This window comes from Budorcas taxicolor, chromosome 5 (genome assembly GCF_023091745.1).
Source record: "Budorcas taxicolor isolate Tak-1 chromosome 5, Takin1.1, whole genome shotgun sequence".
NCBI classification, from domain to species: domain Eukaryota; kingdom Metazoa; phylum Chordata; class Mammalia; order Artiodactyla; family Bovidae; genus Budorcas; species Budorcas taxicolor.
The window spans coordinates 18,272,442-18,415,461 of NC_068914.1; the positions used below are offsets into that span (position 1 = coordinate 18,272,442).

The window sequence follows — 143,020 nt, forward strand, 5'->3', positions numbered from 1 at the left end:
CAGGTGCTCCCAACCCTCAGGGGGACAGCCAGGCCATCCTTGGCGCACACCCCAGAGCCACAGGTCCCTGCAAGTCAGAACTGTCAGGACCCTTCAGGGGTCCTGAAGGAAGAAAAGGGTCCCATAACAGAATAAATAAAGGCCTACTGTATAGCACAGGGAACTCCACTCAGTACTCTATAATGGCCTGTACAGGAAAAGATTCTGGAAAAGAATGGATATACATATAGCTTATTCACTTTGCTGTATTCCTGAAACGAACACAACATTGTAAATCAACTACACTACGATAAAAAATTTGAATATGAACATAAAAAGTATCCCATGGCCAAATACATGTGGTACACCCTATAAGATCAGCATCTTCACACAAGCCTTCTCAGAGCCTTTAATGTGCTATGACTCTCTACCATGAAGCCAGAGGGTGCTCTCACCCCAGAATTCAGAGATCACAGAATTCATCTGCACAATAGGCAATGCATGCTGGAAAATGCTGGGACCAGACTCAACTCACACAGGAGACCTAAAGTCTACAGGGCAGAGGGGGTCAGGGCTGCTGTGGCTGTATGCCACCTTTGTGCAAATTAGAAAAAACATTCCCTTGAGACATTTTCGTCTGTAGGAAAATTAGTACCAACATACTGATGTTATTAGAACAGTGCCCTTTACTGCCCTCTGCTGGAAATATCTCATAGTATAATAAACACATAAATCTTCAATCTGAGTGGGAAAGGCACCACCTTCCCCCTTAGATACGGCTTTCTTGTTCAGTATGTAACCTGCCCAACGATCACGGCAGCCGTGGGTACAAAGTCACACAAGCCCAGCCTGCCCATCATTCCCTTTCTGCTGGCATGATTTTGTCTCAGGTGAGTGCTCTCAACTGACCTCAGCCTCGGCCCCAGTTGGAAAACACACTTCTGAATGTCTTACAGGCAGACAAGAATGCTGAGGGCTTCACCTCTGTTGTTCCTCCCACTCATCACCTAGCCCATGACAGGCTCAAAAGACTGACCCCCTGACCACGTCCCACACATGCTCACACACTGAGAGCGCTGGCTGGGGAGCAGGGATTGCGATCAGAGTCAGCGTGGGCTCTAGCTTGCTGCGTGACCATGGGGAAGTTCTCAGTCCTCTCTGGGCCACCTTTCCCTTGTATAAAATCAGGCAGTTGCACTTGACCATTTCCAGGAGATCAGAGAGCTCTGGCAATGACCCCTTGGCCCCAAACTCATGGAATTTTGAGAAAAGCCGGAAAATCATTCCCAACTGCTGACAGAAAGGCAGTCAAAAAGACAGCAGACTACAACCTGAAGTTTTTTATTAGACTAGGAAATATAATTTATTTCATAAAAATTAATTTTGTTACAATAGGAATGCTAAATGTTATTTACAGGTTGTAGTACAGAATAAACAGAGGTGGGACTGGGGCCAGCCCGGCAGCCCTCGGGCATATAACCATGTCCACTGCCCAGGCGGGTGGTACAGCCCTTGGCCCGCAGGAGAGCTGCTCCCTGCACCCAGGCTCCTGGTCACCTCTCCCCAGAGGGCCTGTTAAGGGAACTGGCTCAGCTGTCTGGTTGCTGGGGGAAGGAGACCAGAGGGCCTTGGAGCTTCCAGGAGAGGGGAGGGCCCCTCTGGAGCCCAGAACCCTACGAGAGAAGGCAGAGGGAGGGGCACGTAGAAGAGACACCTACTGACCCTGTGTACTCAGAGAGGGCAGCCTCCAGGCGGCCCAGCGGACTCGAGGAGGGCACACACGCACACACGCGTGGGGGCACGTTCCCAGAGAGGCACGCGGATGTGCCCACAGATAAAAGCACATGCATACACGCACAGATGTGCAAGCACACCCCAGAGACGAGAGAGACGTCAACACAGCACGTAGGCCCTGCAGCGAATCTTAATCTGTGCCTCTCAAGGTACTCGGGCTGCGTGGGGCTGCCTCTCAGGCCTGAATAAGCCGAGAAACCTCCATGCCACCCTGAGGCGGGCAGTGTGCAGACACAGTCACAGGAGCCCAAGCAGATTGATGGAGCCAGCAAATCCTTTCCAGGCTTTCTTATAAAGCTGGACAGTTTGAGCCCTCCCAGGAGGCTTTAGCCAATTGGTTCTGTGCTCCAGGCCCTAGTACACAATTTCTGGAAATCAGGTCAGAAATGGCACCTGGGTGGCTGGCCTGGCCTCATCCAACAAGAGCTCCCATACTGGGAGCTAAGGAAGCTCTCAGGGTGGGGCAGGGAGGAGGGGCAGGGAAGAGAGAAAGGGAGGAGAGGAGGGAAGGAAGGGGGGGGATAGGGAGGAGAGGAGGGAAGGGAGGGAAGAGGGGCAGGGAGGAGAGGAGGGAGGGAGGGAGGAGGGGTAGGGAAGGAGGGGCTGGGAGGAGGGACAGGGAGGGAGGAGAGGAAGGGAGGGAGGAGGGGCAGGGAGGAGGGCCATGGCAGACCACAGTTGACTTCAACCCACCAGGATTCACCTCAGAAGCCTAGAATGATGTATCAGAGACCAAAGGGCCTCAGACAGCAGCTGTGGAGCCTCCTAGGTCTAAAAAGGAAAAGAGGCCTTGAGAAGGCAGTCAGATGCCTGAAGTCACACAGAGGCTTCATAGCAAAGCTGGAGCTTGAATGCTGGTCCTTGGACTTCAGACTGCCCTTATGTGACCACACAGGTCCACATAGCTCAGACTAGGAGCAGGCAGGGAGACTGAGCCCGAGGCGAACGGCACCTTTGGCAGGGAAGGCTCACTGCTTTTGTTGAGGCAACGTCCACACAGGCACTGGGGTAAAAGTAAAAGGCTGTGGTCTCAGCCTCAGGGGCTCAAGCCTGATGCAGGCCTGGCCCCTTGAGCAGCCTTGATAAAAAGGAACCTCTCTCAAACCCAGCAGGCCCTCGATGGCCGGCTGGCAGCCCGTTCCCCAGGGGGCTGCGGGGTGGTGAAAATCTCACTGTCTCCACATGCCCCCAAGTACATGGCTGGGACGCCAGGCTTAGGACCCTGGCTGGGACTACAGCCCCCTAACCTGCTCTTCTCCCAGGAGATCAGACTTTCAAAGGCCAGGATATGCCCAGGCTGGTCTCAGCAGCTGCTCCTGGACCTGCTGGGGCAAGCCCTGGGGTAAGTGCCCAGAGCTGGCACTTGCTTTGGCCTGGGTGCCAAGGAGGAGAGGCCTTTGATGTGGCCTCTGTGCCAGCTCATGAGTCTGGTTCCAGCTATCACCAGACGGCTGGAAAGGGACCTTGATGGCCCCTCGGAACCTCCTGGAACAGGCAAGCTGGAGAGGGGGTGCCACAACCCGCCTCCACCCTGCTGGTCAAAGCTTCCTTCAAATTCTCCCAGACAGCAGAAGCAGAGTGAGAAGAGGGTTGCAGGGAGGTGCCTGGGGAGATCAGAGCTGGGAAAATAGCCCTCCACCCCTCCTCCTCCACTCCGGGCAGGTGTGCAAAGCACAGCCAGACCAGCCGCCTCCCTGCCTCCCACGCCGCCCACAAGGCTGGCTGCTCACACGTTCCTCAAAGCCACACCACCCCCAGGAGCTCAGGCTTCTGAAGCAGGAGAGCCCATCCTATCCTCCCTTTCTGTTTTACAGAAGGAGAAATGGAAGGGAATCTGCTAGGGAAGGGCAGATCCTGGATTCCTGGGCTTAAGAGAAGGCCCACCTGCTCCAGCCCACCTGGTCTAGAGGCTGGGGTGTCCCAGCTGGCCCCACCTTGGGGTAGGGGAAGAGAGGTGTCCACAGGGGATTCTCATCCCTGACTCCCTTCTCTGCGAGGACCCTCTCTGGGCCACGTCCCTTCTCCAGGAGCCCCCAGACCATAGTACTCCCTGGCTGGGCTGGCCCACCCACTTTTTCCACCCCAGATCCTTTTAATCTGGATTCCTGGGAACCCGGAGGAGCCATGGGGGCACCTGCCTGGGGCTGTGAGAGGGAGGCAGGACCCCACCCCAAAACAGACCTCAGGCCTCCTTGGCTTTACTGATTCAGCATCTGTTTAAGATTTCAGAAACACGGGACCACGGCTCAGACCTCATCTGACCCTGGAGAAGTGCGGAAGCTGAGGGCTTGTTAGAATTTAGTCTAAGATGAATCATTAGCAGCAAAGGGTTCCTATTCAGTCTCTCTCTCTGATTCTCTCTCTCTCTTACACACGTACACACACACAGGCTGCTGGCCAGAATCACAAGCACGCCCACACCCACACTCAAGAAAAGCGTTTTCTATTTTTGTGTGTTGTTTTTTCATTTTCATTTTTTTTTTTTCTTAAAAAGAACTTATCCAAATATCTGGATAATAAATCATTTGCGTTTCCTAAGAAACTGGGTTTTCCTTTCCCTTGTGGTTTTGGTGTTTTTCTTTTTTTTTTTTGAGCCTTACTAGTGGTTGGAAGCTTTCTTTCTTTCCTCTTCCTTTTCACGTATGGACAGGAGAAAGCAGTTTCTCTGAATTGTACTTGACTCTTCAAAGAGGAAAACGGTGTGAACGGAGAGGGAGGAGGGAGAATCAATAACCGAGGAAGAGAATAAAGAACACAGCTAAAACAGGTGCCCCGAGAGTTCCCGGGTCTGAGGGTGGGAGGGCCACCTCCTTGTTCCCCTAGCTGCCTCCAGAGGGCCTGGCCCCTCCCTCTTCCTGCACAGAGGTCTGAGGTCAGGAGAGACAGCATGGGGTGGAGAAGGACCGCTGAGTCCTCCCAACAACGAAGTCCATGGATCTCCTAAGGCTGGTTGTGGTCTGTGGGTGGGGCAAGGTGGGGGAGGAGGAGGAGGGGCGATTCTGGCTGTGAGCTTGGGGGCAGAGGAGGCCCAGCTGCCCCCCAGGAGGCTGCCCTGGGCCTGCCTGTGCCCGCCTCCCGCTGGTGCCTCCCAGCCCGCAGGTGCAGGCCAGCTCAGCACTCCCCATCGGTGGCCATAGCCACCAGCATCTCGCTCTTGCCCATCTCCTCCAAGGCACTCGCCAGGCTGTTGAGGTCCCCGTCGTCCTGCTGCAGAGCTTCCCAGAGGTCCAGGATCACACCCGTGGGGCTTGCTTTGGTGGCAAAGTAGTTCAGGTACCTGATGGAGGGAAGGAGAAGGACCCTGGGCTCCCCAGATGCTCAGCCCCTCCCAGGGGCCCCTCAACCCGCGGCCCCTGGGAGGACCTCCCCAGAGCACCGGGACTGTGGGCTCTGGACCCCCACAGTCCTGGGTCTGAGTCCCAGACCCTCTGCTTGCAGGCTGTATGGCCCCAGGCCATACACTGCTCCTCTTTGAGCCCCACTGAGGATGACTATTGCCATTATATTTGTCCAGCATTTTAAGCTCTCCAGAAGAGTTCTGACACCTCGATGGATTCTGCCACCCGCAAGCATTTCCAGAACACCTGATGTTCTGGGCACAGGGCTGCTGCTGCTGATCATACCTGGCTGGTATCCTGGCTTGACCTCATTCTCACGGGCTGGCACTCTGAGCATGATGCTCTTCAAGGAACCACTATCAGGCTGCTTACCCCATGCGGACACCGGGAGAGGGGCAGCTGTGGTCCCAGCCCGGCAGACCATCTTCACACTCACCGGTCCATGGAGAGCTTCTGTGCCAACAGCCGCCAGTCGTTGCCACGTGAGTTGGGGGCATCCAGGCTGTTGCATATCTTCTGGCGGATGGACAGGGGGATCTTGAAGGCGTAGGGTCCCAGTTGGGTGGTGACCACACTGCTGGGAGCGGAGCAGAGGGCGTCTAGGGAGCCAGCGGGCGTCTGGAAGGACAGGAAGCAAGGGTGAGATGGGGAGAGGGCTCCCTGTGTGCAGTGCCACGGGGCATCTGTCCCTCCAGCCTGCCTGCCCAGGGACTGAGCTCGGGGAGTCTCCGGCACCTCTCTGTGCTCTGGGTGGGCTCAGCTGCTCAAAGGCCTCATCCCCTGGAAGGTGAGCTCTCCAGGACTGGGGCGGCACACCCTTCCCCAGCCTCAGGGCACATGCTAACGGCGGGCCAGTGCTGATGCTGTCTCGTGATTACAAAGCCACGAGGGCCTCAGCCACAGTCTCATCCACGTGGACCCACTTTTACACAAGCAAAAATGAAGTCTAGACAGGGGAAGTGACTATGGTCACATGGTGAGTCAGTGACAGGGCTGGGTCTAGACGGCTTCCAGCACTCTCTCCACTGCACGGCAGGGAGTGCCCAGCACTGTCCCCCGGGGTGCCTCAGGTTTTATAAGCCTCAGTCTGGGTTATAGTGCTGGAGAACTGCAATCTGGGTTATCATGGAGATAGAAGAGCCACGATCCCTGCCCGCCATTAAATCTTTTCTCATCTCCCAGGTGGGAATCCTTGTATCTGTCTCCCTGGTGGTTGTGAAGATGTGAGATTTGGTGCAGGTCAGGCCCAGGCTTGCACTCAGTAAGTCACAGCTGTTGGCCAAGAGTGAGCACGTCCCAGCTCAGACATGGGGGGTGAGGGCACAGTTCTGTGGGAGGTGGCCCTTCCCCCAGATGAGGGGGAGCCTCGGGTCTGCGCCCTGTAGCGCCCATCCCCACGGGGTGTCCACACTCTGGCCCTCACCTCTGCCAGCGTGGTATGAAGCTGGAATATCTGGCCCTCCCCCTCCACCTGCCGCACGCAGATCTTGCAGGTGAGCTCCGTGGAGGCCAGGCTGTGCCTCTCCAGCGTGAAGGTGCAGTGCAGGGCCTTCTGGCTGCCACTCCAAATGTGATAGAAGGGGATCTCCTGGGGGAGGCAGGCAGGGTTAAGGAGGTGAGGCCAGCTGGCCCTGCCCTCAGGGAACGGAGGCATGGGCAGGGGAGGGGACCAGCCTCAGGGAAGGCTAGGACCTTCCCATCCAGGTAGGCAGAGGAAGAAGAGCTAAGCAAGGGCCCTCCAACTGAGAAAGAGAGTATACGGGCAAGAAGGCACGAGTCTGAATATATGACTCTGTGTGTGTGTGTGTACTTATGTGTGTGTGAGACTGTGGGACTGGGAAGCCTTGTGGACTCAATAGCTTCACACAGATGGGCATGGGCAGAGGGGTGTGACCATCAGAGATTAGTCTGGACAATCTGGCAGGCATGAATGCTCTTAGAGATGGTAAGACCTCTTTACAGATGATGCATACAGACAGTGTGCGTGGGAGTGTATGACTGGGGTACTGGGGGAGAAAGAGGGAGACACAAGGGTGGGTGTGGGGACCAGGGCTGCAGGTCAGAGAGGGTAGGTGGGAGGAGGGATTGGTCTTCTCTGGGCAGCCCCTCCCCAGCTCCACCCCTCTCCCTCCTTAGGCCCAGCCCTCACCTGGTACTTGGCCAGCAGCTTGCTCCTCCAGTGGGCATGGGGGATGTCGTGGAGGGAGAGGCGCAGGTTATGGTAACTATCCTTAAACAGCAAGGGTTTTGGCTCCTCCACTAGGTAGCCACCCAGCGTCCGTTCCAGCTCCAGAACCTCCTGTGGGCCAGGGAGCGATGAGAAAGAGGAGCCCATCACATTGGGCCAACAGGCTCTTTCTTGCTGCAGGTTTGAGCCTTGGGGACGCATGTGGGCAGAGGGAACCAGGCTGTAACATTGAGGGCAGGGTCCATCCGAGGCACAGGACTGGACATTTGGTAAGTACTCAAAGAAAACTTACTGTGTGGGTGGATGTATGGGTGGATAGACAGAAAAATGGATTAATGAATGGACAGATAGTGGGACAAGAGGATGGATGGATGGATTTATAGATGACCAAATAGACACATGGATGGCTCAATAGACAGGTTGACAAATAGATGGGTGGATAGATACAGACAGACAAAATGATGTGTAGATGAAAATACAAATGGATGGGTGTGTAAACAGAAGAAGGAAGCAAAGATAAATGGATTGGTGAGTGATGGCTGGATGACTGGATGGATGGACAGAGACTGAATAAACAAAGAATGACATCAAACCAACATGTGGCAACTTCCCTCTTGATCTCCATTCCATTCTCTGACCATAACTGGATGTTAGCCAGTGCCCTAGTACCAAGAGATCCAGGCTGCAAGAACATTTCCCCAGAGCCTCTAACCCATTACGGGCCTCCTGGAATTTCAGGTCAGCCTGGTCTCAGGAGGAGACTCTCTCCCATGAGGCCTTTGCACCTGTGTTGCATCAGTCAGCAACTTGGAGTCTGAGACGAGTCACATGAGGCCAGGAAGCAAAGGAGCTAGAAGAGCCCACAGCCCACGGATGGAAGAAGCCACAGGAGCCCTTCCCTGGAGCCACAGGAGCGGAGGAGGCTTCACAGAGCCGGGAGACAGAAAGATGAAAAGGAAAAGGGGTTTAAACAGGGCCAAGGGTCTGTGCTCTCCCACTGTGGCAGGATGAGACTGAGGTCCTGGGAGCCGCTGGGAGGGTGAGCAGAGAATGGACAGGGTCTTAGAGGCTAGGGAGACAGGGAGGTACTAACACCTGAGTTATCAGGTTGCAGGTGCTGAAATCCTCTCTACCTGCCCTGAACCCCTCCTCATCTGCCATGACCCCCTCACTTAGGGGCACTATCCACTGTTCTGCACACACTAGGAGCTTGGCTGTCAGTCCTGACCCTTCCTCACCTCCCCTTACTCTCTCCATTGGTCACTGCTTCTGTCCATTCTACTAACTAAACAGAGTTCAGCCCCCTTGCCTGCCTGTTGTCCAGGGTCCAGCGGAAGGCCTGGCTGCAGCCTCCCAGTCTTTTGTCTATCCTTCCCCACAATGTAGCTTTCAAGACAGCACCTGTGAGTAAGTGTCCACCAGGTTTCTGCCCCGACCCACTGGATGGCTTCCAAATTCCTTGGCATGACCCCAAGGCTGTTGGGAGGCCGAGCCCTGCCATCTCTCGAGCCCCGGCTCTCATACCCCAGCACGCTTTGGCACACAGGACACCACACCTGCCTCTGCTTAAACTCTTCTGTCTCCCGGAATGCCCTTCTCCCTTCTCTGCCTGGAGCTCCCACCTGTCCTTGCGAGCTTAGGGCCAAGGTCAGCTCTGAGAAGGCTGTTGGGCAGACCCCCTCCCCAACAACCAAGCCCCGCCAGCCCGTATCCCCAGGCTGATGCTCCCGCAGCCCTGCATCAGTGATGCTCAGGCGTGGCTCCACCTCTAGCCCGCAGCTTGGTGAGGGCTGAACTGTGCCCGACTCATCTCTGTATCACGAGGGTCTGATGCCATTTCAATGTTTGAGGAATGAAGGAATGACTGGATGAGGCTGAGGCTGGCAGAGGATGCCTGGCAGGTGCCATGATCCTGGGGAGGGAGTACTGGAAGGTACCATGCAGTGGGCTGGCTGTGGGCGAGGCACCTGCAGTGTGTGGGCCTGCGCGGGCGTCCATGGTCTGGCCTTACCTTCAGCGCTACAGGCGTGTCCTCCAGGCAGTAGACTCTGAGGCTGTACTCCAGGGAGGTGCAGAGGGCCGGGGCAAAGATGGCCAGCTGGAGCCGCTTGACTGCCGAGCGGGAGTAAGACTCACCCGTGAACACGTAGGTGCCCAGCTGGTCCAGCAGGATGTGGCAGGACCTGGCCTCCAGCTGGCAGTAGCAGGGAGTATTCAGGGTCTCCTCATCCAGGGTCACCACTTCCTGTAGGGTCACAGAGGGTGGGGGTGAAGTGGTCGGGCTGCCTCCAGCCAAGGCCCTGGAAGGGGTCCATCCAGGTTGGGCCAGGATGAAAGGGGCTTTCAGATCCCAAGGCCCCCCAGCCTTGCCTCCTCACCTCCCAGTGGCCCTGATGGGCCTGGGTCTTGAGCTGGAAAATCCAATTGCCAGCACTGACTTCTGCACAGTGGGGCACTGTGAGGATGACAGGGCGGCACAGCAGGAGGCCCGTGGGCCCGCAGGTCACTGCGGGGCTCAATACTGTCTGGGTCCCTTCTGAAAGCGGGCTGGGGCGGGGTGGAGGGTGAGAGAGAGGCAGTGAGGAAGCGGGGCTGGGCTCCCCCCTGCCCTGGCTGCTGGGGTGAGAGAAGGCAGTTCTGTATCCCTGGGGCTCCCAGAGTTAAGGAAAAATGGCACAGGCCTTGAAATCGTTTCTAGATTTCTGCTATTACATTGCAACATTCTCATAGCCAAACCTTTGCTCCTATTTTCAAAGATTCTGCACTCTGCAGATGCTGTGGATAGGTACTGCTAAAAAGCCCTCTGGAAAACTGGTACCCATCCACACTCCCACCAACGTGCCATGGGAGGGCTGTGTTCCCACACTCTTGCCAGCATGAAGGTACTATGACATTTGAAAATATCTTTGCAAATTCACAAGCAGGGAAACTTCCAGTGCCTCATAGCTCTTTCTTTCACTATTTCTCCGATTTCAAATTAAGTTGAACATTTTCTCATAACCTCCTGGCCCCTGTGTGTATGTGTGCATGCATCTGTATGTGTGACATTGTGTGTGTGAATCACTCGTTCATACCCTGTGCCCATTTTTGTACTGAGATGTTCAGTTTTTCTTACTGGTCTCCCAAACCTCTTCATACAGTTAGGATATTAGCTCTTTGTCATACTGTAGCCAGCTGGTCATCTGGCTTTCAGTTTTATGATTTGTTGAGCTGGTTTTGCATGACTTAAATGGGAACAAATATCAAGCAATGTCTTCCTTGGAGAACTATCTCTGGTCTTGGCACTGGGTTTAGAAGGGGATATACTTGAGCCCAAGGTGGGCAAGCAGCAGGGAGACAGGCTAAGCAGGGGGCAGCCAGGCTGGGGCTGGGTCTCTCTACTCACAGGGTGTTTTCTGCCTTGTTGATGAGGAGGTACATCTCATAGAACTTGCCCTGGGGGATGGCTCCATTGGGCACCAGCAGGCTGACCCCTAGTGGGAGAGAGAGGTCAGTAGGGAGGGGCTAGAAGGAGTCCAGGACCTTAGCACAGGGGTTGAGGGGTTGGCCTCCAGCTTGGAATAGAGAGAGAAAGACATCTTCTGAGATCCTGGTGATTACCAGCAAGGCATGGGGAGAGTGGTTGGGTGCCAGGAAAGGCCCCTGGCCTTTCACTGACCACAGTGGGGCTGTCCAGAGGGACCACACAGGGGAGGCATTGCAATGGGATATAGAGATAGGCCAGAGTCCTGGAGGCCAAAGGGGTGGTTCCAGCCCCAGCCTAGCTCAGGGTATGACACGGGGAAACTGTCAACTGCTGGCTATGCAACCTGAGCTGGGCAGCCCTGTCTTTTTAACAGCACCCTGTGGTTTCTTGACTACATGGCAGTATTCTTTCCCACTTACTTGATAGTGAAATTGAGGTTTAGCGAGATTGCCTCCCCTAGCGAGGCAGAGGCAGGCCTGGACCTCAGGTCTTCATTTATCATCACTTTATCCCCTTGGGCCTCACTTCTCATGTCTGTGAAATGGGACCAGGAAGTCCTATATTTGGCTGGGTGAATGTTGGACTGTCTAGAGGGGAACATGCCGAGGCCAGGCTGACGGGCAAGCAGAGCAGGAACTCACCTGTGCCAGGGATGCTGAGCCTCCCGCCCAGGCAGCCAAAGGTGCTGCTGACACTGCTCCCCGGGTCACGGGGCAGACCCAGGAGCTGCTGGGAGCCGAGGCTGGCACTGCGCAGGTGCAGGAAGTGGGTGTCCCGGGCAAAGTCACCAGGGTACGTGCCGGGCGGCAGGACTCCCAGCAGGTCGGCCCCGTCTGCCAGGCCTGGCCCAGAGCCGGTGGTGCCGGAGCTGTAGACCTTGATCTTGAGGTTGGGCAGCGGGTCCAGCAGCGGCGAGTTGGTCATGGGGATCTTGTCGGCTGAGTCCTGCAGGGCGTACTTTGGCCCACGGTAGATGCTGGCGCTGGCAGTGAGGTCAGGAGGCACGGATGGGTGCGGGAGCTGTGGGTTGTCTGCAGGGCGGGGCCACAGTCAGACTCAGCCTGCGGTGCCTCCCTGGCCCCATCCCACCCTCTGCTACTGTTGGGGGCCCTTCTTTCACAAAATCCCACCCAGATTCCAGCTCTGAAAGGTTCCACTGCCAACGGAGGCAGGAAGCTTAGGGACTTGCCACCTGAGTTATTTCTTCTCTTTCCTGCATCGCTCTCATCCATACTTGTCCAGTGATCTTTATTTGAAAAAATTCACGTACACCTGTGGTGGCTTCATGTCAATGTATGGCAAAACCAATACAGTATTGTAAAAAAATAAAATTTAAATTAAAAAAATAAAATAAAAAAATAAAAAAACTCTAGAGAAACCTCAGGAGGGAGTCAGGCGCCTCTGCTCTGGTCTGGCTTGCCTGGCTGCCAAGCCCCCTGGGGACCCTGCCCGCACCCACCACCCCAGGTGTTCCCAGGTCCTCACTGGGCCTTGCAGTCTTGAAGTTGACTGGGTGGAAGCCGCCGGTGAGGGCGGCGGATGAGTCAGTGATGTCGGTGTCAAAGTCCCGGCAGTTGCGGCGGTACACCACCACCGCCACCACTATGAGGACAGCCACCACCACGAAGATGGACACCACGAGGCCTGCATACAGCGCCATGTCCCCCGAGGTCTCCAGGACTGTGGGGACAGGAGGGCTGAGTGAGGGGCAGGGGGCAGAGACCCAGGCCTTGGGGGAGCCAGAGATTCCCTTGGTCCCCGGGGAGAGGCAGGGCCTGGGACAGACTGGCGCTGTCCTAGGTTTAAATCTGAGCCCTGCCAGACAGGCTGGTGACCGCAGGCAAGCCTTGAACCTCTCTGAGCATCAGTCTCTATAAGTTTACCGGTCTAAATGCCCCTGCCCCCATGCTCTGCTTCCTTCCCAGTGTAGTAAGGAGAGGCACAGGCACTCTTGGAGTGGACACTCCCAAGACTGAGGTCACTGCTCTCTGCTCAGGAGGTGACAGGGCCTGTGGCTCAAAATCAGGGGGCCACAGAGTGTCCCATTCAAGGTGAGAGTAAACCCAGGGCCTCACTTGCAGCCTGCAGCAACCTTCGTAGGACCCAAGGTCCTGGTTCCCAGAAATCTCTGCAAGTAGCCACTCTGAGCTCATTTCCATTCTGGGCTGAGGGCGGGAGGGGGAGGGGAAGCAGGAGGAGAATGAGATGCATGGTGATGGATGGAGAGGAGGGAAGGGAAGGGAGAGCTGGAAGGGAAGGAAGGGGCTCAGAGAGGCAACCCTAGGTTATACCCCCCACCCCAGACAGGCTGCTAGGCTGGAGGACACCCCGCTCTGGACAGTGGGCAGTGCAGGCTGCTGCATAGCTAGAACCAGCTCCACACAGCCAGGCAGAGAGGTGTTCTGTCCAACAGAACTTTCTAGGATGATGGCGTATCCCATGTCTACGCTGTTTCCCATGACAGCTGCCAGCCACGTGTGGTTATTAAACAACTAAAATGCGGCTGGCTTGGCTGAGGAAAAGAGTTTTTAGACATATTTATTTTCAGCTAAGATAAATAGAAATTTCAAGCCACACACGTCTAGCGGCTACTACACTGGACACCGCAGCAGAGCCAAGACGGCTGACCCCACCCCGCCCCATTTCCTCTGGGAGCTCTGGGAAGCCCCTGTCTACTCTCCCCCAACCCCCAGGGCCCTCAGAGAGGGAGGCCGGCTTTCCTGCCTGAACTGGGGGGATTTCTGAGCTTCAGCAAGGTCGGGCAGGGCCCTCAGCCCTGAGGTTTGGCTGATTCCACCACCTGCTGGACCTCTACCTCTCCTCATTCTTGGGCTCCCCGGGAGAGCTGCCAGAGAAGGTCCCCAGGGCTGGGCTCCCATCTCCCTGGGGGCTCTGCCTCATCACATCATCGCTATCATGGGGGGTGGTCACTTGCCTGGTGATTTACAATATCTAATCAGTCACCCGTCTGCCCCCGCTGTGAGCTGCATTCAGGGCCTCACTACCGATTTTATAATTCTGGAATTATTTGGAAATTGTGGCTTAATTACTGCAGGCCAATCTGCCCAAGCTGCAGAACAGCCCCTGGGGGCTGATGCAGGGCAGCGGGTGTCCCAGGGACCTAGGAGGTGTCCGTTGGCTGCTGGAGGGAACGGTGAGAGGCACTGGGAGGGGTAGGTGTGGGCCTGCACACACCTACCCCTCCCAGTGCCTCTCACCGTGCAGGCCCCACCCGGCAGAGGAAAACCGAGGGGTGGGGCTAGGAGCAGCTCTGGCCAAATATTTAGGTTCCGTTTGTAACTGGATCCTCGGGTAAGTCCCTTCTCTCTGAGACTCAGATTCCTCTCCTATAATGAGAAGGGCAAGACAGTGCCTGGGGGCCCTCCTTTCGGCCGAGGGTCTGCCCGTTTGACGGTGATGGAGACCATGCCACATGCAGTGCTGGGCGCTGGGAGCCCCACAGAGCTTGTAGGGGCACCCTCAACTCTCCCTGCCTCTTGCCCTGCCCTGCACTCTACCCCTTGAACAAGTCAGCCAAGGAAAACCCGGGGTCCCCCCAGAGGAAAGAGGACAGCCATGAAACGGGACTTACGGTGGCTCTTGGGGTCACTTAGAGTTTTCTTATCTGTCGAGGGAAATAAAGGGAAAGAAAGACAATGACACAGATGACAGGGAGAGGGTGGTAGAGAGGGTGATGGGGAGATGCGTGGATGAGATGACAGCCTGGCGGGCGGGCAGGGCCCAAGGGACTGCTTCAGTGCAGGCCAGGCGATGGGGGCTGGGTGGGGGGCTCATCTGGCTCCAGAGCCGCCACCCTGGGCCCCGGCCTCTGACGACTCACTCTGCACGCACAGCCCATCAGTGCAGTTCTTGGAGTCGAGCAGTGTCCCGCTGCAGTCGCGGCCTCCGTTCTGGGGTGGGGGCGCCATGCACTCGCGGCTGCGCCAGTGCGCACACTCGGTGCTACAGGCTGACCACTTGCTCCACTCTGTCCACCCGCCGTCCACTGTGGGGACACAGCGTGTGGTCCATGGGCACATGGGCACGCACAGGCGCCTGCACACACGGCCACATGTGCACAACAGCAGTGCACACACACACACAGCACAGAAGGCAGGGCTGGGCGCGAGTGCGGTGCCACCTGGCTTGCGGCCTTACCTGGGCACACGGTGGTGCAGGCAGTCTTCTGGAAGGCCTGGCCCTCGCAGAAGGCGCCTCCGTTGAGTGGGGCAGGGTTGGTGCAGGTCCGCGTGCGCTTCTGCCAGCCGCGGCCACAGCGGTTAGAGCAGGGCGACCACTCTGCCCAGCTGGACCAGCCACCGTTCACTGTGAGGGTAGTAGGTGTCACCCAGCTGGCCTGGCTCTTCACCCTGTGGGGCCCCCAGGCCCCATCCCACAGCCCTGAGGAGGCCCCTCTACTGAAGACTGGCCTTCTGGAGTTGGACCCTTCTGCCATCAAGGCTGGGGACTCAGACACCAGCAGGCAGACCTGGGTTGCACTCAGGACCAGAGGGGAACCAATGACTCCCTGCCTTTCTGTACAATGGCAAGTAGAGGTCCAGAGAGGGCTGGCACCCAAGGTCTCCCCTTGAGGAATGGGGGGTGTCTGTAACTGGAACGCAGTACAGGGTTCTATCTACAACACTCATCTCAGCCATGGCTCTACCCTCCCACTTAAGGGGACAGCAAGGAATTACTGAGGGGCCCAAGCAGCAGTCCTGAACTCTGCGCTTGGGGATAGGGATCCCAAGTGGGCCCTGCCTCAGCCCTGACTCCCAGAGAACTGGGTCTTCTTCAGGGATAAGCAAAAGGCTTGAGAAGGGGCGAGTGATCCTGGCTGGGGGCCCAGGAGTGCCTGGCCTCACCAATAAATTTGCTGTGTGAGCTTGGAGAAGCTACCTCTCCTCTCTTGGGCCTCCTCCTCCCCACCTGTTCACCAGGGTCCTGCTGGCTTTTGGGTAGAACAGGGTCAGGTGGGCTATATAGCCCCAGGTTCCCGCCCACCTCCACCACGTGCCCTCTCCCCACCGCCCACTCTGGGCCACACCGTAGACAATGACGGTGGCCGTGGTGCTGCGGCGCTTTGCCACGATGTTCTTGGCCACGCAGGTGTAGTTGGCCGTGTCCGACAGGCGGGCCTGGCGGATAATGAGGTTGTGGTCGATGGTGAGCAGGAAGTTGGTGTCCTGGGTGGGGTCGATGATGTCCTCATTCTTGAGCCATTCCACCTGCAAGGGAGGGGTTGGGGGTGTGAGGGCCAGTGCCTGATCCCTGCACCCTGGAGACTGGGCCCTCTCTGCAGGGGGTAGGTGGGGAAGTCTGCACTAAATAGGCCAGCAGTTCTATCCCTGTCCAACCTTGGTGGTGACCCAGGAAGCAGGGCCTCTACAGGCCAGGCACTGTGCGGGACACTGCAGAACACAGTGGTTAAGAAGACCAGCCACCAGCTGGCGGCCTTGGGAAGGGACTTCCACTCAGCCCGTTTCATCAGCTATAAGTTGATATTCAGTAGCACTATCCAAAGGGCTACTGTGAGGATGAAATGAATCCATATATAGAAGTGTGGAGCACATGCCTGGCTCACAGTAAGTACTAAATAAATGCGTGTCTTCATCATTAACTCTGTAAACCGACTCCCTTAGTCACGGTAAGAGGCCTGGCAGGTGATTAAAAACAGGGTCCCCATTTTAGCAGCTCTGGGTGCGCAAATCCCAGCTCCACCACTCACTAGCTGGGTGACCCTGGTTGACCGCTTCGCCCGTCCCAGTGCTGTGCTCCCAGCCGTAAGATGGGATGACATGGGTTGCTATGAGGACCACTGTGCCAGGTGCTGGGCACATGTGGGAGCCCCATGAGGGTACCTGTCATGAAGGGAGTCTGAGTTCATTTCCAGATGGTGGCCTGGGCTGGGGGGAGTGATTAGAGCCGAGATTCTGATGTCTGATTCGGAGCTGGAAGCCCAGAGGTCCATCTTCCCAACCCTGTGCTACTAAGGTCCCTGGCAGCAAAGCTGTTTCCCCACGCCCTGCTCTGACTCCAGGACCACCGGAGTGGGAGAGAGGGAGCAGGTCTGGAATACAAGCAGGGCAGTGAGGGGACAGGTGGGCATCACCCAGGGATGCACATGTGGCACCAGAAGGTGTGATGAACTCAGACACGCGCATCGTGAGACTCTCTGGTGTCCATAAAGCTGGGTTCTTGGCTTCTGGGAGATGGTGTGTGCAGCCACTCCCCTTGCAGGAGACCGAGCCTGGGGTCAGCCCAAGGAGTCCTGGGGGTTCCTTCCCCAGTTCTGCCCCATCCATGAGGTTAGATTATGCCTGTGGAGGGCCCAGCTGGGATCTGGGATGTACCAAGTTCTAAAGAGATGGCAGTTCTTTCCTCTGTAAAACGGGAGGGCTCTGGGAGGCTGAGTTACCGTGGCTGGCGGTAAACACCACACCTGGGTGGCCTCTGCCATGCCCAGTATTTCCCACGCCCTCACTCACCTCAGCCACAGGCACCCCCTCCGGTGGGCGGCACTGCAGGAGAACTTCATGGTCCAGGGGCACTTCCTTGCCCAGAGGCTCCTGATCAAAGTTCTTGCGCAGGTCTGGGAGAAGGGAAAGGGTTCCAAGGCACCGTCAGGCCAGGACAGGGAGGAGGCCAGTCAGGCAGAGCTCGATCCTGAAGTGCCCCCTTCTAGCCAACAGGTGGCAGTACACACCAAGGAAATTTCACCAGGACTCCCGGCCTTTACCAGGGGAATCTCTTCTCCAAGATAGGGACCTTACCAGGTAGACTGAGGGGAACCAAGTTCCCGCCCTAACTCTGGGATCCTCTGCACATGATGACTAGGGAAGCTGATGGCTTTGTTATATAAATAAGTAGGCAAAAGGGTCATTAGAAATTCTGGCCAAAGGTGGCACAGGCTCTGGGTCTTGGAGCCTTCCTCTGAGCTGGTGGCCCCTGTGCCCTCATGTCTGTGTGTAGAACTCTCCCTCCGGGATCCACAGGGAAAGGGGAGAGGGCCCAAAGGAGCGGGGTTGGGGCGTCTGGGCAGCGTACATGCGATGCGGACGTAGGCCCGGCGACTCTTGGTGGTGCCCGCAGAGCTCCAGGCTACACACTGGCACCAGTAGTCCTCCAGCCCGAACAGCTCCTCTACCTGCTGCCGCGACACCTCGATCTGCACCTCTCGCACCTGCAGGCCTGGGAGGAGGAGAGAGGTGTGGTGGGTGGGGGGCAGGCCTGGGAGGAGGAGAGAGATGCGGGGGGCGGGGGCAGGTCTGAGGGCAGGAGACACAGGATGTGGGACCATGACATCTCACTCCCCCTCCTCCAGTCCTGGGGGCTCCTCTCCCACTGCCTCCTGTTTCCCTTTTTCTCATCTCTTCCGCTTCGAGGCTGGCCAAAGCCACCACCACAGCTCACCTGGAAACTCAATAATGGCTAACCCAAGCCCTCTGCCCTCATCAGTCCACTTGCCACCCTGCGGACAGCGCGTGCTCTCTGAAAGGTCCAAGTGGCATGCCGCTCCCCTGCTACGTCCCTGCCATCCCAGTGTAAAGACCCAGACCCTCCATGCGGCCTCCAGGCCCTGTACGATCTATCCACTGCAGCCTCACTGGGTGTCTTTGAGGCCCTCATGCTCCCCCAGCCTCCCTAGTCACAGGGCCTTTGCTCATCCAGTCCCTTGCCTGGGACTCTTCCTCTGTCCTTTCTGTGTCCAGTGAACTCCCAGTGAGCATCCGCTTCGGGCTAGGTCTCACTTCGGAGGGAAGCCCCTCAATGCTGGCCCACCCCCACCAGCTCTCAGAGAACCACTCAGCACTCCCATGGGTGCACTGGACACTGGTCTCTGCAGTTACCATTCCCCACCCAGCCCGACTCCCTCATGGCACTGCCATGGTCTGAAACTATACTATGTATCGCCATGTTCAGGCATTAACTGTATCTCCTGCAGGAGAATGAGGTGGGGCTTTGCCCTATTTACTGCTGTGGCCCAGGGTCTGGGACAGTCAGCGAGCTCAACCAATATGAGGTAAGCGTGTGGTCTCTGGTCACTGCTCAGGAGACTGCAGGGCTGAAGCTAAGAGGAGGCCCCTTTTCCTGGGAACCCTCCAACCTCTCAAAGGCTCCTTGTTGGGGCCCGAGGGGTTCCCTGGATAACTGGATCCACCGGCACACACAAAAGGAATCATTTACTCTTTTGCCATCGCTCCCTCAATGACAAAATGCTCTACGTTCAAGTAAGGGATGAAGCCTCCTGGATGAGGGTGTCCATCTGAAGCTCCTCCCAAAGCTTGTGAAAGAACTGAGACTGCCTCCTCCAGGAAGCCCTCCCTGACTGCCCTGCCTCTCCTCCTTGACATCAGGTATCTCAGTTCATCCTCTCCTGGTTGCGCGTGGGTTCTGATAAGCCCCTCGAGGGCAGGAATGTTGAGTGTACACCTTGTGGAACTATGGCATGCTGGTTAGGTGGAGGACTGGATGGGTTCTTGACAGGTTTGAAGCCTAGCCCCACCCTCACTCCCCATCTGTGTGACCTTAGCTAAGTTATGGATACTTAGCCTCTTTGAACCTTGGTTCCCTCATCAGAGTAAAACACTCAAGGTAAATTCTAAATGAGTCATGGCAATTACAGCACCCAGACCAGGCTGGACACACATCTACTCTGGCAGCCCATATGGATCTCATTCAATTCTAGGGAGAAATTGAAACGCAGAGATGGTAGGTGGCAGGCCCAAAGTCCCACAGCAAGTTGCCAGCAAAGCTGAGATCAGCTACTAGGCATCTTGTCCCGGTTAGAGCTCTGCCTGGTAATAAATGACACCTCTCTGGACCTCTCCCAATGAAATCACTGCCTTAACTCTCCTGCATCCTAAGGGAGGGGGGCCCTTACACTGGGAGCTGAGGCAGTAAAGAATCCCCTCCTGATGGCAGGGGATCTAAATTGGGGGTGGGGGCTAGGAGTTTGCTAGCAGGAAGCACCAGGAGGGAAGAGGCTTCTTGCAGAAGGTTTTCCGGGGGGTCGGGGGGAGCAGTGCCTGGCCCACAGGCAGCCACTGCTGCCTAGAGTGCTTGCTTCCAAGAGATGCTGCATGGTCTGGGGTAGGAGAGTGGGGCCCCGCCCTTTACTTACCAGGCTGGGAGCCTGGAGGAATGGCCTCTCTTAAGGGGGCCATCCATCCAGAAGGTTTCAGGAGCACCCAAGAATTGGACAGACAAACCACCACCCAGTAGGGCTGGACACCTTGGCAGTGGTCACCAGCAGGAAGACGGGAGGCCAGGGGCCTTCAGTCTTCTGGACCTGGGCCCCAGATGAGGTGTCCCCCAGCATGACAGGCAGTGCCTGACCTGACACCCAGGGTTGGGCTGCCTGCCTCGATCTGGCATGAGCTACTGGGTGGGCTTGCCCTGCCTCTGTTGGCCCCCTCTGTCATCCTCTGTGTTTCCAGGGCTTCAGGGAGGGCCAGGGAGGGCCAGGGGTGGGAGCAGGAGGAACCAGCCACAGTGCTGCCAAGGGTGTGGCCTGCTGGACCATTGTCCATTCTTTGTAGCTAATGGGGACAACGGTGCCTTGATTTCTAGGATGGGCAGGGCTTGTGTGCCTGGTAGCAGAGGACTAAGAGCCACCCTGTTGCCAGTAGTCACAGGGTCTGTGAGGGGCCTTCAGGGCCAGAGGGGGTCAGGGGGACAGAGAAGGAACAACAAGTTTCCAGAGGAAAGAGGCAAACAAAAACCCAGAAGGAAGATGGAGGAAATGGGCATTTATTAAGCACCTGCCGAGCCCCGGCAGTGTGCTCAATGCTGTGTAGGCACCACCTTGCTCCATCCTCACTAGGGCCTTCTGTTAATATCCCAGTTTATAAGGAGAGGAACTGAGGCATAGAGAGGTTGAATGACTTCCTCAGGGTCACACAGCCAGAGCATGGAGGCAGCTGGGATACAGGTTATTTTTTCCTTTTAAAAATTCTTCTTTTAAGATTTTGGGTGAGAACGGGATTCCAAATCTAACTTTTTAAATTCTTGAGATTCTTTAAAAAATTTTGGTGAAATATACATAAACCTACAACTTACCATTTTAACCAATTTTTAGGATATAGTGTTGGGTGGCATGAAGTACATTCTGGGGTATGATTTTAAACCTGAATGGTTCTGAAATCTGTCAGCTTTTCATAGAAAAATAGAAGTTGAAGAAGGAGAGAGAATGAAAGAGAGCATGTCAGGGGAGAGACACTAGAATGAAAAAGAGAGACACATAAGAAAAGAGAGAGACATAAAGAAAAACGACAATGTATAAAATACAGAACTGATGAGAATCTACAGTCTAGCTCAGGGAACTCTACTCAATGTTCTGTGGTGACCTAAATGGGAAGGAAATCCAAAAAAGAGGGGACATATGTATACACGTAACTATCCACTTTGCTATACAGCAGAAACTAACACGACATTATAAAACAACTATACTCCAATAAAAGTTAGTTAAAAGAAAAACGGAGAAAAGGCAGACACAAAAAGGAGACAGGGATGAGAAGGGAGAGGCAGAGAGACAGCAGGAAGGAGGGAAGGGATGAATAAGGAGGAGAAAGAAAAGATCAGGGAAGAGAGGTTAAAAATGAAATCAAAGACAAGGCAGGCTCTGGGGTGAAGGAACCACCTGGAGGCTGGGGTTGGCTGGCATTGCATAAAGCTGGCCGCCCACAGGCAACCAGAGTGGACGGCCCGCCTTGCTGGCCTGAGTCTGGGAAAGGCTTTCCACCCCCAAGGGTCCTGTACTGTAAACAGGGGCTGGGCTCATGAGATGAGAGGAGCCTGGGGCTCTGCCTCCTGCCCGGAGTTGGGGGTTGCCCGGGGAGCCGCACACACCTCACTCTTCCTCCTTGTTTCCCACGCTTCTGTAGCCCTCCTTTCCTGCAGGACTCGGGTGACATCCTAGCACCACCTCTATGGTTATTTATGTAGTATTATTAAGCTGGGTTTTTTAAAAATTCGTTTATTGAAGGATAATTGCTTTACAGAATTTTGTTCTTTTCTGTTGAACCTCACATGAATCAGCCATAGGTATACGTATATCTCCTCTCTTTTGAAGCTCCCTCCCATCTCCCGTCCCATCCCACCCCTCTAGGTTGATACAGAGCCCCTGTTTGAGTTTGCTGAGCCATACAGCAAATTCCCGTGGCCATCTATTTTACATATGGCAATGTAAATTTCCATGTTACTCTTTCCATACATCTCACCCTCTCCTCCCCTCTTCCCGGTTCCATGAGTCTATTCTCTGTCTGTTTCTCCACTGCTGCCCTGTCAATAAATTCTTCAGAACCATTTTTCTAGATTCCATTTATATGCATTAGAATACGATATTTATCTTTCTCTTTCTGACTCACTTCACTCTGTATAATAGGTCCTAGGTTCATCCGCCTCATCAGAACTGACTCAAATGTGTTCCTTTGTATGACTGAGTAATATTCCATTGTGTGTATGTACCACAACTTCTTTATCCATTCATCTGTCGATGCACATCTAGGTTGCTTCCATGTTCTAGCTATTGTAACTAGTGCTGCAGTGAACAATGGGATACATGTGTCTTTTTCAATTTTGGTTTCCTCAGGTACATGCCTAGGAGTGGGATTGCTGGGTCATATGGTGGTTTTGTTCCTAGTTTTTTAAGGAATCTTCATACCATCTTCCATAGTGGCTGTATCAATTTACATTCCCACCAACAGTGCAAGAGCGTTCCCTTTTCTCCACACCCTCTCCAGCATTTATTGTTTGTAGACTTTTTGATGATGGCCATTCTGACCAATGTGAGGTGATATCTGATTGTAGTTTTGATTTGCATTTCTCTAATAATGAGGGATGTTGAGCATCTTTTCATGTGTTTGTTAGCCATCTGTATGTCTTCTTTGGAGAAACGTCTGTTTAGGTCTTTTTCCCACTTTTTGATTGGGTTGTTTTGAATGGGGCAATATACAATTGCCCCATTGTATATTCTTGCCTCCTTTGTCGAAAATAAGGTACCCATAGGTGCATGGGTTCATTTCTGGGCTTTCTATCTTGTTCCATTTGTCTATATTTCTGTTTTTGTGCCAGGACCATACTGTCTTGATGACTGTAGTTTTGTCCATTTCCTCATTGAGTTGTACAAGCTGCTTGTATATTTTGGAAATTAATCCTTTGTCAGCTGTTTCATTTGCTATTATTTTCTCCCATTCTGAGGGTTGTCTTTTCACCTTGCTTATAGTTTCCTTTGCTGTGCAAAAGCTTTTAAGTTTAATCAGGTCCCGCTTGTTTACTTTTGTTTTTATTTCCGTTACTCTAGGAGGTGGGTCATAGAGGCTCTTGCTTTATGTCATCGAGTGTTCTGCCTATGTTTTCCATTTAGGTCTTTAATCCATTTTGAGTTTATCTTTGTGTATGGTGTTAGGAAGTGTTCTAATTTTGTTCTTTTACATGTAGCTGTCCCGTTTTTCAGCACCATTTATTGACGAGGCTGTCTTTGCCCCATTGTATATTCTTCCCTCCTTTGTTGAAAATAAGGTACCCATAGGTGCATGGGTTCATTTCTGGGCTTTCTATCTTGTTCCATTAGTCTATATTTCTGTTTTTGTGACGTATTGTCTTGATGACTGTAGTTTTGCCTGTTTCCCCTTCATTTATTTGGACTTCTGTGTTTCTAGTTTGTTCCTTTATTTATGTAGTATTTCTCTGCCTTTTCATCATTTTTTTTAAGTTATTGTGTTTGAGGTCTCCTTTTCCCGGGCTTCAAGGTTGAATTCTTTCTTCCTTTTGGTTTCTGCCCTCCTAAGGTTGGTCCAGTGGTTTGTGTAAGCTTAGGGTGAGATTTGTGCTGAGTTTTTGTTTGTTTTTCCTCTGATGGGCAAGGCTGAGTGAGGTGGTGATCCTGTCTGCTGATGGTTGGCTTTGCATTTTTGTTTTCTTTGTGGTTTAGCATCCTGGCATCCTGCACAGGTTGCTCCAGGTGGTTGGGTGATGCCTGGTCTTGTATTCAAGTGGTTTCCTTTGTGTGAGTTCTCACTATTTGATACTCCCTAGGGTTAGTGCCGGAGAAGGCGATGGCACCCCACTCCAGGACTCTTGCCTGGAAAATCCCATGGATGGAGGGGCCTGGTAGGCTGCAGTCCATGGGGTCGCTAAGGATCGGAAACAACTGAGCGACTTCCCTTTCACTTTTCACTTTCATGCATTGGAGAAGGAAATGGCAACCCACTCCAGTGTTCTTGCCTGGAGAATCCCTGGGACGGAGGAGCCTGGTGGGCTTCCGTCTATGGGGTCGCACAGAGTCAGACATGACTGAAGCGACTTAGCAGCAGCAGCAGCAGCAGCAGGGTTAGTTCTCGGGTGGTCTAGGGTCTTGGAGTCAGTGCTCCCACTCCAAAGGCTCAGGGCTTGATCTCCTTCTTAATATTCTCTTCTCCTCCTCTTTCACTTCCTGCTACCCTTACCCAAGAACACCTGCACCACTGCACTTGCCGGGCCTCTCTGCACCTAAGCTGGTTCGCTTTTTTTTAAAAAAAAACCTAAACCAATTAATTTCTATGAATGAAGTGTTGCATCAGTATCGTGAACAGAAAGCAGTATCACTTCTCACAAACCCAGAGGACCTGGTCGAGAATTCTGGTTGGGGCTGGGGGCAGGGCTGTGAGACAGGACCAGCTCCTCTCTCTCAACAGGGAGCAGAGCAGGTGCTGGGGAGAGGGGGGAAGAACCCTAGTGCCGGACTGGACCTGCTCTCTGATGCAAGCAGAGGCTGGAAGGGAACTGGAGCAGGGAGCAAGCACTCAGCAAGCGATGTGGTGCTGTTTCAGCTGGTCACCCAAAGTCAGACACTGATCCAGGGTGAACCCAAGGGGAACCTGAGGCCCTGGGGGGACCGTGGCTGTGTGAGGGCTCACATGGAGTCAGTGTGGAGCCAGGCCCAGAGCCCTCTGGGCTCGGAGTGGCCGGGGGGTGCCGGCGGGGGGTGGGGTGGGGTGGCGCAGGCTCACCGGTGGCCTCGTCCAGGCCCTCTTGGGTGATGTGGCCACTCTGGCTGACCCACTCGCCATTGCACTTAAAGTAGATCTGTGTGGCAGGGAAGGCGCGGCAGCCCAGCTCCACGGGCTTGTTCTTCACGATGTAGGCGTCCTGCGGCTCCTGCAGGAAGTGGGGCAGCGTCTCTGCTGGCGCCGATGGGAAGGAGTCGGGGAGCTCTTCCCTGCCCGAGTCAGTGCCTGCGGAGAGTGGAGGGCTCTGTGAGGCCAAGGGTGGGAGGTCCCAGGTCCCTTCCATCCCCTGGGGGCTGCGACAGAGAGAGCAGCTGGGGGGAGACAGAGGGGTGGGTAGCTGGAGGAGACCTGCCAGGATGCCTGCTGTGACCTAGGCAAGGTCTGGCACTTCTGGGGCCTCAGTTTCCCCACTGTGCCCTGCTTTTAGGATTGTGTATTTTGGAGTCAGTCCCAGCTCTATGATGCTATGTGAGTCTATTTCTTTACAGATGGAGGAGGCAGGGGAGCCCAGGGAGGTGAGGCAATCCATCAGGGCAAGGACACCCCTCTCCGGTCCTCTCCAGGATCCCCTGCACTGGCCTTCCAGGGTCTTCCTCCAGTTTCCCGTGGTGATGCCACAGCATGTGAAAAGCTGGAAACGGGCCTGAGGCTGGAGCGCAAACCCAGCCAGCTCTGCCCCGAGGCCACAGCTGCCCTTTGCAGCCCCAGCCAGGCAGGCTGATGGACATGGGAAGATGAAGTCCCGCAGGGGTGAGGGGAGGGGTGAGGTGAGGTGGCAGCGCCAGGCTGGGCTCCCCAGTGCTTGTTCCCAGAGTGCCTCCTCTTCCCGGAAGTCCAAGGCAGGCAGCAACGTGGAGGGGCAGACCACGTTCCTTGCAGCCTCCCCTCCACCCCCTCCCCTCCTCTGGTCTGTGGCTCTAATCCACCCGCTTCAGCCAAATCCACACCCTTGGCCCATGGATGAGGACACAGGGAAGCTGGGAAGTCACTGAGGCTGTGCCGGCAGCCATCTCCTCCCCCAAAGGGGCCAAATGGAAACCCTGGCCCTGCCCGCGTCCCTGGAAAGAACAGCACCTCGGGAGGTGAGACAAACAGGAAGGGAGAGGGGCCTGGCCACCACCAGCGTAGGGAGGGAGGAAAACCAGGCCGGGCCAGGCAACTAGTTTACAATCCACTTAGGAAAATTGACTTTCCAGTGCCAAGCGCCAAACAATCAGTTGGCTGGGGACAAGCGGTGGGGGACTTGTCCTCTGCTAACTGCTCCCGAGGAAACAGCAAATTAAGCTGCAAGGGTGTGTGTCTGCCCAGCCCCTTGCCAGCCTTCTGCACTCCTGTCCCTGTCCCAGCGCTGCGTCCCTCAAGTGCAGCTGGGGTCCCAGGAGGCCAAGGGTGGGACACACTCTACCCCTGTGGGTAGAGCTGCCAAAGGGACACCTAGCTCTTCAAGAGCAGAATGAACAACATGTGCCCGCCATGTCTAAGCCATGTCATCTCCTGGGGGACCATGAGCTCCTGCTAAGATGTGGGCTCTGAGAAAACGCACAGGTTGTCACTGGCTCTCAGCTCTGGGGCCTGGGTGGGGTGTGTGTGCACGGCCTGGGGGAGCGAAGGTGAAGCCAGCAAGGAGGAGGAGGAATCCAGCTCCATCTGGCATGTACGGGACCCAAGGAGAGCCCATACTCTGTCTCATTACTCCGACCTTATTCCTCTGTCTCTGAAGTGAACGGACAAATGAACACACTTCCTCTCTCTGGGCTCTTTTGAGGATCAGGCGAGATAAACGAGCATGAGTGCCTAGGAGAAGAGGTCTAGCACCATAGGTACAAATTGCTGCATCAAAATAGCAACGAATGCTTCCCTGGAATTAGCTACTATGTTTTCAGTTACACAGTTAACTTACCGAATTCTTGCAACAACTTTGTAAGGTATGATATATTGGTCCCCAGTTTATTGATGGGGGAAGCTGAGGTTCAGAGCAGTTAAGCAACCTGCCCAAGGTCACACAGCTAGCGAGAGGCAGAGCCAAGGTCTGAACCCAGGAAATCAGATTTCAGTGTTTGGGATATTGCCTATCCCAAACAGGACTCCACACTGCCTATCCCTGGAGTAGCTTCATGACACTGTGAGGGTCCCCATACCTGAGAATCCTAATAGACCCTGACACTGGCCAGGTGTCTACAATTATGGGACTCTCTCACAAAAAGACTGGGCTTCTCCAGTGGCTCAACGGTCAAGAATCCACCTACAATGCAGGAGACACAAGTTTGATGTCCGGGTCAGGAAGATCCCCTGGAGGAGGGCATGGCAACCCAATCCAGTATTCTCGCCTGGAGAAACCCACGGACAGAGGAGCCTTGTGGGTGACAGTCCATAAGGTTGCACAGAGTCGGACGCAACTGGGCATGCACACATGTACACCAAAGGGCTAGCAAGGCCAGGACTTGTTTTTCTCGTTTCAAAGTTGGGGAGGTTGAAGTCCATCCAAACTAATGCACGGTCACCTGGTTAGTGGGCATCTAAGCTGCGGATTCCTAAGGCCAGGCCAGGACTCCCCCACACCTGCTTCCCTCTGCCAGACAGGGAGACACCTTCTCTGTAGGTAAACTGGCAGTCTAGGGTCTAGGAGTGTGGGCAGTTGATGGCGAGATGACACAGTGCCCAGGGAACTGGACACGGTGGCCTGAGAGCTGCTCACTGTGGCCCTCCCGCCAGGCCAGGCAGTTTTAGGGAGAGCAGGGTGGAGCCAAGAGGACTCCACACCCACCTCCTGCCACAGCATCCTGCATCAGTCTTGGGACCGAGGAGTGTTGGGCTCAGGCTTCAGACCCAGACACCCCTTGGTCTCAACCAGTCCTTACTGGCCTCAGGAGCGTCATCTGTGAAACGGGGGGAATGGGCCTCCCTCTGGGGATGGTGGCCACAAGGGCAGCTCATGGGTGCAGTTACAGACTTGCCCTGCCTCCTAACCATGCAGCCCCCAGCTGCCAGGTGACAGAGTCCTGGCTCCATGTGGCACTGCAGGGTGCGTTTATGACTTTGTCTTATAACCTTAATGCAGCTCATTTGTAAAGCAGGTGCAGACTCGACTGAGGAAAGTAAACATGAGAGATCTATTAGGGCAGCAGGCCTGAGTCTGGTGGCCCCGGGGCCCCCGCCCTGCCTACCCCACCCCTCCTCTCAACCCTGGCTCAAAGACTCCGCTCTAGTCTCGGCTGGAGGATGCCTGGGTTTTCTCGTCACGGCCTCCCCGTCATTCAGGGCAGTGCCAGGGGCTCTTGACACAGCCGCTGCCCACTCGTCAAGGTCCCTAGCCCCAGGCGTCCCAGAAGACAAAGAAGAAGAACCAAGGGCAACCTGAGGTTCCTATCCCCAGGGCCCCATCAGCAGACTAGGCGCTGGCTGGCACACAGCAGGTGCTCAGTGAACACAAATGAAAGGGTTGTGTGTGTTGGGGGGGCGGGGTGCTGCCAGCCCCGGGTAGCGGTTGAGTTGGGCCCCAGTCCTGACAGGTGGACACATCACCCTCTCCTTGGCCCTGGCTTGGGCCAAGGGCTTGCTGGCCCTTAGTGGCTGACGAAGGCTCCTCAGGGGTCCTCGGGAGGGCCACCTGAGCCTGCCCTCTCCAGCTTAAGAGGGGAAAGAAGAATAAAGCCTTGGAGCTCCTGGGCGCTTCCTCTACCAGAGGCTTTTAGAAGGTATTTTCAATGAACTCACTGAGCCCCTCAACAATCCTAGACCAAACTTCCCAAACTTTTTTGGTCTTCAGTGTTTTGGTCATTTTTACCCAGTAATTTTACCCCAAAACCAAAATAAATTCCTAATGGTTCTGTTTATTAAGTAGTTAAATCCAACCAGCTTACGTGTCTGTGTGAGGGTGTGACCTCCTAATAACTCAGTAGCATTGGCAGGCGGATTCTTTACCACTAGTGCCACCTGGGAAGCCTATTAGAATAAATAATACTCATAAATTAAAAGAAAAAATAGTATTCCGTTTCTGAATGGCCACACTGACTTATAATGAGGATGTATGTGTGCCTGTTGAACATGGCACAATACCTCAAATCTTAGAATCATAGCAGACACTGCTACCTCATAATTTGCCTTGGGGTACTCCCAAATGCCAAATTTCCCAGCTTTGCAAAGGCATGGTGCCATGTAAAGGAAAGAAGTGTGATGTGATGCTAAAATTGTAAGCTATCTTGAGCTAGTAGTTGTTGCAGTATCTGGCAGCTGTCCAGTATCGCTGTGTTTCTTTGAAGATTCAAAATAGCCCACAGTACCCCTGTGAATTTGCTATACCATCCTAAGGTGCCTAAGCACACAATTTGAGAACCATATCCCTCTGGTAACAACATCTCTATCAGATAGGTACTATTATTATCCCCATACTACAGATGAGGAAACTGAGACCAAGAGAGTTTATAAGTAACCGGCACAGGGCTGTAAAACTATACAGCAGAGTTGGGAAGCACATTCAGGCAGCTGGATACCTGAATCTGACTTCTACACTCGGAACTGGCATTTATGTCCACTGTTTGGGGGATGTTGCAAGTAGTTTGCCTAGGTGAGCATTATCTTCCCGTGTTACAGATGAAGACACGGGGCATCAAGGGACTTGCCTGAGTCACCTGGTCAGTGGGAGGAAGCCACTTCTGCAGGCTCAGAGCTGTAGCCCTTGGTCACCATCTCCCTGGCTTCTCTACCGCTCTCCCCACTGCCCCATCTTCACAGGGAAGAATAAAATACCTTTAAGAGAAGGTCCCTGAGGAGGAGGCTTTGCCACTGCCAGGCCAGATCTGGATTTCCTCCTGGTGGGAAAATGACTCACATAAAGTGTAGTTTTCCAGTAGCAGAATGCATTTGAACCTATAGTTGCAAAAATGCAACCTGCCTTTACAGCTGCATCCACAAATGGCCCAGCTAATTTGCCGACTAAGGTCCGTCTAGTCAAGGCTATGGTTTTTCCTGTGGTCATGTATGGATGTGAGAGTTGGACTGTGAAGAAGGCTGAGCGCTGAAGAATTGATGCTTTTGAACTGTGGTGTTGGGGAAGACTCTTGAGAGTCCCTTGGACTGCAAGGAGATCCAACCAGTCCCTTCTGAAGGAGATCAGCCCTGGGATTTCTTTGGAGAGAATGATGCTAAAGCTGAAACTCCAGTACTTTGGCCACCTCATGTGAAGAGTTGACTCATTGGAAAAGACTCTGATGCTGGGAGGGATTGGGGGCAGGAGGGGAAGGGGACGACAGAGGATGAGATGGCTGGATGGCATCACTGACTCGGTGGACGTGAGTCTGAGTGAATTCCGGGAGTTGGTGATGGACAGGGAGGCCTGGCGTGCTGCGATTCATGGGGTCGCAAAGAGTCGGACACAACTGATCGACTGAACTGAACTGAATCCAAAATGAAGGTATGAAAGAGGAAGCATCCTTACACAGATGTAACCAAAGACAGTCAAACACAGGAAAAGAAAAACCACTGAAGTCAGGAGCCCTGGGTTTGCAGCCCAGCTGGGGACTGGCACTGCCATGTGGCTTTCCTCTCAGGCCTCAGGAACCCCGTCTGTAAAATCAGGAAGTTGGTTGAGTCAACTTCCTGAGTGGCACTCTGGTTCCCACATTTTGATATTTGAAGATGGACTGCTGGGGAATCTGTTAATGGAGGACATGGCCCTGTTGGGTAAAGTTTTTCTCATGAAGCAAATTTGCTTAAAGTGGGGTCAACTTTCTTGCCGTTGTTATTCTGGCTCAAAGACCCAGCACCTACTGGGGCCCTAAGGCACAATGTTGTGGCGGGGCCGGGGAGGGAGGAGGAGGAACTGTTTGTTGGTGGTGGGTTCCATTCAAACCCTCACTTCTCATTTACCTGTTCCTGCCTGTATGGGATCTCCTGTCAGTTAATCTCACTTGGATGCACAGATTCACAGGGATAGAGGTTACTCCAAGGGCTGTCTTGCACAACACCCACCCCGCCCCCATCAATTCTGTATCCAACCTTGACTCACATACCTCCAGGGACGGAGACCTCACCATGCCTTTCTCAGCCAGGTTCTCCTTTAGACAGATCTAACAGAAAAGTCTTCCTTACTTTCACCTGAAATTTGCTGTCGGAGGTTCTAGCCATTGCTATAATTTCAGCCTCTGAGGTCACGCAAAACAGTGCACTTCCTCTTCCCCATGATGGTGTCCTAGCCTCTGCCTACGTGCCCTAGCCTTCTCGTCTTTCTCACAAACATTCACGAGGCACCATTCTTCATGCCCTCGTTACCAATCCGGCTTCCTCGTGGGCAAGTTCCTTTTTGCTCACAATCCGCTTAAAACGTAGGGAGAGGAGGTGACGAGGATGGGGGTCTGGTGGCGCCTGCTTGCTTTGGGCAGCTCGAAGGTTCCTTGGTAGAGCTGGATGGCTGCTTCTAGAAAGCAGGGGGCACGTCACACCGTTCTTGGGGTCCCCATGATGTTCAGGACAGGGTACCTGTGCCCTGGGAGGGGCGTGGAGCTTGCAGGACACAGGGAGTCTAAGCTTGGTCTCTGCCTACCGGCAGGATCCTTGCCAGGTTACATGCTCCTTCCCAGGGCTGGGCTTGGGCAGTGCCCAGTGTGGAGACACACCTGGCAAGTGGGAGGTCTGATGGGGTGGAAGTCAAGGCGCTGGGCTTATTTAAGAGGTACCAGAATCTAAGCCATTAGAATAAACAAAGTCCGGGGGCCTTAAAGATGAAGGAAGGTACTTTAGGACAAAGGTAAATTAAAGACCCTAATGCCGGAAAAGGTCGAGGGCAGGAGGAAAAGAAGGCGACAGAGGATGAGATGGTTGGATGGCATCACCAACTCAATGGACATGAGTTTGTGCAAACTCCAGGAGATAGTGAAGGACAGAGAGGCCTGGTGTGCTGAAGTCCATGGGGTCGCAAAGTGTCGGACGTGACTTAGTGACTGAACGATAACAAAGAAACCATATTTACCAGAGCTACACCCGGGAGGAGGGGGTAAGGGACTAAAACCCAGTGCTCAGACGTCCCTGGAGGGGAGACTGCCACCAGTTGCTAGGGGAGACCAGAGGGGTTGCACTTCCCTTATGGTGACCCTGAGCATGGGGTCCAGCTTGGACAGGCACACATTGGAATGGGCTGGCCTGACAGCCAGCAGACCAGTTCAAACACTCACTCTGCCGCTGAGACCTTGGGAAGGCCTGTTTCTCCACTGATGAGAAAAGGACCAACAAGTGCTGCCCTGTCAGTTCGGAGGTGTGGTGGGGAAGGTCAGCTGAGCATACAGATGCAAATGTGCCGTATTAACTGGGAAGAGCTCATGCCAGCCACATGGAGAAGTGCCAGGCAGGAAGGATTCTCCAGCTAAGCCCTGTACGGGGAGTCCTGAAACCTGTTCTACCAGCTCAGAGAAGGGAAGTGACCAATGCCACGTCACGCAGCAAATTAACAGCCAAGCTGGACGAGAGCCCCATTTCTGATTCAGGGCTGAGGGAGATAGCACAGCATGGCATGGCTATGGGTAAAAGTTCGGGTTCTGTATGTCCCATGCCTGGGATGGAAACTCACTATGTCCATCTTAGCCAGGTCCATCCCTGCCCAATAGCACTGAGACCTCAGAGGCGGCAGTGATTTAGTATAGGGGGCCTTGATGCCTCCGTCCCCTGGTTTCTGTGCCCATATGGATGACAAGGTCTGGCCTGGGTCCCTCAGGCTCAACTGCAGGGGACAGGCATCTGTAGCTGAGCAGGGCTGGCTGGTGCAGGATGGTGCCCACAATGGGGGGCAGGACTGGGAAGGGAGAATAGGGGGCAGGCGGGAGGTGAAGGAGAAAGAAACACTCCATGCTGGGCACATTTATCATCAGCAATCACAGTCTTTCTCTAGCCCCTGGACACCGGCTAATTCTCGCCAGACTTGACCTCCCACTGCATGGAAAATCTCTCCCATTCAGTGCGAGGTGGATGTGCTCAGTGGGGAATGGGGAGAGTTGTGGGGGGAGAGGAGCTCGCTTATTATTATGTTTTAAAACACACAAACCCCATATGCAAGGACCCCTCCCTGGACACAAAGCCCTTCTTCCATCTGGCCCTGGCCTCTGGCGGCTGTGGGGTTCAGGCCGGGGCTCCCCTCAGAGGTGGCTACAATGGCTGTTACTGATGACGGATGGGGGCTGGTGGGCTTGGGGGGCGCCAAGTTCTTCCTAACAAAGGAGGCCGCTTGCACAGTCCTTTTCCCATACCCTCTGCAGACCTGCCTGTGCCCATGACATCATTTCCTCTGCTGGCTACAGGAAATAGCCTCACCAAGATGGCCATTTGGGGCAGGAGCCTGCATCCGAAAGGGGTGTCTGGCTGATCCTGAGAAATCTTTCCCCTGGAAGGACTTGGGGCAAGTAAAGGATCTCATGGGAGGCTGGGGACAAGCTTCAGGGCAGGCACAGACTCCTGGCATGAAGCCAAGGGCCACACAGCTTCCAAAACAGAGAGAGGACACTTCAGCTCCCGGGCCGCTGGTCTGCCCTAGACTCTCAGTGGTGCCTGGGAAGCTGTACTCCACACCGATGGGCCCAGAATCCCCCCCTCCCCCAGACCCTTCCTCTGGCTCCTGGGTTCCCCCGGCCTGAGCCTTGGTCCCTCTGGGGCTGATTTTCAGTTCCACTTCCAAGTCCTGGACTTCCCTGGTGGCTCAGATGGTAAATTGTCTGTCTACAATGCGAGAGACCTGGGTTCGATCCCAGGGTTGGGAAGATTCCCTGGAGAAGGAAATGGCAACCCACTCCAGTACTCTTGCCTTGAAAATCCCATGGACAGAGCAGCTTGGTGCAGGCTACTGTCCATGGGGTCACAAAGAGTCGGGCACGACTGAGCGACTTCACTTTCACTTCCAAGTCCTAGTCACTGTGCCTAGAGGTCTGGGCCCTGAGCAGGGGGCATTCTGCTTCCACTTCCTCTCTTAGACAAGGAACGCAAAACTCTCTCATCCATTACCCTCCAGATAATAACCACTTATCCAGTACACAATGGGACAATAAACACCATCAATATAATAATCCTGTGAAGCAGGCATTCCATTTCACAGAGGAAACTGAGGCTCATCACTTCTCATCACTGAGAAGTGAAAAGGCAAGCTCAGGCTCTCAGCTACCAAGAAACAAAAGTTCTTCCCATTAAATCACAGGTGTTCTCTGGCTGACAATACCCCGAGGGATTCTTGGGCAGCAGCTGAGTCCACGAGCTTGCTGGAAGGGAAGAGGGCCTCAACTTCCTAACTCCAGCACTTGGTCCCCTTTCCTGTCTGGGCCTGACAAGTTTTGGACTTGTATGGGGTGCCCCAACCAGACATTTAGCCTAGCTTGGGAAGGGCCCGCTGATAGCCTGGTGCCAGCCCCCAGGATGTCACACTCAGACACACATGCTCACACCAGCAGAACTACCGATGCCTCGCCCAGGGTCACAAGCCTCAACCACCTCCCCTGGACACCCAGAGAGCCCCAGCCAGGCTGGGACCATGGCTCCTTTCTCAGGGCTGCTGACATCTACTTTAAGGCAATGACAGTGACTGGCCTGTGAGGAACCTCCTATCTTATTTGGTCATCTCTCCCCCATCCAGAGTTAGATGCTGTGAGTTTGAGCTGCAATACCAGGTTCCATCAAACACCCACTAGCTTGGGTCCCACAAAGGGAGTGCCCTCCTTCTCTGGGATGGATATGTACGCACTGCTATATTTTAAATAGGCAACCAACAAGGACCTAAAGTATAGCGCAGGGAGTTCTGCTCAATGTTGCGCGGCAGCCTGGATAGGAAGGGGGTTAGGGGAGAATGGATACATGTATATGTACGGCTAAGTCCCTTCACTGTTCACTGGAAACCACCACAACATTGTTAATCGGCTATATCCCAACACAAAATAAAGTTTGTTTGTTTGTTTGTTTTTTAAAAAGAAGAAGATTTGCTTCAAACTGCATGACCAACCTCCTACAGTCTCCAAGCCCACATCTTCCAGCCCAGACCCTGCCTCACTGTGTTCCCCCTTTTCCCCTCTTGCTCCCTCAAATCCACTCTCCTCACAACAGCTGGGGCAATCTTACAAAATGCAAACAGATCACTCCCCTGCTCATACCCTCCGATGGCTTCCATTTGCACCTGAAATGAAGTCTGAACCTCTACCAAACCCCCAGACTTCAAAGGTTCCAGGCCACCCAAGGGTGCTTCCTGCCATTGAACATGCCTGGTTAATGTCATGGCAGGACCTTCGCTGCTCTCTCCTTCTGAAAAGCACCCCTCCCCTCCTGTCTCCCGATATTCCTGGGGCTAACTCCTGTCACTGACATCTCAGCTCAGGCCACCTCCCCAGTGAGGCCTTCCCTGATCACCCAATGCAAATTCATTCTCTCCCCTCCCTGATGCTATCTCTACACTGTCCTGTTTGTTTTTCTTGACAGTATTCATCTCTCTCTGGAATTACCTTCTCTGTCTATTTGATTGTTTGATGTCTGTCTGGACAGGTCTACTCTCTGAAAGGCAAGCTTCTTGAGAGCCTGGAAATCCTGTTTGCTTGTTTAGCTGGGTTCACTGAGGATACAAGATTTTCTCCAGCTGCACTGCCCAGCCTCTCTGGAGATACCTACGGTGGCAGGTGGGGGTGGGAGGGAGCAGCCAGAGGTGGTGGACACAGGCTGGGCTAACCTGGGCCCTGGGAGCCAGTCCCTCCGGAAACTCCATCCTGTAGGATGCCACCAACTGATAGAACCTCAGAGACCATCTAATTACTGTTCTCCAGGACAGAAACCAGAAGGGCATGTGCTAGTCTTAGACCACACAGCATCTGAGCAGCAGAACTCGTCAAAGAAACTGGGCTCTAGATTCCTGAGGGAGTAGGACTCTATTTTATAAATACTCTTTTTTTTTTTTTCCTGATGCAAGTACTTTTCTTGGCCTTTTCTGACTACAATTTAGGGGAAAATGGTGATGAAGATAAAAATCACCCATTCCCAGCTCCAGCTGAGCAGAATTAACACTGGACATTGGTCTTAACATGTTTTCTTAGATGTGCTCATGTTCTGTGACCTGCAGGGTCTCACCATACACAGTCTGTATCCTACACTCTCTTTCAAGGCTGATAACTGAAGACTTCTAAACCTTTTAAACAAGCAAAGTGCACGAGGCATCCCTCTCTGCCTCTCCCAGTCGCATACATCACACAGGGTGCTTGCCAGCTGGGCTGACTGCCCCGCGTGGCATTCCAGGTAGTTGGAGGAGCCGCAGGACGCAGAGCTGGTGCAGACAGCCACTGGACAGTGGACGTCAGGATCTCTTTGCATGCTTGGGCGCTGGGAAGAAAGACGCCAGTATCCTGTACCCATGTCCCAGAAAAGTCAAAACGCCCAGGTGTATAGCCTCTGGCCCTGGGGCTGCCTGATGGGTTATGTCCACGTTGCTCTTCCAGGCAAAGTGTCCCCATGCCGCCCTGGAAAGCTCAGAGTCGGGACTGTTCTTGGAGTGCCCCAAGGCACAAAGTTCCCCTGCCTTCCCAGCGTCTTTCTCTAGCTGCCAAAACATTGCAAAGTGGAAAAACTGTGGAACTGTCGCCCGCTGCCGTCAGCACCATCACCATGCCTGGCCAGACCCCACCCCAGGGCTGGCTGTGGGCACCCAGGCGGTACTAGGAGGTGGCTCAGACCCCTGGGCTGTGGGGCCCTTAGAACTTCCAAGGGCTTCCAAGCCCTTCACTTCCAGAGAGGGGCCTGAGACCAGAGGGGAGCTATGGATTGTCCCAGTGCAAAAGGCCCGTCAGTGGCTGTGGCACAACTGGTACCTCGGCATCACACTGGCATAAAGAGAATTGCAACCAGGAGAGACAAAGAGGGTTGCCTGGATTCTGGCCTTTGTCAGTCTGTGAGATGGGGTGTTGGACAAGCCGGGCGAGGTGAAGAGAGAGGTAGAGATGGAGTCACAGTGAGAGGAACAGAGAGAGAGAAGTTTGAGAGCACCCAGCAGCTGGGGGTAGGGGTGGGGGTGGGAGAGGCTCTGTGGGCGCTCCTTGTGCTTTTCTGAACCTGGAATCTGCTTGGGCTCCTAATGGGCTTCAGCGGCAAGGGAGAAAGGTGGCTCCCCATCTCCAGCCTTCCACCACACTCTGCTCTGCCTCTTCCACAAGGCTGGCACTGAGCTAAGGCTCCACGGGCCCCAGGGGAGGCGCCCCTTACGGACTAGGCTCCTGGGAATTCCCTGTGGACCAGACGAGGGGAGCTTCTGGTCTCAGGCCACACAGAGGGTTGAAAGCAAAGCTAGGACTGGAATGTGGGTACCTGGGCACTCAGCCAAAAGCTATTGCCCTGGCCTCCCTCTGGTTCCGACACTCTAGCCCTGAGCTCGGGTGAGCAGCTGAGCTGTCAAGGGTGGAGATGTGGGAAGATGGGTGCCACTGGCCCAGAGGAAGGCCTAGATGGCCATGCAGGTGCACTTTGAGGCAGGCAAGGCAACAGGTAGGGACTCACCTCCATTCTTCCATTCATTCATCAGATATTTCCTGAGTGCTTCCCCTCCATCATGCCTATCGCAGGGTGTGGAGAGCAATGACCAAGCTTCACCTCCACCAACAGGGAGCTCACAATAAAGGGTCAAGGTTAAGGACCCAGACACCCTGACTTAGGCTCCTGCTCAGTCCACTTCCAGCCTAGCCCCCCAGTCATGTGATGGCCCTTCTGCCTGCTGACCCACCGTCAGTGCAGAAGTCAGTCTACAGCTTTGTCTGTAGCTCTCTCCTTCTATAAAGGAGTCGGGCCCCCTCCTCCAGGAAGTAGGCTTTGACTACTTCTGCCTTGGTGACTATAGGGATTTCTCATCCTCCAGGCTCCTAAAATCCTTCGTATTTCTTGGGCTGAAGCACACAGGTGCTTCCACTGGCTCATGAGGTGATATTGGGTAAACCACTTCCCTCTAGACCATAATCTCTCCTTCTGGGAAATGGGGCCACTTTGACTTGCTTTAGCCTTCAGGGTTGTTGGGAACATCAAGGTCAGAAGTGTGACTCTGCTTTACTAGCTGGGATGCCTTGCATGTTTGCTAATTGTTATGATTTCTCTGTGTAGTGAAAAACAATAGCTTTCTCAGGGCTGGCAGGGGCACTGGCTGACATCTTGAACAACAGCTCCAGGGTCTTCCTTTACCTTCCAGGCGCTGGCCAGGTGTCCTCCTCCCCACCCCCTACCTTGCTTGCCCTCCCAGCTGCTGCCCAGCCCACTCAGTGATGACACGGAGCTGCAAAAGGCTGATGCAAGCTGGAAGGAGGGAATGAAACAGACTTGAGTGGGGCGGACAGAGCTCCACCCCCAGCCCCATGGGATGCTGGGCCCGGCCCCTGCCTGCTTGTTTGCACCTGCTGATGTAATTGCTGGGCCTCCTTGGCTCAGGGCTCGGCCTGCTTGCCTCGGCTTTCGGAGCCAGAGGAAGGGTGTAAGGTCACAGCCGCGTGTACCGCGAAAGGGCCCTTCTCTAGGGAGGGTGGCTGTGCCCCAGAGAGGGGAGGGTGAGGAAAGAGCTAGAAGAACAGCATGAGAAAGAGCATGGTCCAGAGGTAAACAGGATCTGGGTCAACCCAACTTTGTTCCTCTGTCACTTCAAGGGAGGGAGGGGTCTCATGTCTCTGAGTCTGAACAGGCACTCAGCTTGTCACTTTTTTCCAGGGATGTCTCAAGGTGGATGAAGAAGTCTGAGAAGGGAAAAGAGAAAGGATGGAAGCATGGCTCTGTTGAATGAAAACACTAGAACAGTCCAGGACTGGCCACCAGCTCATTTCCTGGGGCCTCAAGCTTGTTGATCTGTAAAATGGGCACAACATCTCTGTGGGCCACCTCACAGAGACAGCTGGGGCCAAAGGTATGAAAGCGTGAGATGACACTAAAGTCTATGGATAGCTCGGTGGTGGTAGGGGGCTGGGGATAGTTGAGGGAGGTTCTTGCCAGGAGCCTGGGGTGCCCAGAGGCTGGGTAAGGGAGGAAAGAGCCGCACATAGTTCACGAGTCTTTTTGGTTGACACTGAGGCAAAAAGACAGGGACCAGCCAGGTGGGGAGGAGACGTCCATCTCAGCCGTGCCTACCTCCTCAGTCTGGGAGAGGATTACCTTTCCTAACTGGGCCCTCAGTTCTGCCTGATTGCGTTGGACAGGGGAGCTGCACTCCAGCTGGAACTCACGCACTTCCCTGGCCACAGAGACCCACCTTCCCTTTGACCAGAGACAGCTACTGTTTTCAGACTAACCCACTCCCAGGCACTGCACAAATCACTTGGTGTGCGTACATCACCTACCTGAATCCTTCCAAGAACCATCAAGGCAGGTCCTCTAAATCTGATCCCAAGATTGCAGGTAAGGAGACTCCGAGAGAGAGAGGTTAAGTAACTTGCCCAAGGTCGCAGAACAGGGTTGTCAGCACTTCAACCTGGATCTCCCTGACCCTAAGACCATACTTGTTAACCTCTGTGCCAGTGGTTCTGAAACTGCAGCATGTCCCAGGATTAGCTGGAGGCTTGGTAAAAACCTCTGCCTCCACCCGGAGGTTTGCACTTAGCAGGTCTTGAGGATGTATCCTGTCTAACAAGTTCCTAGGTGCCGCCGCTGGTCCGCTTCTCGTTGCTCCCGTGCCTCCCGACAGAAACATACAACACCAGCACACATAATGCTGCTTAATGCAAGTCAGCTCCTTCCCTGGAGCACATCTGCAATTCAGCTGGAGACCTTTCAAGAGGAACAGTGGAATTACATGGCAGCGCGGTGCCGGCTGCTTTTGCTTGAGTCAGGCCCCAGCGTGTGGTAATCAAGATTACGATAGCCATCACCTGCTCCTCTGTTCTTGCAAATTACTTAGCCTCTCTGGGCCTCAGTTTTTTTATCTGCAAAATGGGAGTAATAATACTTCTAGGAAACACACTATCCATGCAAGTTGCTTACTGCCTGGCACATCCAAAGGGTTTATTGCGTACAGGCTATATTATAGTTTTTCTTTTTAATTACCATTGTTACTATCTACTTCATCTATGTTATATTTCCAACAACCCTATCCACCTCCACTGTTTACACACAGTCGCTCGGGGGATAAGCAACTGGCCCAACTCACACAGTTGCTAAGCGGCAGAGGGAAGATTCTAAGCCAGGTTTGGGACTTGAGTGGTAGAAACCGTCTACCATGAGCAAAGACAGAAGCCTATTCTGGCTGCTTTCCTTCCAGAAAGGATGAAGAGTTATTTCCTTATGTTTCCTGTGCTTTCTTCTAGACCCCTGAGCTTAGCTCAGGGTTCCATCAGGTCACCAGCAGGGGAGCAGAGGCTGTCAGCCACCCACACTTGGTGACCTTGGATGGCCAGACTCCTGCCCCCTATGTCTGTCCATCTGCCCCTGCCTGCTCCTCCTTACTGGGCACCCTCGAGGTGTGAGGGCTGGCCGGGCCTTGGCTAGTCCAGATCCTGGGAGAGGAGACACTTACTTGCTTATCCGGAGACTCCCTGCCCCCACACCCCCTGGGATCCCCAGTTCAAAACAATGGAGGCTTCAGGGTTCCCTTGATGTAAAGGTTCAGTAGGTGGACTAATTTTAGCTGAAAAATACTCGGCATTTTCCCAGCCGCCGTCACTGCCGCACTCTGTGCTGGACAAATGGCCTAGGTTTTCCTCCCCAATTGTTCTCGGCTGGGGGGCTAGGGGCTGACTCCAGCTCAGGACAATGCCCTTTGTGTCTGCTTCCGGGTGGCTCTTAATAACTCGTGGGGACAGCCTGGAGCTCTCAGGCCCCCACCCCCATCCAGGCTGCAGGGCCCCTGGCTTCACCATCAGGGCATCTCAAAACATAGCACTGAAATAGGACCACCTCCTCAGGGGTGGAGGCAGAGAGGACCTGTGGTCTGATTCAGGGGCCTCGTGTGGACAGATGGGGAAGCCAAGGCGCAAAGAGGGTGTGACGGGCCTAAAGTCACACGGCACTCTGGCAGATTGAGGCCTGGCCTGCAAGTCTACAGACACAGAGTCCAGCGCGCTCGGCACCACGTGCAGGGGAAATCCCTGCTTTGTCCAGGCTGCCCCCCAGCATGGGTGCACCTCAGAGGATGAGGTCCCAGACTGCAGGCCTCCATGCTCCTGTCCTCCAGTGGACACACCTACCCTCTCCTCCACCCCCAGTGGCTGAATCCCTCTATCCTCAGGTCTTACATTGAAGGTCACCTCCTCAGAGAGCCTGGCCCTGTCTGCACCCTCCCAACCACACTGGGGCCCTGGCTCTTCATCTGGTATTTCTTTTCCTTATTGCCCTCATCACCTTTTTAAGTTATATACTCATTTTAAAGTTATATTTCCTTATTTAACGCCAGGTCCCCACCAGACTCTGGGGTCTCAGGGGCAGACACATATAACCACCTTTGTGGGCCCTGGGCCAGAGTCTCGGAGCTTCTGCTGTACTAAGGGAGGCTGGGGGTCCCAGGGGAGTGACTAGGGGCATTCAAGGCTCAGGATAGGTAGTATATTCAGCTGTTCTCAGCAGCAGGACAGTGCTTTCTGCTGGATGCCATCCCTGGCTGGACGGCACCTGTGCACCCACTGATGACCCCCAGTACCAGCCCAGCACACAGCAGGTGGTCAATAAATGCTTCTTACATGAATGAATGAACCTTGTGGGCTCCTTTGGTTCCTCTTCTCCCTGAAAGAGGACCCCAGATTCAACCTATGCCCCACCCTTCCCACGGACGGCTCTGGAAGCAAGAGAAATGAGGAGACTTAGGGAAGGCACCCAGGGCCCAGGGTGGCTCCACCCACAAGGGCTGTTTGTTGGTCTCGCAGCCCCCAGCTCTGCACAGCCCCCCACCGCCCCAGCCGGGACCCAGCATGCTATAATTAGAGTCCTCCTTCCAGGCTCCAGTAATGAGGGGTGTTGGGTGCCAGCTGTAATTACAGCCTGGTTAAAACGAACAGGAGCCGCCCCCAAGCCAAATTACAAAGTCTGCAGCCGGACTCCCTCCTGCCCTGCTCCCTTTTTATGGGGCTGGTTACAGGGAGGGACTGGGAGTTTACAGAGAAGCCAGCTCGCGCTGGAGCTGCGGTTTCAGAAGAGTGGAGAGCCGAGGAGAGCCGAAAGTCTGGCCTGCGCTGCTTTGAAACTGTCCTCAAACCTCCCTTGGCCCCACCCTCATCAGAAATGCCCATCCAAAGCCGAGGTCAGGAATGGGCAAAGAAACCAGCTGAGGTTGCTTCTGCAGTCCTTTCATCAGCAACCCCATCTCGGCGCTGAGCTCTCTGCCAGGCCCAGCTAATGGCTCTGCAAAGTCGTATTTCATGGGCATAGCCAACATCAACCCTGTGTTACTAACCGAGGTTTGGTGCTCAACTAACTGCCCCAGATCACACAGCTAGTAAGAGGCAGACCCAGGCTTGAGCCAGGCCCACACAGGGAGAAGGTTCTGGAGTGTGGGTACATTCCATCTTGTGCCCCTCATTGCACTGGGCACAGGGTAGAGGACAAAGAAGGGCTCAGCGAATCCCGAGAACGATGTGTTTTTCAGATCAAGGCGTGAGAGGTCCAGCTGAGTCCTCTTCTCCCTTGTAGAGATGGAGAAATCGGGATTCTGACTTTCACTGGCATCTCAGGATCCAGAGGCAGAGCCAGGATGTCAGTGGCCTTATTAGTCTCAGATTAGCCAGTGAGACCTCTAGAGAAAATCTCGTTCAGGGGCAAACACACAGCAGCCTGGCCCACCTCAAGGCTGTGGCAGATATCACTAATTGATCATCAATCATGGCAGGTCTGGACGAGGCCTCAGATTCCTTCTCAGCCCAGGACCACACAGTCATTACCCATCAAGCAATGAAGACGATTCCATCGTCCCTGATCTCATTAATTTCCACTCACTCTCACTTACCCAAGGGGAAAATGAAGCCCAGAGAGTTGGGGTGACTTGCCCCAGTAATGGAGTGGCTCTTAATCCTCAGTGGCCCAGCCTTTGTGGATGCCAACACACCATTCCCACTGCACCCTCAGCCCAGCCCTGTTAACTCAGGGCTTCCTGTGTGGAAAAGACTTCCTTAAGGCTCCCTGCAGGCCCTGCAGTATTGACCCAGCTGGCTGATCTGCAGCCCTGACCAGAAGGAGGGTTTCATAAGGGGCTGTGGGGAAGCAGGCTTGCTCACTGGAGCAGGGGCCCCAGCAGCAGCAACCTCCCCACACGACCCTCAGCTGCCCATATGCCCCTTCCTGGGCCTCTCGGCTGGGCTCGCCTCCCAGCCCAAAAAGCTGGCTCCAGCCACCCGCTGCCCACTCACCACAACTGGCCTGCGGTGACTCAGTCTCTTCATTACGCACCCCCTCCTCCCCACGTCTTCTGCCCTCGGCGGCCCCGCTCTGACAAGCCTCTTCAATAGCGCCTTTGATCCAGGCTCTCCAGCCTCTTAAACAAGGATGGCGTGCAGCCTTCAGCAAGGGGTGTTGGAAAGAGGTGGTTCTGGGAGGACAGGGATCATGACAGGACAGGCACCACCGGGAGGTCGTCGCTTTCACGTGACCCCGCCCCCCGACCCCCATCCCGAGCCTCACTAGGATGACCAAAGGCTCTGAGCTCAGGGGCCCTCCAGGGAAGGTGTGAAAGCCGCTGAGCTTTCTGGGAGGTGCCTCTGCCTCACCCAGCAGTTCCAGGCCTGGACCGGAGGGCATTTTCAAAAGGACACTTTAATTAGGGAACAGGGCGGCCAGCCAGCGGGATTATAGGCCACACCCGGAGCCGTCCGAGGCCTCTCAACTCCCAGGCCCAGCCTTCTGCTCCAGCCTCCATCTATTGCCACCTCCTCCCCGGGACTATGGGAGGGGAGAGCCCTGAACACCCCTGTATGCTGCCCCCATGGTGGGTCCCCGAGAAAGGAACACTGGATGTGTCAGGGGTGGCTTCTTGAGCTGAGGTTTGGGTCTCAGGCATGAAAACAAGGGCAGTGAAGACTGGCATGACTGGAGAAGCCATCCTCAGGCAGGAAGAGGGAGCAGTGACCGCCCCTATGCTGGGCCACAAAAAGGACGGACTGGGCACGGGAGAGCCCACCCCTGGCCCTCCGTGCCCTCACCTCTCTCCACCAGTACAGACAGTGACAAAGGTCTGTCTGTCTCCTAGCAGCTCTGGCTTAAACCCAAACCGTGCTGTTTCAGGCGTCCTCCCCAGCAGACAGCGTTCTCCCACATCGAAGGTGGGCAGCCTTGGAGCTGCCCAGGGCTGTCTGCCCCTAAAGGTCAGGAGTGGGACAGAGGGCCCAGGCCCACTGCCCTGGCTGAGTTTGGCTGTGGCTGAGGCCCAGTGCCCACAGGTTTTTCTACATGCCCTAAGTTCTTTCTCTATAAAATGGGGTGAGCCACAGGAATCACCTAGGCCTATAGTTCAGGTAAACAGTCATGAATGTGAAAGAAATCAGCACAGGATCTGGCTGGGCTGCTCAGGAAACTCATGTCCAATTTGGTTTACGTTGAAGTCCTGTCCATATACTAAATTCACCTCTCTGGGCCTCGGTTTCTTAATCTTCAGATAGGGTGAACAGTGCATTCTTCTTAGAGATATGAGAAGTGCTTTATAACCTATAAAAGGCTGTCCAAGGCTAAGATTACTCATTGTGATTTTTCTAACAAACAGCTACACTTACCCTCCCTCCACCCTGCCCACAAGGTAAGGCTAGCCCATTCTAACCCAGGTCGCCTGTGCAAATCTGGTGACATCTGGCTCACCTGGCCCCACGCAGCCACCTGCCCTGAGGCTCAGGCTGTTGAGCCTTGGACAGGGAGGTGACCGGGGGGTCCTGGGCAGGGAGGATGGATAGAGGCTTTGGATGCTCGGTTCTCAGGGGAAGAAGTCTTCAACCATCAGGCGAATCCTCTGCCCAGCTGGGCATCAACTCCGAGAGAAAAGGCAATGTTGGGCCCGGATTGGGGTGGGGACCCTCAGGGCAGACGGGCATGGGTGGGAGCCTGCTGGGCAAAGCCCATCCTTGGTTCTTCCTGCTCTTTCTCTGAGGGAGCTTCAGAAAGATTCCCTGGAATGCCCCTGCTGTGTAACCCTGGACAAGTTCCTCCTCTTTCTGGAATTACTTCCTCTGAAAGGAGACCTGTCAAGTACATGGCTTGTCCTGCTGCTCTTGGGTTGGCAGGAGGCGGGGGAGCGGGGCGGGGGTGTTCCTGGGAAAGGCACGAGGGAAGCCAGCCCTTCCTCACAGCTCAGTGAGGGGCCAGGCGTCCTGGAAGGGCCTGGTCTGGAGGGACATGGGGGTGGCCTCTGGACCCTCTGGAAGCAAGAGTGGTTGAGACCACGAGGGCTGCACTCCCGCCCTGCTGGTGTCCAGAGACCAGCATGAAGTAGCGCACAGGTTCCTCCAGCCTAGATGGAGAACTGGGGAGCCCTGGCTGGAGCTGAGGCGTGGGGAAGGTGAATGGGAAGAGCCAGACACACTCAGGAGAGACTCAGCATCAGCAGCTGTGGGATTTCAGGCACAAGACTTGACCTCTCTGGGCCTTGATTTCTTCACCTGTGTCAGCCCCAGCCTAGAGGATAACTGGGAGGAATGAGTGGGGCCACATGTGGAATACTTAGCACAACAACAGCTCCCAGGGAAGCAGTCCTTGGACATGTCGCTTCAAGCCCCCAGGCCTCTGCTTTATGGTTTGTAAATTGGGTATCAGGATCTTGCCAGCCTTCGATGGATCACACGTATGAGAGGCTCTAGCAGAGGCCTGGGGCACAGTAGGCTTGCTAGGTGTCTGGTGAAAGCTGCCATAGCCAGGTGACCTGGCAGACTCTCCCAAACACCTGGCCACACAGCCCATCCTAGTTCCAGGGAGGGGACCAAATGTCATCCCAGCCCCGCAACAGGCGTGGGTTGTTTTCTCAGCCTTGGTTGTCAAGTCCTAGATGGCTGCTGGGCCCCCAGCCAGGGGCAACACCTTCCAAACCCACGCACCCCTCTGTGAAGCACCTGGCATGAGGAGGCGGGAGCTCACTCTCAGCCGGGGATGCTTTCCTGCCAGGGGCTGGAGGGGAGCCGGGAGCCCAGGTAGGTGGCTTGATTCTGCCCGTTTCACAGATGGGACCCATTTCACAGAGTCACTCACCACTAGGAGACTGGTCCGGGTGAGCCTGGAAGGGGATGGGGTCCAAGGGGGCACTGAGGGTCCTTAGACCCCTGACATGAGGGCAGCACTCTCTTTTCGCTTAGACTTCCTCTTAGCCCAAACTGCTCAATTCACTCTCTCCTTGGGCAGAATGGTCCCATTTAACAGATACGGAAACAGAGGCTCAAGAGAGGTGAATGGTGGGCCTGGCTCACAGAATGAGCTGGTGGCAAAGCTCGGGCTCAACCTCAGGGCTTTTCTCTGCCCACCAGGAGGGCAAGAGCATTGGCTGGCAGATGCCAGCAGAAACAAGGCAAGATCTAGAGGTACCACTGCCTCTCGCCCCTCAGTGCCAGGCAAAGAACCTCAGGGACACTTGCTAATTAACAGAGGGGTCTAGCAGGGTGTGGCTTCCCAGGGTCCTTAGACTTGCCCCTGACAGGATGGAGGACACTAGCCCCCCGTCCCCTCCCACTGATGCGGCTGTCCCAATCGTCCTTCTTAGTAAACTTGCTCAGCACACCTCCTTCTCCCTGGACCCTGACTGCCCCCTACCAACTCCACAATCTCTGCTTCACCTCACCCTCTCTGCCTTCTTCATGGTCTTCCTTTCTACCCCACGAGGCTCCACACTGGCTGGAGTGTTCTTGTGACATCCCAAGGAGGCGGGGAGCCTGGGTTCTTGTCTCAGCTCAGGAATCGACTGCTGCCCTGACCCTCTCTGGGCCCCTGCTTGTCCCTCTGTCACTGAGAGGTTAGGTGAGAGGTTCTGATGCTCTATGAATATCAAAACCCACCAAATGTTCAGACTGATGTGCTGGTGGGCATCTGGGACCTTGGGCTCCTGGATCACCTCTTGGCTCCCCGCTTGGGGCCTTGGAAAAGCTGGTCCAGGGACTGGGCTGCCAGACAGTACCACCCTCTGCATCCCCGAGTCCCTGTCTGGCTCCATTTGTTTTCTCAGAGTCTTCAATGCGCCTCTGTCTCTGGCCTCTGCCTGAGTTTCCTCTGTTCCCTGACCAGTCCTCACCCCATGGCAATGGTGGTTGCCCCTGTCACTGGACTCAGCTCCTGGCAGAATTATTTCCTTCTGGGCTGGGCTTCCATTAGTCAGTAAGTACACCGGCCCGAGCGGGGCACTGGGGGATGAGGCAGCTGTAAATTACCGTGGCTCCCTCTCTCCCGGCCTGGCTGCTGACAACCTGGAAGCTCTGCTGGCTCAGCTGAGTCTCCCTTCCTAGAGGGGCTGGGGCCAGGCCAGAGGGGCTGTATGAGGGGCAGTGGCACGGGGTGTGGCCATCACACAGCCATTCATGCTGTCCCCTCTAAGGCATGACACTGTGAGCAGGAACCACAGGCGCCTGCACAGAGTGTCATTCAGGGATCTCTCAAGGAAAAGGGACATGGTAGGGACCTCGGCAAGTCACTGTGACCCTGAGCCTCAGTTTCTTGGTCTGTAAAATGCGGTGATAATATACCAACCCCACAGACTTCATGGGAGGATTACCTGAGACCCGTTACCTGAGACCTATCCACATATAATGCCAAAATGCCACAGAGTATGACTCAGTAAATAATCACCTGCCTTCCCTCTATGGGGGCTCAGAGTTGGGAGCGCTTGCCCACCTTTAGTGGAGAAGGTGATGGCACCCCACTCCAGTACTCTTGCCCGGAAAATCCCATGGACGGAGGAGCCTGGTAGGTTGCAGTCCATGGGGCCGCAAATAGTCAGACACGAATGAGAGACTTCCCTTTCACTTTTCACTTTCATGCATTGGAGAAGGAAATGGCAACCCACTCCAGTGTTCTTGCCTGGAGAATCCCAGGGATAGGGGAGCCTGGTGGGCTGCCGTCTATGGGGTCACACAGAGTCGGACACGACTGAAGCAACTTAGCAGCAGCAGCAGCAGCAGCCCACCTTTAGAGCCAACATCTTTAACACTGTACTCTTCCCTCTTGTAGCTGGACAGGGACAGCGCTTTTGCTTGAAATCTAGTCTGCCAGAGGCAAAACAATGTTCTGCAGAGCTGCTGGAATCAGACCCACTGTTTGGAAAGGGTGAGAACCCAGCCCAGGCTGGGAGAGCACAGGAGCCTCTGGCATCCGGTGAACAAAGTTTGGTTGAGAAAATTAAATGAGATCACAGGGGTGATATTAAAAGAGCAAATTACTTTAAAGGGTTTCCGCTCACTGCAGATCTGACTGCAGATGGATGGCGTTAATTACCAACAAGGAGTGGCCCGCTCCGTAAGGCAGGTCCCTGGGGGCCCTGTGTTTCTAAGTTAGGGACTCTGGAAGCAGGAGCCCTGAACTTCTTGTGTCTCCGATTCACATTCCCTGCCCCCATAACTAGGAGCACCTGGTGAAGTCTGGGAGTCTGTGCTGCCTGGGAAACACCTGTTACCACCTCCTGTGCCCATGCACATCTGCCGGGACTCTTAGGTCGAACTGAGGATAAGCTTGCTTCATATCTACTGGCCAATACAGACAAATTCCACTTCTGGGACGCATAGAGATGTTCACTGCAGTGTTATTTCAGTTCAGTTCAGTCGCTCAGTCGTGTCCGACTCTTTGCGACCCCATGAATTGCAGCACGCCAGGCCTCCCTGTCCATCACCATCTCCCGGAGTTCACTCAGACTCACGTCCATCGAGTCAGTGATGCCATCCAGCCATCCCATCCTCGGTCGTCCCCTTCTCCTCCTGCCCTCAATCCCTCCCAGCATCAGAGTCTTTTCCAATGAGTCAACTCTTCACATGAGGTAGCCAAAGTACTGGAGTTTCAGCTTTAGCATCATTCCTTCCAAAGAAATCCCAGGGTTGATCTCCTTCAGAATGGACTGGTTGGATCTCCTTGCAGTCCAAGGGACTCTCAAGAGTCTTCCCCAACACCACAGTTCAAAAGCATCAATTCTTCAGTGCTCAGCCTTCTTCACAGTCCAACTCTCACATCCATACATGACCACTGGAAAAACCATAGCCTTGACTAGACGGACCTTAGTCGGCAAAGTAATGTCCCTGCTTTTGAATATGCTATCTAGGTTGGTCATAACTTTTCTTCCAAGGAGTAAGCGTCTTTTAATTTCATGGCTGCAGTCACCATCTGTGGTGATTTTGGAGCCCCCCAAAATAAAGTCTGACACTGTTTCTACTGTGTCCCCATCTATTTCCCATGAAGGGATGGGACCGGATGCCATGATCTTCATTTTCTGAACGTTGAGCTTTAAGCCAACTTTTTCACTCTCCTTTTTCACTTTCATCAAGAGGCTTTTTAGTTCCTCTTCACTTTCTGCCATAAGGGTGGTGTCATCTGCATATCTGATTTACCAGGCTAAAATATTCAACAGAGGGGGAGGGATGTGAATAAATTAAAGATGGGAGGGGTGAACAAAGTACATCAGCAATGTGAATGATCCTCAGGCATCACAATGCTATGTGTGAAGTCTATGTAACGGCACAAGATCCATGGAACCATGCTAAATAAGGAGGCCAGGTGTGAAGGGAAGCATTAACTTGTATTACACCATGAAACAAACCTGGACAAACCTGGGCCTGAGCCTAAAAGGAAACATACTAATGTGCAAACAGCAATTGAGTCTGGGTGGTGATATTATGCCAGATTATTTTTCAGACCTTTGTTTCCCATTATCTGGGGCAACAGGCAACACTATTTGGACTTATAATCAAACAAATGCCTCTCAGAACCAGAGGTACGGGAGAGAGGGCCAGAGAGCCCCTGGTGTTCTTTCAAAGGGCCCCAGGGATTCTAGCAAGCGACCCTCAGACTGCATTCTGGAAGCAGAACTAGGATCATCAAATACCTAAAAGCCGAGGGGCTGGGAGCTTATGGAGGCCAGTGGTCATTCTCCCTACCCTCTGCACCTGTCTCCCCAGGAAGGCCTCTTAGGGATGCCCCATTGTTCTCTGGCTAGGAAGGTGGGGGCAGGGAGAATGGCTGGCTCCAAAGCCAGGAAATAAATCTTCTCCTGCAACCCAGCCTCTCCATTCAGGCTGGCTTATTGATGGGGACCCAGGGGGCCTGGGGAGAACGAGCTGCCTTCCCAGGATGCGTGAGAAAACTTCCCTGTGCTGAGCCCACGGCGTCTTGCAGACTCTGGGGGCCCATCCTGGAGGCTTCCTCTGGCTGTTTCCTGGCGTCACTGGACTCACGGCCGGAGAATGCCAGGTACTCACAGTCCCAGAGCTAGAGCTGACTTGTACTTCTCTCCTATTACCACAGTCTGCTGGGGCCCTCGCCTTGGGGTTGAGTAGGATGATCCACTTGCCTTATCAGATCTGATAGTCTATGAAGGGAGAAGATCCCCATCACCCCCTAGGAAGTGCACCCCCCACTCCTGCTCCTAGGTGTAGAGAGCCACAGCTATTTACATATAGTTTACACTGATTTGCATAACCACCTGCTATAGTGGAAAGAACATTGAACTGAAGAGTCAGAAACCCTGGAGTCTAGTCCCGACACCACTGCTTACTCAATGTGACCTTGAGCAAATCCCGTCCTCTCTTGGCACTAGTCTCCCATCTGCTGAACTGCAGATGGCACTGTACAGTGGGCAGGAAGGACCCACATGGTGTAGGGAGGAGGTCCCAGGGACCGCCCCTCCCAGCCAGAGACCCCTACCTAGGACAGGTGCTCCCTAAACACTTCCTGAAAGACATCCCTGAGCCATCACTCTGACCACCTGGGCCACCCCTGGAGAATCCCCAGACTGAGATGTCCCTGGGGAGGGGGAGTGCTCATGGCCCTGCCCAGCTCTCCTGCCCCTCCTCCCCTTGGCAGCCTTTGGGAACCCAACAGCTCCGACACCCTAGAAATGCTTTGAGCCAGGTGCCAAGGAGATTGGCAGGGCCCCAGCAAGAGGGAGGCAAGCCCCAGGCTGTCCAGGGAAAGACTCAAACAGTGCCACTCCTGACACATGCCACCTTGGCCTTCCCCACAAGCCTGCCCACCTGTTGCAGGGGAAATGGAAAAGCAGGTGGTGGAAGGAGAACCTCATTCCTGGGAAGCTCAGCCATTGCTTCACCTTGCATCAGGATCTCTGGGGCATGGTGTTGGAGAAAGGGCAGGCAGAATGCCAACACTCAGGGAACTGTCTATTCTGGCACTTGTGCCTTGCTGATGGGGTGCCTAGTATGGCCGCCTTGGGGGTGTGGCCCTTCTGATACTCAATGCTGGGGAGGGCTGGGCCTTTGGGGGGTCCCCTAAGGCTGGAGGAGCTGTAAGAGGTGTGGGTTCGATCCTTGGGTTGGGAAGGTCTTCTGGAGGAGGGCATGGCATCCCACTCCAGTATTCTTGCCTGGAGAATCCCATGGATTGAGGAGCCTGGCAGGCTACAGTCCACAGGGTCACACAGAGTTGGACACAATTAGAGTGACATAGCATTTAGCACAAGGCTGGAGTCTACAGTGAGCAAGTGTTGGGGACAGAGGGCACAGGTTCAGAGCCCATAGTCGATGCAAGATCGGGGGCGGCGGGACAGGATGAGGAGTTAAAAGTCTGAGCCTCCAAGAGGCAAAGAACTAAGAGGGACAGGGTGGGCTGAGCTTAGATCCTGGGGCTCTGGCACTTATGCCTTGCTATCCTCCTACTCTTTAACTTCTCCAGGAAAGCCTTCTCTGCTCCCTTGGCCCCCACTGCCTTCCCCGCCACTTCCTCCCCCGTCTCTGGGTGTCACTTTAAGGCCTCAAGCACCACTGCTGCTGCTGCTACTAAGTCGCTTCAGTCGTGTCCGACTCTGTGTGACCCCACAAACGGAAGCCCACCAGGCTCCCCCGCCCCTGGGATTCTCCAGGCAAGAACACTGGAGTGGGTTGCCATTTTCTTCTCCAATGCATGAAAGTGAAAAGTGAAAGGAAAGCGGCTCAGTCGTGTCCGACTCTCAGCGACCCCCTGGACTGCAGCTCGTCTGTCCGTGCGATTTGGTGCTGTCTATTGAGGCAAGTCCCATGAAATGGTCTGGCCTTGGGCAAATCACTTCACCACTCTGAACCCATTTCTTCCACTGCAAAATGGGAAAAATGACGCCTACCTCTTGCATTGTTCTGAGGACTAAATGAAGGCAATTTAATACAAGCTTAGCACAGTGCCAGGCACATAATAAAAGCTGGAAAACTACTAGTGGCTTTTATTATTAGCAACCTCTTGGAGCCTTGGTTTCCTCTTTACTACAATGTGACACAAGTCCCACCTTCACAGGGTGACTGAGAGATTAGAACGAGATGACAGAGGTGAACGCACTCTGTAAACACAAGCAGGTGAGGCTGCGGGCGTGAGGTTGCTGTTATCAGCGCTCTGGGACTGATGCTGGGCCCCTTATAGGCAGCAGGTCAAATCCTGCCCTGGCCCGATACACAGCCACAGAAGGGAGCTGCCTGCTGAGGCCTGTTGTTCTGTCATTGACGGCCCAAAGTCATCCCACTTGATGGGTGAAAAACTGAGGACCAGAGAAGACTCTTGAGAGTCCCTTGAAGAGCAAGGAGATCAAACCAGTCAATCTTAAAGCAAATCAACCCTAAATACTAATTGCAAAGACTGATGTTGAAGCTGAAGCTCCAATACTTTGGCCACCTGATGTGAACAGCCGACCCACTGGAAAAGACCCTGATGCTGGGAAAGACTGAGGGCAGGAGAACAGGGTGACAGAGGATGAGATGGCTGGATGGCATCACTGATTCAGTGGACATGAACTTGAAACGTTCTCCCATGAAACTCTGGGAGGTGGTGGGGAACAGGGAGGCCTGGTGTGCTGCAGTCCATGGCATCTCAAAGAGTCGGACATGACTCAACAACAACAGAGAGGGCAACAGACCAGCCTACAGTCACACAGCACAGTGAGCAAGCAACTCTGAAGGAACCAGACCCAGAGAGATGGAACTCAAGATTCAGACCCGCTGGAGACAACACTGGACAGAGAGTACAGACACTAGGGGAATATTGTAATATACATGGTCATTATTTTAACCCAGATCTCAAGTCACTTTTTTTGTTGTTGTTGTTGAGGGAGAAAAAAAAAAGCACTATATCTCACTTCCTTTACTTATAAAAACTGGCATATCTGATATACCTGAAGTTGCAAAGCCCCAGAAAAGTAAGGTCAATATGAGGGCAAATGAAATGACTGGCTTGAAATATCCATTCCCAGCCTATGGATTTTTTCAAAAAAAGAAATTAAAAACTTGAAGAAATATAAATAATCCCCACTTCTTCCCCACCTGTGAACCACTCTGCAACTGTGAGATTCTCCCAGGACAGGAGTTATTCCTTGGTTCATTCATTCCTTTTTTGGCCCAGGACTGACGGTGCGGCAGGAGGTTCAGAGAGGGATGGAGCTGATATGGGGACCATGCAACTTCCATCACTTGGTGGGCACAAGCGAAAGAATCTGGAGAGACAGTATTTAAAAGTGAACTTATTGAAGTGCAGGCCACCCTCACCATGCGCCAGCACACGATGGATTCTCGTTTCCCATTGACGGGCAAATGGAAAATCGCTCTTGCACATAAGGAGGGGCTCTGCGGCCTGCGAGTCTGAAGTCCAGGACAGAGGCCAGAAGAAAATTCAATTCATCTTTAAATGCCATTCACAGAGTGTTTCTATCATACCAACCACCCACGATATCAAAGGGAAAAAGGGAAAAGTGTAAAAACTGCAGGAAGTCTTACGAAGACTGCAGCTGTCGGGACCAGCCTCAGACACACATTGTCGATGCGTCTGTCCTGGCTTCCTTGGGCTGTTGGTGTGTCCTGCTCACCAGCTGAGAAAGGATGAGGTTTGCCAGGCGATAAGGCAGAATGTGTGTGTGTTTGTATGTGTTAATGTATATGTGTATGTTATGTGTATATGTGTATGTAAGGTATATGTTAATGTACGTGGATACATGTGGGAGTAGTGCATACGTGAGTGTATGTGTTTCTGGGAGAAGGTGAGTATGTAAGCACAAGTGGAAATTTATGAGCATGTGCTGGAAAAGTTCCTTTCCTTACCTTGACTCCCTTAGCAGGAGCCAGGATTCTCTAATCATTCAACCAAGCAAAGGGATGACCTCTGACAGATTACCCCTTCCTGCGTCCTAGTTTCCTCATCAGTATATTTGGAAGACTGAAATACAACAGAGACAGCAATACTGTGGGCTTCCCTGGTAGCTCAGCTGGTAAAGAATCTGCCTGTAATGCAGGAGACCCCAGTTTGATTCCTGGGTCAGGAAGATCCCCTGGAGAAGGGAGAGGCTGCCCACTCCAATATTCCTGAGTTCCCTGGTGGCTCAGAAGGTAAAGAATCCACCTGCAATCCAGGAGTCCTCGGTTCAATCCCTGGGTTAGGAAGATCTCCTGGAGGAGGGCATGGCTATCCACTCCAGTAATCTTGCCGGGAAAATCCTATGGACAGAGGAACCTGGTGGGCTACAGTCCATGGGGTTGCAAAGAGTCAGACATGACTGAGCGACTTAGCACAGCACAGCACAGCACAGCAATACTATAGTACTACTGCTGTCATGGCTGAGCCCATGGCAGGCATCACTAATCAACTGTGACACTTTCTGATGGAGCCTGATCTTAGCCTCGGAACAAGCCCAGCTCCTGGAAATCATTACTGCTTGTTCACAGTTGGTAGGCAAGAGGAAACCTATTTGATATCCCTGAACTCGATTGTCTCTGGAGTTCCTTCCATCTCTAGAATGTTATAGGTATTGCTGTCTTCAATTTCTTCGTGTATCTGGACCTGTGTTAGAATCTGTGGGAAACAGAGATGTATGCTCTGCTCACATGGAAAGTTATCCTCTACACTGGGGTGCTGGGAGTCAGGAGGGAGATAGGATAACCCTTCATGAGAACACTAGAGTGATAATGAGATTTTGGGATTTAGCCCTGATCAGTGATGGCAAATACCTGGCATTAGTACCACCACATTCTAATCCTGGGCCCACAGCAGACATTACCAACTGATGATGACCTTTACAAATAAGTCTGGATGTGATCCTGGAATTCACCTCAGTATAACACACCACATAGTCACCCTAAGGTTTTCAAAACAGCCATCTGAGATGCACCATTTTTGGGGGGCCACTGCAGCCCTAGATTTTGAGAAATGGGCTAAACAGGTTCAGGGAAGCTGGGGTTATCAAGAAAGACTTCTTGGGAGAGGCAGGAATTAAACTGGGACTTGAGGAAGCACCCAAATACCCAAGCAAGACTAGAGGGATGAGAGAGAGGGAAGCTGGGACTGGGGCGGGGCCATGGCAGGGATTCCCAGGAAGATCTGAGGGCATGCCAATCAAGGAAGGGCATCCTGTTTGGATCCAATAGAACCACTGGAGGGTCAGGGTCATTCCTGGGGACCAGGTAAAACGGGCTCTGAAGTCTGCCCCACTGGCACTGCCCCCTGACTAAAGACATCCTGGGGAGCAGGGCCTGGGGTCCCCACAGGGTAAAGGGCCTTCAGCAGCCAGGAAGTCCAGGTCCAGCAGGCCCACAGATTCCCAGCGGCCCTGCCCTACTCAGAAGTGCCAGGAGCTTTTGCCTTGATAGACCTGGAGGGGGGCAAGGAGATGGGCACCTCTGGCTCACACATTTTTTCCACCTGGCTCCCCTGGGCTGCTCTCCTGGGCCTGGACAGGTGCTTGGGAAGGAACTACATCCCTACGCCATCCCAAGCAGCAGGGCCACAGCCTGAGTACCAGTATGACAAGAAAGAAATCTGGGCTCCAAAAGGCCCCACTGACACTGGGATATGTGGCCAGAATCCTAAAAGGGACCTTTCGAGGGGCCTCTCTAAGTACTCTGTCCTGTGGCCTCACCTCCTATAGCCTTGGTTTTTCCCTCTGTATAATGGGTCATCTTACCAATTGTATGTGTGAAATGCCCACTGGGCTACCTGGCTCCTTGCCATCTTGCGCTTTGGGGACCATGGGGGAGGCATGGGGGATGATGTGAGGGAGGGGCCAGGAGCCACACTGGGGGGCTCTCCTGAAGTTAGGGATGAGAGCTGAAAAGCCAACCTCGAGGACAGCTCTGGATCCTAAGAGCCTGGCCCGGAGAGCATGGTCTCAGCAGAGGTACAAGGTGCCCTCCCACAGGGCTCAGGGCCCACCTCATCTGCCACCGAGCTGGGAAACACACACACACGCGCGCGCGCACACACACACACATAAGGGACGTTATTCTCTGTCACTGCTGTCATCACTCCCTGAGGAGCCCCCAGCCCTTGCACGCTGGCACTGGGGCAGCCAGGCCGGGCTTTGAGGGCAGTCGGGAGCTGGCAATCCTGAAAGCACTCCCCTTGGCAGCTTGGCTGTGTCAGGGCAAGAGCTCAGGCTGCCGGAGCCCAGGCTGCAAGGCTCTGCTGCCAAGGCCAGGTGGGCAGCATGCCTCAGATGCCCAGGGGAGTTTGGAGCTCATGCCAGCCCACGACACGTGAGTGGGCTGGGGACATGGCCACGATCGTGTTCTCACCTGTGCATCCTGCCCTGGGGTCACTCAAGGAGGGATGGAAAACCAGCATATAGAATGGCCCACCTGAACGCCATCTGGGCACTGCCACCCCCCCACCCTCCAGCCTCTTTGCCAGAAGGAGCTATGTTTGGGACCACCTGGCCAACTCAACTGATGGATATCCAGGCCTATGTGTACATCACTGCCTGGAGGAGAAAGGAAGAATGTACAGGTGGAGTGGAGATGGCAGGGCATTGGGTTCTGTGTTTTATTTCTTTGTGTGTGTGTGTATGTGTGCAAGAGGGTGTATGTTCATACTGGCTGTGAGTTCAGGCCTCCTCCTGTGTGCACCTGTGAACACGTGCACAGGCCTGTATAAACGTGCATGTATAGGAGCCGCTTTTAAAACAAAGACCCTGGGCTGCAAAGGAAAATGATGAGATTCTTAAGAACAGCCAGTACAGCAGATACTAGCCGGTCTACTGGGGGCTGTTAGACTAACCGCGTGTCCATTCTGCCTAATACATAAATTACTAATGTAAATTAAAGGATAATTGAAGCCCTTTAGGCCCAAATATTTAACAGGCAGTCAGGAATGGGAGGAAAAAGGGAGGAAGAGCTTGAGTTTAACACCCAGAGGAAAAACTGCCAACTCAGGGAAAGAAGGGGAGGGTGGGCCTCCCCACTGGTTCATTTTTCTGGGATGGGGTGAGGATGCGCTGGCTCCCAGTGGAGCCGAGGGAGGGGAGGGCCGCTGCTGCTCCAGGACTCCTCTCCCTGGGCTCTATCTGTACTGTCTGCTGTCTGCCTCCCTTTGTTCCTTCCTCCCCTTTAGCTGTAGCCTCCCAGGGCATTCCTGCTTGGGTAAGCACTGCTGAGGCCAGAGGCAAGGCTGCCCACCCAGGGCAGTGGTTGGGGAAACCTAACTGTCTTCTGCTTCTCAAAGTCTCTGTTACAAGGAGCTGTGAGCTTGTCCAGGGGCCCAGGGCCCACAGAGAAATCCTCAGGGTGGAGCCGGATCTTTATCCCTGAGACATCACACATGCAGCAAGCCAATCCTGGAAGAGGGGTTTAGGGGCCGCTGAGTCCACCTCTTATCTCAGAGGAGGACAAAGGCATGCAGCAGGAAGGCGATCACAGCAAGCTAATGGCACGTGTGATATTCCCCATCTCTTAGCCTATTCTTGGAGGTCTCAAGAGAGGTCTCCCAGAAACAAGCTGTCTCCAAATCACAAAGGGGAGCCTTACTTCCTCTGGCATCAGACCCCAGGGCAAACCAAAGGAAGCATGTCTTTCTTCAGGCCCTCTGTCTAATGCCTATGGACCTTGCTGCCTGGCTTCTCATAGACCCTGGTGGCACAAAACTGCCAAGTTTGCAAGGGTTCCAGTTTGGGGAATATAGGTACTGCTCACAATTGCCAGGGCAGGGGAGCTAGGGATGCAGAGAGAGGCCTGGACGTGGGTCTCTGAAACACTTACACTGGGCTGGGGAGTGAGTATCATGTTAGACATGCAAAGGTCAGGGATAGGAAGCTCACAGAGGGCAAGGTCCCCAGCTGACAGCATCTGCAATGTATGGGAGCTCATCCAAGAGCAGAGCCCTCAGTGGACGCGACAGAAACAAGACAGGCCTGCTGACTGACCTCTTCTCTCTTCTCCAGCACGATACCCAGCCAGGGTGGTGGGGAACTGCTGGCCAGGCTGGCCAGATGGGACAGCACCTTCTACAGGTCCTCCCCAGGCTCAGCTCCAATGGCATCTGCCCCCAAAGCCTTTCCTACATGCCAGGGACCTTCACGCCACAGCCCGAGCTGCTGTGGGCACACCTCTGTGTGACCTCTCTGTTCCCAGATATCATATGCGCCTTTGCCGCAGGAACAGACCTTTACTGTCCTTCCTGTCTCAATGAACCACCACCAAACAGCTGGTGCTCAATAAATGTTCAGTGATGAGCTTCCTGGATAGCCCTGCTGGACCGCGACCTGCCTCAGGTGGACAGTCAGGGCCATGGACTTTCTCACTGGGTTTGCACTGGCATCTGGGGAAAGGCTGGTATCGGCACACTCCAAGCAGCAGGAACATGACTAGACAGACGGGCTGTGGGTGGCCTGCAGGCTGGGGCCCTGGTCATACAGGGAACGGGCAAGGGAGTGTGGACGAGTCAGTGCCAAGCCCGCCTTGCAGCGGGGAGCACAAGGAAACTCTTCACGGGAGGCTGCTGCTGGTCAGGTGGCTGCCGGCTTCCCCTTCCTGGGTCCGGGTCTTAGTCTTATTAATCCTGTCTGTGGAGAAATACGGTGGCTTGTTCTCCCTCAGAGGGCAAGTGTGGGGTCAAAAGGATGGCGGATGTGAAGGGGCTGTGACAGATGCAGGTTAGGATGGCCAGCCTTCTCTTCCCTCCCTTCCTTCCTGCCTCCCGCCTCCCTCCCACCCATTCGTCCATCCACTTCCCCCTCTCTCCCTCCTGTCACTCACCTACTCATTTATCTTCCGATTATCAATGAAGAAATATTTACTGTGTGCCTACTCTGATGTGTGACTTGGTCACCTTCTGTAGTGAAGGATCTCAGAGTGCACACAAGGGCATTCCCTGTCTGGACTCCGCTACCGTCAAGCGAGGACTCCTCGACCATCCTAACCCCCACCCCATGAGGACCTCACTTTCCTGGGCTTGGAGAACCACAAAGCCATCCCTCTGGAAGAAGCCCTCTGGGATCCTCTCCCTCTGCGGTCTCCACCTTTCTGAGAGCTCACCACATCCCTCGCTCCCCTCAGAATCTTACCCCTCCCAGCCTGCAGCAACCCCTTCCCACCTTATCCATGAAGGAACTCCTGTCAGCTCTATCCTTGCTTGAGGGCACAGCCTTTGCTCTCTGGGAGTCTCCTGCACTGGGGTTCTGATTTTTCCTTAACCTTCCAAAGGTAAGAGTCTTGTTTCCCTGGTTAAGCTACCAGCTTTACCAGCTGAGGTCAAGCCCAAGCCTGGGTCTCAGGCCTCTCCAAACATCTCCTGTGTCCATCCTGAGCCAGTCATGCCATGCCTCTGCAAACCCTTACTGAGAGATGGAGAGGAGGGGAGACAGAAGCACAGGGCAGGTGTCAGGTCTGACAGTTTATGGGGCAGTCACAGACACAAGTTCCCCAGGTCTCCGTGAGGCAAGGGGAGTCTACTGTGCGGGCATGCTCAGTTACTCAGTCATGTCCAACTCTTTGTGACCCTATGGACTGTAACCTGCCAGGCTCCTCTGTCCATGGAATTTTCTAGGCAAGAATAGGTTGCCATTTCCTCCTCCAGGGGATCTTCCTAACCCAGGGATGGAACCTGTGTATCCTGCGTCTCTTGCATTGGCAGATGGGTTCTTAAACACTGCGCCACCTGGGAAGCTCGGAGCTGACCTTACTCTCTCTGTTTTCACAGAAGGCAGGACCCCAAGCCAGGCCACACAGGGACAGGAGAATACAAATCGTGTGGCATCCCACCTGAGATGGGGGGGGGGTGGTGATCCCACAGGTCACTTGGGGACAGAGCAGGGACAAACAGAGCCCAATAAACAGAGGGCAGGGCTGGCTGGAAATCACTCTTCCATGCTGCATGGCCGGAGCAGCGTTTAGCCTGCTGCCCTCCTGGCTGCCAGGGCTGGGATGACATTTGGGAGAAGAATCTGCCTGCCTGGCTCCCCCGACCAGGGGCTCCCTGGGCTGCCTCTGCCCTTGGCCCACCCAGGCTCCAACTGCTGGGGGCTCAGAGCCTATTAGTCGGTACCACCAGACCCTAAGTGGGTTGTGCTAAGGAAGGCCTGATGTCAGGGCCCTCCACCCCTAGAGTCAGCCCCCATTCCTCATCAACAAGGCCTGGGCCCAGATCACCACTTCTTGAACTTGAAGTAGGTATGAATCAGCTGAGACCTTGTGGAAATGTAGACTCTGATGCAGGAGATCTGGGGTAGGGCTGAGACTTTACTTTTCTAACAAGCTCCCAGGGGACGCGGGTCCAGGGACCACACTTTGAGTAGCAGCGTTCTAACAGGTTCCCTCTCTGCTCCAGCTTCCCCCGACTCTTCATCCAGCCCCAGCTTCCCAGAGAACCAGCGTCACACAGAGGAGATACGTCATTGAGAATAAAAAGAAATCTTTTCAAAAGTGGTCCCGGAGAAGGGGGGCGGTGGAGGGGGGAGTAGAGGTCAAAAAGAAGAGAGCCTGGGGACAATAGTGAATAGAGTTGGGATTATTTCCTGAACTCTGACTCCTCGTGGGAACGGGGTTATGAAAAGCTTTTCTTAAAATGGTTATTATTTAGTGGGCTGTCCAAAATAAACACACAGGCACTGCACGGAGCCAGGCAGGAAGTGAGAAACATCTGGGAGACATCTGTCTCCTGGAGCCCAGGGAGGAGGGCTGGGGAGGGCAAGAGGGAGCTGGAGACAGTGTGTGTGCCGCGGTCACCCACAGGCACACGCTGCCACGGCAGCAAGCCCCGAGTCGGCTGGCCAACGCGGAGCGTCACACGCACTCGCATGCGGGGCAGTCCCAGTGACCCGCAGGATCCTGAGTCACAGCGGGACTGAGAACACACGCTCTCGGAAGCGGACATCCTTGCTCTCAGCATCCGGCTGCCCTCCTCCCCACTCTGGGAGGTTATTATATTGATGACTTGCCCCTCTGAGTATGTAAGCTGAGTGTTTTCCTTCCACCTGCTCCCTGGTTATCCTAGAAAAGCAGCCGCAGGAGTCAGACAGAGCCTGGAGATGGCGTCAGGAGAGTGGCAGGCCACCCTGCTCTGCTTTGAGCAGGGGTACGAACAGGGGTGACCCTCGAGGCTCCTCCAGGTCTCAGTTTCCCCTGGAAAACGAGAGATATGATTCTCTTGCCTGGCTCACCAGAGAGAGAACATTAGAGAACATCCATCCAGCTATTTACTTTGAGCCAGAAAACTGCCCGGTGCTGGGTATCATTTTAAGAGATTAAGATTCAAACTTCAGCATCCAGGTTTAGGGTGTAGCCATAATGTCTGAGTGGTCCCAGGACAGGAAGCCAGGCTACAGGGATGGACCTGGCACACTCTGTGAAGGCTGGGCTCAGACACTCCTGCTGATGGGGCACTGGGCCCCCCTTTACTGCTTCTGTACAGGGAGAGATGTGTGAAGGAGACTTGGAGGGCAGGGACCTTGCCCGTGCAATTTCTTGTCCCCAAAGATGCCTGGCCTAGTGCTGGCCACAGCAGAATAGCGGAGGGTAAACAAACGTGGAATTGTGAAAAGAACACAGACTCTGGAGACAGACACACCCAAGGGCAGATCCTGATCACACTAGCTGTGTGACCTTGGGCAAGCTGCTTCACCTCTCTGGGCCTCCGTGTCCTCAACTACAAATGGGAAGAGCAATGCTTAGCTCCAGAGGCCAAGCAGCATGACATGTCCAGCAACTGACACAGTATCTGGTGCTTGATTCGCACCCAACAAACGTTACAATTATAAGGCACAGGAGAAGTTGCCCCACGTGATCAGCACTGCCATGGTTATTATTTCCCTCTCTGTTGCAGAAAGCTCTGAGATAAGCAGGGAGCCTTCCAGTCCACCCCAGACTCTGGTTCTCTTGCCTTGGCCATTCAGGTGGAGTGGTCTGTGAGGAGCCCCTCGGCGGAGCAGGGAAGGGGACCAGCCCTGACTGAGTGCCTACTGGACAAATGGATCTTCCCAGAACCTTCAGAGCTGCGCTATCCAACACGGCTGCCTCATGTGGCTTTTTAATCTTGAATTAATTAAAATGAAAAATCCAGTTCCTAAGTTGCACAGCCATAATTCCAGTGCTCAACAGCCACCTGCAGCTGTGCTACCGTCCTGGACAGTAGAGAACATCCCCACCCTGCAGGAAGGTCCGCTGGACAGCGCTGGTCTAGAGGAGGGTGTGAGGGTGCCCTGCACAGACAGGGAAGCCCAGCCTGAAGCCCAGGCCCTTCCTGCTCGGCCGAGGGCTGTCTCCCCAGGCTCCTCAGTGGAAGGGCTGTGTCCTCACGAGGTGCTCCACGGTCCCATCCGCTGCTCTGCTGCCGGTAGGGCCAAGCCCAGGACAGAGCGGTTAGCACACATGGCCAGCTCTCCCTCCCCCAGGCCTCCCTGAGGCGCTGTGTGTGTGTCTGTGTGTAAAGGCGGGGGGTGGTTCTGGGAGCCTCGAAGAGCTCAGACCCAGGGGTCTGCAGGGAACAGACATGGCAGGAGGGGGCCGTGGGCACTCGCGACCTGTAGGCTAAAGCCCCAGCCCTCTTCTGGGGGCAGAGGTCTCATGGGAGACAATGGATATACAAGGGCCTGAGAGGCATTCTCGCCGTGTCCCAACAGCAAAGCTGGTGCCCGCATGTTTTGCCTGTCACTCTCAGGGGGCGGGCCGGGCAGATAGCAGGCCCTCTGCACTCACCCCTAGCACCCCAGGCAGAAGAGGGGGTCTCCCGACCGGATGATGCAGAAACCAGATGAAGATACTATCGCCCCTCAGAAGCCCAGGGTGGTCTCCCCTCTCCCTCAGCAGGCTTCCTCTTGAGGGGCCTCACAGCACCTCTGTGTCAACTTCACTTGTCTCTGGCCTTGTCATGTGGGGCACGCTGGGCCTCTGTGCCCTCACGGGCACCAAGGTGATCATCTCGTCTGTAGCAGGATCAGATGAGCTCCTGTGTGTGAGCACCAAGCACAGGGCCTGGCACATGGTCAGGGAGGCCACACGGGATGGGAGACAGGGAGGGACAAGGCCAAACTGGCCCCCTGAATTGGGCCCTCCCCACTCTATTCTACTGGGATGGTGCTGGCTGTGCTTAGTCCAGGAAGAAGGTGCTTGAGACCTCAGCAAAGCAGAGAAGCGTGATGGGCTACTCTGCAGCCTCCTGGAGCACCAGACTGCATGTGAGCATTCCCCTAGTGCCAGGGACTCCCAGGCACTCCTCCCTGGGCTGTAACCCAGGCCAGCCCCACATCCTCTCTGGGCTGTAATCTCACAGCAGGTGAGGTACAGGATAACAGGGCAGTGCCCTGGGCTCTGATTATGCCCATTGTTAGAAGTTTGCTATTAAGACTAACTTGGCTTTAACCCACTCTAATGGCCCAGGAGCACCATGATGATGTTGTGTCCTTGGTCGGCACTTGAAGGCTCTGGGCCTGGATTTGGGCAATGGTAATGGGAGGTTCCTTCCAGCTCTGACAGCCTGTGATTTAAAGATAGAGATCTCCTGGGGAGGTGCTAGGCTAAGAAGAAGATGGGCCTCTGGCTTGGTGCCGGTTACTACTGTTACTGCTCAGGTCCGGCCCATGCTCTAGGGACAAAGCCAGATATACCCAATAAGCTTACTTCCCCTCTCTCCCGGCCTTCCCCCTACTCAGGGGCTCCCTGCAAGGTGCTCAGCAGGAGGCAGTCAGGGTGGGGAAGGACGGCAAGGCCACCCTCAAGGGCACCTCTAGGGCTCACATGCTCTGTGCGGCCTCTGGCTCATTTCCTGCGCAGATCAGGTCACTGGGGCCAGCACAAACCTTGGCCATGGTCAGCCACCAGGTTCCATGCCACAGCTGGTTTTCTGACTCCAGAGGGCTGAGCTGTAGTACAGATGTGGAATGTCTAAGGAAGGCTTTGAGGAAGGCTTCAAAAGCCTTTGCAACAAGCCAAGGCAACGTGGAGGATATGTGGGGGGGACCTCTCGCTGCTGCTATGCAGTCGGTAAGTCTCCAGGGGGTCCCTTGGGCCTCTGTGACCCCTCAGGCTTCTTGGGGAGGCCTGGGAAGCCTCTCCCCAGAGCTCCAAGACATAGGCTTTGAGAGCTGTAGAAGGCAGCTGGAGGCAGTGGTGGAGTGTGGTGATTATGGGGATGGGGTCTGCAGGTGTGCTGCCAGAGTACGAGATGCTCTGCTCCTCTGAAGATGGAGACAGAGTTCCCACCTAAGGAGGCTTTCAGAAGCAATGGGGTCATTGTACACAGAGAGCACAGAACTGTTACTGCCACACATGGAAGCTACCAAGATGATGGACTCTTAGAAACATCAAGCCTTGAAGCAAAAAAAAAAAAAAAAAAGTCATAGAATCCCGGACTCCCAGGCTGCTAAGTGAAAAGAAGCCGAGCAAGCCATCCTGAACTCTGCTCCAGGCAGGAATTCTGCCAAAGGCTTCCCTGACCCTTGGGGCCTGGTTCCAAGGAGCTGCTCCTCTTACTTCTAAGGGCTGTCCAAGGACCCTGCTTCGGTTTCCTCAGCCACAGGTGTCCTCAGGATGGAAGAGGAGCCAGAAATATCAAATATGCCTTCTGCTTTTCCCTGCCGCTAGAGGGGCACTGGGGGACGTACGGGGGCAGGCAGGGGCACAGAGGGTGGGTCTTTGTCTTGGTCAGAGAGGAGACAGCTGTCCACCAGGCAGGGAGGAAATCATTGCTGCTGGTCTCTGCTTGGCCGTGACCCTAACAGGAAGCGATGGTGTGGGCCCCTCGGAAGGCTGGAGTCTGAGGACACAAAATGCAGGACAAGGGATGGAGGCTGGACCTTCCAGCCCCAACTGTGCCGGCCCTGCTCCCATGCTGGAGCCTAGCAGAGGAGGACCACAGGTATTACCATCCCCTCCACGGCTGGGTCACTGGTTCTTGTGGGCACTGCCCACGCCCTGGGAGCCTTCACTCCTTTCTAGGGTTACAGGGGTCCGGGGGGAAGGTAAGACTCAGGGACTCAGGAGGTTACATCCGCAGAGGAACTATTGCTTCCTTAGTGGCAAGTGGCTGGCCCAGGGCCAGAGAGTGGAAGCCAAAGGAGGCAGATTTAGGCTTGATATCAACAGCTGTTCAAGCCATCCCCAAACGTAGCAGGGCACCGGCAGAAGAGCAACAGTGTCACTCGGGGTGAGAAACAGAGGTTGGCACGTGAGAAGTACTGTTCATAATTCTGGGGCTCTTTGCAGGGGGTGGGGGGTGGGATGGGGCAGAGCCTCTGCCAGGGAGGAGAGATGAAGGGGTAGGGTCATAGGCTCAGAAGGGATAGAATCTCATGTGCCACCTTCTTGCCCTGTCTGAAGTCCCCGGAGCCCAGCTGCTCCCACCTCCAAGCAGCTCACATGGGACAGCTGTTCATTTCTTTAGGAGTCCAAGGTCGGTCTCCCGCCTCGAAGCAGGCAACCCCTGGACGGCAGCCCTATGTACAGGGTGCGCCTGCGAAAACAGGGCAGAACCCTGTAAAGCTGACCTGAGAAATCTGGGCTTTGGGCCCACCCAGGAACTGTCTGGCACTCGCGACCACCCATAGCCCAGAAGCCTGCTGCCCACCACCCACCTGAGGAGCCCTGCTCTTGTGCTGCTGAACAGAGAACGGGGTGGGATGGGGTGGAGTCCAGCTTTGCACCAAATACTAGTGTGAGCACTGGGAGAGGCAGGCGTGCACTTCTGAGCACTAACAATGAATTACGAGCCCTGAGCTCGACACTTCTCGGGGATCCTCAGTCACCCTCAGGCTCCTATGTGGTAGCAACAAGGACAGTGGGGGTGCAAATGAAGTGACTGGGCAGCCTGGTGACTCACAGTGGATGGAGGGAGGAGCTCCTCACTGCTCAGCAGGATGGGGACTCTCAGTCTGCTGTCCCTTGTCCCACCGCCCCGCTGACAACACGGCTATAGTCAGCCTCAGTCAAGCTGCTGCTGCTTCAGCACCCCTCCCCCATGACTAGGCTCAGCTCGGGGGAGGGTCTCTGTTGACCCTGCCAAGGGGTTTCCCTTCCCAAGATGCAGCTAAAACCCACCCTGGTGGTGGTGGTTTAGTCGCTCAGGCATGTATGCCTCTTTGCAACCCCATGGACTCACCAGGTTCCTCTGTCCATGGGATTTCCCAGGGAAGAATGCTAGAGTGGGCTGCCATTCCCTTCTCCAGGGGATTTTCCCAACCCACGGATCAAACCCAGGTCTCCGGCACTGCAGGCAGATTCTTTACCACTGAGCCACCAGGGAAGCCCAAAGCCTACGCTGCTCCCCCTGAAGTCATCACTGCCCTGTGAACCCCGGACTGCTAGGTGTCCGCAAGTTGAGAGGACGCTCCTCCTGGGTTATAGCCACCCTGGGAACAGAGAGTGGGGTTTGGGGTGCCTGGCGGACAGGCCACTCAAATTTGAATCCGCCCTCTCCCCTACCAGCGACCATCCCGGGCAGCTCAAGGGCAGGGAAACAAGCTTTCAGGTCTCAGTTTCTAAGTCTGAGCTGGAGGAGGCCCAGCTGGAGACTGAAGATGCTGGGGAGGGGAGAGGTGGAGCTGGCAAGGTCAAGGTGGGTAGGGAGGGGCGGTAGGGAAAGAGTGGAGATGCAAAGCTTGGAGTCACTGGAAGCCCAGGGAAGACAAAAGCAGCTTGGAAGTGACCCACCGACAGTTTTGCCCCCCTGCTACCCGGGCAGGCACGAGGAGGGTGTCTGCACCTTTCTGTAGTAGTCAGAACTCTCCACAAGTCTACCCCTCAGCTTCCTGAGCAGTCCCTTCCCAGGACTCCAAATGGCCCCAAGACTGGGGTTTCCAGCAGGAAGCAGGTTTTCCACCTGGGGTGCCGTCTTATTTTTAATGATCACTCTCCTATTTATTTAGTTTCTGAACAGCCCCTGATTTCTGCCTGAGGGAGTTACAGGGCAGTTGGGCTATTTGTGGTGAAGTTAATGAGGCGAGGAAGCAGTGGAAGCCAGGTCTCTCCCAGCCCGCTGTGGGAAAAGACAGGAGGCCCCTCCATCCCCAATTACCTGCCCGACAGGGGCCTCTCCCCACCTTCCCCAGCCTAACCAGCTCAGGTTACCATCCCTCCTCCCCCAGCCCCCTTGCCACAAACCAGGGAAGTGGACTGGCTGGCGTTTTAGTTTTCACCTTGCCTTAGGGTAAGCATTAAACATTTCTTAAGAAAGAAAAAAGGACTTAAGAAACCCTGGTAAAGATCATTCCTGCTCCCGATAAAGCTGTCCCTTCCTGAACCTATAGGCTGAGTGAGGCTGGAGGCAGGGGCTCCCAACACACACTTGACCCTGCATCTACTCTGCGCCAGCCGCTGTGGACATACTGTGCCTGTTAACAGCTAACATCAAATCTTCACTACTCTCACCCCCGATTCACAAATGGGAGAACTGGGGCCTCGAGAGGTGAACTAACCACCAAGGTTACATGGTTGGTAAGAGGCAGAACTGAGTTTGGGATCCAGTTTACCAGACTCCAAAGACCCCTGACCACTGAGACAAGATTCCTCTTCTATAAGCTCTCATTTAAATGTTAGGACGATGGTCATTATGGAGTGCATCGCTCTTAATTCCATTTCAAGGTTGAAGATGAGTCTCAGATAAGCTAACTGTTCCAGGACACATGGCTAAGGAGTGAAGGTGGCATTTGAGCCTAGTCTGTTGCCAGAACCCGTCCACACAAGCACAAGTTGACAGGGGATCCTCAGGGGATGTGTTCACAAAGCTCTCCGTAGCCCCCAAGTTCAGATGCTGGCTACTTGGCCTCTGCCTCGACTCTGAGCTGTGTTCCACCCCATTTGCCCCCACATACCTGCTTCCTCAAGGAAGCCTTCCTGCATCCCAGCCTTGGAGACATTCTTCCTCTGAGCTACAGAAAATGTGAGCTCTCTCTTCCTAGGCATTCATCTTCTCTCCCTAACTGCAATTTTGAGAGGTCCTTGGGGCAGGTTCTGGATCCACTTAGGCTAGGCACAGAGAAGGGAATTAGAAATAATGGGGGTTTCCCTGTTCTCAGGAAGAGAAATGCAGGAGCAGAACCCTCTACAACCTCTTGAAATCTCCACTGAACTTCAAAGAGCCCCCAGGGACCCCTGAGCCTGGGCCTCCCCATCCATCTCCCCAGACTTCCTGTGCACAGAGGAAAAACCAAGGCAAGGCTAGTGGTGGGAGTGACTGGCGAGTTTAAACGGGGATTTGGGCAGAGGGAACCCAGCACACTCAGAAGAGGAGACCACTGCCCATCAGGGCGAGGTGGGAGAGACCTGGGCCAGCTCCCAGGAGCTCCGAGAAATGCTTTACGGCTTTCTAAGTGGGCAATTCGCTGACAGCTTAACGGCCAGCTCCTCCCAGCCCTGGGCTTCATATTTATGAGCTGAAGGCTCCGAGGGGGAGGCTCAGGAATCCAGCCCACACCACCAGATCCTCAGCCCTCTGGCTCTGGGGCCAGGAAGCCATAAAAAATGATCTTGCATTGCTTCCCCTCCCCCAAATGGTTTTAGGGGTGTGGGGGAGGGGATGGCGAGTGGAGGCCGGGGGCAGGGAAGGTGTGGGGCCTTTTCCAAAGCCTGCACAAGCAAATGCTCATGGAGAGGGCTGGCCCCTCAGCCTCCTGACACTCCACAGCCCAGGCTCCTGCAGCAGCTGTGCCAGCCCTGGGTTTCCCAGCCTGTGCTGCTAACAGCTGGCCATCCTTGTATTTAGGGAGCACCCACTCCAAGCCAGGTTATCACCTCCTACATCTCATTCACTCTTCACAAGAACCCTTGGAGGTCTGACAGAGAGGTGATGTCTGTGAACCCAGGCCTCTGCTGTCCTCTCCCGTTCCCACTGAGAGAAGGCTATATGTCCTCATTCCACACAGGCTGCCTCCCCAGTTTACAGCAGAAGAAATGTAAAGGCCCAGAAAGGGAAAGGAACTTGCCCAAGATCACACAGTATGTTAGCAGTAAAGTGTAGGCTCCCAAATCCCAGTAAGTGGGGCCCGCAATGCAGACTCCTGACCCCTGGAAGATGGAATCGCATCTGACTTGCTAGAGGGTGAGATGAGCCCAATCCCTTCTCTTTCTGAATGGTCTCCTTGTCTGGACACTGCTTGATATAACCGGATGCTCTCCAGGGAAGCCCTGGCCTGAGAAGGCTGGGCTTCTGTGATGGTGCTCAGTCATGTCCAACTCTTGGCGACCCCATGTTCTATAGCTAGACAGGCTCCTCTGTCCACAGAATCCTCTATGTAAGAATACTGGAGTGGGTTGCCATTTCCAGGGGATCTTCCTGACCTAGGGGTCGAACCTGGATCTCCTTCATTGCAGGCAGATTCTTTACCGTCTGAGCCACCAGGGAAGCAGGATGCCTTTCCTCTTCAGGCTGAGGCCTGGGGGCCATGCTAGCCTGGCTGCTCTCTGACACTAGTCCCCGGAGCTGGAGGCTGGGCTCTGGGAGCCCTCCAGCACCCTCCCTCTCTTGTCCCTAAGTGTCCTTAGACCCTGTCTGGCCTGGGAAGGGCCAGTGTCTCCCACAGGATGTGGCCGTCTGGCTGGCTGCAGCCTCCACCACATCCCCTCTGGGTATTGTCCAGGCCCAATGCTGAGGAACGCTGACCACGGCAGTGACCCCACCCTGTGTCCCTATCCCGGGCCCTAGCTCACATACCCCTTCTTTCCACTCAAGTGGGTCACTCCACCCAGAAAAAGCAGTCCTAAGCTCTCCCCTGAGCTGGGTGCTCAGGTCGCAGTGGGGGCTTAGTCAATGGCTGCCACGACCCCAGGTGGGTGGCTGCAGGCCTCCTGGTTCCCTCCTCCCCCATGCCTTTCTCTCTGCTCTGAGCCCCCTCCCAGGTGGCCCCCCTAGTGAGGGGCTGTCTGCAGATAATCAGGGAACAGATTCGGAAAGCAGGAGAAAAAAAGCACTCAGGCGCCAGACAGGATCCTTATCTTCTGGGGCGGAATGTCAGAGGCAGCGGCAGCAGCAGGGCCGGAGTCCTGCAGCAGAGGGGCCCTGCAGCTGCAGCGGGAGGGGGAGGGGCGGGCACCCTGGGCACTGGGGAGGAAGGGGGCCGCGCAGGTCTGGTCTGGGCCAGCAGAGACGGAATCAATGGGACTCTGGCCCTGCCTGGGAGGAGGTCTAGAAGCAAGTCTTCCCCCCTCTAGCCTGGCTCTTAAGCCCTACTTGTTCAGACTGGCCCTGGGACCTCCCCGAGAGAACAGGGAAGGGGCACTGAGGTGAGTCTCTAGGCCCTGCAGCCCAGAGCTGGCTGGATCGTAAGACTCCCACCAAGTTCCTGACTGGCCATGCCTCGGCGCTCTCGCCTGTAGAATGGGGATTAAAAGCCCCACCGGCTCTTGCACTGCACTATGGGCATCCTCTGTAGACATGTCTGTGGAAACCCGCAAGGGGGCTCTGTTCTATCTGGTCTCTCCACCCAGGAGGCTTCCCCACTGGTTCTCACACAGCTTGGAAGCCAAAGAAACCCCATGCAAGAGGTTTCGCTTCTTAGCACTGGCTCCCCACATGCAGCGGCCCCTCTGCTAGAGTGGAAAGCAGGTTTTCTGATGATGCAATGTTTTCCCAGAGTAGGCCATAAACCAAGCACACAGCACCAAGGAGCCCTGATGGCCTGGCCTGGACTTTCTCCTCTGGGGCTGGGCTAAACCCCAGGGATGAGGCGTCATCTTTGTGGGGCCCCAATGAAGGCCCCCGGAGAAGGGCAGTCAGTGGGGTTAAGGGCAGAGACCTTAGCTGAGGGTTCAAATCCAGGCCGTCATTTGTCTGGGCAGGTGTGGCCCTGGGTAGGTGTCCTCACCATCCCGTCACTACCTTGAGGCCTCAGTTTCTTTCTCTGTAAAATGAGGGAGACGTCTTTTTTGCTCTAATATGCCGTAACTTGACACTTGATCCAACAGGTGGGGGACAGGAAACACTCATATACATATCAGAGAAACATCAAACCAAGTGTGAGCCATCTATCTGGAAACACCCCGGGGTCACCTATGTGCGCTCTGGTCCTAATATCCTGGTGGCCTCAGCCAGAAGTCGTGAGTGGACCAGCCTCCTATTGGGTTCTGGCTACTCCATCTCCCAGGGTGGGGGCCAGATATGCCAGGGCGTATCCACAAAGAAAGGCTGCTGGCTGGCACTGGGGATTAAAGGCATGCTCCCCTGTGTACTCCTGACCCCAGCCCCGTGAGGGCCTGGCTGGTCTGTCCCCCAGCTGTCATCTTCAGGACCTGGTCCTCATTAGCTGCTGTGGCAGCTGGGGGTGGGGTGGGGTAGGGGGCAGGCCATGAGCTAAAGCCAGTTTGGGACAATGCCCGCCTTTGGGGCTGGAGTGAGTGATGGACAAGGGAGGGGGCAGGGGAGGCACAAAGGCACAGCCAGTGGGAGGGGCGAAGGTGAGAGCTGGCTGGAGCCCCAGCATTTTCCCGGCTGTTATTCTGGGCAACTTTTTATTTATTCAGAGGCTGGGGATGCGGCTTAGCATCTGTCAGCTCAATATTTATTGCCAGCACACTGGCCTTGTACCACGGACCCTGCGACAGGGCCACCGCAGGACCCTCTCCCCACATCTCCCTCCTGCCAGGGCACATGAACATCTGCAAGGGAAAGCTGAAGGGCAGCACCTTCCCAAGAGACTACCTTTTCCAATTCTTTTGGTTCACTTTTGGGGAAACTGAGGCCCAGAGGTAAAAGCAGCCTTGCTCAAGGGCACAGGGCACTCTGGTACCCGATCCTTGGTCTGTCAGCTCTCACGCCACCAGAACAAGCAAATGCCACTGGATTAAAAACACCACGGACCACTGAGATGCGACAGTGCCCTGCCCTGCTTTCCAGTCCCCTCCAGGTGCAGGCAGAGCAGAGAAGGATCTTCAGCACAAGGTCACAGCTTTGCTTTGTAGAGGCACTCAAAGCCCCCACCCCCGCCTCAGTTTCTTCCCCTGCGTAAGCAAGGTGATCACACCCACCTCACAGAGCAGCTGGGAAGACTGCATGGAGAAAACCCCGGAAATGTTTAAGTGCTGTGCAACTGGAATTTGTTTATTGATTTAGATGCTGCATAGTCTGGGCTGAGAAGAAGGGAGGCGGGATGGCCATGGGGGAGGGGTGGTGTCTGTCTGTGGCCACCAAACCCCTTCCTTATTCCAGTCTTTGAGGCAAGATGGGAGGCGGCTGACACGTCAACAGCAAGAGCAACCAACGGAAGACACATAAATGACCCAGAGCAGACCTGTGGGCACCAGTTGGCAGAGCGGGTGTGGACATGACATTCCCTCCCCACCCCCCAGCAGCCATGAGGTCAGCTTGCAGAGTGGTGGCACCTCCCCCACCCATTGCACGGAGCCCAGAGGAGCATGGCACTGCCAGGGCTGGGGCGGGCGCCAGCTCGGACTCCCTGGCTTCCTCCTCCCTCCGGCACTCCCTCTGCAGTAGCTCTCCTCCTCCAGCCCCTCTTGATCGCGTCCCAGAGCATTTCCCCACGAACACAGGATTGCTGCTTCTCACATAACACGTAAGCTGTGGTGTGAACTTCTGGTAAATGAAGATCTTATTTAAAACTGTGTGCTATCAGGGGAGAGGAAGAGACAGGTTCCAACACAGCTCAGCCGAAATCTTGCCAGGAAAAGGAGGTGGGACAGTGCAGAGAGCCACCAGTCACTCCTAGGAGGTCACTGGAGAGGGACTGTGGGGTCCCCAGCAACGCTCCCAACTCATCCACGAGGGTCAAGCAGGGTTATCACTTTCTTTATCTGTGCAGGAGGGTAGGACAAGGAGCTGACCCCCACTGGAGGTTTGGAAGAAAGTGCGGCTTAACCTTGCAGGGCTTTCCAAGAATCGTGGACCTTGGGATCCGAGAGGCCTCGGAGAAAATAGGGTTCTGAGGCCTTTACATTAGCAGTACAACAGAACCAATGGAATTGCTTTTAAAGCACAAAATGGCCAGGCCAGATTCTCAGTCCAGGTAAGCCAGAATCTCTGGGTGAGAACCAGGCAGCCGTGATCCCACTGATCAGCCAAGGCTAAGAACCAAACAAGGGGTGTGCATCTGAATCCCCTGGGGTGCTCTGTCTAAATTCATATGCCCAGACTTCCTGAGCCAGCGTCGCTAGGGGCAAAGGCCGCACATGTAAATTTTGAAAAAAACCTCAAGGCGATTCTTAGGTACAACCCCAGTTATTCATTCACTGGGCACCTGGACGTCAAGGGTCCAGTCTGTGCCGGACACTGTGTCTGTGCCGGGCACTGTCCCGGATCTGGAGGGCACAGTACTGAGAGTGGCATGGCCCTACCCTCATGGAGTTGACATGCTGGAGGGATGCCAGGCGATGAACCAGCAAGCACAGAAGTCCATACGCAAAACGTAATTCCCAATGGTAATAAGCACTAAGAGAAAAGTAAACGAAGCAGAGCAGTGGCAGTGTGGAAGGACCCTCTGAGCAAGGGACATCCCAGCTGGGACCCAGACGACAGGAAGGAGCACACCACGTGGATGTCGGTGGCGAGAGTATCCTGTACAAAGGCATGTTTACTGACGTGGGGGCTGCGTCTCCTGTCAGCTGCAGACCCACACTCTCATCAAACCCCCTGCTTACATGACCTGTTCAGGCAGGAAATGCTGACGGGAGGCTAGTGGTGCCACAGCCGCCCTCCTTGGGTTCTCAGGAAATTCAGCAGGTGGCTGGAACGCGCAGATTTTAGAAAACGTACACCTGAAAGCTGACAGGGTCCTCTGAGTTCCCTGGTCCAGCCCCCTTAGGTAACAGATGGGGGAACTCTGGCTTTAGCCAGAGGTAGCAACTGGTGTGGTATCTCAGTTCACAAAGGGTTAAACAGGACCATGACTCCAACATGAGTCACTGTCAGGCCCAGCGTCCACCCTTCCCCCCAATTCCCTGCTGCTCTTTTTTGCTGTTATCAACAACCTGTGTGTTCCAGCCACAGTACAAGGTCATGACACACTATGGGGTGGCGGGGAGACGGCCCAGTAGGTGGGGTAGGCTTGGGTGGCAGGAAAGTAGGCCCCCCACTGTCTCTCTGAGGGTGGGGAGGTCCTTCCTCCCACACCAGGAAGCCCATCAAAGGTCAGAAAGAATGGTGCCAGATAAGGCGGTGGAATTTCGAATTTAGAATTTAGTGGGATCTGGAATTTCCCTTATGTGGAAGGCTCATCTCTGCTGTCCACCATTGGTGAACATACAAGGGAAGATACGGTATAGCCCGGGCAGGGGGTGGGTAGCCCAGGCACTCAGGATCAGAGGCGGGATGTCGAGGAGGGGGCAGTGTGGGCAGAGAGAAGGTGGCTGGCTGTTTCTGGAACATCCCTGCCCTGGAGAGGCAAGCTGGGTCACTGAGTCACTCTGTGGACACACCACTGAAAGCAGCCACTGCTTGTTCTTGCTCAGCCCTCATTCCCACCTTTGAAAGGCCAGGGCCTGTGTCAGCAGCTTCCCTCCCAGGCCGTGCAGTGAGGCGTGAGGAGAGTTCCTGTTTCCTGAACAGCATGTGCCCACTACCCTCTTGGGCCAACAAGAGCTAAAGCACTGATGTTATTTAGTCGCTAAGTCATATCCGACTCTTCGCGACTCCATGGACTGCAATGGTTAGACAGCATCACCGACTCAATGGATATGCCCAAACTCCGGGAGATATTGAAGGACCAGGGAAGCCTGGCATACTGCTAAAGCCCTGATAGCTCCTCTTGATCTCCTGCCGAATTTCCTGGGCTAAAACCTGGAGGTAAGACAGGTTTTTGCCCTGGAAGGACAATCTAGAAGAATCTAGAATGCCTGTTAATCTTTCTCAGCCACATTAAGAGTGGAGAAGGGCTGGTAAGGGTGGAAAATCAGGCAGCAACCAAGCCAGTCCAGAGATGACATGGGCATGTCAACCCCTTCCCTCTGCCTCAGATCCCCCAGCTATAAGCCAGGGGTGCAAGTGCTCAGCTGGATGACATCCTGAGGTTGTTGAGAAGCTCAGCTTCATTTGTGAAGGTGCTTTCTGCATGCAATACTCCACACCTGTGGGCAATGGACACCATATTGCCATGTGGTGGGCTGGAGAGCTGAAAATATGTGCCTGATTCACACCACCAGCTCCTGCTCAAGCTAAGGGGACACTGGGCCCTCATGAGACCCTTTCTAAGGTCTACCAGGCTGTGGTTCCTAGGACTGCACCCTCCCTGAAAGTACTACAATTCCTGGAAAGGAGCCTTGGAAAGGAAGTCCAGGGCAGTGAGACAGAGATGCCCAAGTACCTGGGAACTTCCGTTCAGCCAGCTTTCTTCAGCAGTGATCAGGATGCCTGAGGGCTTGGGCAGCCGCTCTGGTCCAGTGGGCTGTGATGAGGAGACGGGAGGATGGTTTACTTCTGGCTCCCAGCAGCCCCTCTCCCTGGAGAGGCCAGACTCTCTGCTGGCCTTGCCCTTCCCTCTGCAAGCTGCAAGAACCCAGGGTGGGGCAGAGGGACATGCTGTCAAGGGCATAATAAATGACTTATTGATTGGCAAGCAGAGTTCTCAGGGCTCGGACCATGACCTTCCGGCAATTACACCCTCCACTGCCGGCCCAAAGCCCCTCCTGCTCTGCAGAGACTGACGTCTGGCTTGGCCCCTTCCCCCCAGACCACTGGACCTGCAGGGGCCCTAAGGAGCACAGACAGCCCCCTGCAGGCTCCTCCCCATGCTCCCATATGAACATATGACTATATGGGTACATGGGAAGGAACATGTGAGAAAAGCCCTTTTAGTGAGGCCAGAATCACATGGCTGGAAGATTCTGCATTTCACAAAGCAGCTCCAAGTTCTGTCTACTCACCAATCACTCCATGTATTATCATTAAGCAGCCAGCGCTCACTGGGACATCCAGGGAAGTACACAGAGGATAAAACCTGGTCCCAGCCCTGGAGAGTGGATGCAGAGAGGGATCCTGGAAGAAGCACTAGATTTGGAGTCCAGAGGCTAAGGTTAGATCTAGACTAGGCTCTGACACCAAAGCTGGGAGGTTAGCAGGGATCACTTCACTTCTCCAAGCCCCATTTTGCTCCTTTGCTAGGGTCTTCCTCCCAGAGACGTTCAGTTCAGTTCAGTCACTCAGTCGTGTCCAACTCTTTGCAACCCCATGAACCGCAGCACACCAGGCTTCCCTGTCCATCACCATCTCCTGGAGCTTGCTCAAACTCATGTCCATTGAGTCGGTGATGCCATCCAACTATCTCATCCTCTGTCATCCCCTTTTCCTCCTGCCTTCAAGCTTTAAGAACTAAATAGCACAATGGGTTCAAACTGGCCATTATGGACGAAAGAGCAGGCCCAAGAGCAGGAGGGAGGCTGGGGTGCCCAGAGGGCCTGAAACACACATGATGGGCAGTGGAGAGTATGTGGATGGGACCCTCACAGGTAAAGGAAACAACAGATTAAGCAACCACCTCCGCATCTTCCACAGCTCTGAGTGGGCGTGTACAGTACAGAATGGAGTGTGTGTGCACACACATGTATGTCACAAGGGACTGGAAAGGAGGATCTAATACCCGCCTGAGCCCCAAGGAGCAAGGTACAGAGCCTTATGGAAGTAGATAATAAATAACATATTCCACATCATGCAAAGCCCTTTGCATACATGAATAATTATGTTGGTCCCACCTCCTGCCTGTGTAGCCAGTGGTGTAGGATTCACTATCCCCCATTCAGTGGAAGAGGAAAGTGAGTCCCAGGGGGCTGCAGGACCACATGGAGCCAGGAGTCACAATTCAGGCGGCTTGTGGGTCCTGCCCCTCTCCTCTCTATCTTCCTCGAGGACAGCACAGGAAATCTGTCTCCCCATGTAGGGATCACTGCCCAGATATTTAAGCAGACCGGAACTGGGCATTTGATGAGCAAACAGAACGCTGTCAAGAAGCCATGAAGAAAGATGGAGAAAAGAGGTATGGGTCCAGCCTGGTCTTATACCTACTTCTTTCCTACATGATGCTATTTTGTGGTTTGCTTTTTTTACCTTTACTTGTCAGTATGTCCTAGGAATCTCACCATATCAGTTCTTAGAGAGTTTTAGGATCATTTTTTATAGCTGCATAGTACTCCAATATGTGGTTGTATCATAGTTTATTCAGCTCCTCTACCAGGGTGTTCAGGTTACTTCCAACATTTTGGAATTACAAATAATGCTGTAATCATTCACCACGAGCATAAGTATTTTTATATTGATAAAAGTGTACTTTAAGGGTAGATTTCTAGAAGTAGGACTGTTCGGCCAAAAAATAAAGCATATATGAAGTTTGTCAAGTATTGCTGTATTAGCTCTCCAAAGGACTATACCAATTTGCATTTCCAACAGCGGTGTCTGAAAGTGCCTGTTCCCCACTGCCTCCCCAGTGGAATGTTTGGTCACAATTTTTAATTTTTTCTAGTCTTGTAAGAAGTGGTATCTCAGAGTTGTTTTAATTTGCTTCTAAATATGAATGAGTTGTAACATCTTTTTTCAAGTGTTTGAGTGTCACTGTTAATATCTTATTTTGTGAATTATTTGTTCATGTCTTTTCCCACTTAAAAATAATTTTTTATAATTTTTATTGCACCTGGTCTTAGTTACGGGATCTTTAGTTGTAGAATGTGGGATCTAGTTCCCTGGCCATGGATCAAACCTGTGCCCCCAATGTTGGGAGTGTGGAGTCAGCCACTGGAATACCAGGGAAGTCCCCTTTTCCTACTTTATAATCAAGTTTTTTGGTCCTCAATATTTAAGTGTTTTATGTATTAGGGATATTAGTGTTTTGTCTGTAGCATATATTATGAACATTTCCTCCTCATTTGTCAAATATTTGTATTTGACTTTCCTTAGGGTGCTTAATTGTAAATTTTAAAAAATTTTTATATAATAAAAATTAGCAAGTTTTAATTTTATTGTCTCTGGATTTGGAGTCATAGAAAGCCTTCCCCTACCCCAACACTGGGCTTCCCGGGTGGCTCAGTAGTAAAGAATCTGCCTGCCAACACAGGAGATGCAGTTTCAATCCCTGGGTGGGGAAAATCCCCTGGAGGAGGGCGTGGCAACCCATTCCAGTATTCTTGCCTGGAGAATCCCCATGGGCAGAGGAGCCTGGCGGGCTACAGACCAGAGTCAAAAAGAGTCGGACACAACTGAGTATGCACGCATCCGTACACCCCAACATTAAAGAGAATTCACCTGAATTTCCATCTAGTACTACCTGTATGATACCTCTGTTTACATCTAGATTCCTAATCCATTTAGAGTTTGTTTTTCTCTTTGGTGTAAAATATGGATCAAAGATTATCATTTTCTAAATGGCAACTGAGTTGTCCAAGCAGCATTTATTTAAAAGTCTGCCTTTACCCCGGTGATCTAGGATGTCACCTCTGGATATACTTTATTTTCATATGCATACGGGTCTAATTCTGGGCTTTCTCTCATTTTTGACTGGTTTATCTGCCAATTCAGGCAACAAGTTTCACATTATTTTAATTATACAGGGATTACAGTATGTTTTAATATCAGTAGAGACAGTTTTACTTCTTTATCCATTCTTGGGCCTCTAATTGATCTCTCTTGTTTAATTACATTGGCTAATACTTCTAGCAGTGTTGGATGTAAGAAAAATGGTGGGTGTCCATGCTTTATACTGGTCTTAATCAAAATGGTTTTAGTGTTTTCTCATTAAACAAGATACTGGCTTTAGGATCAGGATATATATATGGGTCTTCCCTGGTGGCTCAGTGGTAAAGAATCCACCTGCAACGCAAGAGACATGGGTTTGATCCCTGGGTGGGGAAGATCCCCTGGAGAAGGGACTAGCAACCTACTCCAGTATTCTTGCCTGGGAAATCCCATGGACAGAAGCCTGGCAGGCCACAGTCCATGAGGCTGCAAAAGAGTAGGATACAACTTAGCAACTAAACAACGACAACATATCAGTATCAGTTCAGTTCAGTTCAGTCGCTCAGTCGGGTCCGACTCTTTGCGACCCCATGAATCGCAGCACGCCAGGCCTCCCTGTCCATCACCGACTCCCGGAGTTCACTCAGACTCGCGTCCATCGAGTCAGTGATGCCATCCAGCCATCTCATCCTCGGTCATCCCCTTCTCCTCCTGCCCAAACTATTCTTTCATTACTATTTTCTTGAATGTTTATATCATGAATAAGTGTTGAATTTTGTCCAAGGCATTTTCAGCATTTATAGATATAATCACATGATTTTGTTTCCTTAGATTTATTAATATGGTATACGATACTAATTTGGCACATGTTATTAATATTAATGGATTAGTCTTAAACCAACTTTGCTTTTCTAGAATAAAAAAGATTTAGTCATTATATATCACTTTCTTCAAAAAGGCTGGAATTGGATACCAGTGATGACAGCTACCACTTATTGAACGCTCTCTCTGTCCTCTACATGCATTATTGTCTGATTTGACCCTCAGGATACTGATATGAACCCCTTTATCATTCAGTGATAAGTGAACGAATTGCTTTATCATTCCCATTTCATAGATAAGGAAACTGAGGCCAACATTGGTGAAGCTGCCTTACCAATATCACACAGCTAGCAAATAAAAGAGACAGGATTGAATTTTGGGTCTCAGTGATTACAACGGCCATAGCAATACATGGGTAGCATTATTTAGCTGTTATTTAGATACAATTAAAATGCTTAATATTTGATAAGGTGTTAGAAGAGGAACACCTCTGTAGGAACTGGGGGGAGGGTCTGCCCCTACTTTCCTGAACCCTGAGCTGCCCTCCTCAGTCCATTCCGCCTGAGCTCAGCAGAGGAAAGATGTGAGAGGCTGCAAGGACTGCTCCAGCAGGCTGCCCCCAGGCCAGGCAGCAAGCAGCCCTCAAGGACTGCCTCGTCCCCCTCCAACCTCAGCCTGGCTCAGTCCCAGCATTTATGTCTCAGGCTCTGGACAGTATGGAAACAACTAGGAGAATGAAGATGGGTCCAGGAAGGTGGTGGGCTGTGAGGGAACAAAGTGTAGGGAAGAAAACTAACCTCCACTCTCTGCTGGTCCCGTCTGCCCTGTTTTCTAAGAACAGGCAGTCGGCCGAGGGATTACGTAACTTCTGGTGGGCATGGCAGATGGTGTGCTGGCTTGGACACATCAAACCCAGCCTGACACTAACCTTCCCTGACGTGGTACCCCAGCCTCCCCAGCTCTGGAGTATGGAGCAGAGAGGGATGGGAAGCGACCCAAACTCTTGTCATCCAGCTCAATAGCCAGGGCCCACCCGCAGCGGGAGGTTCCAGCCAAGGAAGTGGAAACGCGGGCCCTCTCCTACCTGCCCCACAGTGAGCAGCTCCCAGGACGTACTGCACAGCCCCTGGGGATAGACCTTGCTGTGTGGGCCTCCTTCCTACTCAGATCAGCAGCCCCTGGGGTTTGGAGAAGTTTCCAAAGCACCTGTCCAGGCATTTTCTCCCTGAGCCCTGCCTAGCATTCAGCTTCTTTTATTCCTTTTGCTGATGGGTAAACTGAGGCTCAGAGTGGGCGAGTGATTTGGTTGTCACACAAAGACAGAGTTGGCCTCAGGGCTGTAGCTTCCAGACTCCTAGTCCAGTGCTCTTTCCAAATGCATAGGACAGTGCAGGCTTCCCCTCTTGATGTAACCCCCAGGAAGATCATCAGGTCAACCCCGTGGGCCATCCTGAACCTAATACTCGATGTGTCAATAGGGTAATATTGGAAATAAAGGAGGCGTGTAATCAGTGGTTTGCAGATTGATTTCCTCCCAGGTAGAAACAAAAAGGAGCTGACCTTTACTGGCCATGCCCCGTCTCATTTAATCCCCCCAACAACAACCAATCAGGCCCCAATTCACAGTGAGGCGATACAGGCTCGGGGAGTGAGTGAGTTTTTGGAGCCAGGACTTGAACTCAGTTTACTGATTCTAGGGCAGACCATCTTCCACTGGACAGATGAAGACACTGAAGCCCAGAGAGGGAACGGGATTAGCTCAATGACACACAGCAGATTAGCTGCATGGCTAGGATTAGAATCCAGGTTTCCTGATCCTCAACTTTGAGTTCTTTTTGTATGTGTGCATCTGCACAGAGTGGGGTTGCACCAGCAGGAAAAAGTGGAGCCGGATCAGATGTGTGGATCAGCTCTGGCTACCTCGTGCTGCCAGGCAGGAGTTCCAGATCAGTGCTGGGGACTCCTGGCAAGAGCCAGCAGGTGCCCAGCTGTGAGGGTGGCAGTGGGGCTCAGACTACTGCTGCCTCGGCTAAGCGCCTGGGGGTATTTAATCTCCCAGGGATGCTCTCTGAATGTTAACATCGGATGAAGGGGGAGTGTGCCTTAGCCAGACTCTGCAGCCAAAACTGCTCCCCTGCATCAAACCCAGCTCCTGCCAAGATGCTGGTGGCAGCTGTTCTGGAGGGCTGAGGTCTTCGGGCAGACCCTTTCAACGAACTTTCAGATATACTGTCTCAGCCCTTGCCTACTACCAGGTCTCAGGACCAGTGTATCTGCAACGGACATTGTCTTGAGCCACAAGACAGCAAGGTAGAGGGGAATGTTCAATGGGCTTGGGGCTGCAAACTGGAAACAAATATCTTTAAGGGGCCAGGACCAGCCAGATGGGCCTTGTGAAGGCCACCTTGCAGGTAAGTACAACGTTTACCAGCCTAGCAAATGTCTGCCAGTCTGCTTCCTCTGAACGCAGGCACAAAGGGCACTTGACTGCAGTCCTTGATCAATTCTTTGTGGCTCCCCTGGATTTCATGAATAAATTCTTTCCTACCTCAGGGTTCTGACCACTGAAGACTTGGCTCTGATTTCCATGATACCCCATGCACAGTAAGTAATCAAAGATGGAAAGCAGGAGAAAATGAAGGGAGAGAAGCAGGCAAAGCGGGGGTGGGGTGGGGGCTATAAGCAAAGCAGCGAGACTCTTCTAAAACAGTAGCAAGTCCAAAGTGTGGCAGGGAGTGAGTCACAGCAACCTCCTGAGTGAGGAAGGCCTGCATGAATTCCTCATTCATCTGCCCTACAAGTGTTTATCAAGCTCTCTCTTTGTGCCTGGGATGGTGCTGTGTACCAGGGACACGTGATTGAGCAAAATCAGCCGAATCATACCCAGTCTCCCTAGGCATGGCGTGTCGCAGCGGCTCTCCCATCATCTAGTTGTTTCAACCTCATCCTGCCTCCACTCACTGACCCTGCCTCCTCACCCCCAGGGCCCTGGCTTGAATGACAAGGAAAACGAAGGGTGGGAAGCTGCTCCATAAGGCATTCCCTACATGTCATACCTGAGTCCCATCTCTGGGTCTCACTCTGTCCTGCAGAGTGTCACAGAATGAGCAAAGGTGGGATGGGGAGGGAGCCAGGAACAGCATTCCTAGAATCCCCGCTCAACTTCTTGTAAGCTCTTCATCCTCCATGGGTGCCCAGGCCCAGGCTGGGCAGGCGGGCACCTCTGATTGCATTACAGAGCTGCTTGCCTTCAGCTCCGTCTCCTGACGCCAGTAATGCTACTCAAGGCCTCTGGGGGTTGCAGGCTCCTGGGTGATCTCAGCAGAAGATGTTCTTCCCAGATCTTAGGTATATCTCTTGATATCCACCAGACCCAGGTAGGCCTCAGGGACAGAAAAGGCGGCCTCCTTCTTGCCCCTCTCCCTGACTCTCTGGTCAACCAGGAAGCTACCACCAGGAACTCTCTGACCCCTGCCCAGAGATGTACAGGGAGAGAAGCAGGGCCCAGGCCTAGCCAGGGGGAGACCAGACTGGAGGTGGGGGGTAGGCAAGCAGGAGGGAGGCCACGGGAAATCAATGGAACCTGCTCTGTGCCAGGACCGCATGTCTATCTCACGTCACATCACCATCCCAGGAAGGCAGGGGGGTCATCCCCACCCCACAGATGGGGATGCTAGGGTACACGGAGGTTCAGCCACACAGCCCTGCCACTCAGTAAGAGTCAAATCCTTCTAATTCCAAAGCCTTGGCTCTTTCCACCAGGAAGGGACCCCTGGCTCCCGAAGTCTTGTTTGTCAGAAGATCAGGTGGCTGAATTCAAAATCCATCTCATGGGTGGATATGTCAGACGTTCCCACCCCACACTTTAATATACACACCCCGTACCAAGAATGCCCTTTTTGTTCACCTGAGCTCTGCTTATCCTTCAAGGCCAGTTACGTACCATCCTTCCCTCCTCCAGGAAGCCTTCCTTAACCAACCACCTGGGTCCACAAGAGCCTTCTGTCAACACCTGAAGGACCTCCTGTTGCATCACTCGATACTTGGCACCAACAACAATGAGGAGGAGCAGGACAGTGAGTGTTATTGAGTGCTTTAGAATGTGCAAAGCACTTGCATACATTATTTCATTCATCCCCACAAGGATCTGATGGGATTGGCACTGTTATCACTCCTCCTTTACAAATGAAGAGACTAAAGCTCAGAGAGGGTAGGTAACTTGCTCCAGGATACACAGCCAAATGCTGGAATAGCCAGGATTTGAACCCAAGTAATCTGACTGCACAGCCCACCCTCTAAACATCATGCCAGACCCCACTCCAGCACCACAAGCCTGGCACATGGATTCAAGAAGCAACACAAACCAATCCAAGAGTCAGGCCAGGGCTTTGCCCACCTCTGACCCAGTACTTCCTCCTATCAAATGAACCTCCATGTGTACCAAGTTTTAGGGCTGAGTGTATTTGTGTTCCAATACCTGGTGTGGGGACAGGATTCTTAATCCCCCAGTCCTGAGTTCAACTACACTCCACCCCTGGAAATGAAACAGTGAGTGGGATGGCCAGGTCTGGACAGTGTCTTCCTACCACACCCCCACAAAGGGCCTCCCTGGCCTTGGTGGGGGTGGCAGGGTCGGGGGAGCAAGTACCTCTTTGTTCACATGCTCAGGGTGCTTTTGACAGTGGGGCCTTCTCTGTCTCCCCAGCCCTGCTTAGCATCTGGGGTTCTCTGTCTATGAGGCAGGAGATGCTTATGAAACAGGAAAAAGGGACTGAGGTCCCAGAGGGTGATTTATAGCTTTAGAGAGAGAGAGACCCAGGGCCGCATAATGCTCACAAGGGCATTCTAGTCAATATATTGACTTTCGAGAGAGGCCTCTGTAAACACAGTGGTTCTGGGCCTTGGTTACCTCTGTCTCTTGCTGGGGCCTCTTCAGATGGAACCAGACCAAAAATCCTAGAGCCCTTAAGGATGGATTATCCTTCCGCCTTTCCCCCATCCTGAATTTACAGAGGGGACCCAGAGAAGGAAATCACTTGCCTAAGGTCACACAGCAGAGAAAGAGCAAAAGCCAGAACCTCCCAACTCCTAGGGCAGGAATTGCTGGGACGCCAGGCCCTGAACCTCCTGGCCTGGAGGCGGTCGTCTCGGGCATCGCAGGGCTGTGCCTGAGTGCTCCCTGAGCTCATTGTGTGCCAGGCCCTGGGCTAAGTGCTTTATCATATATCAGGTCATGTGAGCCCCAAAACAACCCTGTGAGGACAAAACTATCATTATCCCCATTTTATAGGTGAGGAAACTGAGGCAAAGAAGTTAGGTGAGCTGCCCGAAGCCATAGGGTTAGTGAGTGGCAATGCTGGCAATATTAATCTCCTCAGAACCTCAGTTGGCCACACCATGCACCTGCAGCTGAGGTCCTGAGGGTCCTCCGTGAGAAGAGGGGTTGGAGGGGCTGGGGGTTCCTAGAGGTGTTGACAATTGAGCTTGTCCTCTCCAACTAGCTCATGGCAGTAGCTGGGCTGAGGATTCTGTCCTTCGCTTGTACTCCACTCTGTGTCCTCTGGTGGGGGCCTGGCAGAAGGCAACACAGTACACCTTCCCACACCTCCATCCCCAATGTAATTCCTATCATTGCTTAAAAAGTGTTTTCTGGGCTCACACCATCTTCAAGAACCACAGACAGCAAATCAAAGACTAAGAAATCTTTTCCTCTCAAGTGCCAGCCCCAAGCTGCAACTACTCAGAGGTAGTTGAGAAAGGCACCACCCCTTCAGCTGAACCTGGGAGGGCCAGGATGGAAATCTGGCTCACCAAGAACTGGTGTCCACACAGGATGGGGCCCTTGCAGATGCTGGCAGGGCCAACTTCTCAAGATTTGGAGACATATCAGGTGGGCACCCCTGTCCCCACCTGTCTCCTCTTCAGCAATGCTCTTAGAAAGACCCGAAAAAGAGAGTCAAGGTCTGGCTCACACCACCCTCTCCAGGAAGCCCCAAGGCTCTCTTCCTAGAATAGACAGTTGACCCTTGAACAACAAGGCCTTGAACTGTGTGGGTCCACATAAAAGTAGATATTTTTTCAATGAACGTGGTACCCGTATTTTCATTTTATAGATGTTTAAGCTTGGGGATGAGTTTATGTTTGATTAGAGATTACAATATGTGGAATCAAAAGAACTGTTTTGAGTCCTGATTCTATCCAAACCATTTCAGCTTCCTGCTCTTGGGTGAGTCATTTGTCAATTTCTTTATTTTTGAGGCTGATGTAGCAAAGATAATTTCAACTGCTGGGGAGTCAGTGCCCCGACCCCCACATTATTCAAAGGTCAGCTGCAGTGTCATTGGCCTCATTTGCCACAGAGGCTGTTGGAATGTCACTTACCAGTCTTTGGAGTGGACATCAGCATCCCTCACACACATCAACCACCTTGAGGGCTGGGGCCAGGGCTGCTCTGGTTCTGAGCCAGGTCTGAAGTGCGCATCCTAAGTGGCGCCCGCCTCCCCAGTGGGGTTCTTACAAGGACAAACTGAGATCTTACCTATGAGAGGGTTCTATACTCTGTTAAACAATAAGTTTATCGGTGGGACTATGATTTTCCTAAAGGTCTCTCTAGTCTGCAACAGCACACCTTATCCTAGAGTTAAGGATGGCAGGGGAGCCCTTTGTGACCAAGGAAACGAAGAACAGTGGAGTCCAGGGCTCATGTATGTGTCTGTATGTGCCTGCATGCTCTTTTACATCCATGGAGAGTCCCAGGCCCAGCCATGCCTGCCCATGTTGCTCTCCATGGACGATGCCACTCATCCGAGCTCGGCTTGCTTCTTCCCTGGCAAATTCCCGAGGACCCCACACCTCCTGGAGGGCTGAAGTAGGAACCTGACCCAGAGCAGAGAGCAGACCTTCAAACCACAGGACCTGCCACTGTTTTCGGAAAGCAGACTGCAGGAGACCCCAGGACTCGGACTCCTGTCCTCCTGGGGGGAGTCACCCAAGCTCCTAGTCTAGCTAGCTATAGGGCCTGTGGTCAATCCATTCCACCTGCCCTCAAGTGAGGGAGCTTCTTGCCCTTCCAAGTCCACAACCTGGCATGCAGACCAAATGGATCAAATCTCACTCACCTGGGTTCCCACCTCCTAAGAACACCGGAGCTTCCCTAGTATGGTGGTGACTCACCGTCCCCATGCTGCACACACCTGTTTACACACAAACGCACCACAGCTGCACCCACTTGCATTACCCACCCCAACCCAAACACACGCACCGCCATCCCGAATGCAAAAGGCACAACGCAAGACACGCCCCCTATCCCTCCTGCACGCTTCACCCCCTACACACACCCAGCACCCAACGCAACACCACAGCTACCCTCACCTCCCACTGCACACTCCCACCTCCGCCCACCTCCTTCATATACATTCTCACCCCCACCCCGACCCACTCTTCCACGCACACTTTCACACCGCAGCCTGCGTTTCTCGAAAAGAGCCGCGCAGCAGCAGGCGGGGAAGCTGCGAGACGCTGGGGTCAGCCTGTTCTGGGAGGTGAGAAGGAAGCTCCGCGAGCTCACTGCTTAGCCGTGGCCGAGAGCTGCCCCGGCTCCTCGGCAGGGGACGGGGTAGAGGCGGTGGTAAGGGGGCCGAGGAGGACCAGGGGGTACGCAGGAGAGGAAGCGAAGGGGGAGCGGTTGGTGTCGGTGCCGAGATACGTGCGTCCCCCAGGTACCCGCGAGCTGAATCAGCCCCGCCAGCGCCAGCCTCGGAGATGCTAACTGGGCCGCTTTGTCCGCAAGGGTAAATTCGGGAGCTTCCAGCAACCCAGGGCTTCGGAAGATAAAGAAGAGGGAACAAAGCGGGTAGGGTCGCGGGAGCGGGGAGGCGGCTGATTTATGCCTTCACTTCAGCAAATGTTTTCGCTGCCATTAGCCTCGCCGAAGTGGAGGGTCAGAGAGACAAGGGCGCGGCGAGGACTCGCCTGCCCTGAGGGGGCGCAGTGACTGGAGCGGTTCGTGCTGGCCGCCGGAGTTCGAATCCAGCGCAATCCAGCCGCCCGCCCAACTCCCAAAAGGAAGCCTGGCTTCTCTCAAAAAACACAGAGGAGGGGCCCACCTGGCCCTCGGTCACCCGGTCAGGTTGGGGGTAAACTCCCTAAGCTCCAGCGGCACCCGGCTGAGCGCAGGCCCATGGTGGGGCAGGAGGTGGCGCCCCATCCCCAGCTTCAGGAGCAAAGCCCTTCCTCATATTATTCTAATTACGGTATTTTAGGTTTTCCTTTTAAAAAAGGAAAGTAACAGAAAAGCACAGAACACACTTGTTTGGTTTCATTTTGCCTTCACAGCTTTGACGATTCCATTTGTGGAAGCTGTTTAGGAAACTGGAGAGGAGGAGGAAGAAGAGGCCAGAAGCGCCAGCCCTGGTCTTAGTGTCTGAATCCTTCTCTTCCTGCCTTGAGAGTAGTTTCTCCCTACAACCAACCCCACAGGCAACCCCTAAATCCCAGCCTATGACCCCCTGCTCCTTAACCCTTTCCTCCAGGCCTCAGGGGGCTCCAAGATAGTTCCTTGCTACCCTAATCCCAGCCATAAGGTTCAAATGACCATATGTTTGGCCAGCAGGCCCGGGAGGAGGCTCTAGGATGGGGCATTCAGAAATACCAACCAAGCACTTGGAATGTAAGAGATCCACCTCCCCTTCAGCCTCATCACCAAAGTCCAAACCCTCCTTAGAAGATAGTGCTGGTAAGGAAGTGGGAGGCAGACCTGCCAGCCTGCTCTGACAGCCAGGAACAGGTCACAGTACCTCAGTCCAGGAAAAATTCAACAACAAAATGGGTACAGGAGATGAGCCCCTAAAGCTTCAAAATAAAAATGTAAAAAAGTGTTTTGCCTCCAGCTATACAAATGAGTGTCCAACACCTTGTGACGCCATGGACTGCAGCATGCCAGGCTCCTCTGTCCATGGGATTTTCCAGGCAAGGATACTGGAGTGAGTTGCCATTTCCTTCTCCAGGAGATCTTTCCCACCCAGGGATCGAACCTCTGCTCCTGAATTGCAGACAGATTCTTTACCATTGAGCCATCAGGGAAGCCTCCATGCAAATCAGTACAGAGCTTTAAAATGCTAATATGTAGTCCTGCAGACCAAGGGAGCCTGGATTGTGATTTATCTCACTGGGGCAGGTGGGGGCGTTTACTGAGAGGATCAGTGTTGGAAGACCAGGGATGAAGCTACTTTTGGGCAATTGCCTGGTCTCAGGATCTCACCTTGACCTTTGGCCCAGCCCTCTCCCAGGTCCATGCTCCCTGCAAATCTTGCCCCTGCAAGTCCCCGTCCAACTCAGTTACCAAACCGACTCCATCTTTAGCTGCCTGCCTTAGCCAGGCCTTGATTTCAAAATCTCAGTCCCAGACCCAAGTGGACAGTCTGCAGCCCAAGTGGAATAAAGGAGCCCTGACAAGAATGAGGTTTATGAGTCCTGAGTGCAAATCTCAGATCTCTTCCTGAGTCCAAGTGTAGTCCTGGGCAGGTCAGGGCCTGTCCCAAAGCTTCAGCAGTTAAATAAGTGGATTGGAAGAGAGGGGAATTAATTTGTCCTATGGAATTCCCAGCTTGTGGGGTGGGGAGAGAAATTACATACAGAATTCCTCCCCTGCAGTGGTACTCTCACTTTAATGAGAAAAAGAATTAAGACACTCTTGATTTTCCATTTGTTTAAGTGAACTTGGCATTTAGTATAGTGTACTGTGCTGTTGGAGAAGATTCTTGAGAGTCCCTTGGACTGCAAGGAGATCCAACCAGTCCATTCTAAAGACCAGTCCTGGGTGTTCTTTGGAAGGAATGATACTAAAGCTGAAACTCCAGTACTTTGGCCACTTCATTCGAAGAGTTGACTCATTGGAAAAGACCCTGATGCTGGGAGGGATTAGGGGCAGGAGGAGGAGATGACAGAGGATGAGGTGGCTGGATGACATCACCAACTTGATGGACATGAGTTTGGGTGAACTCCGGGAGCTGGTGATGGACAGGGAGGCCTGGTGTGCTGCGATTCATGGGGTCGCAAAGAGTCAGACACGACTGAGCTGAACAGGAAGACAAGGACAGGCCACCACCAACACACACACACAGAGCAAAAACACTAGCAAAACTCCGATTTTAACTGCACCTTAAAAAGAAGCGTTATCATGACACCGTGGTTCCTTCTCAACCATCCTAGCCAGAGGCCAAGGAAAGGCTCATTAATAGCTCTAGGAAAGGCTGAGGGATAGGTGGCAGGAGATTCTCAGGGTTAACCTCAGCTTTTAAAGTGTCCTCTCCGGCCAGTCACTTGCTGACATCTCCTTTTAAGAGTCTGGAGCTTATGGTTCTGGGTTTGATTCCTCCACCATCAAATTTTATGGCTTAAAAAAAATTCTCAGTGCTGTAAAGGGAACTCATTTCCAGATCCACTGGGAATAGGAGTAGGGGAAAGGACAGAGAGGTGCCTGCCCATTCAGGAGAGCTCAGAGACTCCCAAGAAAGACCGTGGATGGGACCATAAGCACGAATTCAAAGTGGACTGAATCAGCCTGGCTATTAACAGGAGCCTTGGATACAAATCTGCAATCTGTGGTCAAGTGAAGGTAAGATTTGAGGAAAGGCAACATCTTGGCCTTTTTTCCCCCATCTGTGCAATGGAGCTCACAGGGGATGCTGGGAAGACCTAATGAATATTCTGAAAGTTGCTCTGTACATTAGAGTACAAGGGCTGTGTAGGAGGAAGGGGCATGTTCTCTGTCTTAAAGGCAGGCTTCTAAGGGCAAAGGGAAGGCAGCAGGCTGATCCCACTGGCTGGCCCCTCTCCAGGCTGGTGGGCAGGCAACCCCTGCTGTGCTAAGTAATGAGCACAATTCCAACGCCAGTTCTACTCTGCTAGTGAGAAATCAAAGCCCAGTATTATAGGCCATTTCTGGCTAGGCACCGATCGTGCCCAAATCCATCAAAGCCCTGGGCCTGGGGTTTCTTTGGGGGAAGGTGGAAGCCGGATGCTTTGTTAAGCAGGCAAGGCGGACCACCCCCAGCTTCCCAAGGGAGCCTACTCTGCAGCTCTGGAGAACTCCAGGCCAATCAGTCTTGTCTTTCTCCTGCCTACCCAGCCCCTCACCCTCAGTAATCTCGGTATTTATTCCTTATATCCTTGCCCTGCCGGTCAAAGACAGCTTCCCAAGACCCAATCCTGCCCGTGTGCCATTTACAGAGACTTCATCCAACCCTTCAATCACGTCCCCTCAAACACCCCAAAATCAGAAACCAACACCCCAGCCCAGCACCTCCCACATCCAACTGTACTCTTTAAAACAAAGTTGGTCATTCAGCAGCCTGCCCCCTCCCCCATCATTACCTTCCAACTTCAAAACACTGCTTTAAATACCAGAGTCTGCCCAAATCATAATTAACGTGGATCAAATGATTATGTCGTAACTTTACAACATAGGGCTAGGGGAAAATAGGAGAGGGGCGGGATGTGCTAAAACCAAGTCCTCACTTGGGCTTGGGCCGTGGGAATCATTAATTCCAGAGTGAAGAATCTCTGACTACAAGTTGGGGGGGGGCGGGGGTGGGAAGGTCGCTGGGGGAGGGGGGCCGGACAGGAGGGCGGCGGACGTCAACACCTCAGCGGAAGGTTGGCGGGGGGGGGGGGGGGGGGGGGGGGGGGGGAGCGGCTGCGTCATCTGTCCACTTAATGCACCAATTTTCCTGCCCCATTCTCAGCCGCAACTCAGAGGACTCTGCAGGATGCGGCCCTTCCCCACCCTACCTCGAAAGCCCGGTGCTTCGGTTCCAGAAAGAGGGCGAGAGAGGTGGATGGCTCCCATGCGTCCACCCTGCTCCCCAGTCAGCCGCGCTGGACCCAGCTACAGACCAGCGAGACGTGTACACATCCACCGCGGAAGAGGCGGAATAGGGGCTTTAATTTTTAGTAGCCCACCGACTCCCGTAAGGCACCTTGGTGGGTCCAGAGTAGGAGTCTGGCGAGCGCACCCAGTCGACCCCCCGTCTGGGGAGAATGTCAGTGATTCATTTAAAAAGAAATTAGGCAGATCGCTACGTACTCCTCCCGTCAACCACCAACACACAGCGAAAAAAAAAAGATCTTCTAGACCCGCGAATCCCAAGATCTCGGGGAAAACTGTACGTGCAAGACTCAGCCCTATTCTCATCGGTAACCAACCCCCTGCAAGCTGGTCTCATTCGGCTGGTGGAGCGGACCAGCGCTTCCCGTGCTCCCCAGGTTTCTCGCTCCCTCCTAGTCTGCGGATTCCGGTCGGTGCCGCGCTAGGAGCTTGGGCGAGCCGGGACCTGGACTAGGAAGTTGCCAGCGAACTGGGAGCGAGCGCACACCTGGCCTGTGCAGCGACTGTGTGTGTTCGTTTTTTTTTTACGAGCCGCTGCCAAGCACGCGCGGAACCAGGGGTCCCCTGGAGGCCGGTCCTCCAGGAGGCGCAGACCCCGAATCGGATACTATTCCAGGGAAAAGAAGCGACCCCTCCTTTCCAGGCAGGAGCTGGAGGGCCTGCGCACCCCCCGCGAGATGGCTGCACCAATCGCCCACTTTGGTGGGGCAGAGAAATCTACCTTCGAACTTGGGCGCCCTTGCACCCACTAACAGAGCACTAACTGCGCGCACTAACAGAGCGATGGACCACCTCAACTTCGGGGCAGAGTGAGGCGCCAGGGTTCCCTTGCCCCACTCCCCCATGCCCGATCGCTCCCTACCTGCTTGGCTCAGCGTCAGGTCCCAGCAGAGCAGCAGCGCCAGCAGCAGCGCGCCCCGCGCTCCGCTCCGGGCCCACATGCTCCCTCGGCCCGGCTCGGGCGCCTCTCCCCCGGGGTTCTCTCCCTGGCCCCAGCCTCGCCGCCGCCGTCTCCGCCGCCGCCGCCTCCTCCTCGCCGTCCTCCCCGGCGCCCGGTCGCGCCAGCTCGTGCCCTCCGTTGGGGCAGAGGCAGCCACGCTTCGCAGAGGGCTGCCGGGCGCTCGGAGCGCGTCGGGTGCCTGGCGTCCGCTCTCCGGTCAGGCTCCGGCGCGCCCCTCTCTGCACTCCGGCTCCGGCACTCGAGCGCTCTCCGGGTTCTCACGTCCTGGCTACGAAGTTGCACGACTGAAGGTTAGAGCGCTCAGCGGCGCTCGCAGCGGCTGAAGCCGCGCGGTCCGAACCCCAGTAAGCGCCTTCCTGCGCCCAGTTGCTGCCCGCGGCTCCGGCGTCTCCGCCGGCCCCGGCCTCCTGCCACAACGCCGAGCGCCGCCGCTCGCTCTCCCTAGTGAGTCTGAGCTGAGGAGGACCAAGCACAGCCGGGGCGGGGCGGGGCGGGGCCTTGGGTGGGCAGGGGCGGAGCCGGCGGGGGGCCTTTCGAGGGGGTGACCGACGGCCTCTTGGGCGCGGCCTCAGCGAAGCTGGGGGCTCTTCAGGGAGGTCCTCGAGAGACGCTGGGCCCGGAGCATTGGAAAACTCGGCCTCTGGATCGAAACTGGAAGCGGAGTCTGCCCAGTTTTCCTTCCCAGAAACTAAGGAAATGTATTTTTGCTCTTCCATTTGGCTTGGCTGTGTCAGCTTTCTCCTCTGATTAAACTCAGGACTCCGTCGTTTTTGGCTCCGTGGTCTGTACTGTGTAAAATCTGTCTTCTACATGGGAAGGGGGTGGCGGTGGGGGTTCTTTCCCAGAAAACGCTCCTTAAATGAGAAAAATCTCAAACCCTCAAGTCCCGGGTTAAGTTGGAACTTACAGCTCTGTGAATTTGACTGTGGATCTGGATCATCCTGGTTAGCCCTACTTGTTGGCATGACCCTGGGCAGAACTGTTTGACCAGACCCGGCTGACCCTCCTGTAGCACCCGGGGCCGAGGATGTTACCCCCATCCCAACTGACAGTGAGGCACGGGGGAGCCATTTTTGGCTTGGTGTAAATTTGGGCTCTGCCCCTTGCCTGCTGTGTGACCTTGAACAAGTTACTTAACCCTTCTGATACTTCATCATCTCCAAAATGGAGAAAAATGATAATAACAATTTTAATAAGAGGGTGTAGAACTGTAGGGCTTCCCAGGTAGCGCTAGTGGTAAAGAACCTGCTTGCCAAGGCAGGAAACAAAAGAGACACGGGTTTGATCCCTGGGTCAGGAAGATCCCCTGGAGGAGGGCATGACAACCCACTCCAGTATTCTTGCCTGGAGAATCCCATGGACAGAGGAGCCTGGTGGGCTACAGTCCACGGGGTCGCAAGGAGTCGGACACACTGAGACGACATGGCAAGGCACTGCAGAACTGAATTTTTAAAATAAGTATGGAGGGAATTTCTACCTGGCAGTTCAGTGGTTAGGACTCTGTGCTTCCACAGCAGGGTACATGGGTTCAATCCCTGGTCTGGGGAGCTAAGACCCTACATGCAGTGCAGCGTGCCTCCCAGGCCAACGTACAGAAACTGCAGTACAAATGTCAATAATCTCTCGATCTTTCTTTCCAAGATCTCTCCTCTCAGTCAATCTGATTCCTGGTGGAAAATCCTGACCACCCAAGAGTGAGCCAAAGAACAGGAGGGGCCAGGTGGAGTTTGAGGGTTAGGCAGTATCTTGGGATTGAAACCCAGTGACATTAGAAGGGGTGGATCAGCTAATGCCGCCAAGGTCCTTGTATGTGCCAGGCACCAGGTTAAGCTCTTTATATGCATCACTTCAGTTAATCCTCACAAGTCTGGGAGGTAAGTACCATTTGTAATCTCATTTTACCTGTGAAGAAATGGAGGCACAGAGACATGAAGGCATTTGCCTAAGATCACACAGCTTTGAGTGAATGAGTGGATGAGTCAAAGAGCAAGAGAGACAGGACTGGACAGAAATGCTGAGCTGGGGATCCTCCACCCTCCTACCTCTTCTGGGGCTGGTGGGTGAGAAAGGACTGGCAGCCAGCAGGAATGCCCCTTCCTCCATTCCTGGTCTGTTCACTACTTGGGGTTTTCCCAGAGCTGGGACCTGGAATCACTCCTCCGATACAGAGGCAATGGCTGCTTCAAGAAGGGGTAAAGGAAGGTAGGGGGAGGCCCAGCCAGGCCAGTAGAGAGTAGACTGGAATATGGTCAGTGCTCCCAGGATCGATTCCTAGATTGGCAGCGAAAGAACTTGGAGGCCAGAAATACAGGTTGGAAAGGGATTTTTTTTGGTGCAGGCAGTTAGAGAAGAAACAAGGGCCTGCCTCAGCTGTTTCACCAGAGAACAGAGAAGGGCAGGACTGCCCAGGACTCCCGTCCATACAAACTGCCTCCACAGCTTGGGTCTGGAACATGTAGGGAAGAGGGTCTGTAGATCAGTTCACCTCCCCGGCCCTTCCTGGCCCGGCAGCCAGGATCAGGAGGGTGGATATGGGGGAGTAGGACTCCCTGGGGAGAACTTAGGCCAACTAAGAAAGGCCCCCATGTGCAAAGACAGGTAGGTTATTTTTAGCTTGGCCCAGGTAAGGGCAGTAGGTGAGGGAGTCAATAGCTCCTCACACCCAGCCAGCCCCGCCTAACAACAGAAGTACAAGCACACGCACACACACCCACCCCTAGACAGTTATAGGCACACCTACAAAGATACACACACAAGCAAACATGACCCAGAAACATCACAAAGGCACCCACCTGCACAGAGGCCCACATACTTAAAACATAGGATTTTAAAAAGTACACACATATACCTTGTCATGGACACACACACAGGCATGCAAATCCAAAAGAACGAATGCATCCTTAGGCAGATGACACTAAAGACAAATAGATATTTAGATACTTAACTTTCACAGGGCAACACATATAGGTACATGTACTGAGGCCCAGCATCTGACTGTCAACCTCTGGCACAGGCACAAGGTCAAGTGCATTTTGCTAGATAACTCAGCGGGGACCTTAGTAGAGCCTTGGCAGGCAAGGACCACAGGACAGGCATGCTCTCTCTCTTAACCAGAGACCAATATGATATTGGACATTTTTCAAAAAAGTTCCAGTGCACAGGACTTTGCTGTTTAGATAGTAATTGCACCAGGCAGGCCCTTCTAGACCTGGTGTCAGATTTCATGACTTTAATTTCTAACTGGAGAGAAGGGGTCTCGGGGATGGGGGTTGGGCAAGCAAAAGGAGAGCAGTCCATTCCTCTTATTCTGCTGATCCTCATCCCATTTCCCCTGATCCTGGAAATATGCCCATTGGAGGTCCTGGACCCTTCTTTGCCTCCAGGACTCCTGCATCAGGGTAGGAGACTTAGCACATTGGGATTCCTCCATAACTTCTCTGCACCCGCTCCCCTGCCATTCCAATGTCTGGGAGAATGTCCCTTTCCCAGACACCTGCAGTTAAATAACCACTGGGGGTGTGGCTGTCCCCCAGCCTGGGCATCTTCAAGTGCCAGCCCTCAACTGGGGGGGCAGCAAAAGGACTTCAGAGGGAATCACACTACGCTGAGCTCACACCTTTCCCCAGAATGGGTGAAGAATGGGCAAGGTCCTGGCTCTGGGATGACACATTGGAATATCTGGATTAACACCAGGGTGTTCCCAAACCCAGTGCCATCAGACTCACAGTGAAGAGGTCTTGCTGTGAGTTAAGAAAGAGGGTGAGGGACTTCCCTGGTGGTCCAGTGGTTAAGACTCTATGCTTTCAATGCATGGGGCCTGGGTTGGACCCCTGGCTGGGGAAATAAAATCCCACATGCATGACCAATAAATAAATAAATAAAAGAGGCTTGGAAGCCAGGGCCCCCTTTTCTTGCTCACCATGATATATCCAGCACCTCAGACTGTCCGGCACCTATATGAGCATACATAAATATTGGTTGAGTGGACGTATCAGTGAGGCTGGGGAAGGGTTACTGGTTAAAGGGCCTACAGCTTTGCCAGATGAGCCCTGGAAGGAGCCTCCCACCTCCCCTCCATTTCCTAGGGGGTTCTACAGGGCCTGAGGTTGGAGGTGAGGCAGACTTTGTGCAATGCAGTTGTTTGAAATCAGTCTCAGAGCTAGCTTTGACCCTTAGTGGGGTCTGTAGTGCTTCCTTGGGTTACCCTCATTTATCCCAAATCAGGAGAGAGCATCAGAGACAGTTCTGGAATCTGGAGCTGAGCCGATGGATGAACAGACACGGGGCTGCTCTTCTTACCTGCTGGGAGAACTGGGGTTGGCTGCTGAGCCTTTCGAAGCATCAGTTCCATCAGTTGTAAAATGGGAACAATAACTAGCTCGTGGGATTAAAAAGAATATGCAGAAAGCCCCTAATCTGGCTGAATACACGCCACCTATTTTATAATAAGGAGCAGCTGTCCGGGGTTCCCTGCAGGCGTGGCTAGTGGCTTTGGTTGGCGGCTTCCCCAGGCGGCCGGTACCGCTGTGCTCCAAGGCGCCACTAGGCGGCGCGCTGCAGCTCATACCTCCTCCGTTGCTGCTTCGGCTTGCTTCCTAAAGCGGTGGGTCTGGAATGGTGATGCGCTCTGGCTTTCACCCTGGGGCCGCCCAAGAGTGGGTTTCCACTCCAGGTTGTCTGGGGAGGCGGCTCTCAGACCACTCTGTTTGCAAAATTTTAGGTGGGAACTCTTGGGGATGAGTTCATAATCCCTCCCCTGACCCTTCAAGGCTGGGATGGACTCCAAACGCCTGAATCCGGCTGACAACAACCTTATGAGCTAGGGACTGTTACTACCTCGTTTACCGGATGAGGGAAATGAGGCACAGAGAGGTAATTTGCCCGAGGTAGCAGACAGCTAGTAAACGGGACCCTGGAGATTCAAATCCAGACAGACTGGATCTCAAGCTTGCACTATATTTTTTTAATCAAGGTAACATAACATTTACAATTTTAACTATTTAAAGCCTACAATGTAGTATCTTTTAGTATCTTCACTTTGTTGTGCAGCGATCACCACCATTTCATCACCCCAAAAAGAAACCACATACCATTAAGCAGTCACTCCCTATGTTCCCCCTCCCTTTCCCCTGCCCCTGGCAACCAGACAACCAGACTTTCTGGCAACCAGACTTTCTGTCTCTATGGATTTTCCTGTTCTGGGAATTTCATATAAATGCAATCACACACGATACAGGACTTCCCTATAGTTCAAATGGTAACGAATCTGCCTACAATGCAGGAGATCTGGGTTCAATTCCTGCGTCAGGAAGATCCCCTGGAGAAATGGCAACCCACTCCAGTATTCTTGCCTGGAGAATCCCATGGACAGAGGAGCCTGGTGGGCTACAGTCCATGGGGTTGCAAAGAGTCAGACACGACTGAGTGACTAACACACACTATGTGGCCTGAGTCATCAAGACTGGGCTCCTAACCTCTCTACTAAATACTGTGACAACCCTCCACCTCCTCCCCAACTCCATACATCTTTTCTCTTACCTCTAGGAAAGGGCCTTGTCCCTGGAGTTCAAGCAGTGTAAGCAGTCATTCACAAAAGCTTTAGGGTCAGACAGATTCGGGTTCAAATCCTGGCTCTGTCTTGCACAATTTTCTCCACTATAGCCTTCTCAAAATTCTTTGTTGTTGTTACTTAAAAAAAAAAAAGTTTTAGAACAGTTTTAGATTTATGAAAAAATTACATAGCACAGAAAGTTCCCATAGTCCTTCATCCCTCTTTCCCCTAATATTAATAACTTATGTTAGTGTGGTGGATTTGCTATAATTAATGAACCAATATTGAAATACTATTATGAACTAAGATTCATTTAGATTTCCTTAGCGTTGACCTAATGTCCATTTTCTGTTCTAGGATCCCACATTACACATAGTAGTCAGGACTCTAAGGGCTCCTCTAAGAGTTTCTCAGGTTTTCTTTGTTGTTGATCATCTTGACAGTTTTGAGTATTATTCATCAGGTATTTTGCAGAATATCCCTCAGTTGGGATTTGTCTATCTTGAAGTTCTTAATAATTTTTGAATGAGGAGCCCTGTTCCAAATAACTTTGCACTGGGTTCAGTAAATTGTGCAGTATGTCTGCTTGTGGGTTATGGGGCATAGAAAACGCAGGTGAAGACAGAGCCGGAACAGGCTGCCGACTGAGACTACCATGCCTGGGGCCTGCTTGCAGGGGTGAAGGGGGTTTCCTTAGTGTTCTGAAGGGGTCGTGTTGGGGATTAGCCCCGGGGGTGAGGAGGAAAAAGCAAACATGAAAGACGACTGCATTCTAGGCGGAGGGAGCCTGGCGAGCAAGGCCCAGGATCAGGAATGTGGACGGTGTGATTGGGAGTAGCTGGGTCCAGGTGCTGATGTGGTGAGTCAGAGGTGCCTGTGGACTTCCCCGTGCAGAGCTGTGACCGCAGCACCAACCAGTCCTTACAGGAGGGGCTGCCCTCTTGAAAAATAAAAAAGCCAGCTAATGAAACTGCAGCAAGCCAGACACCGTGCCAAGGGTGCTGCGTGAATTGGTTCCTTCAATCTCCATGATAACCAGTGAGGTTGATGCAATGATCATCCCCATTTTAATAGGAAAAGTGTGACAGGTTTTCCTGCTTAGCTAGAGATGGAGGCCAGATTCAAACCCAGGAAGCCTGATTGTAGTTATTTGTTTGTTTTTAAATCTTAACAACATAGTTTTTCCTTGTTCATTTCCATTTTTCTTGGAGGTAGGTGTTAAACATGGGGCCATGAAATGGAAACTAGGGCTCTGAAAGGGAAAGGGACATGTCTAAGGTCAGCTGGTAAGTAATGACTGTGAGCTTTAAACCCACATTATTATGACCAGGCCATGCTACCAGCCTCTTCCAGTTCTTCTCTGGAATTCAGTAGGAAATTATCCATACAGAGGGAAGAGGGTACAGTCTAACAGGGTATAGTCTAAAATAGCAAGATAGACCTTTTAAACTTTCTCGTACTCTGTTTTTTTATAAACATTCCAATTTAAATGTATTCAGGTAAGCACCAAGGTACTTTGCCTAAGAAAAACATCAAGGCACTTCATATTTGTTTGAAAACTATGGAATACAGCCCTTGGCATATAAAAATGCCTTTTGCCATTTCAAAGATGTCTAATTTCCCATACAGATGGCCAATAGGCACATGAAAAGATGCCTAACATCGCTGATTACCAGGGAAATGCAAATCAAAACTGCAATGAGGTACTGTCTCACACTGGCCAGAATGGCCATTATCAAAAAGTCTGCAAATAACAAATGCTGCAGAGGGTGTGGAGAAAAGGGAACCCTCCCACACTGTTGGTAGCCATGTAGACTGGTGCCGCCACTGTGGAAAACAGTATGGAGGTTCTTCAAAACACAAAAATAGAGCTACCATACGATCCAACAATCCTAATCCTGGACATATATCCAGACAAAACTGTAATTTAAAAAGATACATGTACTCCTCTGTTCATAGCAGCACAATTCACAATAGCCAAGACAAGGAAACAACATAAAGGTCCAACAAGAGATGAATGGATAAAGAGGACAGGGAATATATATACACAGTGGAATATTACGCGGCCAAAAAAAAGAATGAAATAATGCCATTTGCAGCAACATGGATGGACCTAGAATTTACAATACTAAGTGATGTAAGTCAGAAAGAGAAAGATAAAGACCATATGATATCACTTATATGTGGAACCTAAAATACGACACAAATGAACACATCTATGAAACAGAAACTCACAGACATAGAGAACAGACTTGTGGGTGCCAAGGGGGAGTGTGCCGGGAAAGGGGAGGACTGGGAGTCTGGATTAGCAGCAGCAAACTATTACATACAGGATGGATCAGCAACTAGGTCCTACTGTATAGCACAGGAAACTATATTCAATAGCCTGTGATAAGCCATAATGGAAAAGAATATGTAAAAGGATGTATATGTGTATAACTGAATCACTTTGCTGTACAGCAGAAATGAACACATTATAAATCAACTATATTTCACTAAAAATTAAAAAAATAAGAAACCCCAAATAGTCTAATTTCAGAATTGCTCATATAATAAAGAGAATTAACCAAATTAAACACAATATTTAAACTATCTAGAAATTACAACATAATGTAAATAATTCAGTCACTGAGATTAATATTCCAGAGAATAGCAAGGAGAGATAAGAAGGCCTTCTTTAGCAAGGAGAGATAAGAAGGCCTTCTTAAACGAACAATGCAAAGAAATAGAGGAAAACAATAGAATGGAAAAGACTAGAATCTCTTCAAGAAAATTGGAGATATTGAGGGGATATTTCATGAAGGGATGGGCATGATAAAGGATAGAAATGGTAAGGACCTAAAAGGAGCAGAAGAGATTAAGCAAAGGTGGCAAGAATACACAGAAGAACTGTACAAAAAAGGTCTAAATGACCAAGATAACCACGATGGTGTGATCACTCACCTAGAGCCAGACATCCTGGAGTGTGAAGTCAAGTGGGCCTTAAGAAGCATTACTACAGACAAAGCTAGTGGAGGTGATGGCATTCCAGTGGAGCTATTTCAAATCCTAAAAGATGATGCTGTTAAAGTGCTACACTCAATATGCCAGCAAGTTTGGAAAACTCAGCAGTGGCCACAGGACTGGAAAAAGTCAGTTTTTATTCCAATCCCAAAGAAAGACAATGCCAAAGAATGTTCCAACTACTGTACAATTGTGCTCATTTCATACGAAAATCCTTCAAGTTAGGCTTCAGCAGTACATGAACTGGGAAATTCCAGATATACAAGCTGGATTTAGAAAGGGCAGAGGAACCAGAGTTTAAATTGCCAACATTCATTGGATCATAGGGAAAACAAGGGAATTCCGGAAAAAAAAAACTACTTCTACTTCATTGACTTCTACACATTTGACTGTGTGAATCACAATGAACTGTGGAAAATCCTTAGAGATGGGAATACCAGACCCCCTGACCTGGCTCCTGAGAAACTGTATGCTGGTCAAGAAGCAACAGTTAGAATTGGACATGGAACAATGGACTTGTTCAACACTGGGAAAGGAGTACAACAGAGCTGTATATTGTCACCCTGCTTATTTAACTTCCATGCAGAGTACATCATGCAAAATGCTGGGCTAGATGAACCACAAACTGGAATCAAGATTCCCGGGAGAAATATCAACAACCTCAGATATGCAGATGATACCACACTAACGGCAGAAAATGAAGAGGAACTAAAGAGCCTCTTGATGAAAGTGAAAGAAGGGAGTGAAAAAGCTGGCTTAAAGCTCAACATTCAAAAACCTGAGATCATGACATCCGGTTCCCTCACTTCACGACAAATAGATGGAGAAAAACAGAAACAGTGACAGATTTTATTTTCTTGGGTTCCATCACTGTGGATGGTGACTGCAGCCATGAAATTTAAAGATACTTGCTCTTTAGAAGAAAAGCTATGACAAACCTAGACAGTGTGTTAAGAAGCAGAGACATCACTTTACAAAGGTCAGTATAGTCAAAGCTATGGTTTTCCCAGTAGTCTGGTACACATGTGAGAGTTGCAATATAAAGAAGGCTGAGCACTGGAGAACTGATGCTTTCAAATTATGGTGCTGGAGAAGTCCTGTGGGCAGCAAGGAGATCACCAGTCAATCCTAAAGGAAATCAACCCTGAATATTCATTGGAAGGACTGTTGCTAAAGCTTTAATATTAATACTTTGGCCACCTGATGTGAAGAGCTGACTAATTGGAAAAGACCCTAATGCAGGGAAGGATTGAAGGCAAAAGGAGAAGGGAGTGGCAGAGGATGAGATGGTCAGATAGCATCACCGACTCAAGAGACATGAGTTTGAGCAAACTCTGGGAGATAATGAAGGACAGGGAAGCCTGGCATGCTACAGTCCATGGGGTCACAAAGAGCTGGCCATGACTTAGTGACTGAACGAAAACAACTTTATTTACAACACACTGTCTTGATACTCGTAATTCTGTAAAGCTTTCATTTGGGCAAACGTATGACCACTTAAGTTATAGCAGTTTCTTAAACTAAGACTGAGGGAGAATTCAAAGTGAACTTGGAAGAGAGACAAAAATCCCTGTGTTTCTTGCTGTGGTTTTGAATTTTTAGGAGCAGTTTCCTTTGAAACCTGAAGATAACTCACTATTGTTTTCAGGACATACACCAAAGAAACTCTTCAGTGGAAAGGATTCTTGAGGTTTAGTATTCAAGCTTCCCCAGGAGCAGGAAGAAGAGGTACCTGAGTTGTGAACTCTGTCCCCTGGGATATACTGGCAAGAACGATCTTAATTGCAGGGAGAAGCAAAGAAAGGAAAGCCCATAGGAAAGGAGAGGGTGTGTAAAAGGGAAGGGGTAGTGAAAATCTTTCCTTATGAGGAGCATTCCTTGTCAGATCCTCTGAGCCTCTGCTCTTCTTGCAATATCAGCCGTCAACTCTTCTGGTCCCCTCTGTTCTGCATTTTTGCTATAAAATCGATTTCACTCTGAACTATGAAGTTAGACCTATTAGCTTTTCATTGTTTGCTTCTAGAGTTGCTGTTCCTGATTTTTTTTAATTTAAATTTATTTATTTTAATTGGAGGCTAATTACTTTACAATATTGTATTGGTTTTGCCATACATCAACATGGTTCCTGATGATTCTTCATCATTGCTGACATCTTTTAGCAGGACTTGAGGCTGTCAGTGTGAAGGCCTACACATATTCTATCTCAACATGCCTAAGCTTTTTGAGAATTTTCCCTTTTCTTTCTCACAGCATAATGACTGAGATTCATTCCAAGGTGCTGTGGTGTCGTAGTAATGGAAGTTCATTCCCTGTGATTGTTGAAGAGGATTAATTATTTGAACACTCTGTAATTTGTTTGTCTATTCACTTATGATGTACATTTGGATTATTTCCCATTTTAGTCTAGTATGAATAATGCTGCTAAAAATATTCTCAAGCAATTATTTTGTGGACATATATTTTTATTTTTCAGCAGGAAATGTATAGGAGTGAGATTGTTGGATCATCAGGTAAGTATATGTATAGTTGTATACAAAACTGCCAAAGCGGTTTTCCAAAATTATTAAAACATTTTAAATTCCTCGTTTCAATGGATGAGAGTTCCAGCTGTTCTTCATCAGCATTTGATATTGTCTGGCTTTCTAGTGTTAGCCAGTGGGTGTGAACTGGCGTTCCAGTTTAGTTTTAACTGGCACTTTCCTGATGATTAGTGATGCTAATCACTTTTTTATGTGCTTATTAACTCTTTGTATATTTCCTTTCATGAAGGATCTGCTCAAACTGATTGCTCAAGTTTTATTGAGATGTTTGTCTTCTTATTACTGATTTGTAGGAGTTCTTTAAACATTCTCAATACACATCTTTTGTCAGGCATATGTGTTCTGAATACTTTTTCCCAGCTGATAGCTGCTTTCTCATTTTGTGAAATGTGTTTCAAAGAGCCAATGTTTTAAATTCATAAATTTTATACTTTTTGTTTTCTTTTATGGTTACTGCCTTTTGTGTCATAAAGATATTCTGTTTCCTTTCAGAAGCTTTATCCCTTTTTGTTTAAGTCTGTCCATATCCAATTTTTTAAAATGTATAATGTGAGGTAGCGGTTGAGGTTCACTTTTTTTCCCTATATGATCATACAGTTGTGCCAGCACTATCCTTTCGAAAAGACTTTCCTTTTCCCATTGAATTGCTTTGCCCCTTTTATCAAAATCAAGGGACTGTATAAATGTGAATCTATTTCTAGATCCTTTATTCTATTTCATTAATCCATTTGTCTATCCTTACCCTAATATCACACCATCTTTAGCACTATAAGCTTACAGTTAATCTTTAAGCCCTCCAGCCCTGTTCACATTTTTCAATATGATTTTGGTCTTCTAGATCTTTAGCATTTCATTTAGAGTCACCTTGCTAATTTCTGTACCAAAGCCATTGGGATTTTGAATATATAGATCAATTTAGGGCACTGACTATATAGATCAATTTAAGGGGAACTGATATCTTGATACTGAGTTTTCCAATCCACAAACAGGCATATCTCTCCATTTTCTTAATTTCTTTCAGCATTGTTTTATTAGTTTTCAGCGTAGAGGCTTTGTACATTTTTATTAAATATCTTCCTATATATTTTATGGATTTTTGGCTATTCAGTTCAGTTCAGTCGCTCAGTCGTGTCCGACTCTTTGCGACCCCATGAATCGCAGCATGCCAGGCCCCCCTGTCCATCACTAATTCCCGGAGTTCACTCAGATTCACGTCCATCGAGTCCGTGATGCCATCCAGCCATCTCATCCTCTGTCATCCCCTTCTCCTCCTGCCCCCAATCCCTCCCAGCATCAGAGTCTTTTCCAATGAGTCAACTCTTCGCATGAGGTGGCCAAAGTACTGGAGTTTCAGCTTTAGCATCATTCCTTCCAAAGAAATCCCAGGGCTGATCTCCTTCAGAATGGACTGGTTGGATCTCCTTGCAGTCCAAGGGACTCTCAAGACTCTTCTCCAACACCACAGTTCAAATGCATCAATTCTTCGGCACTCAGCCTTCTTCACAGTCCAACTCTCACATCCATACATGACCACGGGAAAAACCATAGCCTTGACTAGATGGACCTTTGTTGGCAAAGTAATGTCTCTGCTTTTGAATATGCTATCGAGGTTGGTCATAACTTTCCTTCCAAGGAGTAAGCGTCTTTTAATTTCATGGCTGCAATCACCATCTGCAGTGATTTTGGAGCCCCCCAAAATAAAGTCTGACACTGTTTCCACTGTTTCCCCATCTATTTCCCATGAAGTGATGGGACCGGATGCCATGATCTTCGTTTTCTGAATGTTGAGCTTTAAGCCAACTTTTTCACTCTCCTCTTTCACTTTCATCAGGAGGCTTTTTAGTTCCTCTTCACTTTCTGCCATAAAGGTGGTATCATCTGCATATCTGAGGTTATTGATATTTCTCCCGGCAATCTTGATTCCAGCTTGTGTTTCTTCCAGTCCAGCATTTCTCATGATGTACTCTGCACAGAAGTTAAATAAGCAGGGTGACAATATACGGCCTTGACGTACTCCTTTTCCTATTTGGAACAAGTCTATTGTTCCATGTCCAGTTCTAACTGTTGCTTCCTGACCTGCATACAGCTATTAAAATATTTAAATCTCATTTTTATCTCATTTTCTAATTGTTTGGTTAAAAATACCATTGACTGGATAACCACAATGGTGTGACCACTCACCTAGAGCCAGACATCCTGGAGTATGAAGTCAAGTGGGCCTTAAAAAGCATTACTGTGAATAAAGCTAGTGGAGGTGATGGAATTCCAGTGGAACTATTTCACATCCTAAAAGATGATGCTATTAAAGTGCTGCACGCAATATGCCGGCAAGTTTGGAAAATTCAGCAATGACCACAGGACTGGAAAAGGTCTGTTTTCATTCCAATCCCAAAGAAAGGCAATGCCAAAGAAAGTTCAAACTACTGCACAATTGTACTCATTTCACATGCTAGCAAGATAATGCTCAAAATCCTTCAAGCTGGGTTTCAGCAGTACATGAACTGAGGATTTCCAGATGTATAAGCTAGACTTAGAAAAGGCAGAGAAAGCAGAGATCAAATTGCCAATATCTGTAGAATCATAGAAAAATCAAGGGGATTCCAGAAAAGCATCTACTTCTGCTTCATTGACTATGCTAAGGCCTTGACTGTATGGATCTGAACAAGCTGTGGAAAATTCTTAAAGAGATGGAAATACCAGACCACCTGACCTGTCTCTTGAGAAACCTGTAGGCAGGACAAGAAGCAACAGTTACAACTGGACATGGAACAACGGACTGGTTCAAAATTGGGAAAGAAGTGCGTCAAGGCTGTATACTGTCACCATGCTTATTTAACTTCTATGCAGAGTACATCATGTGAAATGCCAGAATGGATGAATCACAGGCTGGAATCAAGATTTCTGGGAGAAATATCAGTAACCTCAGATACACACGTGACACCTCCCTAACAGCAGAAAGCGAAGGGGAACTAAAGAGCTTCTTGATGAAGGTGAAAAGAGGAGAGTGAAAAAGCTGGCTTAAAACTCAACATTCAAAAAACTAAGATCATGGCATCCAGTCCCATCACTTCATGGCAAATAGGTGGGGGATAAAAGGAAACAGTGACAGACTTTATTTTCTTGGGCGCTGAAATCGTTAAGGATGGTGACTGCAGCCATGAATTAAAAGATACTTGCTCCTTGGAAGAAAAACTATGACAAACCTAGACAGTGTATTAAAAAGCACAGATATCACTTTGCCAACAAAAGTCCATATAGTCAAAGCTATGGTTTTCCCAATAGTTTTGTACAGATGTGAGAATTGGACCATAAAGAAAGCTGATCCCTGAAGAATTGATGCTTTCGAACTGTGGTCTAGAGAAGACTCTTGAGAGTCCCTTGGACAGCAAGGAGATAAAACTAGTCAATCCTGAAGGAAATCAACCCTGAATATTTATTGGAAGGACTGATGCTGAGGCTGAAGCTCCAATATTTTGGCCACCGATGTGAAGAGCCAACTCATTGGAAAAGACCCTGATGCTGGGAAGGATTGAAGGCAGGAGGAGAAGGGGATGACAGAGGATGAGATGGTTGGATGGCATCACTGATTCAATGGACATGAGTGAGCAAACTCAGGGTGATAGTGAAGTGAAGGGAAGCCTGGCATGCTGCAGTCCATGGGGCTGCAGAGTTGGACACGACTGAGCATCTGAACAATAACAACCATTGACTTTGTATGTTGATTTGTGACTTACTAAATTAACTCATTTGTACTAGTTGTTTTATTCTCAATTCCTTTGTATTCTGTACACACACATACTGTATGCGTGCTAAGTCACTTCAGTCGTGTCCAACTCTTTACAACTCTATGGACTGTAGCACATCAGGCTCCTCTGTTCATGGGTTTCTCCAGGCAAGAATACTGTAGAGGGTTGCCATACGCTTCTCCAGGGGGTTTTCCAAACCCAGGGGTCTAACCCATGTCTCTTGTGTCTCCTGCACTGGAAGGTGGGGTCTTTACCTCTACCGCCACTTGGGAAGCCCACACAAACATATTTATTATCTATGAATAAAAAACATTTTATTCATTCCTTTCCAGTATTTATGAATTGTATTTATTTCTCTTGTCTTATTGAACTGGCTAAAATCTACAGTACAATGTTAAGCAGAAGCGGTGTGATGGACAAGTTTACAGAGGAACTGAGCAATGCATCAGCCAATAGGATCTGATAGATACTGTGAAACACTAGCATATTATCTAGATAGTTGGTAAAACACTCCATCTCAAACAGTAAAATACACATTCTTAGAAATGTTCACGGAAAATTCACAAAAATATACCATATCCTAGACTATAAAATTAATCTCAATGAAAAGAATTGAAATCATAAAGAGTCTGAAATCTGACCACAATGGAATCAAACTAGAAATCAATAACAGAAAAAAAAACAAACAGGAAAATCTCCTAACACTTGCAAATTAAATAATTACATAATATGTGGTTCAGTCAGGAAGTTTCAAAATAAATTTAAAAAATACTTAGAACTGTGATAATGAAAATACACAATATCAAAATTTCTGAAATGCATCTTAGTGTTGAGAAGGAAATTAATCATACTGAATACTTACGTTGGTAGAAAGAAAAGGTTCTCAAATCAATTTCATTCAGTTCAAAACATTGTCTAATTTCCCATGGGATTATTCTTTGACCCATGAATTATTTATGTGTGCTGTTTAATTTCCAAATATGCAGTGTTTTCCAGATACCTTTTGTCATTAATGTTTAATTTACTCAAATGTGGTCACAGAGCAAACTTTTCATGGTTTCAATCCTTTAAAATTTATTAGAATTTGTTTTCCAGATGATCTATCATGATGAATATGCTATATGCATTTGTAAATAATGTGCATTCTGCAATTGTTAACTGTTATATTCTAAAAATGTCAATTAGGTAGTTTTAGTTGAAAACAACTAACAAATTTATAATTTTGTTTGAATCTATATCCTTACAAAAATTTCAATTTCATTATTCCATCAAGTGGTGAAATAATAGTGTTAAAATATTCTTATATAATTTCTCTACGGCTTCCTTTAATTTTGTGAATATTTGCTTCATGTCTCTTGAAGCTCTATTATTAAGAACCTAGACATTTAGTAGTATCATGTCTTCTTGATGACTGACCATTTATCTTGATGTAATACCTCTCTTTATTGCTGATAATAGTTTTTGTTTTGAAGGCTATTTATCCGATATGAATATCAGTTCAGTTCAGTCGCTCAGTTGTGTCCGACTCTTTGCGATGCCATGAATCGCAGCACGCCAAGCCTCCCTGTCCATCACCAACTCCTGGAGTTCACCCAAACTCATGTCCATTGAGTTGGTGATGCCATCCAGCCATCTCATCCTCGGTCGTCCCCTTCTCCTCCTGCCTCCAATCCCTCCCAGAATCAGAGGCTTTTCCAATGAGTCAGCTCTTCGCATGAAGTGGCCAAAGTACTGGAGGTTCAGCTTTAGCATCATTCCTTCCAATGAACACCCAGGACTACTCTCCTTTAGGATGGACTGGTTGGATCTCCTTGCAGTCCAAGGGACTCTCAAGACTCTTCTCCAACACCACAGTTCAAAAGCATCAGTTCTTCAGCGCTCAGCTTTCTTCACAGTCCAACTCTCACATCCATACATGACCACTGGAAAAACCATAGCCTTGACTAGACGGACTTTTGTTGGCAAACTAATGTCTCTGCTTCTGAATATGCTATCTAGGTTGGTCATAACTTTCCTTCCAAGGAGTAAGCGTCTTTTAATTTCATGGCTGCAATCACCGTCTGTGGTGATTTTGGAGCCCCCCAAAATAAAGTCTGACACTGTTTCCACTGTTTCCCCATCTATTTCCCATGAAGTGATGGGACCGGATGCCATGATCTTCGTTTTCTGAATGTTGAGCTTTAAGCCAACTTTTTCACTCTCCTCTTTCACTTTCATCAGGAGGCTTTTTAGTTCCTCTTCACTTTCTGCCATAAGGGTGGTGTCATCTGCATAGCAACAATAATTTTTCTTACATGTTAAGAAAACTTGTTTTATATGGTAGGGTACAAAATTGATAATACAAAAGATAGTTACATTTGAGCAATAAGGGAAGAGACAAATAAATCAATGTGAATTTAGATTCATTGTACATATGGATCATAGCATAGAGTTAAAACATTTAGATGGCTTTACTGAAATATGATTGACATATAATAAACTTCATTTTAAAAAACTGCATATATTTGACACATAGAAACGTATTCATTCTGGAGATACATATGTGAAGCCTACACTATAATCAAGATTGTGACTCTATCCATAACTCCTGAAAGTTTCCTCATGTGACTTTGCAATCTTCTCCGTCTACCCTACTCAGTCCTCTCTATCACTGCCAAGCAAACACCAATTTGTTTCTGTCACTGCATGTTAGTGTGAAGCTTCTACAGTTTTATAAACATGGAATCATACAATATATACTCTTCTTTTGTCTGGTTTCTTTCATTCTGCAATACTTATTTTGAGATTCATCCATGTTGTTGAATATATCAATTGCGTATTCCTTTTTATTTCTGAGTAGTATTATGTTGTATGGATTTACCACAATTTATTTATCCAATCACCTGTTGATGGGCACTTGGGTTGTTTCCAGTTTGGGGCTATTACAAATAAAATTTCCACGAGCATTTGTGTCCAAGTCTTCATATTTAATATATGCTTTCATTTTCTCTTGGGTAAATATCTTGGAATGGAATGCCTGGATTATACTATTGGTGTATATTAAACTTTTAAGATATTGACAAACTGTTAGTTTTCCAAAGTGCTTGCACCATTTTATATTCCCATCAGTAGTGCATGAGTGTTCCAGTTCCTTCACATTCTTGCCAATGTTTGGTATGGTCAGCTTTTTGAAGTTTAGCCATTTTAACAGGTATGTAGTAATATGTCACCCCACTCCAATACTCTTGCCTGGGAAATCCCATGGACGGAGGAGCCTGGTAGGCTATAGTCCATGGGGTCGCTAAGAGTTGGACACGACTGAGCGACTTCACTTGCACTTTTCACTTTCATGCATTGGAGAAGGAAATGACAACCCACTCCAGTGTTCTTGCCTGGAGAGTCCCGGGGATGGAGGAGCCTGGTGGGCTTCCGTCTGTGCGGTCGCACAGAGTCGGACACGACTGACGCGACTTAGCAGCAGCAGCACTAATATGTCATTGTGATTTTAATTTTTATTTCTCTAATAACTAATGATATTGAGCATCTTTTCATGTACTTTTTGTATCATCTTTGATGAAAGATCTGTTTAAATCTTGTCCATTTTTCAGTTGGTTATTTCTTTTTTTTTTATTGTTGAGATTTGATATTCTGGGTATTAAGTCCTTTATCAGGCATAAACTTGAAAACATTTTCCCCCAGTCTGTGGCTTGTCTTTTCAGTCTCTTAATAGTGTCTTTTAAAGACTGGAAGCTTTTTATTTTGATGAAATCCAGTGTATTGATTTGTTCTTTTATAGATCGTTTCTTGTGGTATATCTAAGAAATTTCTCCTTTTTTACAAAAATTTTTCTCTATGTTTTCTTCTATAAGTTTCATATTTTATGTTTGTCTATGATTCATTTTGAGATACTTTTTTGTATATGGTACAAGGTAGTGAATGGCACCCCACTCCAGTACTCTTACATGGAAAATCTCATGGACAGTGGAGCCTGGTAGGCTGTAGTCCATGGGGTCGCTAAGAGTCGGACACGACTGAGCAACTTCACTTTCACTTTTCACTTTCATGCATTGGAAAAGGAAATGGCAACCCATTACCTTGTTCTCGCCTGGAGAATCCCAGGGACGGCGGAGCCTGGTGGGCTGCCATCTATGGGGTCACACAGAGTCGGACACAACTGAAGCGACTTAGTAGCAGCAGCAGCAGTGATCCAACTCCATTTTTTTCTTTTCTTTTTCATTTGTTTTTTGCATATGGACATCCAGTTTTTCTAACACCATTTGTTGAATAGACTAACTTGTATCCATTGATTTGCCTTTGCACTTTAGTAAAAAAACATCCTTTATCCATCTATGTGTGGGCTTAGTTCTGGATTCTTCATTCTGTTCCATTTATCTATTTGTCTATCTTTGTATCAGTACCACACTGTTTTGATTGCCCTAGCTTTAAAGTAAGCCTTGAAATCAAGTAGTGTTAGTTCTCCACTTTTTTTCTTCTTTTTCAAAGTAATTCTGACTATTCTAACTCCTTTGAATTTCTGTATAAATTTTAGAATCAACTTGTGAATTTCAACTAAAAACCTTCTGGGATTTTGATTAGAATTGTATTGAATCTACATGCCAATTTTGGGAGAATTTATATCTTAACAATATTAGCTTTTCTTTAATTTCTCTTGGCAATGTTTTAAAGTTTTTGATGTTCAAGTATTTACACATTTCATCATATTTATCCCTGAATATTCTATATTTTTACACTATTGCAATTTATATTTTTTTAATTTCAATTTATAATTGTTTCTTGTTAGTATATAGAAGTACTGCATAACTGATTTTTAAATATATTGATCCTATATTCTGCAACCTTGCTAAACTCATTAAATCTTCTAGCTTTTTGTAGATTCCATCAGATTTTTTACATAGACCATCAGCTTATTTGTAAATAAACAGTTTTATTTATTTCTTGCTGATTTGGTTGCCTTTTGTTTCTTCTTGCGTGATTTTACTGGAAAGAACCTGTATAATATTTTTCTCCAACAAGCTTTATTGAGATATCATTGATATAAAACATTGTGTACATTTAAGGTGTATAACATATTGATTGATACTTTTATGTATTGATTACCACCTCCATCATGTCACATAGTTACCATTTCTTTTTGTAGTGAGAACATTTAAGAGCTATTGAGAAATTTTTAAGTATATAATACTGTATTAGGAACTATAATCACCATGTTAGACATTAGATCCCCAGAACTTATTTATCTCGTAACTGGAAGATTGCACCCTTTGACCAACATCTCTCCATTCCCTCCAGCGGACATCCCCTGGCAACCAGCACGCTACTTTGTTTCTATGAGTTTGGCTTAATTAGTTTCCACATACAAGTGAGGTCATAAAACATCTGTCTGACTGACATTTCACTTAGCATAATACCCTTAAGATTCATGCACATTGTCACAAATGGCAGGATTTCCTTTTTCTCATGACTGAATAACATTCCATCATATATACGTACAGACTTCCCTGGTGGCTCAGACGGTAAAGCGTCTGTCTACAATGTGGGAGACCCAGGTTTGATCCCTGGGTTGGGAAGATCCTTTGGAGAAGGAAATGGCAATCCACTCCAGTACTATTGCCTGGAAAATCCCATGGACAGAGGAGCCTGGTAGGATACAGTCCATGGGGTTGCAAAGAGTCGGACACGACTGAGAGACTTCACACATTCATTCACATTCATATATACACACAAGGGTTCCCTTTTCTCCACATCATTGTCAGTACTTGTTATCTTGTCTTTTTGGCAATAGCCATTCTAACAGGTGTGGGGTGATAGCTCACTGTGATTTTGATTTGCATTTCTTTCATAATCAGTAATGTTGAACACCTTTTTAGGTGCTGATTGACCATCTATAGCCTTCTTTAGGGGCTCCCCTGGTGGATCAATTGTAAAGAATCTGCCTGCAATGCCAGAGACTGCCTGTAATGCAGGAGATCCAGGTTCGATTCGTGGGTCGGGAAGGTTCCCTAGAGAAAGACATGACAACCCACTCCAATATTCTTGCCTGGGAAATACCATGGGCAGAGGAGCTTGGTGGGCTACAGTCCATGGGGTCTCAAGAGTCGGACACAATTTAACAACTAAACCCATCACCACCCCCACCACTAAGTCTTCTTAAAAAACTGTCTATTCAGTTTCTCTGCCCATTTTTAAATTGTGTGTGTGTTTTTTTTTTTTTTTTTTGCTATTGAGTTATATGAGTTCTTTTTTTATTTAGCCATTAGCCTCTTCTCAGATATGATTTTCAAATATTTTCTCACATTTCATAAGTTGTCTTTTCATTCTGTTGATTTTTTTCTTTTGCTGTGCAGAAGCTTTTTAGTTTGATGCACTTAATGTAGTCACACTTATTTTTGCTTTTGTTGCTTGTGCTTTTGGTCTCACACCATAAAAATCACTGCCTGGCCTGTGTCAAGGAGCTCTTCCCCTGAGTTTCCTTCTAGGAGTTTCACAGCTTGGCTTCTTATGTTCAAGTCTTAATGCATTTTGAGTTAATTTTTGTGAGTGGTATAAGATAGGGGTCCAATTTCATTCTTCTGCATGCAGTTACCTAGTTTTCCTAACATCTTATTTATTACTCACAATTCTATTTCCTTTACAGACGCATTTCTCATACAATTGTCTTTCCTTCTACCATCATTCCTATTAGCCTGAAGAGTATCCTCTCATTAATTCTCTTAATGCGCATAAAATGACTATGAAAAATGCTTTGTTGTAATTTTTAAAGACTGTTTTTGCTGAATAGTGACTTGTAGGTTGACAGGATTCTTTTCCCCCAGTTCAGTTCAGTTCAGTTCAGTTCAGTTGCTCAGTCATGTCTGACTCTTTGTGACCTCATGAATTGCAGCACACCAGGCCTCCCTGTCTGTCACCAACTCCTGGAGTTTACTCAAACTCATGTCCATCGAGTCAGTGATGCCATCCAGCCATCTCATCCTCTGTCATCCCCTTCTCCTCCTGCCCCCAATCCCTCCCAGCATCAGAGTCTTTTCCAATGAGTCAGCTCTTCGCATCAGGTGGCCTAAGTACTGGAGTTTCAGCTTCACCATCAGTCCTTCCAATGAACACCTAGGACTGATCTCTTTTAGAATGGACTAGTTGGATCTCCTTGCAGTCCAAGGGACTCTCAAGACTCTTCTCCAACACCACAGTTCAAAAGCATCAATTCTTTGGCGCTCAGCTTTCTTCACAGTCCAACTCTCACATCCATACATGACCACTGGAAAAGCCATAGCCTTGACTAGATGGACTTTTGTTGGTAAAGTACGTCTCTGCTTTTTAATATCTTATCTAGGTTGGTCATAACTTTCATTCCAAGGAGTAAGCATCTTTTAATTTCATGGCTGCAATCACCATCTGCAGTGACTTTGGAGCCCAAAAAAATAAAGTCTGACACTGTTTCCACTGTACCCCATCTATTTCCCATGAAGAGATGGGACCGGTTGCCATGATCTTCGTTTTCTGAATGTTGAGCTTTAAGCCAACTTTTTCACTCTCCTTTTTGACTTTCATCAGGAGGCTTTTTAGTTCCTCTTCACTTTCTGCCATAAGGGTGGTGTCATCTGCATATCTGAGGTTATTGATTTTTCTCCCGGCAATCTTGATTCCAGCTTGTGCTTCTTCCAGCCCAGTGCTTCTCATGATGTACTCTTCATATAAGTTAAATAAGCAGGGTGACAATATACAGCCTTGATGCAACCACTATAAAAATCTTGTTCCATTATCCTCTAGCTTTCATTGTTTCTTTCTAGAAGTCAGTGTTCCTATTGTTCCTCTGAATATAATGTGTCATTTTTCTCTATCTGCTCTAAGACTTGCTTTTTGCATTCATTATTTATTGCTATGTAACAAATTACCCCCAAACTTAGTGTTTTATAACACTGAACATTAATTTTTTCATAATTTCTGTGGGCCAGGAATTTGGGAGCAACTTCATTCATGTTTTTTGCTTCATATCTTTCATGAGATTGCTGTCAGGATGTTGCCTGGAACTACAGTTTATCTAAAGGTTTGACAGATCAGAGGACACACTTCCAAGATGCTTCACCCACATGTCATGAGCAGGAGCGACTATACTGCTATTTGGCAGAAGGCCCCAGCTTCTCACCATGTGGACCTCTCCATGGGTCTGCTGCAGTCTCCTCAGAGCGTGGCATCTGACTTCCCCCAGAGCGAGTGATCCAATAGTGAGCATCACCTCTCATGACCTAGTCTTGACAGACACACTCTCCCTTCTGGCATAGTATTTATTAGAAGGGTGGCACTAAGCCAGTCAGTTTTTCTTTCTTTTTTTTTTTGCCTGATTGCTTTGGCTAGGTCTTACTACCATGCTGAATGAGAGTGGCGAGAGTGGGCACCCCCGTCTTGTTCTTGATCTCAGCCCTGTGTGACATTTAGGCACTGTTCCTTCAAATCATGTTGGCTGGTTCCTACCCTGGCCTCGGGTACTTTCCTCAGATGAATTTGCTGATCGGTACTCTGCTGAATACTCAAAGGGCCACATCTGCAGATCTCTCGAGTTCTTTTTCTGTGCCATCTTCTTCTCTCTAGTGCTAACGCTCTGTCTTGTGAATTCTAGATGACTTAATCTCTCTGGACTCACAGCTCTGTGTCCTCAACTTAGGATATCTTCCAGGCTTTACCTGAAATACCCCTCCTTGCACTGTAGCCTAGAAGTATTTTCAAGACAGTAAGCTTCACTTTCACTTTTCACTTTCCTGCACTAGAGAAGGAAATGGCAACCCACTCCAGTGTTCTTGCCTGGAGAATCCCAGGGGTGGGGTAGCCTGGTGGGCTGCTGTCTATGGGGTCACACAGAGTCGGACACAACTGACGTGACTTAGCAGCAGCAAGCTGAGGAAATCATCAGATATACCTCATTTATTTCCCATATCTCAACAATCACTGTCCATCTTCTTTTAATTATTTTTTCTTTTATTATTTATTATTATTATTATTTTACTTTACAATACTGTATTGGTTTTTAATTGCAACATGTGGGATCTTTTAGTTGCAGTGCATGGAATCTTTAGTTGTGGCATGCAAACTACTAGTTAGGCATGTGGGAACTAGCTCCCTGACCAGAGATTGAACCTGGACCCCCTGTATCAGGAGTGTGGAGTCTTAGCCACTGGGAAAACACCAGGGAACCCCTGTTCTTTTTTTTGATGTCTGGTATCTTGAAAACCATATTTCATGTATTTTCTCATTGTCAACATTCAAGGGGTGAGAAATTAGGCATAACGTCCTGCAGGGAAGGACTTCCCTGGTGGCTCAGATGGTAAAACATCGGCCTACAATGCGGGAGACCTGGGTTCAATCCCTGGGTTGGGAAGATCTCCTGGAGAAGGAAATGGCAATCCACTCCAGTATTCTTGCCTGGAAAATCCCATGGATGTAGGAGCCCTACAGTTGCCAAGAGTCAGACATGACTGAGCGACTTCACTTTCACTTTCCTGCAGGGAAGGGCATCAAAGATTTGTTATAAAACTACCATACTTTTCATTTTTAACTTTCATCAATTTGACTATGATATACCTAGGCTGTGTGAGTCTTTTTGTTTGGTTGTTTTTTTTTTTTCTCCTTATTTATTTGCTTATTCCACTTAGGATTCATTGAGCACCTTAGACCTCTGAGTTAATATTTCTCATCATTTAATCATTATTTTTTCAAACAAAATGTTTTTTGTCCCATTATCTATCTTTTCCCTCTGGGACTCCAAACACATATCAGACAACTTAATATTGTCTCACAGGTTATTGAGGCTCCATTCACTATATTTATATCAGTTTTATTTCTCTGTTCTTATTTGGATAATTGTCACCTAACTTCAAGTTTCACTTATCTCTTCTTTTGCAGTGTTTACGTCTATAAGTGAATTGTTTCATATACATTTTTTCTATTATTTCTGTTTTAGAGTTACTATTTCTTTCCTGAAATATTCCATCTATTCACCTGCAATGCCCATCTTTCCCTATACATAGTCTCTAAAGTGAATTTGTAACAATTCAGTTAACATCCTATTCCTCTGATTTCAATAACTAGGTCATCTGTGGGTCTGCTTGCAGTGACTGTTTTCTTCTTGATTACGGATCATATTTGCAGTGGTATAAATGTTAAACAACCAGCTCTCTGAAGAAGGAGAAGGAAGAGGAGGGTGAGGATGTGGAAAAAAAGACACAGCAGCAGCAGTCGTTATTTGTGGGGTTTTCCAGTTTTCATTGTGTGAATACTCCCATTAGACCTGAGTTCAAGTTACCAACATATCATAACTGAACACAGAGTTATTAAAAGAAAATGTGCACAATAGGCTCTCAAGAGCAGAGCTAGCTCCAGCACCCCACTGCAGATTTTCCTATGTCCTCATATGTACAATTGTTCTAATGACTACTATCTAGAAAAAACAAATGTGGGACTGAAACGTAATTTTGCTTTCTTTGCTTATGGTTTTCACACAGAGTATAAACTCTTTCCTCTGTCTGTGGCAAGCAGCAGACCAATCAGATTCTTCCTGGGTTGAGTTGATTGGTGTTGGGCTTCAGCTTTAATTAGGTCGAGTCACCTGTAATTAGCTCTATTGGCAACCTCAAGTGCCATGAGGAGGTTTTCAGTCTCGGTACTGAGCTGGGAATGGGTTTGGCTGCAGCTTCAGGTGGGCTTTTGGCTTACCTTTGGATCCAATTCTGGCAGGACCTTGGAATTCAAGGGCTTGAGGAAGGCAGAAGCACCATGTGATTCTCTCAGAGCAAACATAACTTAGTGGTGGAACCCAGAGGTGATGGAGTCAGACTGCTTGGATTGGTATCTAAGCTCCGGTCCTTGACAGTTGTGTGCATTTGAGCACGACCCCTTATTTGTCTCAATCTCAGTTTCCTAACAGGGAAATAGGCATGATTCCTACCTGGGAAAGGGTTCTCATGGGGCAACTGGGAGGAGGAAGTGAGATGAGATTATGTGACTTGACTAGTACAGTGCCTGACACCCAGTCCTTCCCCTTCAGCACTATTATTCCAGTCTGAGGTCACAGTATTCACCTCTCCTGGAGGGGCTAACTTAGACCTGTCTCTTACCAGTGGTAACAACAAAAGGGGCCTGGTAGGAGCTTTAGTCCCTTCATGATGCTATTCCGTCTTTCCTTCACGCCATCACTTAAAATAATATTGCTTGATATGGGTGGGCCCTAATCCAATAAGACTGGTGTGGTTACAAGAAAGGGACGTTTGGACAGAGATACACACAGACGGAAGATGACATGAAGATACACAGGGAGAAGGCCACGTGAAGACACAGGATTGGACTGATGCAGCTGTGAGTCAAGAAGCTCCAAGGACTGCCAACCAAGAAGCTAAGAATAGGCGAGGAGGGATTCTGCCCAGCGTCAGAGGGAGCACAGCCCTGCTGACACCTCATTTTAGACTTCTAGCCTCCAGACTGTGAGACAATAAATGTCTACTCTTTTAAGCCACCTGGTTTGTGACATTTTGTTGTTGCACCCCTAGGAAATGAAACAAGCCCCTTTAGAAAGAGTTACTATAATGACCCTAATATACAACAAGCATGTCTGCTACACCCCTCTCTGCACTCCCTTAATATCTGAGTTTCTTCCTCAAAGTCCCTCCTAACTGAGGCTCTACTGCCCCTGCCCCACCCAGAGAAGAAACTACTGGTTCCCCCAACCCTCCTTCTTTTGCTCCCAGTGTCCCAGTCCCATCCTGGCCTCACCTTCCAGGAATCACCTCTGCCCTCATGCTCCAAAGTGGGGACCTGGACCCTCAGAGGGGCAAACAAGTCTTGAGCCTCTCCTGGGCTCTGCAATACTTGGCCCCTTGGGATTCTTGCAGCCCTACTCCCGCAAGAAAGATGCTGCCGGCCCTGTGTTTTATAAAGACAGTGAGGCTCACAGTCACTGGGGAAAAGCGGACTCAAGAGGGGAATGTCAGGAATCAGGCTCAGCGGTCTCTCCAAAGCCTTCCTCTTCGCACTGCCGGAGGCAGTGGCCAGTGCGTTGGCCCCCAGCTGGCCCTCTGTTCTCCCTGGGGCTCTCCCAGCCTGGGCAGGCTGAAGGACTCTCCTACAGTCTTTGGGGATTCTTGCTAGACAAGCAAGCTCCCTTCCTCGTGGTTCTAGTTGGGCCAGGGGGCTTCCCCAAGCAGGGGTGGCCTTTCCAGTTCAACAGTAATTTATTGTGTCTCCCACTGAGCTCACTTCAGGCGAAAAACATGCTGGGAAGGAGTAGCAGCTTCTGAAGACAGTGCATCCTCTTAGGCTCTTTCCTTTTTATTTTTTTTAAATCACTACCCTGATGTTAGTCAGTTGCACAACATGCTATTAATTTTTTGTCCAGTCTTCAGCATCTATTCTGGAAACTCCATTGCTAGCTGACAGGATCTTAGTGGGTGCGGCAGGGGACTGGAGGCTTGGAGTCCAGTCCTGGCTTCTCTGCTTGGTTCCTGTGTGACCTTGGTCAGCTCACCCAGATGATTATGGCAATAATAATGACGCTGTTTACTGAGCATTTACTATATTGAGGGCTCCTCCGTGGCCCAGTGGTAAAGAATCTGCCTGCAGAACCCAAAGCCAGTGCTCCATGACAACCTAGAAGGGTGGGACAGAGGTTTAAGAGACAGGGGACATGCGTATGCTTGAGACTGATTCATGTTGATGTATGGAAGAAACCATCACTATATCATAATTATCCTCCAGTTTAAAACAAAATTTTAAAAAGAACTCACCTGCCACATTTTGTCTTATGTCTGTTTTTGGTACAAGAGTAGAGTTGAGTGGAAACCATATAATATACAAAGCCAAAAAGATTTACCATCTGGCTCTTTACAAAAAGAGTTTCAATCCATGGTCTAAAAATAATGAAACTCCTATTCTATTACCCAGGGAACAACAGGTTTAACAGTTAAAGTCAAACTAGGCCAGTTTGTTTCATTTTTGTGATAAGACCACTAGAGAGAATTGTTAAGACTATAAATTTGGGATTTCCTGGTGGTCCAGTAATTAAGACTCTGTGCTTCCAATTCAAGGGCAATGGGTTCAATCCCTTGTCAGGGAACAAAGATCCCACATGCTGTGTGGCATGGCCAAGAAAATAATAAAAAAATTTTTTTAAAGACTACCAAAGAAAAGAACCCATTTGCAATGCAGGAGATGCAAGATACTCAGGTTCTATCCCTGGTTTGGGAAGATACCCTAAAGTAGGAAATGGCAACCCACTCCAGTATTCTTGTCTGGAGAATCCCATGGACAGGGGAGCTTGGCAGGCTACAGTCTACGGGGTGGCAAAAAGAGCTGGACATGACTTAGTGACTAAACAGCAACAACTCTGCTCTGGGCTTTTTGCACAAATCAGCTCATCTACACTCATAGGCCCCTCCGAGGCAGAATGGGGACTGTACTACCAGATGCGGGAGGTGAGGCTCAGAGAGGCTGAGGAACTCCAATGAGGCCACCCAGAGAATGATGTCAGGTTGGGGTTTAGGATGAGACCAGTCAGCCTAGATCGTCTTCACTACACCAGGCTGCTGCCACTTCCCCCTTTGGACAAGATGTCCCCAGTTAGACAAGATGGCTATTAGGCCCATTTCCAGCTTCCTGGGCAAATGTGTCCATTCTTGTCTTCCTAAAAATCCCTTCTGCATCCAGTGGCCAGTGACCCTTTAAAGCATAAACCAGATCATACCACTTGCAGAATCTGCTAGGGACTGGTTTGTTTATTGTGTGCCTTCGTCTGAGGGCAGGGACCTGGTCTGTCCTCTCAAGGATGAACCCCAGGCACAGAGAACAGTGCATGGTGCACGGCAGGTCCTCAGACAGTGCCTACTGGTGGAGTTAATTCAGCACAGCATGGGGCCTGGGTGGGAGGTGAGTTTGTAGGGAAGTTTGGCTGCCCTGGATTGACCCTGAGGTTGGTTAAAATCTCAAGTTTGTCTACCGGAGTGTCTGTTGGTGAAAATGACGGTGGTGGTGAAGCTGGTCTTTGATTTTGGGCTGACCTCCTTGTCATTCCAAGCCCACCTCTGCCAGATGCCAGTTCATCTTCTCCAACGTCTTAGCTGATGAGCTGTTTCTGTCTCTTATATACATTGTTGTTTTTTTAGTCATTAAGTCATGTCCAACTCTTTGCCACAACATGGACTGCAGCCTGCCAGGCTCCTCTGTCCATGGGATTTCTCAGGCAAGAATACTGGAGTGGGTTGCCATTTCCTTCTCCAGGGGATCATTCTGACCCAGGGATCAAACCCCCGTCTCTTGTGTCTCCTGCATTGTTAGACAGATTCTTTACTACTGAGCCCCTGGGGAAATCATCTCTCATATATAGCTTCTATGAGAGAATGAAGCATAGATCTGAATGAAACAGAAAACCCTAGGGATCCAAAGAGATGCAGTTTGCCAATGGTGGAATTTTAGACATTGTGAAAGATTTGAGGAGACATATTTTGGGGCAGTTAGTGTCTTTGCTGGAGAAGGAAATGGCAACCCACTCCAGTATTCTTGCCTGGAGAGTCCCGTGGACAGAGGAGCCTGGTGGGCTGCTGTCTATAGCGTCGCAGAGTCAGACACGACTGAAGCAACTTAGCATGCAGGCATGCATTGGAGAAGGAAATGGCAACCCACTCCAGTATTCTTGCCTGGAGAATCCCAGGGACAGAGGAGCCTGGTGGGCTGCCATCTATGGGGTTGCACAGAGTCGGACATGACTGAAGTGACTTGGCAGCAGCAGCAGTGTCTTTGCAGGACCTCAAAACCTTCTCGTATGCAGTGACTCAATCCAGAGCGTGGACTGCCATCTGAAGAGATGTGGCTGCTCTCAGGTTGCCTGTGTCAGGATGGCTGAGACACTGTCTCACTTATGCTCATGGTAACCTTCCCTCTTTTCCCCATGTAGGGTTATGCTCATCTTTTCAGATTCACCCATCTCACCCTTCTCATCTGACTAAAATGGACCTGAAGCCCAAAGAGGGTAGTAACTTGCCTGAAGCCACACAGCAAGACAATGACTTGTGCCGTGTAGCCCAATTCTTCTGACTCCTAATCTTGGTGATTTTCAGTCTGTGTTCTAGGGAGTCCTGGGGTTCTGCACAGGGATTCAAGAGGCTGCCACAGCATCAAGTTGGGGAGAATGGATGTTGGGTAGGAGGATTCCACAACCCTACCCCCTCCTTCAGTGTAGCTGATTTACACATTGGGGTCTATTCAAAGAAAATGTTTAATTACTAAAAGAAAAACGTTTGAAAACCTCAGTGATCCTGGGTAATGGGCATGAGTGTGCAGAGACTTTGGAAAGATAGAAGAGGCAGTGGATAGCCCCTTTCTAAGGCTGTAGAGCCATCATCTGCGTCGTCCCTGGGACAGTTTGGTCCAGGGAGGGAATATTCAGTAGCAGATAGTTCCCCCAGAAAGAACATAGTCTATGGGGAAGAATGTGCTCAGTCCCTGGCGTAAAAGAAGATAATGGTGATGATAATAATAATATATTTTAGTGGACTTTTAGCATTGTTCATAATGCCAATATTATATTAATGTTTGTTGAGTGAAGAAATGAATAAGATGGGCCTATTTCTGTACAGGGAGGCAGACGTCCTAAGTGTTCAGAGAGAGACAAGTCTTTAAAGAGAAATGGGGAAGCACAATGTTTGCAGCCTTCACTTAATGAAAGACTTAGGGGTGCAAGCCTTATGCAAACCCAGCTTTCCATAAAGGCAGCCACTTCTTCTTGGGTATTGGTTCTGTGACGGAATCTCCTATCTCTACATGCCTGCACATATACAACTCATCCTAGCTTTCTTTCCTTCTGTAAAGGTTTGATTGATGTCAGGTATGGGATATCATATGGGATTCCAGGACAGTCTTCCCATTTGGGCAAATAAGCACAGAGAAGCAAAGTGATCCTCTGCAGGCAGCATAGCAATTCCAGTCTAGTATGGAGGCCCCTAGAAACTGCCTTGGCCAGAATTTTGGCCTCTGATTCTCTCCCTATAACAAAGACCAAGTCAAAGTTGATTTCAAGGACTGGGTGAAAACCTGCCCTATAAAAAAGTTCCAGGGAAACTAAGTGGAGAGAGCAAACTAACAGGCCAGGCCAGCTGATCTGGTTCCTCCCTTTGCCTGGAGAGGATGTGGCCCCAACTTCCTGTCCCCTCTGGCTAGGGAGTTTCTGACAGGCCTGGGAGCCTGGGAGCACCTTGCGAGCTGGTGGCCTAGGCCCAGAGAATGCAAGGCGGCCACCGGGGTCATATTTCACTGGCCTGTGTATCCCTTCTACAGCATCAGAGCTGACAGGTCTGATGTGTCACGGTGTGCTCCCTGTGGGAGCCCCCTGCCAGCAGCCGGCCACAGGAGCCTGCAGAGGCCTGGGCTGACAGCGCCTGTCCTGGGCCTGTCTGTGCCGCTGTTAGGCTACAGGCAGGGAGGCGGGCAGGGTAGGAGAGGTCTGCTTTTCATGCCTGGCTGGATTTAGGACACTGGGCTTGTGCCTGCTGACAGCTTGGGTGGGCTGGAGGGCAGCAGAGCCTAGAAGCAGAACCCCAACTCACTCACCCCAATCACAGACTCTGGACTTTAATAAAATACACTAATAAAGCCTTAGAGTCATAGTGCTTTCTTTATGTTGAAATGGATTCGAGTGCTTTGGAAGCCCACAGAAGGGGCCCTACTCATTCTTGGGCAGCAAGGAAGACTTCCCAGGGCCACTCATAATTGAGTCACCTAATGGATACTGCATATTCTAAAGCTAAATTTAGGCCAGTGATTAAGACCTTCAGCTCTGTCTGGTTGAAATATAACTCAAGTCACATATGTAATTTAAAATTTTCTAGTGGCTACATTAAAATTTTTTTAATTGAATTAATTTGGATATATTTAACTGAATATGCCTCAAATATCTCAATACATAACCCTGTAATCAATATAAAATTTATTAATAATCAGTCAGTTCAGTTCAGTCACTCAGTCATGTCTGACTCTTTGTGACCCCATGAATTGCAGCACACCAGGCCTCCCTGTCCGTCACCAACTCCCGGAGTTCTCTCAAACTCACATCCTTCAAGTTGGTGATGCCTTCCAGCCATCTCATCCTCTGTCATCCCCTTCTCCTCCTGCCCCCAATTCCTCCCAGCATCAGAGTCTTTTCCAATGAGTCAACTCTTCGCATGAGGTGGCCAAAGTACTGGAGTTTCAGCTTTAGCATCAGCCCTTCCAAGGAACACTCAGGATTGATTTCCTTTAGAATGGACTGGTTGGATCTCCTTGCAGTCCAAGGGACTCTCAAGACTCTTCTCCAACACCACAGTTCAAAAACATCAATTCTTTGGCGCTCAGCTTTCTTCACAGTCCAACTCTCACATCCATACATGACCACAGGAAAAACCATAGCCTTGACTAGATGGACCTTTGTTGGCAAAGTAATGTCTCTGCTTTTGAATATGCTATCTAGGATGGTCATAACTTTCCTTCCAAGGAGTAAGCGTCTTTTAATTTCATGGCTGCAATCACCATCTGCAGTGATTTTGGAGCCCAAGAAAATAAAGTCTGACACTGTTTCCACTGTTTCTCCATCTATTTCCCATGATGTGAGGGGACCAGATGCCATGATCTTAGTTTTCTGAATGTTGAGCTTTAAGCCAACTTTTTCACTCTCCTCTTTCACTTTCATCAAGAGGCTTTTTAGTTCCTCTTCACTTTCTGCCGTAAGGGTGGTATCATCTGCATATCTGAGGTTATTGATATTTCTCCCGGCAATCCTGATTCCACCTTGTGCTTCTTCCAGCCCAGCATTTCTCATGATGTACTCTTCATATAAGTTAAATAAGCAGGGTGACAATATACAGCCTTGACGTACTCCTTTTCCTATTTGGAACCAGTCTGTTGTTCCATGTCCAGTTCTAACTGTTGCTTCCTGACCTGCGTATAGGTTTCTCAAGAGGCCAGTCAGGTGGTCTGGTATTCCCTTCTCTTTCTGAATTTTCCACAGTTTATTGTGATCCACACAGTCAAAGGCTTTGGCATAGTCAATAAAGCAGAAACAGATGTTTTTCTGGATCTCTCTTGCTTTTTCGATGATCCACTACATTCTTTTTTTTAATACTAAGTCTTCAAAATCTGGTATGTATTTGATACTTAAAGCTTCTCTAATTTGGATACTACACTTTCATCAGAAACACTTGATCAGTATTTATATTTCATAAAATTCAGAGCAGAAAAGTATCCATGTTGTTCTAAGCATACTAAAGCTTTCCAGTAAGTGAATCAAGTATCAATTTTAAAATTAAAAATTTTAATTTTAGATTTAAATGAATTAAATGAAAACTTTTAAAATGAATTACAATTTAAAAATGAAAACTGAAATCTCAGTTCCTTAGTCACTCCAGCCACACATCAAGTGCTCAGTAGGCGCTTGCTGCCAGTGGCTGCGACATTGGACAACACAGACATAGGCTACCTTTTTGAATTATCTTATCTTCCAGCTTCATGCTCATGCTCCGTTTACCTCCATCCTCTCCTGAACACACCTGGTTACTGCCTTTCTGTCTCTTCACATAGGTGTCCTCTTCTCTTGTCCACACCTCTAAACACCGCCCCTTCTCCAGATACCGCTGGGTTCACCTTCCCCAGCAGAGGGTGTCAGGGATGAGCCCCCTCGCCCTGACAGTCCCTGGCTCTCACCACGGTCTGTCCTTTCCTGTCCCCATAGCCCATGAAGGCCATCTGTCACAACGTGGAAAGCTGGCAGCAGAACTGATACCCAGATCTGCCCTGTACCCTGGTCCCACAGCCAGGATGTGCCCTTTTGCCTGTGGGAGGGGGAGGACCCACGGAGGCCTGCTCCCCTTCTTCAGAAGGCTGAACTCAGGAGTAGGGAAGAGGGGCCGTTTACGTTGGGGATGGGGGCCATAGCAGGCACTGAGGCTCACCCGGAGAGGGCATAGTTACCTCAGGACAGCCCCTGTCTTGATTCTGACTCTGGGCCCCCTACCTCTCTGAGCCTCAGTTTTTGCCTCTGCCCGGTGGGATCTTATTCTTTGAAAACAGTGACCTTTGAGGGGACAGCACGGTGAGCTCACCAGATCCAGCACACGCCTGCAGCTGCCCCCTATTAACACCTCAGCTTCACTCAGCCATGCCCCAAACCTATTCCTATAAATGCCACGTTCAATCTGAAGGGGATCTGAGGTCCCCTGAGATCACTGTTGCTGTTTCAGTTGCTACGTCGTGTCTGACTCATTACGAACTGCAGCATGCCAGGCTTCCCTGTCTTCACTATCTCCCAGAGTCTGCTCAGACTCATGCCCCTTAGGTCATATGGGCCCCCATATCACCACCAGCTCTTCCTTTGTCTGTCACCCCTCCAAAAACGGACCAGCTCTCTCTGCCCCTCAATTTCTTCCCCTTGGGAGACTGTTTGCCCCATTCTGGCTCATAAACTTGGATGGTGCACTGTGAGCTCCCAGCATGGTATGGGGCAGGTCTCCAACCCTTTCAAGGAAGCATTCACACTCTCTCTGTCTCATATGACACCTGTCAGCCAGGGTCTCTTCGAACCTAACTTTCTGCAGTTGGTTTACAAAATCAATAGTCCTGTTACATATGCATTTCCAAATTGGGCAGGTCTGCCCCATCCCTGGCTGTTCTCTCTGTCCCATTCTTCCTCCCAGACAGTAGTTACACAGCCATGTCAGGACAGGGAAACGGAGGCGCCCAGCATAAGGTCTGGCACTTCTCAGGGGCTTGATGAGTTGAAAGAATACATAGACTTAGTCCCCTGTGAGTGGGTCAGTGCTCTCTGTCATCAGCTGGATCCTTTCGGGCACACAGTGGAAATGTGATAGAAGAATCCAGGGAGGGAGCTGGGCACATAGGAAGTGCCTGACATGACTACTGAATCAATGAATGGATCTTCCCAGAGCCAAGGTCAGTTCTGCAAAGAAGCCCAGAGCCATCCAGAGCCACCTATGGTGACCAGTGGCCAGCAGTTGACAAAGGTATGCCTGACACTGCCTGGTGTGGACCCTGCTCTGAGGCATAAACACTGGGGCACACGTTCCCCAGCCACAGGATTGCTAGTTGTTGTTAGAGCCTGGAGGCATGAATGTGCCCACCATGTTGAGTTCTTTTTTAAAGTGGTATCTATTATTGTAGGTTATCACTTCTCCTTTTGGACTAGTATACAGGATGTGTTCATTTCCTCCTGGCTGCCCTTAGTCACTGCAGACAAACAACCTCCTGACCTCTATTAACAGTCTCCTGGTGAATGCCTCAATTAAGTCCTAAGATTATATAGAGGTTTCAGTTTATATCAACATGGTTAAAATATATTATAGAAAGAAAAATGGGTGTATGCTTTACACTGGGGTGCAACTTGCTTTCCCCTTAACATAATTATGGTGATGTTATTGGAGGTCAACAGACAAAGATCTCCATCACTCTTTTCAATGCTTATATGGTGTTTTGTAGAATGAATACATCATGATTTGGTCAGCCAGTTATCCATCCATCAGTGGACACTTCAGTTGTTTTCAGCAGTGTGTATGTGTGGGAACATAAGCAATGCTTCTCCAATAAGACATATAGATGACCAAAAAGCACATGAAAAGATGCTCAACATTGCTAATTATTAGAGAAATGCAAATAAAAACTACAGCAAGGTCTCACCTCACACCAGTCAGAATGGCCATCATCAAGAAGTCTATAAATAGTAAATGCTGGAGAGGATGTGGAGAAAAGGGAACTCTCCAGCACTAAGGGGGCGGCAGATGGTTGGATGACATCACTAACTCAATGAACATGAATTTGAGCAAACTGCAGGAGACAGAGAAGGACAGGGAAGCTTGGCTTGCTGTAGTCCATGGGGTCACAAAGAGTCAGACACAACAGAGAGACTGAACAACAACAACGACTATGGAGAACAGTATGGAAGTTCTTCGAAAAACTAAAACTAGAGTTGCCATATGACTTAGCGATTCCACTCCTGGGCATATATCCAGAGAAAACTATAACTTGAAAAGATAAAGATACACACACCCCTATGTTCATAGCAGAACTATTTATAATAGCCAAGACATGGAAACAAGCTACATGTCAACTGGCAGAGGAAGGGACAAAGAAGATGTCATTCCTTATATACAATAGAATACTACTCAGCTGTAAAAAGAATGAAATGATGCCATTTGCAGCAACATGGATAGACCTAGAGATTAACATACCAAATGAAGTCAGTCAGAAAGAGAAAGACAAATGCCATATGATATTAATTATATGTGGAATCTAAAATACAACACACACGAACTTACGTATGAAGCAGAAACGAACTCACAGACATGGAGACCAGAGCTGTGGTTGCCAAGGAGCAGGGGAGGTGGGAGGGAAGGATTGGGAGACTGTGATGCAAAGTATTACATACAGAATGGGTAAACAACAGAGTCCTACTGTATGGCATAGGGAACTATATTCAATATCCTGTAATAAACCATAATGGAAAAGACTATGAAAAAGAATGTATATATATGTATAACTGAATCATTTTGCTATACATAGAAATTAGCAGCACTGTGAATCAACTACACGTCAATAAAATACATTTCTTAAAAAAGCAATACTTCAAGACCATGTGGGCTAGTTGACCTGGCAAGACAGGAGTGGCCATCTCTTAGCTGTACTAGGTGTCCCTGCCACCAGCCTTGTGAATGGATTTTGTAAGTCCCAAGGGTGCTGGGGGCCTGAGTAGGAGGTGGTGAGGTGGGCAGGCAGGGTGTGCAGAATGGCAGCAGCCCCAGCCTTCCTCTGCCCATATCCTGGGTTCTGACTTCCTCCTGGATCTGCCCAGTCTTTGCAGGCGAGAGCCAGGAGTGGTGAGGCATAGGAGAAGCTCTTACCTGAAGCCGTAAGGATGAAAGTAAAGCAGTGTCCCTGCAGGTCCAGTCTGAGAACACTAGTTAATCCAGGGAAACTTGGTATCAAGAGGTGGACAGTGTTCCAGGAGGCAAGGGCAGGGCTGGAAATGGCTTCAAGGTTCCCTTCCGCAGTGCTGGCCTGGCCCTGGGCCCAGCTGCCAGCCTGGCTGCTATGGGCAGATAGAACTGCTGTGGGGCATGGTTGGTGCTGACCCTCAGTCCCTGAGGAGCCAAAGGAGAAGCTGTCGGCTGAGCAGAGAGGCTGGAGGGAGCCCCATACCCCAGTGTGCTGTGGTCACAGCTCTGGACATGGGCAAGGTAGATGGTGGGGACATACCTGCAGGAGGGAGAACATGTGGGGTCTGCTGCCTGCTCCCTCCTGCTCCCTTGGGCTAGGAGGAGGGAGCTGGGCTGCTGAGTGGTCGAGGAGGGGACAGGTTAGAAGCATCGAGGGACCGGGGGGGAGGGGAAATGCTATTAAAAAAGTCATTTGTGGTGTGTGTTTTTTCTGATTACAAAAGCAATGCATATTCATTGTAGAAAATTTGGAAAAGAGAGATAAGTGCAAAAAGCAAATAAGACCCCTCCTAATCTCCCCCTTCAGACAGATTGACAGTCACTCTCATACCCAGTGTGATGGGTAAGAAAGAGTCCAGGCTTGGGGCCTAACTACCTGGGCCTGAATCCTGATTCTGCCATGAAAACTAGCTGTGTGATGTTGGATGAGTGCTTTAACCTCTCTGTACTTCTCCCATAGCATTGCTGTGAGGACAGTGTGAATATGCCTGAAGCTCTTGGCACACAGAGAGTGCCCACCAAGTGTTAGCCATGGTTGTGATAACAAACATCCTCCCCACCTCCACCTAGATGCCTGATGGCTTTCTCAAGTCTTCCAGCACGGCTTGGTGCACCCCACCCAGATGTCTGTCCCCTAGCTTGCCCTGTCTTGGGACACAGTGTCCCCAGCACTTGGATGTTCGGCACGTGAGTTGTTCTTGATGGCTCTTTTGGATGCCAGCCAGTCCACCAGAGGTCCTCTACCAGGTCAGAGAATAGAAGGAGGAAGCAGAGGAGGAGGAGGAGGAGGAGGAGGAGGAAGGGGCAGGAGGGAAGAAATGCTGGCCCTGGGAAGGGGGATCTCAAGGAAAGGTTGAGGAGGAGTGAGAGAAAGAGAGGAACACTGGTATCACTCTCTTGCCTAGGGATGGGCATAGGTGTACCCTTCTCAACTCAGGTCCTCCTGCCCAAACCAACTGCACGCCTCCCTGGCAGGCATCCTGTACAACCTGGTCCCAGTCCCCTCCCCTTGGCCCAGGCTGCAGCCCCCTGCCTCTCCATACTCTTGGTCCTGTCAATAATTTATGGCTCACCGACTACGATAACTATCAATAATGCACAGGCAATAATGTTCTACAGCTCTCTGCACAATTGTGTTTCTTCTAATGTATGCAGGCCTCGGTCCTGGCCCTGAGCCTGCTCACCATTCCTCCCACCACAGGACCCCCTGTGGTTCATGAGAAGAGCTGGGCTGGCCGAGAAGGAGAGGAGCGGGGGAGTCAGGTTGGGAGGTTAGTTCTGTCCACCTCCCAGAGTTGCCCCTTCTGAGCTCCGTGGTCAGGCCAGGCCTCAGGGCTGCTCCCCTGTCCCTCCCAGGCAGGACCTGCCTCTAGGTTCTAATACGCAAACATGCAGGGAGTGCCCCACAGCCCACCCCTGTGGGCAGTGACCAGCTCACTTAGTTCTAACCCCACAAGCTCACTTGCCAATCAGTTTTCTCACCTGTAATAATGAGGCTGCTAATACCCTCTCCCTGCTTCTCCCCATCACACTTCATAGTGCTTTAGGAGGCAGGTATCACTCCAGTACTCTTGCCTGGAAAATCCCATGGATGGAGGAGCCTGGTGGGCTGCAATCCATGGGGTCGCGAAGAGTCGGACACGACTGAGCGACTTCACTTTCACTTTTCACTTTCATGCATTGGAGAAGGAAATGGCAACCCACTCCAGTATTCTTGCCTGGAGAATCCCAGGGACGGGGGAGCCTGGCGAGCTGCCATCTATGGGGTCGCACAGAGTCGGACACGACTGAAGCGACTTAGCAGCAGCAGCATGGTATTGCCTTAGAAAGGTAGGAGAGCACTTTCCAAGCCAAAACTTATGGGGTGAATGCCTCAGGTGGTCATTATTGCCGTGGAGGCAAGCACCTGGACCAGACACTTTGAGGATGGGCTAGGAGCTTGGGGTCTTTCCCTGACTAGAGGAGGAGCTGGCACCACATACCCCCAGGCTTCACCAGGGTCTGTAGGCCACAGCCCTCCCGTGAGTCACTCTTTGGACACAGTGAGACTCAGATGAGAGCACCTGGGTATGGGGACTCCTTGGTAAGTAGGCCCTCCAGGTTGGATGGAAGCCAACCTCTCTACAGCTGAATTGTCTGGTAAATTGCTGCTGCTAACACTAACAGCAAAGGTAGGTCCTCTCCCTGTTGAACTTGTGTCACTATCACATCAAAGCCTTGCAACAATCCTGTGAGGCAAAAGCAGGGTCCCCATTTACGAGGGAGGCAAAAACAAGCAAATACCCACTAAGGTTCAGAGAAGGTAAGCAATTCACCTGAGGTCACACAGTGAAAGACAGTGAATGTGAGAACGCTAATTCAAACCTCCATGTGTCCAGTTCCAAATCTCAATCTCTTACCACATTCTTCTGCCCCCAAGTAAGTTTGAGGTTTTTGGCATGTGGCTGTCCATGTTCCACTCCATGGAGTGGAACTTGCCTCTATGAGTAGAGGTGAATGAGAGCCATGGAGAACAGCCTGCCACGTGCAGAGCCAGGGTGAAGCCACAGGGAGGCCTGGGGAGACTCTTAGGACCACTGCCTCCTGAGCTCCTCATGACCATCCTGATGGGGGCAGGGCAGAGCGTACCACACCCATTGTCTAGAGGGGAATGTTGAGGCCAGCGGTGGCACTTAGTCCTAAAGTGGCAGAACTCTGAGACTGCAGCGAAGAGCACAGTTCTGGGGTCCTGGCTCTGTCAGCTCGGTGATGCCCGGGGCCGGGGTCCCTTCTGCTCTTCCTCGGCAGGACGTGTGAGAATTCAGGCCGACGGCATGTGTGGAAGTGCCTGGCTCATATTAGGTATTCAGTAGGCATTTGTGTATAAAAGAAAATATGAAGAGGAGACAAACTTCTTAATTACCACTCATTTCCTTGGTATCTTGGTTGGAGAGAGGAACATGGTGATCGTTAAAATAAGGTGACCTGCATTGCTTGCTACTAGGTTGTTTGATGGGAGGTAGTGGTTTAAAAACACGATTTTAAAGAAGAAAAGGAAAAGAGATGAAAAAGAAAGATGAGGTGAGGCTGTGGCTCACAGACCTTCTGCAGTAGAATTGACAGCGGGGAAATGGTGGGGGTGGGGAGGGTTGGAGAAGACTGAGGCCTTGCAGGGGAGGGGACTTCTGGTTAAGGCTGCTGGCTTGCTCCGTGGCTGTACAGTCACAGGGACATTTATCAGGGGAAAGCCAGTCCCTGGAGGTAGGGCTCAAAGGACTCACCCAGGCCAGGAGCTAGCATTAGGCAGGTCAGGCAGGAAGGGCAACTGGGCTGCCCTGGGGCTGCCTGCCTGTCTGGGGAGGGGCCCTGCTGGCTGAGTCTCAGGGCCTGAAGCCAAGAGGGGCCTAGGAGTCGAATCACTTTGAAGGACTCTGGTTATTTAAATTTCTCTTTTTTAAGCACTGCAATGAGATACCACCTCGCACCTATAAAAATGGCTGTCATTGAAAAGAATACAAATAATGAATGTTGGCAAGGATGTGGAAAAAGGGAACCCTTCTACACTGTTGTGGGAATGTAAATTGGTGCAGCCATTACGGAAAATAGTATGGAGGTACTTCAAAAAACTGAAAACAGAACTACCGACCATACCAGCAATTCCACTCCCAGTTACATATCCAAAGTGGGGGCGTGGGGAAGGAAAAACAAATTCAAAAAGATATACACACCCAGTGTTCATAACAGCATTGTTTATAATTGCCAAGATATGGAAGCTACCCAGGTGTCCATCAACAGATGAATGGGTAAAGAAGATGTGCTACACAGACACACACACACACACAGACACACACACACACACACACACACACTGGAATACTGCTGCTGCTACTGCTAAGTCGCTTCAGTCGTGTCCGACTCTGTGCGACCCTATAGACGGCAGCCCACCAGGCTCCCCCATCCCTGGGATTCTCCAGGCAAGAACACTGGAGTGGGTTGCCATTTCCTTCTCCAATGCATGAAAGTGAAAAGTGAAAGTGAAGTCGCTCAGTCGTGTCCGACTCTTAGCGACCCCATGGACTGCAGCCTACCAGGCTCCTCCGTCCATGGGATTTTCCAGGCAGGAGTACTGGAGTGGGGTGCCATTGAATACTACTCAGCCGTAAAAAATAAGGAAAATTTGCCATCTGTGGCAACACAGATGGACTTGGAGGGTATTATGCTAAGTGCAATAAGTCAGAAAAAGACAAATATTGCATTACATCACTTATGTGGAATCTAAAAAAAGCAAACTAGCAAATATAACAAAAAAGAAACAGACTCATAAATACAGAGAACAAACTAGTGGTTATCAGTGAGGAGAGACAAGAAAGGGGCAGGGGATTGAGAGAGAAAAACTGCTATGTATAAAATAAATAAGCTACAAGCATGGATTGTACAACACTGGCAATATAACCAATACGTTATACTAGCTATAAATGGAGTATAACTTTTAAAAATTGTGAATCACTATGATGTTGTACACCTGAAATACAATACTGTACATCAACTGTGTGTGTGCTCAGTTACTTAGTCGTGTCTGACTCTTTGCAACCCCATGGGCTGTAGCCCACCAGGCTCCTCTGTCCTTGGAATTCTTCAGGCAAGAGTACTGGAGTGGATTGCCATTTCCTCCTCTGGGGGATCTTCCTGACCCAGGGATCAAATCTGAGTTTCCTGTGTCTCCTGCACTGCAGGCAGATTCTTTACCACTGAGCCACCAGGAAAGCCCCATAGCTCAATTGAAAAAAAAAAAAAAAAATCAATGGAAAAAATTGCTTTTTTATTTCTCATCACTCACTTTAGACTTGTCTAACCACTTTATACCACATGGACCTATATTGATGCCAACTTGATCAGAGCAATGTGTTAATAACCCAAGTGAATGTCTGAGTTCTAGCCTAACTTGGGGAGAAGGTAAAGTAGCTCTAATGAGGCCCAGAGAGGTGACACCATGTGTCCAGGTCACTCAGTAAAACAGGTGTGAATTCTGAAGAGGACACTCCTCATTGTAACTCCCTGCTCCAGCCCCAGCCCCTTGGTTCCTTGTAAAGTCACATGTGTAATTGCATTTTTCCAGGTAAGCTGAGTCTGAGAGAGGCACCTTAGGGTCCTGTCTCCATATCTGTAGCTTGGCCCCTCCTGCATTATTCATCAAGTTCTTATCAATGTTTCATCTGCTTTCTATCCCATATCAACCCTGCTACTGTCTTCTCGCATTCGAGCTTGGGATCATGAAAAATAAATGTATTCACTCCACTTTCTTTTTCCCAGGTTTGGGCCTTAACAGGAAGTGATCTTGTTCAAATGTTCTCCCAATCATCTGAATTCCCTGGCTCCCCACCCCCACCCAGCACCTCCTGCCCCAGCTGGACTCAGCAAAGGACACTAGCTTACTTCTGGACCCAGCTTTCACTTTTTCAAAGCATACTTTTGCCCACGGTCTGTATTCCTGGTAGGCAGGAGAGCTATCTTTGACCACTAAGCTCAGACACACCAAACCACTTGCCCAAGGCCACACGGGAAGTTTTAAATGATGGTAAAGGGGCAGGAGTCAATTCTGATGGGTTGTCATCCTCTGATCTCTTGGTTTGGGGTGTCTCTCAATCAGTGACCTCCTAAAGTTGCATCTTCTAGCAGAATGGGCTCCTGAGGCTCAAGCCCATTCCTTAACGTCTAGGAGGGAGAGAGGAGGCAGGAGGCAGCTGAAGCTGGTTACTCAGCTTTCGTCACTGGTGCCCCTCCTCAGAGATTTTCAGTGGCTCCCCACTGGCCATGAAGTGAAAGTTTAACCCCTCAGGTTTTCAAGGAAGGCCCTTTGCAGAACTGGGCCCCAAACCGCCTTTCACCCGGTCTCCCTTCTTCCCCTCCAGTAGTCACACTGGGAGGTTCCCCTTTATAGGACCCCTGTCTGTGCCGTCCCTCCCTTGTCTGGAACTGCCCAGTCCCCGCGGATCTCTTTTTCCTCTTAATCTAGGCCAGTGATTCTCCAACCAACAAGGGTTCTGTGCAGAGAACCTCCTGATGCCTGGGTCCTGCACCCAGAGGGTCAGCCTAAATGGTCAGACGAAGCCTGGGCCTCAATGTCTTCACCTCCCAGACTCTTGGTAAACTATATGCTTATATAAACAATAAAACACATCACCCACAATCTGCCTCAGAATGAGCCTCACCAGGGCAGGGAGGATACGTTTTAAAACTTGATTTTTGTCTAATTTCAGTCTATCACCTCTTCTCCCTGAAAGCTGGTGAGCTTGTTTTCTAGAGCTGGGAGACAGCTTGCCTCAAAATGACTGGGCTGGCCTTCCCCTCTGCTGCCTCTCCTTCTCTTCAGGTCTGCGGGCAACAGGAGGGGCTGCCCACTGCGACCTGTGTTTGCCCCTGTTTTCCTGTCACTCCCCTACAGGCTGCATCTTTAACCACCACCTCCCAGCATGCAACAAGTGCCCACTTCACAACAGGTGCTCAGAAAAGGTTGGCGGCGCTAATGACAGGTGGGATCCGACCCCAGCAAGTAACTCTCCGGTGTCCCTTGTGGGAGCTGTGGGCAGAGCTGGGCCCGAGACCCATCTGCTCTGATATCTAGGGTGTACTATTCTCACTCCCCTACCCTCTTCATCTGCCTAACTTCTCCCATCTGCTGCGATTCCACTCTACGAAGCCCAGAAGTGGGAAAGACACAGGTTCATTTCCAAGACACATCAGTACCCCAGGGTTTGCTGATGCTAGGTATCCCCAAAGGCCTTCAAGACTAAGGCAGGTTCCTCTCCTTATCCAATCCCAGGATCAACCCAGATGCATTAAAACTATTCTGATAAACCTAAATCCACCTGTACCTTCATTCAAGTGAAAGGCGCAGGCCCTTTTCATCTCTGAAAACTCTAGAATTCAATGAGTGGGCCTCACACTAGAAATATTAGTAGCACTTGGAAATATCTTTGAAATGCAGATTCTCCTGCCTTATCCCAGGCCTATGGAATCAGAAACTCTGGGGATAGAGCCCAGCAATTGTATGTTAAAAAGACTTCCAGGTAATTCTAATGTATTTAAAGGCTTGAGAACCCTGGTTCTAGAAGCAGCAGTACGATCAGGGGTCTATAAAAACCTTCATGCAGTACCTTAGCTGGTTTGCCAGACAGGCCGGCTGCTGGCTACTGTGCCCCTTCAATGCCTAGCAGAACCCTTGGGGGACATATTTTCTCCCACTCAACCCCAGGCCAAAGTGGGTAAGGATATTGCCTGGACTCCTTACCCACTGACTACAGCCCAAGAGGGTTACTGGCTTCACATAGATCTCTTTAGCCCCTTGCTTTGGTCTGGGATTTAGAACTGACTCTAGGAGGGCCATGACCGAGGGAACACATGCACCCTGGTGATTGATGAAGATGAAGTTCCGACTGAAGGCTCGGACCACCAAACTTGGTCTCCTGACTGTGGGGCTGAAGGTTGGCTCTCCGGGTGATGTGCTTTCTCTGGACCGAGAGAAGACACCTGACCTATGACTGGCTGTGCCTCTCTGACTTGGACTTTGGTAAGAGGCTATGTGGGATCTCTGAGAAGCCAGCCTGACCTCAGTGTGGTGTCTTCTAGTAGCCAGTGCTCAGGATGGGAGGCTGCTGGTCTGGGGATACATCCAGATCCTGCCTCTATCAGCACTCAGGACACCACCCCCCACCCCCACCTCAATACCTCCTGCTTCAGTTGGATGGGGCCTGGCAGCCTCCCCCAGAGGAGGGCAGTCCTGATTGCAGGAGCCAGCATAGACCTGGTGCTCAGCAGAGCAGCCTATCTGGGGGCCTCCCGACCATCTGGGAGGAAAGAACTGCTGGGACGAGAAGGCCCTGGTGCGCTGCTGTGCCGGGCTTCCACCTGACTAAGGGTGGAGTTGGGAGGAGAAGGGAAGCTGGGGCTTGGGCCAGCACCTGTGGTCTGGGCTGGATGGGAACCTGATCGTGGCTTTGGAGTGTGGCTGGAACAAACCCTCTATGGGTGGAGGGAGTGGCTGCCAGGGGCAATACCTGGGATCCCTGGACTCCAGGTACTTGGGCCTGGGCTTGAGTTCCTAAGCTGGACAGACCCTGGGTGGTTGGCTGGGGAAAGAGGTAGAGTATTGGGCTTGGTCAGTGAAATGACCAAGGTCTTGCATCTCTCTTTTTGGGAGGGCCTCCATTAGCTACTGCTTCTGATGTCCAGGCAATGTCACAGGCTGGATCCCAGAGGAGGACACTCTTGCACCTGGAGCACAAGCTTTGGGTTGGGTCTTTAGAACTAAGGGCCTTCTTTGGGCAAGGCTGGGATTTGGAAAGGAGACTAGGGGCCCTAAACCACTGACTGGCTTGTAAAGGAGCCAATGGCCCGGTGGTCATGAAATTCCCTAGCAGCCTCGGTCTCACCTGAACCCTTGGTGTCTACTGGGAGAATTCCAATCTGGCACCGTCTGGCTTCATCTGTGGCTCAGGAAGCTGGCAGGAAGCTTGGTGCCTGTGTGCTTGACACAAAGGGCTCTGCAGAGATCCAGGTCCTGTGCCTAGGCCTCGTTTGTGGGGCCCACATCTTGCACAACCAGCTGTCCCAAAATCCAGGTAGGCAGAATTCTCTTATTCTGTCTTCAGCTGCCATGGTGAGGAAAACAAGCTTGTGGCCAGGGAGGCCCTGAAGCCTGGACCTGAGGATTTCCATATATCTGAGCTGAAGCCAGGAGATGTCACCTCAGTTGTATACACTGAAGACATGTTCAGCCAGAGTCTTATGCTGTGGCTCCCAGGTGAAGGAACTGGAACCAGAGGGCCTGGTAGAGAGGAGGCCTGTGGCTCCCAGGTGAAGGAATTAGAACGAGAGGGCCTGGTAGAGAGGAGGCCTGTGGCTCCCAGGTGAAGGAACTGGAACCAGAGGGCCCGGTAGAGAGGAGGCCTGTGGCTCCCAGGTGAAGGAACTGGAACCAGAGGGCCTGGTAGAGAGGAGGCCTGTGGCTCCCAGGTGAAGGAACTGGAACCAGAGAGCCCAGTAGAGAGGAGGCCTGGCCACAGGATCCCTAGTGTGGATGCCTTGCTATTGTCATACCAATACTCAGCCACTGCTCCAGCTATGCTGTTCATACATGCTTCCTTGGCAGGAGAGCCCTCAAAGGCTGGGTGGGGTTCTCTGTCACCTTCCCCACTTGTCAGTACAGAGCAGGCCCTCTGACTTTGGGGGCAGTTGTAAATGGGTCTTGACTTCCTGCGCATGACATGTGAACCAGCCGTGGCTGGATGGGAAAGGACTTGTGAAAGCCCACAGGCTGGGATGAAGGTCCTAAGCAGAGCTTCTTAGGTGGCCTGGTCCCCTTCCAACCAGTGGTCATGTGGTGGGAACCTATCCTTCATCACAATCCCACTGGGCTTCCAAGGTTCCCACATCCATGTAGTGGGATCTTGGCTCTACGACGAAAGCCAGCGCCAAGGATGAATGGGATGGGTCCTACGCCTTGAGGCCTTCAGGCTAGCAGGGGAGGCTCCTGTGAGGAGAGGCTGGACACTGGCTGATCCCTGCTGGCAGGTAAATGGCCCCACTTCACCAAGTGGGGATGAGGAGGGCAGTAGCAGGAATACAGGCTGCAGGTGGGGAAAGGCTCCTTTCTCCCTCACAACGATGCAGGGTGTTGACACCCCCTTCTTTGAAGAGAAGCTGGACTGTGGTAGATACAGCACTGAGGGCTGAGGTCAAGCTGAGGAGGCTGGAGTCACTGTCCCTGGAGAAAGAACTAAGGGCTAGGAGGGTGAGTGGACCACGTGTGGAAAGGACACAATACTGTGAGGGACTGGAGCAAGGCTGCCACCAAAACTAAGTGGAAGCAGCTGGGTAAGTGGCATCAGAAGATTTGCAGGTGCCCCTCCCTAGCTGGAGCAGCCTGAGCCAGGCTGCCCTGGCCCTCCCCGGCCTTAGGGCAGCAGCTGGGGCCTCAAAGGCTGGGCCACGCTGGTACCAGTGCCTCCTGCCATCTGACAGGGAGCCAGGGTGCTCGTCCGTCCATCCTGTGGCTATGATGGGCCCTTGCTCAGAGATCTAGATGCCGTCCTGCCTGTGGAGGCAGGGTCCCCAGCTTTCCCTCTGTGCTTGGAGAGCTGCCCTCCTAGCTCTCTTTTCTGGAAGGCCACCTCCTCAGAGAGCCCAGCCTCACCCCTCTACTCACATTCACTGGGAAGCGAGTCTGACTCTGGTCTGGAGTGATGTGCCTCCCTCCAACTTCCAACGACTGGAGTCTAAGGCTCTAAAGTGTAAGAATCCCAGAGCCGAATCCTGTAGGGCTGGCTTCCTTACCTCTCCCTTCTCTATGGGCCTCTTTACTCCATCCTCAATATCTCTAAACCTTGAGCAGTCCCTTCAGACATTCCTGTCTCTAAGATTCCTTCAGCATTACTGCTGGCTTGTCCAGCTTCCACGTCTTGGCTTTTCTAACTACTTTTGATCTTTCCTTCTGGGAGGCTTTTTGATTCATGCTCCAAGTAAGGTTGCCTGTTCCTTAGCCAAACTCAGTCTCTTAGACATCAGTTCAATTCAGTTGCTCAATCGTGTCCGACTCTTTGCCACCCCATGGACTGCAGCACACCAGGCCTCCCTCTCCATCACCAACTCCCAGAGCTTGCTCAAACCCATGTCCATTGAGTCGATGATGCCATCCAACTATCTCGTCCTTTGTTGTCCCCTTCTCATCCTGCCCTTAATCTTTCCCAGCATCAGGGTCTTTTCAAATGAGTCAGCTCTTCACATCAGATGGCCAAAGTATTGGAGTTTTAGTTTCAACATCAGTCTTTCCAATGAACACCCAGGACTGATTTCCTTTAGGATGCACTGGTTGGATCTCCTTGCAGCCCAAGGGACCCTTAAGAGTCTCCTCCAACATCACAGTTCAAAAGCATCAATTCTTCGGTGCTCAGCTTTCTTTGTAGTTCAACTCTCACATCCATAGATGACTACTGGAAAAACCACAGCTTTGACTAGATGGACCTTTGCTGGCAAAGTAATGTCTCTGCTTTTTCATATGCTCTCTAGGTTTGTCATAGCTTTTCTTCCAAGGAGCAAGTGTTTTTTAATGCCATGGCTGCAGCTACCATCTGCAGTGATTTTGGAACCCAAGAAAATAAAGTCTGTCACTGTTTCCATTGTTTCCCATCTATTTGCCATGAAGTGATGGGACTCTTGGACATATCCTTCATTTTAACTATCTTTATGACTAACTGAGCATTTAAAGTCTTTGGTCTGGTCTGTTATTTCTACCTCTGGAATCTGATGCAGTTAACCACCTTGGAATAGTTGCATTCCTAATGTCTCACTTGGCTTGAGCTCATTTTCCCTGGGGGTGTTGACTACTTCCAGCAATATCTATTTAGGGAGACCAGAAAAGGGCTTGCTGAGCTCTGGGTGGGAGGAAAGATGAACCCTAGGGTGAAGCACTCTGGTGCTGAGAAATCAGCTAATCACTCATGACTCCCCAAAAGGTTTTCTTAGGGCAGAGCCTGCCCTTGCTTGCCAGGCGTAAGGGATGATAGAACAGAGAGACTGTAAATACCCAGCCATGGGGAGAGGGTGGCAGAGCGGAGATGGTCCCTCGTCAAGCAATTCCCCACCTGTTCTTCCTTAGTTCATGGATTCTGCCAGGTCTTGACTTTTTCCCTGGCCTAGAAAGTTGAGTTGCTGCAGGTATAAGGTGAGCTCCCTCCCGGAGTAATAGGTGAGAAGCAGGAACATAATTCCAACTACCTTGGTTCTGAATTCCTCCACAGCCACCAGGCTGCCTCCTATCCTGGAAGAACCACACCCTTCCAGGTCACAACATCTCCCATCCTGTGGCTGTCTGTGTTTTCAGTTAGCTCACTCTTCTGGGCCAGATCCTGACAGAGGGTAGCTAGCAACTGAGACCAGCACTATAAGAGCAGAAACTAGATGCAAATCCCTAATTTTCCAAAAGTCTCAAAGGGTATCATCAGCTGATTACAAATTTGGCTGCCCTGGTTCTGGCAGTCCTAGCACACAGAAGTGAAACAAGTACTTAATAAAATATACTAAGTCCATTGTGAAATCCCTAGGTCTTTGCTTTCTTGTACTATGATTTTTAACTCAGTGTTTTGGAAGGTACCCCTTGCCTTCTCTGCTTCAGGGGTAAAGCTGTCTGCTCTTGACCTTAATGTCAGTCTTTTCCTGGTTCTTTACTTTTCCCATGTCTAGGGTCACTGGAGTGTTTGAGAAGTTGTGAGGACGTTCAGACCCTCTCTCGGTACCTCTTTCTGTCTCATGACAGATAACGAGGTGATGGGGAGACCCAGAGCACAGTGTAGGGACTTGCCTGTACAACTTTTCTTTGGAAGATGCAAAGCCCTTTGCAAGAGCCAAAGGACTAAACCACCTTTACTGTTGTGGCAGGCTTTCAGTTCTCTGTGTTAAAAGACTTGAGGCTTTCCATAGGGTCTTCTAATCCTGAGGTGGATGGAAAGTAACTCTAAGTAACTGACTACTTGAATATGCAGCTTAACCTCACCCAAGGATTGCTGTGTTCCACGTAGGTTCTTACAGCTTTGCTTACATGGTCCTACTGCTTTTCTCTGAATCTTGACTTTACTGACTATACTTTTCCTGGGTACTTCACCCCTTCCAGATATCTGGGATTCCATCTGGAATCACTTGCCTTCTGGCCAAACTCAGTATTTCCTGTGAGTCTGCTGATGACATTTTGTCTTCATCTTAAATTCTGAAGGATGTCTTTGGCAGGTATAGAGTTCTGGATCGGCTCCTGCCCTCTTCGTTATCAAAGTGTCATTCCAACTATGTCCTGGCTTCTTTTGCTCTGGCAAAGTCAACTATGAGCATTAGCAGTATTCTTCTAGGCTCTTTTGAGGATTTGTTACCTAAACTGACATGCCTACATTCTTAATCTATTCAGCCTGAAAGTTTGAACTTAGACCTTTGGGCTTGTCTTATTTAGGAAATTCTTGGACACCTTAACTTCTGCCCCTTTCTCCCTTCCTCTTGAGTCTTCTATGCTTGACATGATCTCACAAGTCCCTGCCATATGGATGAAAGGAAGTGACTTGAGTCATGTTTGTTAATGATCCTGGGTCTTGCTGAACCTGTTACCCTGAGGAAGGAAGCTGGTCAGCATCCTCCTGGGCTGGAGGCAGTGGAGCCTACAATGCTAGGGAGGACAGAGAAGTATGGCTGTGAGCTGGGGGAGCTGCTTTGGGAACTGGAGGAAATTGTGTTAGGAGATATCTGCCCGTGTAGGAGGGTAGGGCCTACGCAGGCACCAGTGTCTCTGCAGACTAGGGAAGGATTGATTCCTTATGTGCCTGTTTGTCCACCTAACAACTGCTAGGGAACAGGTAGAACAACCACTGTGTACCTGCTACTCCATCTTGAAATGGAGAAGGAAGGTCAAGGTCAGTTTAATTAGACCATGGGGCCTCTTCCCTGGATGCTTCTGGCAAAGGGAGTGGAGATGATCAGTGACAATATCCAAGACCACCTAGATCAAGTCAGGGTAGACTAATAGAAACTGCAAGCAACATGAGCATCTCTGGTCCCTATCGGTGGGTCACAGGAGATGTTTCCACTCCCAAGTGCCTTCTAGGCTCAGGTTATGTTAGACACTAGCCCTCATGCTTACATATATACTAGGCACTACCTGGACCTCCTAGTCTTGTTCCCGAACCTTACATCATAGCATCTTGATGTCTACTCAAAAGATCCTTGCCCCTTAGCTTCTATCAGTTCTGCCTCTTGATTCTTCAAGAAAAATCATTTATGGGTTTTTTGTTTGTTTATTTGACTTGTACAAACCCTGGGCTTTAACATCCAATGATGCTGAAACTTTTATTCTAATTCTCATCTGGTTTCTCCTGAATCTTCA

General features: G+C 50.9%; 1 protein-coding gene across 1 annotated transcript; it reads right to left on the minus strand.

Moving 5' to 3' along the window:
- Positions 1 to 3,944: 3,944 nt before the first annotated feature.
- Positions 3,945 to 92,043, minus strand: UNC5B (unc-5 netrin receptor B). The gene is made up of 17 exons (XM_052640041.1): positions 91,965 to 92,043; positions 24,757 to 24,981; positions 17,813 to 17,956; positions 17,254 to 17,357; positions 15,813 to 15,993; positions 14,924 to 15,091; positions 14,607 to 14,771; positions 14,358 to 14,390; positions 12,251 to 12,445; positions 11,407 to 11,796; positions 10,685 to 10,772; positions 9,678 to 9,846; positions 9,311 to 9,544; positions 7,261 to 7,410; positions 6,535 to 6,699; positions 5,548 to 5,729; positions 3,945 to 5,050 (listed from the first exon to the last, which is right to left on the minus strand). Exons 1-17 carry the CDS (start codon positions 92,041 to 92,043, stop codon positions 4,885 to 4,887), a joined length of 2,838 nt encoding a protein of 945 aa, XP_052496001.1. The 3' UTR covers positions 3,945 to 4,884.
- Positions 92,044 to 143,020: the final 50,977 nt, after the last annotated feature.

What these genes read in the sequence shown, in the direction of transcription:
- UNC5B (XM_052640041.1), bottom strand. Translation starts at nt 92,043, where the DNA reads ATGTGGGCCCGGAGCGGAGCGCGGGGCGCGCTGCTGCTGGCGCTGCTG. An exon ending in CTTCAAGACTGCAAGGCCCA is followed by an intron (nt 11,797 to 12,250) that starts GTGAGGACCTGG and finishes CCCGCCCTGCAG; the next exon opens with ACAACCCACAGCTCCCGCAC. An exon ending in GCTCAGCATCCCTGGCACAG is followed by an intron (nt 10,773 to 11,406) that starts GTGAGTTCCTGC and finishes CTCTCCCACTAG; the next exon opens with GGGTCAGCCTGCTGGTGCCC.